Consider the following 144,179-nt stretch of genomic DNA (forward strand, 5'->3'; position numbering starts at 1 on the left):
TCTTCAAATCACTTGATAGTCCAAACCTAGGTGACTTTTTGGTCATTGATGCAATTTGGATTCTAAATGTTTCCCAAAGACCATGTGTTGAAGACTTGGTTCTTGGATTGTGGCTCAACTGGGAGGTAGTGGGAATTTACACAGTCGGAAGCCAGAGGAAGAAAGTTGGGTCATTCTGGGCATGCCCTTGAAGCAGTTATTGAGACCATAAGACCATAGCCCTTCCCTGCTTTGAGTCCCTGTTGCTATGAGATGAGCAAATTCCTCTGGAATGTACTATTATCATCACTGTCAGTCTTTCCACAACCCCCAAAGGAATGGATGAACAAATATCATATTGAAACTAAATATGCTAAAATAACCTAAAATAAATACTTCATCTTAATTAGTTCACTATTTTTTCAGTACCCCAAATCCCCCAAAACCAATCAAATATGACTTACATGCCTGAAGAAGGTTAAAAAGAAAGAAAAAAGTGGGTCTATCCTGCCGATTTATACCCTTTTAAATAACCATTCCAATGCCTTAAAAAAATGTTTGTTGGCAATTAGTAAATTCTAATTGTCTCATAAAGGAGGTTGCCAATGTAGTCTTCGGTCATCCCTGAGAATGTTTTCAAGCCAAAAATCAGGGCAGTCTCTCTATGAGAGACAAGGATGACATGATCAATGTACTGTTACTCAACTAATGGTTTCTGAAATGATACACAGTGTTGACTGAAAAGAAAATTAGGTAACACACAGTTACTACTTATGTAAAATAAAATGCATTATACCGAAATATAAATCTGATTGTTTATGTTTTTAAAAATTACATTTGTTTTTAATATTTGTGTATGCCTAAAGTGTCAGATTCTAAATATTAGCAATAAATAAATAAATAAATAAATAAATATGGTCAATTACACTACAGACTTGACACACACTGATGTCAAAATGAACCTAAATATCTCTCTGGATGCTTGGAAATGCTCTCTTAGAGTGATGAATTGGTATATGATCTCTTGCACAAATATCACATTATAAAATTTTAGTATGCTCTTGAAACACATTTTGCATGTCTTTCTCACAGCCAATTTGCTGTTAGAGAATGTTGTATAACCATCAAGTTTTCTCCTCCTATGATCATAAACTGTTTTTGTTTGTTTGTTTTGTTTTTAATAATCTAAATGAAAAATGATAAGACAAATGCTAAAATAAAGGATCTGGCCAGGTATGATGGCGCACACCTGTAATCCCAGCCACTCAGGAGGCTGAAGCAGAAGTATCATGAATTCAAAACCAGTTTCAGAAAAGGCAAGGCACTAAGAAGCTCAGTGAGACCCTGTTTCTAAATAATATAAAAAATAGATTGGGGATGTGGCTCAGTGGTAGAGTGCCCTAGTACCTGCCCCCAAAATGGGGAATCTGATTGACAAATGATTTGTTTTAAGCCATAAAAATCAGATGTTGGGGCTGGGGATGTGGCTCAAGTGGTAGCATGCTGGCCTGGCATGCGTGTGGCTCGGGTTCGATCCTCAGCACCACATACAAACAAAGATGTTGTGTCCGCCGAAAACTAAAAAATAAATATTAAAATTCTCTCTCTCTCTCTCTCTTTAAAAAAAAATCAGATGTTATCAATACGAAATAACTCCTCAGAGGAGAATTTATAATAGCTTAGTAAACTTGCATTCCTTAATCTTCTAATATTTGAGTTCTAATACAGCAACCTTACTTCCTTCCTTCAATCTAATGATGAACAAGTGTATCATAAATAGGAAGTAGCATTTGGAAATTTGGCATGTCTGGAACTGGAATTGTTAGCACATAAAGCTAGTCTTATTTATTTATCTATCTATTTATTTATTTTTAATTCTACAGAGGATTGAATATAGTCCCTTACACAGGCTAAGTAAGTGTTCTCCCACTAAGTAACTTCTCCAACCATTTCTTTCTTTCTTTTTAGTTTTAAGACCTGATCTTACTGAGTTGCTCAGTAAGGTTGGTTTTGAACTGGCAACCCTATTTCAGTATCCAAAATACTTGGAATAACAGGGCAGTACACTGTGTTCAGCATATTTTTCTTAAATTCTGGAATTTTCCTCTTTTAGACTCGGACACTCCTCCTACCCAGAAACATAAAGCTTAATCAATCAACTAAAATGTTATTGGACATGAATTTAGTTATTCCCTCATTAACTTAATTAAAAGTCATATGCTGAACATTTTCTATGTACATATTCATGAAATAAATATTGAATAATAATTTTAAAAATTAAAGAATGTCTTATATAGTCATTTTTTGGTTTTGTTTTACTTTTTGTGTAATATTATCATTTTGTTTTGCTATGGTTTCCTTTAGTTAATTCTAAGATGATATTGTGTTTACCTAGAGAACTTACAAACACACAAAACACTTTTAAGAGCAAAGATAAAGCACTCAACATTCAAAGAAATACATGGAGTTAAAGTAAAAATTTCCATTAAAAAATCAGTGGACTACAGATATGTCTCAGTTGTCTAGTTCTTACCTAGCATGCCCAAGGCTCTGGTTTCAATTCCAGTAAAAAGAAAAAAAAAACTAAATGGAAACATAAAAATATGAATCACAGTGAACACAGTTTATTCTGAAAACTAAATTTATAAAATAGGTGAAATTATTAGCTTTTCTATAATTTTCTAAAATATTTAAATTACTTTAAACTGGACCATTGAAAGTGAATAGCATTGTATAAACAGAAAGGAAAAGAGGGAGTCTGATTTCAGAGATCAGTAAATCAGCACATTTAAAAGTTACAAATAAAGATGTACAACTGAAAGTTTACAGTAATCATATCCCAACCCACCACAGAGCAGTAGGCAGTTCTATTGCTATGAAGAGTTAGAGACATTAGAAATGAAAATACAATCTAGGTGTGGTCAAAGAGAATTCTATATACTAATGGAAGGGCCCCCATCCAATTGATAACAAAATATAACGATAGTAACTAAGTACAATCATTTCATAGGTATAAATTAGAAATGCATGAAATTTCATATAGATGTACCTATTTTATAAAGTTGAAATTATTGTTATTCTGTCTTTAATATTCAGGCAGTTAGTTCAAAAGTAAGTCTATTTTTAGTTTAATTATAGATGTAAGTAGTCCAAGATCTGAAAACAGTGAAGAACTGAGTTTATTTTTCCATATGACTGTCTAGTTTTCTTAAAAATGAAAATTATGTGTATATTCTCATATTGATCAAATATAAAATTATTTTTAAAACATTAGCTTTATTTACTATCATAAAAGCATTAGTCATATATAGAGATAAGCTTCTGGAATGCTAATGGACTTTAAAATAAAACAATTTTCAATATTCCTTATTTTCATTATAGTTTAACATTGCTGAGTAAATTTTCTAGGTCAGGGAGAAATAACTTAGAAATATTAGTTTAATTGCTTTGATTAAGCAGTGGCAGAATATTGTGTTGGGTGCATTAGAAATCAAATAAATTAATTGAAAATTCATGGAAGTAAAAATTACTTTTGAAATGAATATATCACTAAGTAAGTATATACAAATTTGCAAACTCATGATAAAAGTGATCATGATCAAATGAAAAGGTTCAAAATATCTTCTGTAAGATGAATTGTATGCCACTGCTATAAGCTGAATGTAAGAATAATATTTATAAAAGTATTTAAATAAGTATGTACAACCAATAATAGTAATTAGTTCTAAATGTGTGTTCTGCTGATGAATATTTTTCATAAAAAACTAAATTTTATTTTCTCCTATCTCTTTCAGACTAAATTAACCTTTAATGAAACATGGTATTTGTCATGTTCCCCAGAGGAAAATGTATGTTTTTCAATATATTAATTGATTTTGAGTTTATGTAAAATAAAAGAGGACACCACCAATATGTTTAAGACTGTTTTTTTTCTGTTCAATACTAATTTCAACATTTTATTCCTTTTGCAAACACCAGTCTTTTCTGTAAAACCTAAGGTCTGGAAGGCCAAACCAAATCACTTTTAATAAAGACCACAGCTGAAAGGAATTCATCAAAAGAAAATTTACACTAGAAAATATATTTTCAAGGTTTTGTTGAATGTAATAGTTTTATGTAAAGACATTGTATCAATTTTATTATTTCCATAATGAGAAAATTATGATAATTTACACAATAAAATTTTAATTCTGATCTTAATTCATTTCATGTGAAATACACGAATGATAAAGTTGAAAGGAATCTGAAGAAGTAGCTTTTTGTATTGTACTCAAAAGTAGGCTACTAAAAACTTCTAATTGTCTTTGAATTTCTTTTTCATAGAGTTTAAGAATGTTAAAATATTTCTAAAGTATTCTATTATTATTTATGTACAGGCAAATAGTACCAAAGTTTTCTTCATGTCAAGGTCTCACCTGTAACAATGATCGGCTTGGCTCATACATAGACATGAGGGGTCTGTATTCTTGGCTAGAGGCCCACAAAACAATGGATATGAAGGGTTTATAATCAAGAAAGATGCAACTGCTATCCCTCCAATTTTAAGAGAGGAACATTGGAAATTTAATGGAAAGGAACTTTATGATAATCCTTTAACCCAGAAATAAATATATGTCCATGTGGAAAATAAGACTATGTTATCAATTTTGAAAACTTGTGATATCTTTGCGATCTGTGGTCTTAAATCTTTTGAAATCTAAACATACATGCCTGTAATTAAGTAAATCCATGATTCATTTTTTTTTCTGAATTTAGTGGTAAATTGAAATCTAAGGCTTGACCTTTTAGTTCAAGTCCCAAGTTTCAGCAAGAGTTTTTTTTTTTTTCAAAAAACCCTAATTTCACAAATATGTAAAATTTTTTCGTGATTGCACATAGGGGGACTAAACCACAATTTCAAACTTTGTGTTATAACATTAATGACAAAGAAATGTCCGTCTTGCCCTGTGTCTTTTCTGCTTTCTAGTTGGGAATCTGTGAATGTGAGGCTGGTGGTACTCCAGTCCTGCAGTGGTTGAGAATCACAGAATCAGGGTGATTGAGCTTCAATTCTGAATGTGCCTGGTTACTACTCTAGTATTGTATCCCCTGTATAACAAAAGACCCCCAAACCTAGGATGTTAAACCATCAATTTATTATTTTATCATGTGATATACACAGTTCTACTAGCTAATTTTTCTATGCTATGTGATTTTGACTGTGGACTATGTGATGTTCTATAGGTGGCAGGGATTGTATAGAGGATGCCTTCCCTCACATGGCTGGACCAAAAGGCTACACCAGCTCTCTTCATATATGCCCAACATTTCTCCACAAGTTCTTTCTAGCAGTTGCTTCTTCCTCTTACACAGGAATTTTCTGATGGCAACTCTTTCAAGATATGGGAGATGAAACCTCTCAGGCTCTTAAGACTGATACTGGAAACAATCTAACATCTATCCTAACATATTCTACTGGACAAAACAACTGTGGAGGGGTTCAGGACACAATTACAGAACCTACCTTGACTGGAAAAAAGGAAGAAGAAGCATTACTTCAAGGGAGGGCTATCCAAAAATTTGTTGAAATTTTTAAATTTATTCTGGCCACAGAAGAACCTCCATAGTACTTCTGCAGAAATCTGACATTTATGTTAGATTGAAATATTCTACTTTAAGCAGTTGCATTGTTTTAATGGATATTTTTTTAATTTTAATTTTTGTTTTTTAGTTGTTGAGAAGAAATTTATTTATTTTTTCTTTTATTTATATGTGGAGCTGAGAATCAAACCCAGTGCCTCACACATGCTAGGTAAGTGTGCTACCGCTGAGCCCCAGTCCCAACCCCTAATAAATTATTTTGTTGTATAGAATGTCTCTGAGTCATTATTCTTAAGTACCATACCCTAACTATATTTCAAATTGAGATATAGGCTACCTTAAATGAATGCTTTCCTATTTCTAATTGAGACCATAGAGATAATTTAATTTGTGAATCATTTTTTGCTCATAAGAAAAAAAAAATACTCTCAGAAATTTTTCTTCAAAATTAATATTATGTACAATTTTTCATACACTGGGCATTATGCTCTGTTTGCATATAACAGAGATAAAAGATTTCATTGAGTCACATTTACTCATAGTAAAAATGATAAGACCTCACTATTAATAATTTTCTTAATATTATCAATGATATAATATGATATAATATAATATAATTCAATGCTAAATGCTGAATTCAGTTGATTAATAGCTTTATATATTTGAAATATTCCTGAAATATTGAATGATATTGAGTTTTCAACTTTTCCAAAACGTTAAAACTGGCATTCATTGTCCAACAATTTTTTTTAAAAAATCAACATCTTAAACAGTCAGGAAAATGAAAATCAAAATTCATTGAGATTTCATCTCAATTTAGTTAGAATGGCAATCATCAAGAGCACAAATCATAACAATGCTGGTGTGGATATGGCAGAAAGAAACACTCTTTCTTTTGGTAGGATTACAGAGTAATATTATTATAGAGATCATTATGGAGGTTCCTCAAAATATTAGGGATTGAAACACCACATGACCCAGTTATACCACTCCTTGATTTTTAGTCAAAAGAATTAAAGTCAGCATAACTACAGTGACACATTCATAGCCATGTTCATAGCAAGACAATTCACAATAGCCAAGATATGGAATCAGCCCGGGTACCCATCAACACATGAATGGATAAAGAAAATCAATCTTCACACACACACACACATACACACACAGAGTGTAGTTTTATTCAAGAATTAAATTATATTGTTGGCAAGAAAATGGATGGAAATGGAGAACATCATGTTGAATGAAAGAAGGCAGACTCAGAAAATCAAGGGTCCCATGTTTTCTCTTATACATGGTGTGTAGAGAGAAGTGGAGAAGAGGATTTAATAATAATAGATGTGAGACTAGCAAAAGAGAGAAATAGAGGATATGAATTAGAGGGGATGTATGGGGAGAGGGAAAGGGGAGGTACTGGAGGTTGAAATATACGAAATTATTTTATGGGCATGTATGAATATATCACAGTGGACCCTAATATTGTTTACAATTGTGATGCACTAATAAAAACGTGTAGAAACTGTCATTTTTAAATTTTTCTACCCAGATTAATTTTTTCTGTTTTTTTTTTCCTGAGGCCATATTAAAATTATGCAAAATTTTATGCAAGTAAACTGTTAAGATTTATGATAGTATCTTATAAAGTAGTGAAGAACAAATGTTTTACATTGACAAGAAATCTAGAGAAAGGAAATTTAAAAAGTTGACAGAGTAGATGAGAGTGTCTCTGCTCCATTTCTATTGTAAGAATGAAGGTTTTATGGTGATATGGAAAATGTTTATTTGTTGTATTTTGAAGAAAAAGTAAAAACAAAAGACTACTCTGTAGTTGCACAGAAAAGTGAAAAACAGGAAGGGGTGTTGGGCTTTTTGCAGCACTGAGACAAGTAATCATTTCTTTGAGTGCTTGACCCTCCTGAAGAGAATATTGTGCATACAATTCCTTGCTACCATTTGAGCATCTACTTTTGTAATAAAGACATTTTCAAAGCAATCAGTATTTCAACATTTAAGAAAACTAAAACTAGCTTATTTTAATACAAGGTATTTCCTAGTATGTATAGAAAGTCTAAGCTATTCTTGATAATCTTGAAGTAGAGCTAATGCCAAAACTTTAGGCATTCTTTGGAGGTCTCACTAAAATTTGGAAAACTAATGCTGAAAAGGCAACAATAACTGTCTTTAGTCCTCAAACAGTGTTTGTATTTTCAGAATATTTCAGTCAGTGCCAAAGGTACACATGTGTACATATGGGGGATAGAAACAAAATGAAGGGTCTCTAAAATTGACATGTATTTAAAATTGAAATCCTTGTGAAACAATACTACATCCAGACTGACATATTAGTCCAGTACAAAACAAGTGCGATTTGGCTTAGAATAAGCTACTAGGAGTAGTGACGTTAAGACTTGATTTCTGTTCTAAAAGTTGTGTATCTCCAAGAGTCATTGTGTATATGTTTTGTGAGTGAGCAAATCAAGGTCAGGGCTATTATTGCACTTTATTTAGTATTTCTTGGGTATAAATCCCAACATGAGATAAGAGCAGATGCCAAAGATGTTTAAAACATCTTAAGAATTGTATATAACAAAAATCAAGACTTCAATGAATTTTCATTTTCAAAAATTTTTAGAAACATAACAACTTCAAGAACAAGAGTAGAGATGATGGAGATATGACCACTATAAATATAATATCTAGATTTAGCAATTATTCTTGTTTTATATTATGTTTCTTATTTTTTTTCCTATTGGAATATTTTAAAGTAAATCCCTTGTATTATATTTTATCTTTAAATATTTTATACTATCTAATTAGCACCCTTATTAAAACTTCTGTAATTCCCTTAATATGCATTTTTATAGCTTTTTTGATGGTTATCTGAATAAGGTCTGCTTATCACAATTAGTTTTGCATCTTAAATAATTTTCTCTCATTGATGTTAAAATTGATGTTTTTGAAATTTTGAATTCCCATGATTCTTGCATTCCTTTTAATGTACTTTTCTCATTTTAAATTGTGTTATAATTCAGGTAGTGTAACTTTGACACTTTTCAAGTATATACTTCAATACTTATTTCTGTTCAGAAAATCCTTACCCATTACCAACCTCTTTCCAATCCCCAATTTCTGACATTCCTTTAAGATCTGGCAACAAATGCTGTACTTTCACTTTTGCATACTCTGGATATTCCATGTATACAAAATTATTCAACATCAGGCCCATTGTGATGGCTTTTTCACATAGAATAATATTTGCAATGATCAGCTATATAGTAGCAAGTATCAGAATTCCCCTTTTTATGACTGTTATTGCTCTACGTAAATATGCCAAATTTGCTTTTATCCATCTAGTCCTTGAAAGATTTTTTAGGCTGTTTCTATTTTTGTTAATTAACATTTGAGGAACTATAAAACGTTTTGCAACCTGACTGCTTCACTGTACATAATCAACAGCAGTGTGTGATGGTTCCAATTTCTTCCCATACTCACCAGCAATTTCTCACCTTTTTTTTTTTTGAGAAAGAGAGAGAGAGAGAGAGAGAGAGAGAGAGAGAGAGAATTTTTTAATATTTATTTTTTAGTTTTCGGCGGACACAACATCTTTGTTTGTATGTGGTGCCTCACACATGCCAGGTGATCGCGCTACCGCTTGAGCCACATCCCCAGCCCTCACCTTTTTTTAATAGCCATCTTTTTGGATATACATACACATGTATTGTTATATATAGGCTTGAAAAATATTTACTTTCTTGATGGAGTTCTTTAAAACATACAATTTTTAATTACTTAAAGTTACATTTTTCTTTTTTTTTCCTTTGTGTAATTTTGCTGTGACCTAATCCAAGGTTACAAAGATTAATACTCACTATTTTTTCTAGTTTTGCAATGTCACATATACTTGTAGGTGTTTGATTAATTCTGAGGTAATTCTCTCACATATTGTATGGTAAGAAACAGGTTTATTTCTTTGGCAGTGAATAAGCATTTTTCTCAGTACAACTTGTGGAAAGCCTATTCCTTAACTCACTGAGGTATTTTGACACCCTTGTCAAAAGTCACTTGACCAGAAATGTATGGCTTTCTTTCTGGATCTTTAATTTTAGAACATCAGTCTCTCTTTCTGTCATGCCAGTGTACCTCACTGTGTAGTTACTATAGTTTAATAATAAATTTTAAAATTGTGAAGTGAAATTGTCTTGCTTGTCTTACTGTTTTTACAGATTGGATAGCTATTTTCATCTCAGTATTTCTTTAGGTGAACCCTGCAATTTTGTGCCTGTTATCATTTTCACTCATCTAAATGTATTTTCTAATCTATTATTCCTTCTTTGACTCCTGGATTATTTAGAAGCCTATTTAATTTTATGCATTTGTATGTTTTCCAAACATTTTTCAATTATTGATATTTTAAATTTTAGTCAGTTGAAGTGAAAGAAAATAATTTGAGTATTTTTTATTTTTTAACAATTTACTGAATTGTTTATGACCTTACACTTGAATGTGTATTCTCAAGTTTTGGGGTGAAATGTTCTATGGATAACTTTGAGATTTCGTTGTTTTGTAGTTGTTTTCATCATACATATATTTGTGGTCTTCTGCCTAGATATATCTGACATTAAACATGTAATGTTCAGTTTCACAGCTCATGGAAACTGGACATTAATACTTAACAACAACAATGCATTACTATATAAAGCCACATTTGAGCAAAACTATTCTAATTAGTGGTACCAAGCAGTGATTCTTGGACTCATGCTGCTCTTTGAATAGTTTACTCATAGTTTGAGTCTAATACTGAAATTGAGTGTTCAAATTTATATGTATCTTGATAAAAATTTAAAAGGATAATATGACTCTTGAAAATAATTTAAAAACTTCATGATTCTCTATAATTGTCATTTTTTCTTATTTTTCTATTAGTGTCTTCTTTATATTTTACATCAGTAACATTTGCGGTCATAGTTGAAAATAAAAGAAAAAAATATTTCCTTTGAATTTGTAAATAATTGTATAATTATCTGCTCATTTAGTTATTTTAAATGTTAGAAATGTGTTCTTTTCCTATCACTTCAAAAAACCCAGAAAAATATTGAGATCTCTGTCACCAAGGAGTATGTGAATGGGTAGATGTTTGGAGATTAGCTGGGATAAATACATACCTTTTCTTTTCCTTTTCTTTTTCTTTTTTTTGAGACAGGGTTTACTAACTTGCTGAGGCTAGCTTTGAATTTGTGATTTGTGATCCTCTTGCCTTAGTCCCTTGAGCTCCTGGGATTATAGGCATGGACCAGCATTTCTGGCTGAATGGATCAATCTTGAGCAACAGGTGGGGAAAGAAATCTACTGTAAATGTTTTATTGAGGATAGTAAAAGATTGTGTGTGTGTGTGTTTGTGTGTGTGTATGTGTGTTTATATTTGAGTGTTTGCATGGGAATATATATTTCCTATCTGTTAATTCATGTATTATATGAGCTATATTGGTCATGAATTTCCCAATGATATTTGGGATTTTGTGAGATATAGTTTAGTTTGTTCAATGGTCTTATTGAGAAAACCCACAAGCAAAATTGACATAGCATAAACTGCTTCTTGCTAGGTGGGTGAAATGTGCATTCATGTGAAACTAATCAATTACTTTCTTATGCTTATAATTTTTTATATGCATTGTCATTTATGAAATGCTACTTTTCTTTACAAAAATGATTTGTAGAGTGTGAAAAAGTGAACATTTTAATGCTATAATTACTTAACATTTCATAATGCTTATTCTTAAAATATCATCTAAGCTTTTAGGATTCTGGCATGCTAAAAGAAAAAAAATGACTTACTTCTCTATTTCTCCAAAAAAATTTAAAATTTGGATATGAATTATGTTTTTATATTTTCTTAATATGGGACAAATATAAATCTTACATTTTATATTCATTTTTATTTCCTATATGGCTTATTAGTAAACATAATGTATTAATATAGTTCTCATAAATATTTGAGTAACATATTATATATATTTTGCTAAATTCTTTTGTAAAACACACTTTTTTTTTTCAAAATGTGCACCATATGTGGGCTTATAAAAATAAAATAATTCTGCGAACTGCCTTATTATTTACTGTACTTACTGTGGTATTTATTACCTTACATGGTTCTCAAAAATAGAAAGATAGGAATTTTCCTATGCTAATTAAGAGTAAACCTCAAATGTGGCATCTCAAATAACATACACAAGGCAATAAAAAGTTTGGATCAAGAATATTGGAGTGTACTGATGATTTAGTCTCCATCACAATGATAAGAGCAGTTTACATCTTATTTCAAAATTGAAGAATGGGAAACAAAGTCACTTTTGTGATATTTTATCATTTAAACAATATAATTATTCATATTTCATATTCCTTCTGTTTTAAGGGACCTGAGTAGGTACAAAAAATAATTCAAACTTAGAAGACTAATAAGCAATAGAAATTTTTTCTTAAAGTTTTCAAGTTTAGAAATTCAAAAGTGTTATCAGATTTGGTATGTGTTACTGACTTTCTGTTGGGTTTATAAATGTCCTTTTTTCCTTTTGTTGTTACAGGATTAAGGGAGTGAAGACGTTCTCTGAGACATCTTTTATAAGGGAAATAATCTCATTCATGATGAATCTTTCATCATGTTCTACTCTCCTTCCATCTTCCCAAATCATCATATTGGTGATTGGTTTTGAACATATGAATATAGGGGAAACACAAATATTCTGACTCTAATACTTCTCAATTGGCTATCATCAATCAACATGACAACAAATACTCTCCTACCATAGAAACAAAATTCATTAGAATTACCAGAAAAATAAATTAAAACACAGAAAAGAAGAGAGTGGTTCTCAATTTCATGTGATTTTTTCTTGTAGAATGATCAAGAAATCTTTCCTCAGAAATGCATAGCATTCATCATTTTTCTTTTATATATTGTATTTCTCTAGTAATCCCTGAATCAGAGCAATTGGTATGACATGACAAAACTCAAGATTTACTTGTAGTATTTTAGTGTCTGATTATCAGAAATAAATTCATGAAATCCATGTATATCTTGTAAGAGAAAAGGTGACCTTTCTTCTATATATCAACAAAAATTATAGATTTTACATGAAGCATACAAAGTCATTGGTTGTACATTTGAGAATAAGAAAACCAAATAAAATATGATCAAGCATCAGTAAAAACACCAAAAGTGCTAAAAAATGAAGAGCATTCTTTCACCACTCCTATTCAACATAGTCCTAGCAAACCTAGCCAGAGCAATCAGTAAAAGAAAAAAATTAAAGGGATAAGAATAGCAAAAGAAGAGCTCAGACTATGCTTATTTGCCAGATGACATGATTCTATATTTAGAAGATATGGAAAAATCCATCAGAAAGATTCTAGAACTCAAAATGAATTAAGCAAAGTAGCAGATATAAACTTAACACCCGTAAATCAATTGTATTCCTATATTCCAATGAAAAATCAGTTGAAAGAGAAACCAGGAAAACTATCCCCTTTGCAGTAGCCTTAAAAAAATAAGATAATTGGTAATCAATCTAACAAAAGAGGCAAAAGACCTCTACAATGAAAACTCCAGATTACTAAGAAAGAAATTGTAGAAGACCTTAGAAGATGAAAACCAGCAAAGGACAAAACAAAACTAGAAGAATACTATACACAAAGGAGAATCTAATTCAACTTAAAAATTAGAAATAAATCAAAATGACATGAAATTAAAATCACCTTTCAATAATAACACTGAATGTTATAAACTAAACCCATATAATAAAAGTCAGAGGCAGACAGATTAGATTAAAAAATAAGACCCAACAATATGCTGTCTCCAAGAAACTCAACTCATAGGCAAAGACATCCCCAGACTAAAGGTAAAAGAGTGGGGGGGAAACATATAATTCATATGAAACTCAAAAATAAGCAGATAATAATGGAATGAAATTATAAATCAATGATAAGATTAAAATGAAAATTACTCTAACATCTGAAGACTAAATAATTCACTGTATAATGATGAATAGATAACATAAGATATCATGGATGAAATAAAAATACTTACAGGTAAACGAGAATAATGATAAAAATATATCAAAAGCTCTGAGACACTATAAAGGTAATTCTAAGAGAATGTTCATTGCCTTAAGCTCATACATTAATGGAATGAAAAGATATGAAATAAATAATCTAACATTACATTTCCAGACCCTGTTAAAAGTAGGAAAAATCCACACGCAAATTAGAAAAAGTCCGCAAATAATTAAAATCAAAGCTGAAATCAATAATATTGAGATAAAAATCAATTAAAGAAAATGATGAATCAAAAAGTTGATTCTTTGAAAAAGTATTTTTTTTAATTAATTAAAAAAAATAATTACAGTGGGATGTATTACAATTCTTATTACACATATACAGCTCAATTTTTCACATCTCTGGTTGTATATAAAGTATGTTGACACCAATTCTTGTCTTCATACATGTACTTTGGATAATGATGTCTATCACATTCCACCATCCTTGCTAATCCCCTGCCCCTCCATTTCCCTCCCACCCCTCTGCCCTATCTAGAATTCATTTATTCCTCCCATCCTCCCCCTCCCTAACCTACTATGAGTCAGCCTCCTTATACCAAAGAAAACATTCAGCATTTGTTTTTTGGGGATTGGCTAACTTCATTTAGCCTTATCTTCTCCAAAGCCATCCATTTACATGCAAATGCCAAGATTTTATTCTCTTTTATTGTTGAGTAAAATTCCATTGTTTATATATGCCACATTTTTTTTAACCATTCATCCACTGAAGGACATCTAGGTTGGCTCCATAGTTTAGCTATTGTGAATTGGGTTGCTATAAACATTGATTTGGCTATGTCTCTATAGTAGGCTGTTTTTAAGTTATTTGGGTATAGACAGAGGAGAGGAATAGCTCAAAGGAATCTCCATATTGTTTTCCATATTGTCTGCACTAATTTGCAGTCCCACCAGCAATGTATAAGTGTGCCCTTTCCCCCACATCCTTGCCAACGCTTATTGTTGTTTGTACTCATAATAGCTGCCATTCTGACTGGAGTGAGATGGTAACTTAGAGTAGTTTTGATTTGCATTTCTCTAATTGGTAGAAATGATGAGCATTTTTCCATATATTTGTTGACTGACTGTATATCCTCTTCTGAGAAGTGTCTGTTCAGGTCCTTGGCCCATTTATTGATTGGGTTATTTGTTTTTTTTTTGGTGCTTAGCTTTATGAGTTCTTTATATACCCTAGAAATTAGTGGTCCATCTGATGTGTGAGGGGTAAAAATTTGCTCCCAGATTGTAGGCTCTCTCTTCACCTCACAAATGGTTTCTTTTGCTGAAAAGAAACTTTTTAGTTTGATTCCATCCAATTTATTGATTCTTGATTTTAATTCTTGTGCTTTAGGAGTCTTATTAAAGAAGTTGGGGCCTAATCCCACATGATGAAGATTAGGGCCTACTTTTTCTTCTATTAGAGGCAGATTCTCTGGTTTATTTCCTATCTAGGTCCTTAATCCACTTTGAGTTGAGTTTTGTGCATGGTGAGAGATAGTGGTTTAATTTCATTTTGTTGCATAAGGATTTCCAGTTTTTCCAGCACCATTTGTTGAAGATGCTATCTTTTCTCCAATGCATGTTTTCTTTTTTGCCTTAACAAAGCTAACCAAGATAAACAGAGAAAAAATGCAATTTAAAAAATCCATGTGAAAATAGAGATAACACCATAGACACTACTGAAATACAGATAATCAGAAGCTTCTTTGAAAGTCTGTACTCTAATAAGCTAGCATATACTGAAGACATCTATAAATTCCTAGAGAATATGACCTACCTGAATTGAACCAGGAAGTTATAGAAAATTTAAATAACTCTATTTCAAGTAAAGAGATTAAAGAAGTCATCAAGAGTCTACCAACAAAGAAAAACTCAGGACCAGATGGATTCTCAGCCAAATTCTACCAAACCTTTAAAGAAGAACTAATATCAATCCTCCTCAATTTATACCACAAAATAGAAAGGGGAAACCCTTACAAACTCATACTATGAAGCCAATAATACCCTAGTACCAAAATCAGACAGACACATCATGTAAAGAAATCTTTAGACCAATATCCTTGAAGAACCGAGATACAAGAATTCTCAATAAAATAATAGCAAATTGCATACAAAGTCACATTAAAAACATAGTGCACTATGACCAAGTGGGTTTCATCTCAGGGATCCAAAGTTGATTCAACATAAGAAAATCAATAAATATAATTCAACAATATGTAATTCACCAAATGTAATTCATCAATAGACTGAAAGACAATAATCATATGATTATCTTAATAGATTGAGAAAAAGCATTTGACAAAACAGCATCCATTCATGATTAAAGCACTAGAAAAAAATAGAAAAAAAGGATCATACTCCAAGATTATAAAAGCTATACATGACAAGCCAATGACCAATATAATCTTCATTGTTTTTCAGTGAGAATTTTTTTCAGGTATAGCATCCTTGTTTAATATTTTTTTCCAACATATAATTTTATTTTAATATTTATTTATTAGATTATTAATTTGTGGTACTGTTTCATTTGGCAAATATTTACTGATATCATATGTTCAATATGAGTAGGAAAAAGAGAAGAACTTTCTATGTAAAACCATAAAGTCCCAAAACTTTCTTCAAAAAACTTGCTTGAGTTTGAATAAGGAGCAGCAATTAGTTAAATGACCAAACTTCAGAGAGAAAAAAATATTCTAGAAGGAACAAAGTTCTGAACCCTCTTTATATGAAATATGAAGGAGTAACAAAGAACTAATAAATGCCTCTATAAACACTAAGTAGCATACACAATTCTCAAAGAGTTTGTTCTTGGGAAGGCCTATTTTAAGGAGTTATGAAAACCTAAACTTATCACTCTTCTGATGTACACAAAAGTGAACAAAAGAGGTAATTTTGTCAGATAAAGTTTTCCCTGAAAATTAGGGAGAAAAAATGCACCTAAAGTTAAAACAAGAAAATTGTAAAAATAAAACAAAAAGATATGACTCCATTAATGCCTACAATATATGGAAAATAACCTGCTAATAAAATCTAAACCTAAAGGAATCAAAAATATAAAATAAACCCACAAACATGTAGAATAAAGTAAATTAATTGATGAATTAATACCATAAAATAGTAGAATTTCCTTTATTTAAGAAACCTGTGTCCTAATAAAGTAGTGGAGGAAATTCAAAATGACTGTGTATTTATGAACATATAATAAATAAATTGATGTGACATAAACAGTTAGTGTAAACCCAATTTGGTTACATGCTTTTTGGCTTTACTGTTCCTAATGAAATATATTTTCTGTGAGCTAGATAAATTGAAAATAATTCTCAGAATGTTTAATTTCTTTTAAAAATCTAAATGATGACTTCATAATGCATGCTGTCTAAAAAGTACTAAATCTAATTTACTTGTATTTAAGAAAATAGAATAGAAAATCATGCAAATTAAAGAAATAAAAGAATATCTTTTTCAAATATTATGAAGAACTTTGTTCCTTCTAGAATATTTTTCTCTCTGACGTTTGCTCATTTAACTAATTGCTGCTTATTATTCAAACTCAAGCAAGTTTTTCGAAGAAAGTTTTGGGACTTTATGGTTTTACATAGAAAGTTCTTCTCTTTTTCCTACTCATATTGAACATATGATATCAGTAAATATTTGCCAAATGAAACAGACTTAGGAAATCATTGTGGCCACCTGGTTTACAGATATAGCATGATTGTAACATTAATTTGAAAAAGTGTATAACGAAATGAGAAGCATGATAGAATTCTACTCATTCACAGGTTATGGAAAACTGAGAATGATTAATAGGTTTGGGTCATTGTACCTTTAAAAGTTGGTCAGTTTAATCTTGGTATTAGGATATTCCAATAGCAAATAAAGTAAGAAAAATGCATTTCCTAAAGATGTTAAAAATCAGCCAGATGCTTACAGTGGAATTCCCCCTTTACAATATTTCTTTTCTGAGCAGTACATTTGAAAGAGCCCTATTTATATTTTCATTTTTATATTCTCATTTTTGTATTTTCATTTTTATATTCTCAATTCTCAATATGCAATTTTATTTCTCATACATTTATTTATCTTTTTGGCATCCCCATGAACTAGTAGAGATTTGCCTTATAATACTCAATTTATAGAGAAGTCCAATTTCCTATCTAAGAAACTATACTGTACATAAGGACACTTCTACTAAGTCAACTTGGCCTCCAACTCCTCTCTTCTGTGTTTAGAAGAATTTGTAGAATTTATTAAAGCACATAATCAGAAGATTGTATAGCAATGTGTACAAATCGGGTTAAGTTTTATTCTTCATTTTGATTATTTTTAATATATCAAATTCTTATTTTAAATAATAAAATATTTTAATGTGTCATTTAAATATATCTACATGTATACAGTAAAAAGAAAGACAGTTATTTTATCTAATATTTATAGGGATCTCTCCTGTAGAAAGCAATTGTAAAGGTGTTTAAATAAAAAATACTATATATTTTTTTTCCAAAGAATATGATTTAGAAATTCTTGGCATCAGCAAAACAGCAGTGCACTTTAAGAAACTGACTGAAATCCAAACGTTTCAGAAAGTTAAATGAAAATTTTAAAAAAAATCAGAAAATTTTAAATGCAAATTTATAATTAAATTTTAGATAATTTGAGATTTTGAATCTATATGGACTAACTTCCCTGTGTGTCTCAAAATTCTTTTCCAGCAAATATTTTAAGAAGAGAAAAAGATGAGCTCAGATTACTTATCTGAATGGAAGATATATAAAAGGAAATACAAACTTTACTTTTATATTTGTGAATTTCCTGTGGATTATTTTTTCCTGTTTTTTTTTTTTGTTTGTTTGTTTGTTTTTTATGGTACCAGGGATTGAACCCAGAGGTGCTTATCCATTGAGACACATACCCAGCCCTCTTTTATATTTTATTTAAACACAGGGTCTTGCTGAGTTGCTAAGTGCCTCACTAAATTATTTTCCGAGACTGGCTTTGAACCTATGATATGCCTGCCTCAGCCTCCAGAGCCTCTGGAATTATAGACTTGTACTCTGCCAGGCATATTTTTCCTTTCACTTAAATAGTATACATTAGTAGCTCAGGAAATCTGTTACAAGTAAAAATTAAAGTGTTAACACATACATTCTATTTAACTCTTGAAACAATGGAGGATAATGTATATTTTATATGAATATCACTTGTTGAATGAGTTCTCTACATAAGTGAACCTGTGAAAATGTTTGAAATAGGTGTGTTCAAAAACAAGATAATACAATATCAGCTTTTCATCACTGTAACAAAGTAGCTAGGAAAATCAACTTATAATGTAGATAGATTCACTTTGGCTCATGAATTCAGAGATTTTGATCCATGGTCATGGATCCTGCTGCCTTTGGAACTGTGGTAAGGTAATACATAACAGCAGAGAAAACAGCTCATTTCATGGTGGTGAGGGAGAGGAAGACCAGAGACTAAATATTCCTTTTAAGGGATACCACTAAAGACCTCATTTTTTTTCACTGAACCCACATTCCCCAGGATTCCACTAATTCCCAACAGTAAGGAAACAAAGCCATTCTGTTTTGAACTTTTGAGACACTCAAGATCCAAAGCATAACATATAATTGGTATAGTTCATTGCACTCATAAATCAGAAGATCTAGGAAATAAGTGTGTGTGTGTATGTGTGTATATATAATTTTATATATTTTTATATATAAAATTTATATACATATATATAATTTTCTTTATCTATTCACCCTTTGATGGACATTCAGATTGATTGCAATTCTTGGCTATTTTTTTAAAAATTATTTTTCAAATACTGGTTTCATTTTTTTAGACATGTAAGCAATAACAGCATTGATGAACAATGTTTTTCTCTAATTTTACCTTTTTTTAGAAATTCTTTTTTTAGAAGTCCCTTTGCCAATAATGGCTGTACTAACATTTCCCATCAGCGGTGTGTAAGAGTTCCTTTTTTCTACATCCCTGCTTCTATTTTTTGTCTTTTTGTTAATAGCCATGCTACCGGGTGTGAAATGATGTCTCATTGTGGTTTTAACTTAAATTTCCCTAATCATTGGTGATGTTGAACAGTTTTTCATGTACCTATTGGACATATATGTCTCCCTTCTATTATTTGTTCTTTTAAGTTATATATGACAGTGGAGTCAATTTTGACAGATTTATACAAACATGGATTACATCTTATTCTAATGAGGATCCCAGCCCTGTGGATGTAGAGGATGTGGAGATTCACATGTACCTCTTCTTTTGAGAAATGTCAATGCAGGTTCTATGCTTATTTTTTGAGTGATTTATTTTTCTTTAGTTATTTTTGCTATTGAGCTGTTTGAGTGCCTTATGTATTTTGGATATTATCCCGGCAGTTTGTCAGATCTATAGTTCAAATAAGTTTTTTTTTTTCTGTGAGTTATTGCTTCACTGTTGTTTCCACTGCTGTGCAAAAAAAATTTTAGTTTGATGTAATCACACTTGTCTATTTCTGCTATTGTTGCCTTATCCTGACCAGTGTCATGAAGTATTTTCATACTTTTTCTTACAGTGGTTTCATAGTAACAAGTCTTACATTTGTAAGGCTGCACTTTCTTGAGTTTATTTTTATACACAACTAACAAAAAATAAGATCTGATTTCATTCTTCTGTAAGTGGCTATGGAATTTTTCAAACACATTTATTGTACAGTCTGCCTTTTCCCCTAAAAAGTGTTTTGGTGAGCTTGTCAAAAATCCATCAGTTGACTGTAAATTCATGATTTTTTTTTGGTTTTCTACTCTGTTCTATTGTTCCATGTTATCTATTTATATGCTAGTACCATGCTCTTTTGATTACAATAACTTTATAGTATATTTTGAAGTCAGGTACTAATATGATTATAGCTTTGTTCTTTTCCTTAAGTTTGCTATTCAGGACTACTTATAATTCCATACAAATTTTAGTTATTTTTTTTTCCTATTTCTGTGAAGAATGTCATTGTTTTGATATGGATTGTGTTGATTCTACATATGTCTTTGAGTAATGTAATCATTTTAGCAATAGTCTTCTAATTCATGAATGTGGGATATATTTACAATTATTTGTGTATTTTCAAATATTTTCATCAGTACTTTATAACTTTATTGTAAAGACTTTTACCTCTATGCATAAACTTATTCCTAGTAGATTTTTGGAGCTATTATAAATGAATTTGTTTTATTTATTCCTTTCTTTTCAACTCTACATGGGACATTTTCCAGGATACATTATGTCCTTAGTCACAAAATAAGTTTCAACATACTGAATGAAGAATAGTGAATTCATATCCACAATCTATTCAAAACTATTAATGGGTAAAAGAGTTCAGAAAATTTATAAATAAAAGGAAATTAAATTGAACATTCTGCACCTAAGCAGCCAATGTGTCAATAAAGAAACTATAAGGTAAATTATAAAAAAAAAGACAAATAAAAAGTATTAAAAGTCATAGCATATTGGAATCTATGAGATTCAGCAACAGCACTTCTAAGAGGAAACTTTTGTTCTCTTTTTCTAGAAAAGCCAATGACTAAACTGAAAATTGGCAGGAGGAAAGAAATAATAATAAAGTTCAGAGCTAAAAAATCATTAAATTGAAATTAAAATATAAAAAAGACACATGAAATCAAAAGGCTGTTTAAAGATAAAATCTGCTTCACCTTTGCATAGACTGATTAAAAACAAAAGGAGAGAAGATGCAAATAAATAAGAAAGAGAGAAAAAAAAGCATTGCAACTGATATCAAAGTGATACAAATTATAGTACCAAACACTTAGAAAAATCTTAATACAAATTCTCAAATTCTTCTGTTATGGTTTGCTTGTGATCTGTCCTCCAAAAGCTCACATGTGAGGCAATGCAAGAAGGTTCAGAGGAGAAATAATTGGGTCATGAGAGCCTTAACACAATGATTTAAACCCCATAGGGATTAACTGGGTGTTAATTGAAGTGGTAGGGTGTGGCTGAAGAAGGTTGGAATTAGGGTGAGGCTTTGGTATATATATTTGTATCTGAACAATGAAGTCTCTTTCTGCTTTCTGGTTTGAAGTGAGTTGCTTCCCTCTGCCACCCTCTCCCACTATGATGTTCAGACTTACCTTGAGCCCTCACCTTCAGCCTCACCTGGAGCCCTCACCTTCAGCCTCACCTGGAGCTGGCCTTCTATGGACTAAGATCTCTGAAATTGTGAGCCCTCAAATAAACTTTTCCTGCTCTAGAGTTGTGTTAGTGGGCCTTTTAGTCATAGAAGCATAAAAGCTGACTAAAACATCTTCCAAAAAATTAGGGAGGAAAGATTCTTCCAAACTCAGTTCTATGAGGCCAAGATTATCCTTATACTAAACCCAAACAAGTACATATGATAAAACAAAATTATAAGCTAATATTCCCTATGATCTATGATGCAAAAATGCTTAACAAATCACTAGCAAACCAAATACAAGAGGAGTTAAAATGATGATCATGATCAAGTGGGCTTCACCCCAAGGATGCAAGGATGTTTCAATATGCACAAATGAACATAATACATTGTATTAACAGACTGAAGGACAAAAAAAAAATCTGATCATTTTAATAGATTCAGGAAAAGCATTTGAAAAAAAAATCTATATTCCTTCATAATAAAAACTGCAAGTTCAAAATCAGCCTCAGCAACTGGGTGAGGCCCTAAACAACTCAGTTATACCCTGTCTCTAAATAAAATGTAAAAAGGGGTTGGGGATGTGGATCAGTGGTTAAGCATCCCTAGGTTCAATCCCTGGTACGAAAAAATAAACAAAAACTCTCCACAATTTTATTTAGAGAGCCTCAAAACATTTAAAGCCATGTATGAAAATCCCCAAATTAACATCATGCTGGTGGAGAAATGCTGAAAGCTTGTAACTCTAAAATCAGGTACAAGATCAGAGTGCACACTTTTCCCATTTCTATTCAACATAAGATTGAAAACCTTAAGCGGAACAATTAGTAAAGAGAAAAATTTAAAAGTCATTCAAATTGGAAAGGAGGCATTTAAATTGTTTTTGCAGAGAACATGGACTTACACAGAGAAAATTGTAAGGTCTCCACACACACGAACAAAAACATGAGAAAGAATAAATGATTTCGGTAAAGTTATAGGATACAGAATCAACATATAACACCAGTAGCATTGCTACATAGTAACAGCAAACTTCTTAATTCCATTTTCTCCTGAAAAAACTCTCCTAACTCAATATATCATGTAAAAATAGAATTTCAGTATGTGAATGCTACGTAAAAACTCATATGGATTGACTTTTTCATGTTTTAAAAGATAAACTATGTTTGTGTATTAATTTTACTAATATTGAACCAAACAGTATAAATACATGGTATAAGAATTTTTTTCTTACGTATATTTATAATATTTAAAAATAGTAAGGATAAAGGGAGTTGGCATTTTCTATTTTACCATAAAAGCTGGGGATTTGTCTAAGAATTTTACATATAATTAATTTCATTTTTTGATCAAGCAGATGACATATACATTGATATTATATAATAAAAACATTATCTAATGAAGAAGTAACCTTCCCACAAGATGAAACAAAGTAGAGATTAAATAAAAAGTACAATACATATTTAACAAATTTCATATCTTACTCCTACCCAACTACTCAATTAAAATATAAACATTTTAGTACATTCAAATATCTGCTAATTTAGGTTTTCTGAGAATTTTATTAATTAACAAATTACTGATAAAAATACCTATGAAAACAAAATTTTAAAATTGTAGATAAATTCTACTATTTCAAAAGTATAATGGCTTAATTTTCCCACTAATTTAAATTGATCTCTATATAAATGTGATCAAAGAGAAAGTTTTATTCATTCTAATTTGACTTTTATCTCTAAAACAATGAATTCTAGAATGGTTCTGTTTATTCAATTTTTTTAAAACATCGTTGGTTATGTTTGTCTCAGATTTTATTACAATATTATTTTCTAGAATGGAATCTTTGATATTCTTGCCATGTCAAATATCATATACCATCTATCAGCCATGATATGTGAAATTAGAGAGATGATTTTGAAGTTGAATCAAGTTGACAGTTATTTTTTTCTGTTTAAATGTGCATTTTATTTTCAGAGGGAATCTATGTCTTGTAACATTCCCTTTAGAAGGCAATTTATCATGTTTGATCTACATTGTTGGTTATTTTAAAATTTCACCCATGTTGTTTTGACACTTAATGGAACAGTCTTACAGAATTGAAAACAGTTTTACTGTTTCTCAGATTTTAATTTAATCTCATGTTGTCATGTTTCATCTTTCATAGAGGAGTTTTCAACAGTAGGTTTAAATATAGCAACAATGAAAATGAAAACACTTAAGAATTAGTTTATCTTTAATTATTATGGTGAAAGAGTATACATATTTTGTGTATATTTTTATTTTTTTAATCTTATTTTTCTGAGTTTTAAAGTTATGTTCATCCATTATCTAATTGAATATATTTCTAAAATTTTACACCCATGGCATATTCATTTTGATTAAAAAAAGTTTGTTGTTGAAAAAGAGGTTTGATTTAATAGAAAGTACATTTTGGGGGCTGGGGTTGTGGCTCAGTGATAGAGTGCTTGCCTAGCACATGTGAAGCACTATGTTCGAGCCTCAGCACCATATGAAAAAAAAAATATAAATCAAATAAAGATATTGTGTCCATCTACAACTAAAAACATTTTTAAAAGGAAAAGAAAGTACATTTTCATCAACAGGTACTTAATTATCTATTTATGCATGAATAGAAAGTTACAGAATGAGTATAACAGTACATTTTTGGTAAGTGAAATATTAGTATTTGAAATATGGTACAAAATAGAAAAATAGCAATTTTATCTATAAAAATGTATTATTTCTGCCTTTGTAATTTATATTTCTGGGATTTTAATTGATGAATCTGATGTATACTCTTATTGAATTAAGAAGTCACTATTTCAAATTTATCTTCCATGTTATTTGTGCCTTTAAAAAATTAATGTAAAATTCCATCAAGTGTAATATATGGCTTTTAAATAGTATATTTTAATAATTTGGACAAAATATGTATTCTTTTTCACCCTGATACTATATAACTACATGATATTCATCACCACAGCAAGTCAATTCTTCCCCAAGCCCCAATGTACCCAATATGACATAGTCTGCATTATTATTCCAATAGTGGGACTATAAATACAAAATAAAGAGAAGTAGAACTGCTGTTATAAGATATAATCAACAAAACTAAAACATTAATCCTGCAAAATACTTTTTCTTTTCATGTCCATTATATATGACTTAATGAGGGTTGCAACATCCAGAAGTGCAAATAATACTCTGCAAACCTTGTCTTAGTTCTAATATGTATTGATTAATCAGAGGCAGATCTTCAGGTTTTTCTTCTTTAAGAATATTTTTGGATGTTTGTGTAGATATATCATTCAAATTTCAAAATCCATTTCTTTGCTGTGGTCTATATTATTTTTAAATCTAATATTTTAAAATGTTAAATTTTCATGTGGATCTTATAAATGACTCTCTTATTAAACATTCTTATTGGTTTTAATCTTTGGACCTTTTTTTATTTTTCTTGAAAGATGATCAAATTTTGAGCAAATAAATTTTATGCTTAAAAAATTAATAAAACAATTAATAAAATGTACAATGTTTCAAAATTGGTGGGATTTCCTAGCTACATTGAGTTACTTCACTTGCTCTCTGAAAATCCATTTATTATTCATGAATGTTGATGGGGCTCATAAAATGTATAAAAGTGATGAGGCTGTTAATTCAGTTGTAGTAATCCAGAGAAACATTATAGTACATTACCATTTGACCTTTAACATTTATTATACATTAGTAGACTATACATGTATTTTCAAGATTCTCAGTCAAATGTTGTATCTTCAGATCCCAATACAAATGGTTGTATTTTACATAGCACAATAGAAAATATTTTATCAAATAAAAGCATTATCTTCAGAGTAATAATAAATCCCCTTCGATTTTAGCAAACTTTGAGCTAGTGTTCTTCATAAGCACAAAATAGTTATGAAAATTCTGACATTACTCATTTGTAGTTTAAACAAGCTTCACTTTCATATTTAACCTATAATAATTTATTTTAGAATTAATTGGGAATTACTATTAATACAATTTTTCCTTTTGGCAACTGAATATTTTTTATTTGCCTTTAATGTCTTTCTAGAAAACTACATTACTTGTTTGGCAAGCAAATACACAAGCATTCCAACTTTTCTTTTCCCTATAGTATTTCCTTTATTTTGCACTGTAACTATAAGCCACTGAGCATGAGAGAGCAAGAGCAAAAAGCACTATCAAGATAAATACAGTAGGACAGTGTTAGAGGACCAGGGGACTAAGTGTACTATCACTCACTGTATAAAAAATGAAGAAGGACATTTTTAATAGCAGGAGAAGAGAGTTGTTTGTAAGGGTTCTTCTTTTCAACAGGTGGCATCACCCGCTGTTATTTTAATTTAAGTTTAATCATTATTTTTTACTGATTTAAGGATTACAATGGAGTACTGTTCTGGATCTTCCATTTTTTTTATCCAATTCTTCCCTCAGACTTTCAAAATTTACTAGGCATCAGTTGTATTATGTTCTGAGGAGATCTATCTTATTTGCCTTTGAGAAACCTGCTATATAGAAGTGTGGTGAGATTCTCAGCACAATGTAGTGTGTTCTGCATGACAACTATAGAGACACTCAAAACAGCCCTTCTGAAGAACTTGGACTATCTACCAGGCTATTCTATTTTCTTTAGTTGTAATTGAACAAAATACCTTTATTTTGGTTATTTATTTTTATGTGGTGCTGAGGATCAAACCTAGTGCCTCACACCTGCAAGGCAAGTGCTCTATGGCTGAGCCACAACCCCAGCCCTACTGGGCTATTCTTGGAAAGATAAATATGAGTTAGATATTAAGGACTAAGAACTCATCAAGGGAGGGAAAGGAAGAAAGTGAATATCATCTCTGTTTCTGTGCTTTCTAAAGATGTGAAGGAACTCCATTTTTTTTTTTAAATTTCAGAAAGGTCTAATTAAACAAAAGACATGATTAAAAAGTATAAATCAGCCTCATTAGCAAAATATTCCTGGAGGGAACATTTAATATTGTTTTTGGAAAAAAATATTTCTTACAATTGTACTGGCTTTTATGATACTTAACAGGTAAATATCTATTCTGATGTTTTTCTTCATTTTACTCTTTTATAAAATCCATGAATGTAAGTCATATTAAAGGAACAAATAATAAAATATAAACACAAATGAACATTAAAGTTTATTACTTGAAAATGTTTTCTTTGAAATCTTAGAGGAATTTGAAATTATCTTTCAGTCTTCTATTTTGAATTATCTTCCCTTTCCTCCTCCCACTCCATAGTACTGACATCCAAAAAGTTACAGAAAAGTGTGTGTGTGTGTGTGTGTGTGTGTGTATTCTTGTGAGTACTTCAGTGAATACTCTAAAACAAATAAAATTTTAACCATATTATGCAAACCTCTCCATCAGAAAACAAGTACCACAAGAAAATCTCATTTAAATTACTACACTGGCTGTCTCAACAGTGTCTTTTCTCCTCTATTTCACCATCCCATCCAGGAAAACATATTAAGTTTAGTTGTTGTTTCAGAAATCTACTTAATTTCAGAACATTTAGCTTTAAATCTTTTATTGTCCTTTATTTCCTTGACTATGGTAAAAGTACAGGATTTCCATTCAGTAGAATGCCCCTGCATTTGTTTTTGCCACAGTTTTCATGTCTAAATTGCATTTCATATGCAATGCCCTCTTGGGACACTGTGAAATTATTCTTATCAGTGTATTATATCACATGTGTGCTATAATAATCACCACTGATTTAGTCTGAGTTCATTAAGGGTTTTTGTCAGTTTTTTTCATAAATTAATAATTTCTCTATTTTTAAGCCAGATATATTTGGGAAGATATTCTGATAGTATTCCTACTGAACGCTAATATTTGCTATACTTTTGAGAAATATCAATGGAAAACTAGAACTTCCAAATCTTTGCCCCTATGAAATTTGTGCTATGGATGAGAAAAAAAGAAGACTGCAATATAAATAATCAAATGGTATGAAAAATCATTTTAAGTTAATGAAAAAGATCAAGTTAAGTAGAACTGAAGTTTTGTCGATTATTTACCTATATATAATACATATACTACAAAATTAACTAATTTAATTCAATTTTGAAAGATCTTATTACATATGGCCTCTCTTCTATTCTAGAAACTTTATCTTCAATTTTGAAACAGATTTGCTGTACATAAGATTATGCTGTCCAATGCCTATGGCGTGCAATCTTATGATGAAAAGTAAGCTATTAATCTTACTGATATGCCATTCAAAGCAACATCATTTTTTCTCGCTTGCTTGTCTTTCAGTATATTTACTATGATGAGTATCCATGTGAATCTCTTTGATTTATCCTTCTTGGAGTCAGTTGAGATTCTTGGATGTGTGGATGAGTGTTTTCATGTTGTTTTGGATGTTTTAAATTATTAATCCTTCTATTTTCTCTCTCTCTGTTTCTCTTTCACTTCTGGCATGTTGATGTGCCAAATGCTTCCTCACATTTTTCTGAGCTGTTATTCATTAACATTTATTATTTTGTTCTTTGTTATTCAGATTGTAAATCTCTATTGCTCTATCTTCATGTTTTCTGATTCTTTCTTCTGTCAGCACAAATCTATACTTAAAACTTTCCAGTGAATTTTTAATTTGGTTATATTTTCAATTGCAGAATTTTCTATTTGATTATATATATATATATATATATATATATATATATATATATATATATATAAAAGTATATATATAAAAGTATATATATATATATATATATATATATACTATATATATATATATATATATAGAAAGCATATATATATATATATATATATATATAGTATATATATATATATGCTTTCTATTGATGAGCTTTGGTCTTCATACTTTTATTATTTTTTTAAAATTTGTTTTTGAGTTCTTTGAACTGATTTATAACAGTGACTAAGATTTCCTCTGAAATCCAATACATGGGCCTTTTCTAAGGCAGTTTCTATTTCATGATATTGATCCTATTTATGGATTATTTCTCATTTTTCCAAATGTCTTAAGATTTTATTGCTGAAAAGGACATTTTAGTTAATATATAATAACAACTCTGTATACTGAACCACCAATCTTAGAGCTATTTTGCTTTTATTTTTGGTTTGCTTATGTTTGACAACTTGACTGAAAAACTATGGAATTCTCTAATTGTACAGTCTTTGGTGTATGTGCAATGCCCTGGGGATGATAATGGTTTTGCTCTGGTCCCTCTTCTCTTTCCTTGATATTTCTGTTAGGATATCTTATTTTGTCATAACACCCACATTCCTTTACCTATACTAACAGTTGTTGGTTACAATTTTGGGGGGTTGGTAGCAATGCTTTTAGTTCATAACTTATTTTGATATAATTAAATCCAGGTAACTTTGCAGAGGTTGTATTTGAGGTCAAACTTTCAATTTCTAACTTAGAAAGGGTTCTTCGTTATGATTTGGATGTGAGGTATCACCCAAAAGCTCATGTGTGAGACAATGCAAGAAGCTTTGAAGGAGAAATTATTGGGTTATAAAAGCCTTAACTCAATCAGTGAATTAATCTCCTGATGGTATTAACTGAGTGGTAATTGAAGGCTGGTGTGGTGTGGCTGGAGGAGGGAGGGCATTGGGTGTGTTGGCTTTGGGTTATATTTGTATTTGGCAAATAGAAATCCCTCTCTCTCTCTCTCTCTCTCTCTCTCTCTCTCTCTCTCTCTCCTGTCTGACCATCACGTGAGCAGATTCTTTCTGCCACATTCTTCTGCCTCACCTGGAGCACCAAGGAATGGAGCTTGCTATATATAGATTAAGACCTCTGAAACCATGAGCCCCCAAATAAACTTTTTCTCCTCTACAATTGTGCCAGTTGTGTTTTAAGTCTCAGAGGCAAAAAAAAAAAAAAAAAAAAAAAAAAAGTTGACTAATACATTCTAGTTGTCTCTCCCCCATGCATTATTTTTTTTCCCTGTGAAACTTTTAGATGGGCTGTGGTTTCTATCATTGCTGTCTTGGAGCTACACATATCACCAATAAAATCATTATTTTCAACAATTCTTGGTGGTTTGACCTTCTTAAACACTGTTTTAAATAATTCAGTTCCTGAGAAGAAGGGTAGAGAAGTCCCTGTTATTATCACCTACACCTTTTCCTGGGTACAATCTCTACCAGTCTCTAGACATAGGTTTAGGAACAATATATTCTTCGCTAGGAGTAAAATTCTTATTTCACATTTAGGGTACTAGATAGAGGTGATGATAATTGACTTTTGTATCTTGCAGCTGTCAATATAGAACCTCTGCTTCACAAGCAAGTTGGAAAATAAGTGACCAAGGGTACAATATTTTCAGTGTGCCATCAGTGAGGCAGAGCTTCTGTCCTGGTTGAAAGAATGGATGTCCACATTTTTACGCCACTCTTTCCTGAAATAGATCTTGGTGCTTAAAGGGGAGACACCTCTGTGTTCCTCTACTTCTTGTATGTCTATCACAGTAATGTTGGGTATGGGGAGGAAGTGATCTTTGATCCAAATGGCATAGACTGTTTTTACTAGAAATCAGTTGTTTGTTTTTTTTTGTTTTGTTTTTTAAAGCAATGACTGTCTCTTCATTTATTGTACTCTGTTACCTATCACTGTACAATTTTCAAAGACTTGAAATGATTGTATTTTAAAATAATTTTCATAAGTTATTGTTGTTTGGCTATATAGAGGATCTATGGAGCTGCTCATACTGCCATTATGAAAGTGTTACATAACACTTTATTAAAGGTGATCCTTGTGTGTCATTCATTTAGTGAGTAATATGTGCAGAGAACTGAAAAACTTGATAGAATTAACCAGACAAATATCTCAAGGAATAACAGTTCAATCTGGGGGAAAGTAGCAAATGCAAAAGCCTTAAATTAATGCCATTTCGGGTGCATTTACAGAATACCAAAGACTTTTGCATAAATAGAAAGGAGTAACCAGAAGATAGATATGTAACTTTCTTTGATAATAATAAAGTAAATATAATTATTTTAATAACTTCCACCACCAGCTCTGAACCAGTAGTTTTCAAACAACTCTCTCTGCATAGAGAGCCTGTACTAAATTACCTGTACTCCTTCAAGTTCAATATGTCTAAAATTATCTTACCTTTGTAAATATAACTATGTTATGAGGGAAAAGTAACAATAAGGAACAAGAGTCAGTTTCCTTTTTACTGTACGACCTATGCTAGTTTATTCCTATTACAATTTCTTTCTCAATTCGTCAAGTCAGATTATATTTTCCACTTTTTTTACTTGTTCTTGGAATTTGAATGCACAGCTTCACACATGCTAGACATGCGCTATATAACTTAGTGACATCCTCATTTCTACACTCCTTGCTTTGTAATTACTACTATCTATTATTTACTTTCTAAGTAAAATTACAAAGCAACACTTTATCTCTGATCATGAAAATGAATCAATTCATCTTGAAATTATCTGGTGAATATAAGCACTGATATTGATTTTCTGGGTAATTGAAATCATGTAATATTAGTAAAATTTAGAGGAAAAAAAGATATCTCTGTAAGTTACTGGATCTCAGAAATCTCTATCGTTTTGCAGAAACGGAAATACTGAGTTTATGAAAAATTTACTTTGCTATCTGTAGATTTCTCTCTTCTTAAGTCATATATGGGCACCAAGAACATGCAAGACTGTAGAAGTAGCTTATTATGGTTCTGCAGATGGACAGATACACTTCTATGGTCTCCAGGAAGATGCAACACCATTAATGGAGACAAAAAAAAATGATGATAATATTATGTAATCTGACCTTTCAGTTTTACAAATGAAATGAAACTGAACTATTGATATCATTAATAATTTAAACCCATATTGCTCTAAACCCTCTGAAATGAAGTATCACTGAGGCTTAAAATCTGTTCTATCACAAGTATTTAATAACATGTTTGAAAGTTAAAGTATTCTCTCTAAAAGTTATTCTATAAGTTTTTGCCTTGTCTGCCTTATTGAGTTAAACTTCTAAAACTTAGATGTGGTTTGAAGCATATTTATTTTTCAAACTAAATAAATAAGACATCAAATGTGTGAGTGCATTCCTGGCTTGAGTTCAAATCAATATGTACTTTTGGTGGAGAGCACATTTCTTCCCACTGTACTTACACATAGTATAGTTCTTTTAAAATTAGACTCTCGTTTTTGCAACTCTTTCTTTCTAGTTGATAATTAGCTACTCAATTTGATAATTTTTTTTTCTGAACTCCATCCCAACACCCCCTTTCATAAGCTTAATATTTGAATGAACAACGCTGATCACAACTGTTCCGTAACACTTAAAGATTCATGGTTTATTCATTCCTTCAAAACAGTTATGGTTCTCTTGCATGACACCTCACGGTCAAATTACTTATGGACCTGGCAATCACTTAAATAGGTATTTAGACACAGTCTAGAGAGGGAATTATGGCTGACAATGAACCCAATTTGAATGAGCCTGGCAACATACAATATTGGGACAAATAAAGTGAGGTGCAAATTCTTACAGCAAAAGGAATACAGACATATGGATATCTTCCCTTTGAGTATTCCATTAATCCCAAAATGGCTATAATAGCAAGTGTTTCACAAAACTACAGGAATGTTAGGAAGATAGTTGTATGGAGACAGACAGTTAAATATTATACTTTATTTTCTAATAATAAAGGGTCCACCTTTGACAATAGGCTTCATAGAGTAAATTTAGAATGGTATTTCAAAAGTGTTTGATGTTAGGCAGTTTAGTCAGAAAAATTATTTTTAAAAAAAACATATATGGGTTATTCAATCCTAAAAGTCATAATTTTGGAGATGGAAAGCCCTATATTTGCTTTAATGTTCCATTTATTTTAACTTTATAACATCATAAATAAATTGGTCTTAGTCTGTCTGAATAGCTAAGTGAATCCCCTTGTAGTTAAAAATATGATAAGGTATAAAAAACTATCTAGATGCTATTTCTCATCAGCTTGAAATAGTTATATGAAATATTTTTTAAGAATAAAGTCTTAATATTTTATGAGAACAAAATAAATAACTTTAAACTGGTGAACTGTGTATGAAAAAGTGAATAAAAATGTAAGAGTAGATTAAGGATATGTTTCTATCAGTGCATCTACTGATGTGTTTTATTTATTGATTACTCTATATTTCTGTCTTCTAATTAAAATTATACCTAGAGTTGTAGTGACTATTAGGTAGGTGACTTACTCTTTAAATAGGTTGGTTTTAATATAATAAAACACTCAAAAATTATTTTAATAGGTAATTACTTTCAGTAAAATGATTTTTCTAAGAAATACAGAACTGAATCCAGTGATGGAAATATTGCCAGTAATGAATTTTCACACCATTAACCAGAGCTTCTTGATCTTGAGTATTATCTTTTTAGTATTTGATACATTCAGCAGAAGGACTGCTGCTCTACTTGAGTTGAGGTAGTGAAAAATCCTCTGCTAGTTAAAAGTTTGGGTTCTGAATATACTATTGTACATAATTAGCCTAATTTTTAAGTTTAAATTGTTGTAGTACTGTTTATCCTGTTTATCCATGTTTTATTTATTCATTTGTAGAACTTCAAATTACAATTAATAACTCACTAGTTTCCAAAATACGTTTTCCTTACACAATGGCAGACAATTATCTTTCTAAAAGAGCATAGTCAACCTTCCATATCCATGAGTTCTGTATCCAAACAAAGGATTGAAAATTGAGGATTGAAAATATTTTTATAATATCACATTTGTACCAAACATCTGCAGACATTTTTCTAGTCATTATTCTATAAAACATGTAATATAATGATAATTTACACATTTACATTGTAATAGGTAAGTATATTAGAGATGATTCAAAGTATACAGGAGGATTTTCATCGATCATATGTAAGTACTATGCCATTTTATATTTACCCACAATTTTGGTTTCCACATTGAGTTCTACAACCAATTCTGAAAGGAAAACAAGGGTCCACTGCATGTGAAATATAAGGCAGTGGTATTACTAGTTCATTTCTTGCAGCTATACCATAAAATTATGTAATAATAAAAATATTAAGAATTAATTCCAACAAATCATGTTTTGCTATATTTTTGTTTGTTTTTTAAGATGGACACAATACCTTTATTCTATTTTATTTTTCTTAGGTGGTTATAGGGATCTAACTCAGTGCCTCATGCATGCTAGGCAAGCACTCTACCACTGAGCTACAACCCTGGCCCTTGCTATATTTTAAAATACTTAATTTCATGGATTTTGGCAATGCACCAAGAAATAGTTTTGAAGGAAATGATTAAATCAGTTTTTAAATAAAGTGGATATTCAATAGTTTACATGATTGTTTATGTTTAGATTATGATGGTAAAGTTCACTCTGTAAAATATATAAGTATATAAACAAAGGTGAATTTTTTATCTGTACTCTGTGTGCAAGTTCATCTTTTTATTATCCATATTCAGTTTTATAGCTGTCATACATGATTCATTATTTTATAGGTACCACCCTGACATGGGAAGCTGTGCTTGCACTCTGTATATGCTGATATAAGACAAGGTATGTATTAACAATGGAAAAAAAGAAAAAAAAACTCTGATTACCCGAAATTTCATATATTTTTAGTCTATCAGAGAGCTGAGGTCACAAAGCACACAGACTAACTTCTAAAGAAGAGTAGTCAGTCTGAGAGAAAAGAAATTCAAAATCAGCTTCAGGATTAGATACACAAGTAAGGAGGGAAAACGGTACTGGTGCATAAAATAAATGAGCTAACATTTTAACAATTCTTTACAGTCAAAATGAGTGTATGTTCTACTTGGAAATTTCTGGGACCCCCTCATCTGAGAAGGAAGGGAAGGTGGCAGTGACATACAACCTAACTTCCATGTATCTTCACTAGCAACTTACAAAAAGGTAAGAGCAAGAGGGAGGACCATAAGCTGTGCAGGTCCATAGACAAGGAAATGGACATTTTTAACCAAATACTACCTGTGTGATCCCTTCATAATTTTAAGAAAACCCTTTACTGTGGTGGAATGGGATAACAAAAATTTCACATTCAGTATCTCTGAAAGATCCATTACCTTTTAAAAATACATGTAAGAACCAAGAAACAAAACCAATAATCCTTAGGAAAAGGAGAGTAACCTCTACGGTAAAACACTAGAAGACAAAAATAGACATCTGTGGCTAAAGGAAAGAGCAACTGGAAATTTTCCATGCAACATGATGTGGCAGGCAGATCACAATGGGAGATTTGAGAATATAGAGAGAGCCTCACACTTGAGACACATAATCCAGCCTGAGGTTTTAAGGAAAACAAAGAATTGCTCTCTCTTATAACAAGTGAAAATACCCAGTATCATGCTCCAGCAATCTTCCTTTGGAAGTAAAGTAAAAGAAAATTGAAAGAGATAATAGCCAAGAACTTTCCAAAATTAATGGGTGAAGGAGAGAGATAGACTAGATTCAAAATGCATATATAACAAAAAACACAAGAAGTTGATACACATGTGCATATTTAGGCAACATTATAGTTAACTTAAGGACAACCAAAGATAAAAATAAAATCCTGAATATCACTATAGAAATAAGAAGCATAAATAAAGAGAAGTCAAAATAAAATCATACCTATGCCATTTCCATATATATAAGCTAAGTGAAATGAAGTAATAATTTGGAAGCTATGAAGACAGGGAAAGCCAAGACAAATTTTCAAACCATAATCATACATTTTGCTAAGATATATACCATAAGTAATGGAATATTGGAGGGACTGAATACAGGGCCTACCATAGCAAGCACACTATCACTGAGTTATGGCCTCCATCTCATTTTATGGTATTTATCTTTGTTTTGAGACAATATATCCTTAAATTGCACAGACTGGCTTCAAACTTGTAATCCCCCTGCTTCTGCATTCTGAGTAGTTTGGATAACTGGCATATGACACTATGCCTAGATAATAAAGAAATTGTTTAAGTAACAAAAGTTGTGATAATTTATTTATAGCAGAACTATGTTGCAAATAAATATGTAAGGAAATTCTTCAAGTTGATAAAGTATGATAACAGATGGAATGATAAATTTGGGAAAAAATATGAAAAGAAAGGCACTAGAAGTAGTATAAATGCAGGTATGTATAAAAATATTTTTCTAAAATTTAAACCTGAAATATAAATGACTGAGACAGAAATAACAAACATAAATAAGCGGTTTATTTCTGTAAAATAAAAATGAAATATATGACAACATTAGCAATAAGTGTAAGAAAAAATAATTTGGAAATATATTGCTGTAGGAATCTTATACCAGACATAAACAGTATTATTTGGTCATAAGATATAAGTTAAAGCTGTATTATATAAACCCTTGGGAAACCATGATGTAACTTAAAAAGAGCTGCAGCATGAACTGATTGCAGATACAAAAAGAGGTTTTGAAAAATTTTGAAGTAATCTAAAACAAGACATTGAAAAAGTAAAAACAAAAATACAAAAGAGAAAATAAAAACAACTATTTATATTTATATATGAATATATTGAAAATCACATCAATGCAAATTAGTTGCTTATCATAAATAAAAGTCAGGGATTTGAATACAGGATAAAAAAATCAAGTCACCTGTTTTTTTCATATAAGATTTAAAATATAAAATATATACCTTCAGTATAAAAGAAGTTAAAATCAGACGGATAGAAGCAAAGCACATTATAAAAATCCTGTTATGGTTTAGTTATTAGATGTTCCCCAAAAGCTCATGCATTCAACAAAGCAAGGAAGTTCAGAGGTGAAAGGACCCCATGGGTTATGAGAGCTCTAAATTAATCTGCATTAATCCCCCCATAAGGATTAACTATTAGTTGCTAAAGGAGGTGAGTCCCGGGGGTGTGCCTTTGGGATTTACATTTTGTCCATGGTGAGGTGAGTTTCTCTCTCTCTTTCCTGGTACTCTCAGTTGTTTTCCCCTGCCACACTCTTTTTCCACAATATCCTGCCTTATCTGGGACCCTGGACACAGGAGTCAACCCTTTATAGACTGAGACCTCTGAAACCATCAGTCCCAAAGTAAAATTTTCATCTTCTAATTGTTCTTCTCAGGTCTTTTGATCACTTCAGTGTTAGAGTCTGTAAACAAGTCTGGATGGCGCCTGGCATTTTGCCAGAGGGAGTGATTTGTGAAGTAACAGCCAGCGAGCCATTAAGTGTGGAGATTCCTTATTGGTTGACTGCTGTATCTAGTTTATGTTAATTAAGATAAGCTGTGTGGAATGTATATATACCCCTCCTGTCCTACAATAAACGGCTCCCACTCCTGCTGTATTGATCTACACCAATTGCCCGTCACCCCCGGTTATTTTGCTGCAGCCGGACTCAGGCATTGCAGCAAAAAAATAAAAAATAAAAAGCTGACTGAAACAAATCCTAACCAAAAGAAACCTGATTTTCTCTGCTAATTTTAATGTATACTTCAGGAAAGTAAATAAGATGGACTTTTATATAACGAAAAATGGGGGGTTAATCCACCATAAGGAGAATTTTAAATATTACATGCAATTAACAAGAAATTTTTGAGATATATTGCCGCAGTCTGGCTGGGCACAAAATAACCAAGCCGCCACAAGGCACTTGTAGGTTCAAACAGGAACTACTTTATTGCCCGAACTCTCACCCGCACTCCACTTGCACTTCCTGGGAACTCCCCCAGCTCTCCACCAGGCTCCACACCAACTCTCCTTGAACCCTGCAAGAACTCAAGGGGAACTCAACAGGAAACTCCAAGAGAACTCAAAAGTAGCAGGTGCCCAGGCAGCAGGAGCCGCCCTATTGCCAGACAGCAGGGGTCTAATATACAACTGAATACACAGCCTGTTTCAATCCAGCATCATCCAGTCACAGCAATTATAACTTAATTATCATCATCTTAGTGGCTCCCTGGAGTCACCTCTCAACCACTCCTTCTGGCAATGCCAGGTGCCATCCCGACTCAGCTGTGGCTCTCAACAATACATAAAACAATATTGACTGAAATGAAAAAAACAAACTCATATTTGGATACATCTAAATTTCACCCTAGTAAGTTATAGATTAATAGTAGGAAACACCCCAGTGCTTACTATTGTGAATGAAAAGGTAAAATTTATACATATATTAATGAAAGTTATAATTTTAAGGAAATGTTATGGGAATAATAAGGGAATGACATGGACTACATTTTAAGAATCAATTTGTTGTGTTTGAATTGGATTGGATTTCAATTTGACTGTGAAATTGATTCATTTCTTGAAAAAAACAAATTTCAAATTTCAAAACTTACTAAAAGAGAAATCGAATATCTTCATACCTCTTCTATCTCTTAAAATATTTAATTAAGAATCAACAAAACTTATTCTACAAAGAAAACTTGAGGCCCTGAAGGCATTACAGTTGAATTTTTACAAAATAGGAAAAAATAAACGTATTATATACACCGTATTCCAAGAAAATAGACAATGAGTAAACACTATCAATTTATTTTTTTGACACCAGAATTACCTTGATACCAATCCCAGGCAAATTTATAACAGTAAAATCAAACTGCAAAATAATATTATTCATGAACATAGATAACAAAATCATCAGATTCAATTCAGTAATTATCAAAAGGTAAGTGATCATGATCAATTCTGGTTTGGTTCAATAATATGTAGTTCGAATAACATTTGAACACCCCCCCCCCCAAAAAAAAAAAGAAAGAACTAAAATTTTATATATACCAAACAAGAATTTGACAAAATATTATATGAATTCATAATAAAATTCTTATCATGTTAGGTCGAGAACCAAATGTCCTTCAAACTCCTAAAGGACATCTTAAAACCCTACAGCAAACATTATACTCAATAGAGGAAAAACAACAGGCTGACCTATCTTTTGCCCTAATCAGAAGTAGGGAAACTCTGTTTTTACTGGCCACTTATATTCAGCATTTTAGTGGGGTGTCCCCCCAAAAGCTCATGTGTGAGAAGGTTTAGAGATGAAATGATTGAGTTATGAAAGTCTTAACCCTATCTGTGAAGTGATCCACTGATAGGGATTAAATGTGTGGTAACTGTAGGCTGGTGGGGTGTGGCTGGATGAGGTGGGTCTTTGGGAGCTTGCCTTTGGGGCATATGTTTTATCCTCCTTGAGCTGAGTGGTTACCTCTCTCTTCTGCCAAGATGTTCAGTTCCACCTCGAGCCCCAAGGAATGGAGCTGTCTATTGACTGAGACCTCTGAAACCATGAGCCTGCTAATAAAATTTTCCTCCTCTAATTCTTCTTATCAAGTTTTTTGATCACAGCAACAAAAAGCCTGACTTAAGCAGGTGCCTCACATCCACACAGCAATAGAAACCAATGGCCGGATACAATAAAAGCAATCAGATCTCTGATATATTTCTGGCAGCAATCCAAATTGGCACAGCCATCTTGTCAAAAGTTTTGTTAGTTCATTGTAAAGTTAATTATATAGTTAGTTTATGGCCCTGTAATTCCATTTTTATTTATATCCATAAAGGAAATTAAAAATATATGTTCTCACAAAAATCAATACATGAATACATACAGCTAATTTCTTCATGATTAACAAATTCTCATAATATTACAAGTATTCATCAATGGGTATATTGATTAGCATACTATGTGGTATATCTATAGAAATGTTACTTATCATGAGCCAAAAATATTTCTTGTCCTCCAAAATGAATAGCTTTTGAGAGCTTTGTATAAACAAGAAAATGGAATAAGAATGTCATGCTATCTGGCTCTAGTCACAAGAAATCCTTGAAATCTCAAAACTAAAAAGAATACATCGATGTTCATAGCAGCACAATTCACAATAGCTAGACTATGGAACCAACCTAGATGCCCTTCAATAGATGAATGGATAAAAAAATGTGGCATTTATACACAATGGAGTACTACTTGGCACTAAAAAATGACAAAATCATGGCATTTGCAGGTAAATGGATGGCACTAGAGCAGATTATGCTAAGTGAAGCTAGCCAATCCCTAAAAAATAAATGCCAAATGTCATCTTTGATATAAGGAGAGCAACTAAGAACAGAGCAGGGAGGAAGAGCATGAGAAGAAGATTAACATTAAACAGGGACTAGAGGTGGGAGGGAAAGGGAGAGAGAAGGGAAATTGCATGGAAATGGAAGGAGACCCTCATCATTATACAAAATTACATATAAGAGGAGGTGAAGGGAAAGGGGGGAAAAACAAGGGAGAGAAATGAAGTACAGTAGATGGGGTAGAGAGAGAAGATGGGAGGGGAGGGGAGGGGGGATAGTAGAGGATAGGAAAAACAGAAGAATACAACAAGTTGTGTGGGAGGAATAGAAGTTCACTGGAGTAGATGAAGGTGAATGAAGAGAGGGGATGGAGGATGGGAATAGAAAAGACAGTAGAATAAATCAGATGTTACTTTCCTATATTTATGTATAAACACATGATCAGTAAAACTCTACATCATGTACAATCATGAGAACAGGATCCTAATTAGAATAAGGAATATTATGTATACTATGTCAAAATACACTCTAATATATACCTTAAAAGAACAAATTAAAAAAGAATTTTCATATTTGAAAAAATGTTAAACAGATGATATATAGTTTCTATTCATGAAAAATATCTTTCAAAATACAAGGAATAGAAGTCAATTTCTTTAATCTAATGAAGGATATATGTAAAAATCTTATACTAACATCATATTTAATGACATAAGATTGAATAATCTGATCCTGAGACTGTAGACAAGGCAAGCATATCCTCTATCAATATTCAAATTTAACACCATACAGGAATTATTAGTGACTGCATTAAGGAAAGAAAATAAAAGTAATGTTATTTTTGCTTGCGGATATGATTATTAAAAAAGAGAGAAATAAAATAGAAAAAAATAAAAATAAAAAACACTTTTGAAAATGAGGTTGTACTAAGTTCACTGGTTTTATTATCAATATGCAAACAGTTTCCTATGTGCCAGCACTGAATAATGATTTAAAATAACAATAAAAAAGCACCATAGTTGAAAATTTGGGTTCCAAAATCTAATAAGATATAAGCAGAATCCTCAAATAGAAAACTTCAAAACTTTGGTAGGTAAAAATATGTTAAGAAATATCAGAAAAAAATTTTAAAAGAGAGAGAGACTCTACACTCATAGATTTGAAAAAATCAATATTATTTAGACATCAATTCTTCCCAAATTAAGTAGAAGATTCATTGCAGTCTGAGCCAATATCTTAACTAATTTGTGTAGACAATTTAAGTAGAAAATTTTCTAAGTTCAAAAAACTGTTCAATATAAAATAAAAAGAACAAAGTCAAACAAATTGTATTACTTTACTTAAAGGCTTAAAATATACAATATTCTGTGTGTAATATTGTTGAAAAACAAACACATAAGTTAGGGAAACAGAACAAATAGCCCAAAGTGTACACATATATAAATAATATCTATGGCAAATAATTTGTTTTTGTTGGCATACATGTAGTTTTACAAAAGTATAAATGTGGCTTCCTTCAGGTAAAGGAGAATCTTTCAACATATGGTGCTGGGATAATTGAATGACTTTGTGCCCCACCCCTCCAAGAAAAAAAAATAAAGAAATGCATAAATATGAAAGAATATAAACACGGACCTCATAGCTCTATAAATACCAAAAATACTAAAATATAGAGGTGACACGGAGTTTGGTGATACAATTTAGATATGTCAAAAACAGAAGCATGAGAGAAAATAATGATGAATTAGACAATGATCCTACTTAAATTTTCACTGTGATAAAACAATTTGTCTCTAGGTCAATGAACACTTAAAACTCAAAAATGGTTAAAAATTTTCATCTTTTTAAAATGACCAATGTTCTGAAAAGACACATTGCCAATGTAATATAAAGTTGACCAATAAATAAATGAAAAGGTTTGTGATTAAGAAAACTAAAAATAAAAGAAAAAATTTCTATATTTACTAAAATGGCTGAAATTAAAAAAAAATTCAACATGATAATGAGTAAACAAACTCAATCTCTAGTAACTTTGTGACATTTTAATTGCTATTGTAATAATTACTATTTCTGGCATCTTTGACTAAAGATGAGCTACTGCAATGTTATGCAGGAGCTAAGCTTTAATTGAACATGAGAGCTAATTATAAAATATTCAGGAATTGTGTGAGATATTTAATTGGTAGCTTGAGAGAATTCACAATTTAGAAATAGTCAAACATTACAAATCATCCCTTCCTCTTCCCAAAGTCATTTTACTAGCCTCTGGTAACACTTTTGCTAAGGTGACCATGTAAGCACCAGCGTGGGATTCAAGTCTGGTTCTATTTGGAAATAAAATTAAAAGAGATCACAAAAGTCAGTATTTTTTCTAAGAGCAAAGCAAGGTAGTGAGCAAAAAGGAAAGATTGTAAAGGTGATCTTTGCACCAATACAATTGAAGACTTTGTAGATAAGAGGACTCTGAGATTGTCTCTAAAACTGTGGATATCCATAAATATTATTAATTTCATCTGAATTATTACCTTCAAATATTGTAATATTTTTGTTTTGTTGGCATACATGTAGTTTTACAAAAGTATAAATGTGGCTTCCTTCAGGTAAAGGAGAATCTTTATCACTTGTCACTTCTGTTGAACATAGTACTGGCAATCGTTTTTGCATTCCTGATAGTGGAAAATACTCTGGCTTCTATTTCATTGTCCTAAGTGCAGGAAGCCTCCAGGAACTATGCCTGAACTAAAACCATTTTCAAGCCAAGTTCAAGGCTGGGAAGTCTGGTATCAGGAACTCCCAGCAGTAATCCTTCTGGTTTGAGAATGCCAGGTGCTTATAGCTTCCTACCTAGCTCCATCAGAAGTGCAGCTCAGCTCTGGAGATGGTTGTGACCTGTTAAGAGCCAAACAGCCTGCCTACCCCCACCTACATCCTGCTTTTTGTGAAGATGCAAGCTCTGAGACAAGACTCCTCCCACACTGAAACCTTATACCTACCAATTCCCTTTGATCTATACTGCTATAAATAAAGCAGGAGTGGGATTCAACTTTGTTAGAAGCCATACTCCTCTGGTTGGCCTAATCCTTCACTGCCCCCACTCTTTTAACTATATTTCTGGTATTTACTGTTATTTCACGGTACTATTTTCATAGCTTATATTTCCCAGTCAGCCCATCCCTCCAATGGGAACCCATTTCCTTGCCCATGCAGGACAGAGCAAGACTTAAGAAACTATGATACCATCCTCAATGGTAAAAATATAATTTAAAAAAATCCAAGATGAGGAATAAGACAAAGGGTGCCCACCCTTATCACTTCTGTTGAACATAGTACTGGCAATCATTTTTTTCTTTTGAGAGAGAGAGAGAGAGAGAGAGAGAGAGAGAGAGAGAGAGAGGGAGAGAATTTTTTAAATATTTTTTTTAGTTGTCAGTGGACACAACATCTTTATTTTTTATTTTTATGTGGTGCTGAGGATTGAACCCAGTGCCCCACACATGTAGGCGAGTGCACTACCGCTTGAGCCACATCCCCAGTCCATACTGGCAATCTTAATAAGAGCAATTGGTTAAGAAAAAGAAAGAAAATTCATATCAGAATGTTAGAAGTTAAATCATCCCTGTTTTCAGATGACATGGTCTTTTTATAGAAAATCCTAAAGAAGTCACCAAGAACCTGATAGAATAACCAAATTTAGTGAAGTTACAGGATACAAAACCAATACATAAAAATTAGTATAATTTCCAGGATCAACTTTGTTAAACACTAGAAAATATTTGACTAATAATTGAAAAAAAAATCAATCCTATAAACAATAGCCACAAAAAAATAAAACAAAACAAATCGAATAGGTAGGAATAAATTGAACCAAGGTGATGAAAGAACTCTATTCTGAAAACTCAAAAGCACTGATGAAGGAAATTAAAGAACACAACTACTAGAGAGGATGAGAAAAGGAATATTGCTTGAGTTTAGGAGTTCAGTGAGGGTGACATAGGGAGATTCTGTCAAATAAGTAAATACATAAATAAATGAACAAACAAGAGAATCAAATATTCCTTTGCAAGCAAGAAATAAGTAAAGAGACAATCTGTGAAATGAGGCAATTTATTTGCAAACTTATATGTGACAACATATTAACACATATAACATTTAACAATCAACAATGAGAATGAAATTATAATTTGAAAAAAAATAGGCAAATGGCTTGAATAGACAAAAATATGAAAGAATATATACAGATATTAATGGCATATAAGAAACCACTCAAATTCAATAATAATCAGGGAAATGCAAACCACATGAAATATCAGAAAAGCTATTATGAAAATAGCAAATGTTGGCTACGATGGAGTGAAAAGGGAATCCTTAACCACTATTGAAGGGGATGTAAATTAATACAAATACTATAGAAAAATAATGACTTTTCTCAAAAAATTAAAAAGACTTCTATATGATCCAGCAATTCCACTATTGCCTATATATCCAAAGAAACTGAAATTTCTATATTGAAGAGACATATCTATACTCCCATGTTCAGTGAATCATTATTCTCAGTAGCCAACATAAGGAATCAAGCTAAATGTTCACCAGCAGATGAACAGATAAAGAAATATGGTATTCACACACAGGGAATGATATTCAGGCTTAGAGAAGAAAGAAATCCTCTCATTTACAATAACGTGAATGAATCTGGAGGACATCATGTTAAAAGAAATAACTCAGGCTCAGAAAAAACAAATACCACATGTTTTATTTTGTATGTGGAGTACTAAATTTGAACTATTAAGAACAAAATTACATGTTGGTTATCAGAGTCCAGAGTGTGGGAAAATTTTGGTTAAGGACAAAAAATTTCAGTTAAATAGGAGGAAAAAGTTCAAGAAATCGAGTGTACATCATCCTAACTACAAATAATAACAATAGGTTGTACATTTGAAAATTTCCAGAGAAAAGAGTTTTCAATGATCTCACCACAAAATATGAGGCAACGTATGTAAAATTGATTGATATAAACTTGCACAACATGTACATATATTGAAAATCTCATAACCAAATTACAATTTTTATGTTTCAATTAGGAAAAAATGAAATAATTCCAAGATATTCAGAAAGTATTTTAAAATGAAATAAAGAGTCTCACTGCATTTAATGTTCATTTCTGAAAGCTCTTAGGCTTCTCTTCCCCTTCTTCCTACTTTAGACCACAAATAGGAAAGGTGTTAGGGAACTCTTGTTCTTTCCTGTTGCACCTATGAGAAGGTCAGGCAACAGGAGTGGAAACCTCACTTGGGAAAAATCCTTCACCACACTCCCACACAGTAATCACTGTAGAAACCCAAGTTAGTCTCTCCTTTCTGGATTTTTCAGTTTTGGATTTGCTTGGGAGTTAGCCCTATTTTCCTAGAATATCACAAGTGCAAGTAGTAAACATTTTAATACTTTGATCATATGCATGTGCTATATTCATTCTGTACACCCAAAACAAAATTGTGTGTGCATGTGTGTGTGTGTGTGTGTGTGTGTGTGTGTGTGTGTGTGAGAGAGAGAGAGAGAGAGAGAGAGAGAGAGAGAGAGATTTTCCACATTTAGGATAATGATAAAATATAACGCGCAATGACACATTTTAGGTAATCAAAACTTCTGTATAGAAGTTAGCATTCAGTTTTCTTTAGAACAAATAATAAATATTTTTATGCTATTAGACATTTCCTAAATACATTTTTCTTTAAATTGAATTGGATATACTATTGTTTATGGATGTTTAAGAACAGATGACTCTTTCCAATTCACCAAATCTTTTCCGACATTACTAGCTTGCACATCCCATCCTGAGGTCATGCTTTTTTCTACCCCCAACTGTTTCCCATATATACAAAAAATTATCTGTGGATCTGAAAATCAAAATCTTTCTCACCCACACACATTTCTTTGAAAACTAGTAGGAAAGCAATTGGAAAAAGAGACAGGGGTTCTTCAGTACTTGTCTGTCATCCTTCTGTTTGATATCTTTTCCTCATACTCAGCTTTATTTTAGTCTAGGTTTGCAACCACATGCTAATTTACACAGATCAATTCGCCCAGATGGAGCATAGACTTTCTTAGAGGGTGACAGCACTTTCCTTTAGACACCTTTTCTTTTTTGAAGCTCTCATCATTCAAACATCCCCAGGACCAACTTTCTAAACAGCAAGCAATAAATATTTTCACGTTATAAAAGTGTTTACTGAACTATCTTTTTTTTGGGGGGGTGATGCTGGGGATTGAGCCCAGGGCCTTGTGCATGTGAGGCAATCAAGCACTCTACCAACTGAGCCATATCCCCAGTCCTGAACTGTGTCTTATCATGTGGCTTTTATTTAATAGCCATGTGTTATACTAATTCTAGCAATAGCAACAGCAGATAAAACACACATACTCTCTCACAAATCACCTTTTGGAGAACATGCTTATGAAGAAGTCTATAGAGTGCAGGACATTTATTTATTAGGTAAGCAAGGTCTGTGTGTATCCCGCAGTTATTTTAAGCACTAGGTTTTGGTTAATACAATCAAAATTGATAAGATATTTTCTTTTACATGATTTTTATGTTTATGAGCACATTTAGTACAATGTACATCCCTTGCCTCCACTGTTTATAGTAGAGGTAAGGCAAAAATAAGTTTGAATGTTACCTTTAAAATTTAATTCTCAAGAAAGAGGTTTTTGTTTAAGGGAAAATGTATTTTGATATATTTTCTTGGATCAAACTTTGTGATGAACATACAAAATATATGCTTATACGGGCAGGGATATTTTTGCATTGCACTAGTTAACATTTAGTTTTGGATGTGTCAGGAAGTATTATCCATGATATTTTCTTGTGTTCCTATATTCGCAAATCAATATAGTTATGATCATAGGCTCACACAATGCTTCAAGTCAACCCACATATCAAAATTGGAATTCAGAGAAGTCTCTAAAATTATAGTTTTAGTATTGTGCTACTTTTAAACAATTAAGTGAAATTACATTGCTTTGTCAGGTAGAGCAAGACTTAATTAACTCCTTATCACAGAGAAACGTGTTGGTCATTAATTAACACTCTAACTCAGAATACAACATATAAACCAAAAAACAAAACTGTAAAATCTTATTAGTGCTGACTGTAGTGTTTACAATATTATTTAAACTGATATGATACAATGAGTACAGAATTAACTTTTTATGAATTAAATAAAACTGAAGGGGTAATTTTAAGTTAAATAATTAAAAAGTCATTTTTTTAATATGCAGAGTATTAAAAAAACACCTATATCAAACACTGCTTTGGCCATATTTTTAAATGATTGGGTAATAATGTCTAATTTTTTTGAAACACATGTTTTCCAAATATTTCATTGACATTGTTATATATCTGGACAACACCCTTGTTTGAGAAAAAATCTACACATTTGAAACTTAAGTACACATTTACACATGAAACTGCATTATTTAGATATTTAATAAAGAGGTTGACTGGAATTGGTTATAGTAAACTTATTTCTAAAGAAAGACTTGAGTCCCCAAATACTCATTATGCAGAATAGCACATATATGTCTTCCAAATTTAAATATCAGGACGGTGGTATTATTCTTTCTTCTTCTGCTTTGCCTTATAATTATAAGACCTAATGATACAGAAAATTTCAGAGATATTTGAGATAGGGAAATCTATTATAAAGATTGGGTAGGTCCTAATGAATCTATCCAGTATAGGAAAATTAAAAAGTACCTGATTAGTATTTGCTAAGACTGGGCTCATTTGTGCACACATTTAATTTATGGTTTTAATTTATCTTTAATGTAAAATCTAACTTCTAAGGATTTAATATATTACTTGTACTTAATAAATCTGTCATGAATGTGAGTTAGTCTTATATGATTTTTAGAAGCAATCTTAGACTCTAAGAAAAGTTCAACTAAATCACATTTTTTTAAAATGTTTGTTATATGCATTAGGTATGTCTCTAATAATGCTGCAGTAGTTAGTTGGGACATTTGCTTTCAATGGAAAGGAGCAGAAGATTAAAAAAACTATATTGCTTGAAATTTTCTATATTAGTATATTTTAGTAAACCAAGACTTATGACTCTTGAGATGACTACTCTTCTGAATATTCAATTTCAAGTGATTAGTGTTTACAGAAAAGTACTCAAGGAGCAAAATCTAGGAGAATTAACATGAATGATGTTATTGTGAGACTCAAGGACAGAAGTTAAAATCTCTCTTAATCATGTTCTAAAAATTCACCAACACCTGCTTATTCTGGTCCAAATACACTCTTTTAACCACTTTTAGAGATATTAATAGTTCAAAAATTCTCTTTTAATTCACACTTCAAATATGTGTCAGTTCTGGTTTCCTTTTTAAGTATTTAAGAAAACATTCCACAAAGTCAAAATTTGAAAAGAAAAAAAGTAAAGAAGAAAAAAAAAATAAGCCCTGCACAGTGATCAATATGCTTCACTGGCATCTTTTGCTTCTATATGATAAATAAGATTAAATATTTAATTTTTTACTCAACTTTTATTAATGGTCAAGTATGTCTGGAATATACAATAATCAACTTAGACTATTTGAGTCTATAATGGAACTGAGTATAATTCACCAAACTAGAAATAAATCCTACATTAGACTTTCCTACAGAAAAGTTATAACAACATATAATGAGTAATACCAAATAATTCAATAATTTAATCTAATTGAAATTTCCTATTTTATGATAACATTTCCATTTTAAAAGAACAAAGACATTTTAAATGCTATCAATCTCTTCACTTGGACAATTATCATTGTTCCATTTCAGTAAAGATACATTATACCAAAGGAATACTGCAATTAATTACTTATTACTTAGCAATTGGATTTATAAGATTATTGGTTCAAGTATTACTTAGTAAAGTTTTCAATTCATATACTCAGATAAAGGAAGTTAAAGTAATATTTAATCTAAGCATTTTAATTTGAGGTGATAGGTGATATTAGTTATAGTTCCAAATTTTCAAGTAATCAAATGTATGTTTGAATAGGATATTTTGATAGCATATCAATACTCTGTCCATTTGCAATATATTTTATGATATTAAAAAATCTAATATTTACTAATCAAAACCAAATTAATTGATTCAGATTTAATTTTTTCCTCTCACATTATATCAAATGGAAAAAGTTATTACAGAAAAACCCCACAAAATCCCTTAAACGAAGGGTTAGTAACAACAACAGAAAATTTAAAATATTAGTTTTGCTTTTACCCTATAAGTTATATATCAGTTTGTACATGGATGACAAATTATAGTCTGAGAGAGGATAGGACTAAAAATATTAGGTACTATAGTAATTCTTATAATGAGGAGGAAGGAAAAAGTGCAAGCCAGTCAAATTAACCATTGTAAATTCAACCTCATCATCTAGAATTAAGTGAAAATGACAAGAACACATTCATGGTTTATACTTTATTAATTCATGCTTATATGAAATAAAAGTATTTCAAAAAAGAAAATAAATATTCTATACATTACAATTAAAAGGGATATAAGAAACTTTGAAGTTTGGAATATAAATTCCAATTATAACAGTCCAAAGTAAAAGAATACATTTTGCTTTCTAAGATAACAGGGTGTGAGTTGTGTTTTCCCACTGCAGCACAATTATGAAAAATAAATGCCAAAACTAACTCTCTTTATAAACATCATATCAGTCAGAATCAGAAGAATTCATTAGAACCAAGAGGTAGCCCCAATGTGTCCCCCAAATTCCCATACATAATTTTCTTTCCCATTAGCCAAGTATATGTATGTGAGAGGGTAATGTGTTAAAAAGAAGGAGGAACTGATGATTTATTTGTCAGATAGATCTTTGCTTAAGCAAAAGTTTTGTGGTCTTCCCTGTGCATCTGAGTAATGGAGAAGAGAATTGGAAAGACTGCAGAGAAAAGAGGAAAGTGGTAAGAGAGTTCCACTGGGTTACTAGGACACAGGAGTACGTTTTCTCATAGAACTAGGGTACCTTCCAGAAATTAGTAGAACTTGAGCTGCCTTGCTAGTATTTCTTCTGAGAAGGTTATCAGATGATGAAACCAACAGCAAGGACTGTGGCATATATTAGCTAGCAGGAAGCAAAGAGAATCATTGATGAAGACTAGGTAGAACTAGTTCCCCAGTGTCAAGAATCCTAGGACATATCAAAAACTGGAAACCTTTGGTTGGGCATGGTGGCACATGCCTGTAATCCCAGAGGCTCCAGAGGGTGAGCCCACCTTAGCAAAAGCAAGGTGGTAAGCAATTCAATGAGATCCCATCTCTAAATAAAATTCAAAATTGGGCTGAGGATGTGCCTCAGAGGTCAAGTGCCCCTGAGTTCAATCTGAAGTACCAACAAACAAACGAACTAGACACCTTTGAAAGAGCCAGCCCTTGAACTTGTGCCACACCTAGAATACTGAAGCCAACTAATGTCAATCAGAGGGAGATTCAAAAACAAGAAAGGAAAAAAAAAAAAAAAAAAAAGAAAGCAACTGCCAGGGGGTGAGAAGACATTGCTATTTCAACTTCCTCCTTTTTTTAATATTTTAGAAGAAACTCGTTTTAAAGAGAGAATATGAAAACAGTGACTCAAGGCTAACTGTAAACTTCTCTTTTATTCCTACCATTTAGAATTTCTGATAAAACATGAGCTGTGGTATGGACATGAAGATGGGGGAAATTGAATCAATTTAACCTTAACTGGATTGACCTTTAAAGACCTCATGGTCTCCACAGAGTTGTGGAATCTGTTCAAGACATCATTAAGAAATAAAACATGGAGATTTGACAGAGCATGATTAAACCTAGTGAGTGGAATAAAATGAAATATTTCATTCATAGCCCTCTGATTTGAGACTTCTTAGCACACAAAATTCAATATTTATAATATTTTTACATCTGTATTCATTTTAATAGAGCTGTATTACTTTTAATATAGTGTGAAGGTTTTTTAAATATATAACCTGATTTTATATATGTAGAAAATATACATGGAAATGAAAATTATTTCAGTGATTGTGCTCCTTTGTGATACCATAGATATTTCAGAGGTGACAGTGTCATGCATATTATCTTTTCTCTATATTATAAGTAGAAAGGAGATATTAACTAAGGTGTGAATTTGTCTTTATTTTGAACAGAAATGAACACAAACAAACCAACTATAACAACAAAAGTGACAACAAAAGAAACTTTCTTTTTCATTTAGTTAATAGCTATTTACTAGCAAAGAAAAATGTTTCATATTTTAAAAGTTACTCTAATGAAGTAATATTATTATTATCAAAGATTTTTCACTAATATTGTCACTCTCATTCCAAATGTCTAATTATACATATCTAATCCTTATAATTTGCTTTCTTAAACAGGTCACTTACAATATTAGTAATACCACTTTGCTAGAAAACATTTACTTTGATGTTAGTAGTTTTTCAGAAAACCCATTGATTTCAAATTTCATTGCTTGAAGGCAAGATATCTTTCTCTAATTATTGGAAGTATATTATTCAAAAAAAGGCACATTTACCCTTGAAGTTTTATATAAACACATAAACACAAATATACATGCACACACATATATGTGTAAAATATAGTTTGTTCACTTAAATTTTAGGCATACGAGATGAATATTACCCTTAAAATAACTTTCATTCTAATGAAATTCTTCACAAATAACAAATGATTTTGTTTGTTGATTTCTAAAATGTTAAAAAAAATATTTCAAGAACTACTTGCAAGGGAGAGGCTAACTGAACATGAGAAAAATACTGTTCATTTCTGGATATTGCAGATTAATAATGCAAATTCAAATTTAAAAACTCTTACTAATTCTTTGTTTTATCACATTAATTCAAGCAATTTGATAGTCTACTGCTCTTAGTCTGAGGGAAGTCTATATGAGGGGGGTGACCAAAACCACTAAAGCCTTCTCCCTTTGACTAGCTTGTAAAAGTGAGTTTCTAAAGATTTTACAAAGAATTTCTGAAGGACATGTGTCAGGGAAGATGAAGAACAACCTAGAGAGAGAAAGGGATATTATGGAGAACTATTTTCCCAGAAAAGCCAAAGCTTGATGGCAAAACTTCTAGTTTTTTTGTGGAATGTGACAGCACAATGTGTGTCTGAGTATGAATACAGGTACATTCATTTGATTGGATGTCCCAAGTTTCTTAACATTTGAAGAAAAGCATTCAATGTTTCAAAATGAATATAGGATTTATTAATGCTAGAAAATATTAATTAATACAATACTCATCATAACATAAGGAGCACATCAATAATGGGTTTAAATTTTAACAGAAGCTGAATATATTTGCTTAGGTCAATACCAACTATAAATGTATTTTGACAAGTAGTATTGAATTATAGTAGTCCAGTCCTATATCTAGAAATGAACACAAGCAAACCAACTATACTCAAAAAGTATGCCACCTAACAAAAATTTTATACTATTTTTCAACACCTCTGTTGAGAGCCACCTCCAGGTCAAGATGGTGCCTGGCATTTTGCCAGGAGGAGAGGTTCCTGCTGCCTCCAGTGCCCACTATTTTTGAGCTCTCATGGAGTTCCTAGAGAGTTCTTGTGGGTTGGTTGAGATCCTGTTGGGCTCTCCTGGAGTTCCTAGAGAGTTTGCGTGGGTAGAGTTCTTGGGTTGAGCTACTGGTTGATTGCTTGCTAGGTTCAGAAGTTCCAGTGGAGCTCTCGGGGGAGTTCCTGGAGAGTTCGCGTGGGCAGGGTGCGGTGTGGGTTCTAAAAATAAAGTTCAGTTCCTGCTTGAATCTTCAAGTGGCTTGTGATTTGTACCCAGCCAGACTGCAGCACACCTCATTCTATGTGTATCCTGTATTATAATTTCAACTATTGGGAGAATTACCAATGCCTACAAAAGAATATAAATTAGTCTTGGCAGATTTGAAGCTGAACCTTTACTTTTAGGCTATTCATTCACAGGCAGATTTTACATCATCTCATTTGCTTAGTTAGCCGGTATCCAGTAATACAAGAAATTAAAGGCTGTAATTCACTAGTGAGGAGGCTTCTAAATACACACACAATAAGAACTTGTTTTATTTTAATTATGAAGACATGCAATGATAAATGTGATAGCTAAAGCTATAAATGTCAATGATATTAACATATAATTCATAGGGTAAGCTGTATTTTGTAGCATAAGAGGGAAACCTAATAAGTAAACTAAATTCTAATCAAAATTGTATTTTATATGCTTACCTTGTTTCTGTTAGTAATAAATTCAATTACTTCCTATGACTTTAAAATCTATCTCACAAAATCTAACAGCACGTCTTCATAATCTGATTCATTCCATTTATATGCTTTGAACCACATATATCCCACATATATGAATCAAAATTTTTCTTGAATATGTGAATCAAAAGACTATTTTTATCAGAGAAGATGCAGAAAAGGAAAGAATGCATGTAATTGTTCTCTTTTCTGTAAAATATCAACCCTGTTATTATGATAGACACAAATTAACATATTGACAGCACCTTCCAAAACTGGGAATAGAGTCAGAACTTCTCAAGCCCCAACACAAAATGACTGTTTTTTAGAAAAACAACAACAATCAGAAAACCAACCAACAAACAAAAATAACAACAAAAAAAAACTAACAAAGACAGATGTTCTGAGAACATTAGAATGCAGTGATTACTAATTACAGCCAGGAACACTTAAGGGAGCTTGAGGAGAGTGGGAACACTGAGGTTTCTTTAAGCAGCTCACTAAAGTAAAAGAAAGAAGAATGGAAATCCCAAAACATGACTGCAGGTTTATTTGAAGAATGAACATACTCTGTAGGGGATCCTCAGAAGTAATTAGGATCTTACAGGTGTGCTATTTTAATTCATTTGGAGATAATTATTGCAGTAAATATTTAAGATATACACACTTTGGTTCTTGAAGAAGAAAGTTCCTAAGAAGATTCATTTTATATAAAGCTATTTGTGTCATAAAGTTGGTAAATCCTCACTGCCCTCTATTATGATTTTCATACTTGAGAGTTTTATGGATTTCAGCAAGAGATGGTAAAGGCAAAGTTCCGTATTTTATATTTTTTAAAAAATTATCTACTGAAATTCTGGCTCAATTTTTACCTGGCGATCCCAGCTGGGCCACTTTTCATCTGAAATTCTAGCCTAGAGCTCTAAGCTGTTAGGTCCTTACTGATTCTCCCTGTGTCCCAGCATGACCTATTTGGTTACCCTGAATCAATAGTTCTTCATTAGCAGAGAAAATAAAGCTTCAGGCCAAAATAAGAAAGAAAAAATATAAAGTAAAGTAAAAGAATAGGCACATATTTCTCTCATTGGATTCCTTTACTTCTCTCATAAAAGGCCACATAGTTTTTTCAAACAATCATGGCAGATGAGAAAAATCGATAAAGTCTTTTTCATTGAAGTTAAGTGTTATTCAATATCTTTCCAATGATTGTAGGTTTATTACTACAATATATTATTGTGAATTTTTATTATGTTTTCCTCTTTTTCAGAAACTTTTATGTCCATCATATTAATATTCCCTATACTCCATTACCATCTTATGGAGAACGAAATGCATTAGTTGAACTTGGGGCCAATTCGTATTTTTCTTACCTCTTTTCATCCCATTTTATTGTCTTCCCTTTGACATTTTTTTGCATTTCAGTAATATCTACTGTGTTTAAGTTTTGAATTGGGGCAACCAAACAAAGTAGATTTCTTGAATAATTTTTTTAGCAAAATATTTCATTTAACATATGAAATATCTGCACTGGAATTAGTATGAATTTACATTTGTATAAAATTATGAAATTAATCACAAAAGAAGCCACATTAAGTAAAAATATGAGCTATAATGTTGTAATGTTTCACTGCACACATGGGTGTATACAGGTATATGCTTTATTTTTTACTTATTATGTGTCTGTATCTAAAAGTGTACATTTATATTGTATGACATATACAGACATAATTTTTATAAGTTATGGTAGGTAATAATTTTAATAAGTGTCAATGTTAAAAAAAATAAGACATGTTTGGGGTGGGGATGTGGCTCAAGCAGTAGCGTGCTCACCTGGCTTGTGCAGGGCACTGGGTTTGATCCTCAGCACGACATGAAAGTAAAATAAAGATGGTGTGTCTACCAAAAACTAAAAAATAAATATTAAAAAATTCTCTCTCTCTCTCTCTGAAAAAAAAAGACATGTTTATAATTCAATTTGCATTTTAATGTTGTACTTAATAATTAAATCATAAGTTTTGTTCTCTGAAATATACTGCTACATATGCTATACAGATTTCACTAAGTAATGACTTTCATTAAATATATACAAAGTTATATTAATTTGACTTAGAGTAATAAAAATTCTGTGATTCCACTTTTCTCACAATAAAATAGCATAATATCTTTATAAAAAGCTCATATAACATAGGTATTTAAATTAATAGATAATTTACTAATGCTACAAATTTTATTCCCAAAGATAAATTCAATGCATTAACATGTTGTTATACATATTGTTGATTTTTAGTATGAAATTAGAAAAATTAATATACAAGCAAATCCTCACAACCTGTCCTTTATTCTCATATTTTTTCCTGATATTAAAAATGTCTATGTTACATTATCATGGTTATATGCCTATAATTGTTTTTTTGTTGTTTGTTTGTTTTGGATAATAATATCAATTTCATTTTGGTTTTGAAATACAATTATTTGTGTTCGGATGTATGAGCAAATTAGCATATTACCATCATTCTTTTTTCTATCATTAGTACCAAGGTCATGACACCTTATTTTACTCACTTTATTTAATAACTGTGCTATTTTTCATTGTACTATTTTGCTGTGCTGACATTTTGATCTTGATACTTTTGAAGAAGTGCATACTATATTTTTTATATAATCATGTACAAAATGCTGGTATAGAATTCTATACCTTTTACTTTAATATTTTAATGATGGTCTTCAGATGTGTTCTGATAGTTTTTGTTCTACTTATTTCCTATTGCCCTATTTTTCCATGTTGTAAAGACTATTAGTTTCTGAAAAATTCTGAATTTGTAGGGAATTTCTTGTTGATTTGTTTTTATTTGTTATTCTAATTTGTTATATATGACAGCAGAATGTATTACAATTCATATTACATATACAGAGCAAAATTTCTCATATCTCTGGTTGTATATAAAGTATATTTACACAATTTGTGTCTTCATACGTATACTTAGGGTAATGATATGCATCTCATTCCATCATCTTTTTTACCCCTATGCCCCCTTCCTCCCTTTCCCTCCCCTTTGCCCTATCTAGAGTTTATCTAATCCTCCCACTCTCCCCTTCCCAATCCCACTTTGAATCAGTCTTCTTATATCAGAGAAAATATTCAGCAGATATTTCTTTTTAGTTGTTTTAAATAAGTATTAATTGATACAAAACAAATATTTTTCTTTGCATATTAAGAACTTCTATATCTCTATAAAATTTGTCTGTAATAGCATGTCTTCCAATACTTTATATAAATTCATTAGTTCTGTACTTTCATATTGCACTGTATGCCATTCATGAGTAATTTCACTTATATTCTTTGTTTATGAGCTGGATTTTGGTTATTTTTTTTTTCAGAGGACATTTCTATAGTTCAAATTTGCATTTACTTTTACCTAAAATTAATTCCTTACTTGGTTCCAACATTTATGCTTTCACCTCTCTAGTCTTCCATTTTAGTCAAATCTTTCCTTATCATATTTTCATATACTACTTCAACGAGCTCACAAAAATATTTAAATTATTGCATTTATGTCCTTTAATAACCCGTAAATATTATCAAGGATAACATTTCATCTCTAATGTGCTTCTTATTTGAAATACATCAGTGAAACTATAGTGATCATTTTAGTGTTAACTTTCTCATGGTTTGTATTTTTTATGTGAATGTGGAAGTAGATGAGAAGATGGATTCAAGAGAATAAAAGGAAAATGGGTATTCTAGATAAACTAAAGACAATAATTATTCTTGGCTCATTTTTAATGTGGAAAGAGGAAAATTATGCTTAAGGACAAAGAATAATGCTTTTTTTTTTTTTTTTTTTTTTTTTTTTACAATAGAAGGTATCCAGCATGTAATAGGGTACAAATATCACTCTGAAAGAAAGGGAGGGAAATTAAAAAAAAAAATCAAAACCAACTAAAATTAAGTATTTATTATATTTGTTTCTATGAAACAAAATAGAAAGATGAAAAGAATTATAGGTGCTGTTAAGTAAAAAAGGTCTTTGGTAAAACACTGACATGTATTTCTACATAATTTGGAAAATATTTATGTATAAAGAATCAAGTTTAGTTTTTTTTAATGTGGTACATGTGAAATAATAATAGTAATACTTTCAAGTATTTGCCTAAGGTATACAAATAAAATGATGTGAATTTTTAAACATATTTTTATAGCTAAATATTCCTGCTTGTTTAAAATCCGCAATAACATAATTCTTCATGACTTTCTGAAGAAAATATTGTAGCTAATTTTACACAAAAATGAAAGATATTCATTTGCATTTTGAATGTAATTATGATTATTAAATAATAACAGCATCTGGTTTCATGAACAGTTTCTAGAAGATTTCTGTGTGTATATGTGTGCATGTATCTGTCTACTTTTGTGCATGTGCGTACACTTGTGTGAATCTGCCTGTCACTTCCCTGTTTAGTGATTCCTAGTGTCAAAATTTATTTCTAATAATAAGTCAAAAATTTAAAAACAATTTTTAGATTTTATATATATTTCATTACAAATTTAATTTTAAGGGGAATGCTGAAACATAATAAGACTTATCTTCCTTCCTTTAAGAAGATTAGAAGTTAAACTGCAGTCTCTAAAAACACTTCAGGCACCTTTCTTGATACTTTCTCTTATCTAAAAGGTGCCTGCTAGCATAAGAAATTTAATAATAAAAAACTGTAACAAGTAAACCCAAACCTTTTCTCTTAAGGAAGAAAACATTCAAATCACCTGAAAATTAAGACTATTTGGGCTTTTAAACATCTAATATTGTGCCAGATGTGGTGGTTTATGCCTATAATCCCAGCAACTTGGAAGTTTGAGACAGAAATCACCAGAGATCACAAGCCTCAGCAAAACTGAAGGGCTAAGCAACTCAGTGAGACCCTGTCTCTAAACAAAATACAAAAAAGGGCTGGGGATGTGGCTCAGTGGTTAAGCACCCCTGAGATCAATACCCGGTACCACCCCCCAAAAAAGGGGGGAAAAAACTAGTATTGTTTCAATGGCTAAGGTACAAAATCTGGAGACAAGCAGAATAGTATTCCACTTAAAATCGTTTCTTGCCTTTTACAGTAAAATATCAAGAATACTAGACTAACATAAAATATATCATTTGTGTTCCTTAAGTAAGTAAATTTTATCACAAATAATAAGCACTAAAAATACAAAAATTATAATGTATATTTTATATACATATACACATATATACATATATATATATATATATATATATATATATATATATGAAATACTGCTATCAACAAAAGCTAACCTCCATTACTTTAGTGACGTCAGTGGAAATATGAGTTTCCCTTATTCTTTGAGAATGACATTACTCTAACACTGCCATATTCCTTTAACTCTACTAAAACCCTATTAAGGGTAAAAGAAGCATAAGTGAAAGTCATGTAAATAAAACTGAAACTATAATAAAAATCTTTCTTTTAAAATAGACTTATTTCTTTTAAAATAGACTTTGGTGTCAAACAATAGTTTATATTGCAGAAAACAACATGTAAGTTGTCATTTTCTTTTTCACATTCAGGACTGTTATAATCAAATAATAATAACAAAAAAACATAAGAATGGTGCCTAGTCCCTTTCGTCCATATATTTGTATTACCATCTAATTTTCCATTGAACACAATGGATATTCATTTGAGTTGTATCTTCATTTAAGAGAAAAAAATATTATTATATTCTCAGAAAGATAAAGCTCTGCTTTTGTCTTTAAATCATCATATGAGAGACGCTCTCAAATTTTATGAATAGATCTTCTTTGAACTGCTAAGAAAAGCAGAGAAGTTTAAGAAGTTAAGTTATATGTGTTTTCTCTGATATTTGCAGGTCATCCATAGTGATGTCATTTGATAGAATTATATATAAGTAAAGGTAACAGAGTGTAGCGTTGTTTATGTGTGGCTTGAAAATTAACAAATCAAAGGTGAATGTTTCTCCAGCTTGATTCAGAAGTGAGTTTTATTTGATCTAAGTGGATTCTGACAGACAGAATCCCCTGCCTCAGAGCTAACTGACAGAGCTTCAGCAGAATGGAAATATGTGCAAGAATGAACCTGAAACTTCCACAGTGTCAAGTATGGGTGAAGTAACCTTAAACATGCCTTCAGAGTCAAGAGTGAAACCAAATCACGCACATCATGATCTACTTCGCAAGGCAAAAATGCCTTGTGAAACAAACATCAAAGGATGCAAACATTATGAAATGTTTTTTTTGAAAGATAGTAAATAAAAAATAAGGAAACAACCTCAAAAATAGGAACATTCTATTAATCACAGAAATATTACTCCTGTGTGGATATGTAAATCTACATATAGCATGAATCAATAAAATGGAATTTTCTTTTTCATTAAGAAAATTTCACATATTTTTAATTTATCAAATTCTATTATCATTTTTAGCAGTATTGTCCATTTGTCAAAATTTTTTCTAGTTCTGAAAATAATCTATTTTCATAGTGATTGCTTTCTTACCAGATTCATTAGGGTTGTTGTTCTTGTATTTTGTTTTTACAACTTACATTTTGTTTTTCCTTTTCTTAGTCTCTTCACTTAATATTGTGTAGTAGCCTAGGACTAAGTGACAAAGATAGACAGGGTCATCTAGGTACTGACAGAAGTCATTCTGAACGCTGGCTTAGAAAACCATCATGGTCTCAGATCTCAGCTAGAGCTATAACAAACTTTAACAACCATAACAAACTTCAGTAAACCACTAAAGTAAGTCAATGTGCAGTTGAATAGGGGAAGAAGCAATTGAGAAATCAAAAGTATATGAGCTAGTACTACAAAATTAGCTGTTTACTCTTATTTGCAATGCCACAAAGGATCTAGTGTATAATTTGACATACTCTGGTAACAGAGTGGTTTGTAGCTGACAGTCTCCTTGTAGTACAAAAAAATCAGTTCACTGACATGTATCAAATTCTGCTTCTGAAGGAGAATTGTGACAAAATTTAAGACAAATTATAACATTATCCTTATGTTATCTATTCACCTATCACAGGCATTAATTGTGTCATGAAGTTGACAATGAATGGTAGCTTTGGGGATTTGTTAAAAGGCAAAAAAAATATGGAAATGTTAAATTACAGTCATATAGAACACCAATGCCTAATACATAATATGGTTGGGTGGGTCAGGTTAAATGTAACATTTTGCCCCTCACTGGCTGTTACATCATGAAACCTTCTGATTAGATGTGTATTTAAAGGAGAGAAAAAAAAAAACATGTGTTTCTGGAATTGTATTTTTCAGAGTGAAAAATTTCTATTCTGCCAAGATTGTCTTCTAGCTCGATGATACAGGTACAGCACATACATGTGGAAATCTATTATGATGTTTATAGTAATCACCTAGAGTTGTATTGAGAGCTCAAGAAATAAAAATCTCTGTTTGAGCACCCTTGGATGTAGATACATGAAGATAGGAAGGTTCTGCACCTGTTCAGGGGCTTTACAATAGCCATTCACCACATGCACCTGTTGAGCACTTGGCAAGCCTAGTGCAATGGCAAAGGATTTTTTTAATTTGTTCTTTTTGGACATAAATGACAGCAGAGTGTATTTTTACATATTATACATACATGGAAATTAGGATTCTATTCTTTTGGTGGTACATGATGTGGAGTTTCACTAGTTGTGTATTCATATCTGAACATAGGAAAGTAATGACTGATTCTTTCAACTGTTTTTCCTATTCCTATCCTTCCTCCCTTCCCTTCAGTCTCCTTTGTCTAATTCACTGAGCTACTATTTTAATGGAATTTAAATTAAATTGAAGTTAAAATAGAAAAAAGTATGTGGCTAATGGGTATTTTTCTATACAGTGAATATCTTTAACATAAGTTAAAACATCTATAAATGAGTGACTGACATAGTTAAAAGACAACAGTTTAACAATAATTTTGGTCTCATAGATATCTTTGGTCTCACGGGTGTCTCATAGATAACTTCACTTCTAAACAGAAGTCCAAAGGAAAATATTTTGTGACTTATTAATTCACCCCAAAGCCCAAGTCCTACCTCATCATTTTTTATGGTATATAACTATTGCTATTATTAATAAATGATGTTTCAAAAGCTCCAAGAGTTCAATCCTCAATAATACATCCTAAGATGGAAATGGAAAGAATGAAGTCTTCCCATATATTAAGCAATAAAACCATCTCTACTTGTTTTATGGTTACAATCAGTTAATAATCTATTATTGGTTGCATACATTAGACTAGGCATATGCTCAGTAATAAATAGCTAGAAGGTTTTGCATGTGCTTACTAATACCCTTATTTGGTGATTACACAATATATAAAGAGAATCATCATATTATATCACATAAGTATGTTCGAATATCTTGCCACAATAAAATATGAAAATAATAAAGATTAAAAAATAACACCTGTTATGGTTTAGAGATGGTTTTCCCACAGTGAGATAATGCAATCTCAGAGGTGAAATGACTGAGGCATGAAAGTCTGAACATAATTAGTGCATTAATCCCCTGATAGGGATTAATTGGGTGATACCTGTAAACAGGTAAGTTATTGCTGGAGGAAGTGGGTTCCTGGGGCCTGCCCTGGGGATTTATATTTTGTCCATGATGAGGAGAATTCTCTCTTTGCTTCTTGGCTCCATCCATATCCTGTTCTGATTTCCTCCACCACACTCTTCCACCATGGAGTTGGCCATCTGTGAACTAAGACTTCTGAAACCATGAGCCCCCAAATAAACTTTTCCCCCTCTAACATTGTTCTTACAAGATCCTTTGCCCAAAGCAGAGAGAAAGCTGGCTAGAACAACCTCCAAACTCATTTAATTCATTTATATTGCTTAATTTATTTTCTTGATATTTTAGTTTGCAATCTCTGATATAATTAATTGAAAACTTGAAAAGAATACAAAAGTATTCTTTTCGCTTAGTATTAGAGTCTCTGTAGAGAAACTAGTTTTAATTACTTCTATTTTTGCAATGAAATAGAACTATTGGTTGATAGAACTTTACTCTTATTGTTTAAATGTGCATATTTTGATAATAATTATTTTGTTTTTCAATTCAGTATATTAGCCAGTTCAATACATTAATTAACTTCAACTCCAAAAATTAATTGAATTTAAGACATCACAAAGAGTCCTGTTGTCTTCAACTAGTATTTAGCCTTAAGAAAACCTGAATAGAAAAACATGAGTGGAGCAATGAGTTTGGGAGGCTGGAAAGTTTATACAGGTTGACAAAGCTGTAATATTTTTCAGCACTGGTATGTTTCAACATATTTTAAAGTAATATAATTCTAGAATAGTTTGTAAGGATAAGCCAAGAATGCATTAGAAGAAATCTGAAACTGTGACCCTGAAGCATCATGAGAAGGTAGTTATATATCCACTTGTTCAATAAAGGTGAAAGAAAACCAACCTCTGGCCCCCATCCAGACTAAGACTTCAAGTGCTGGAAATTTTCTAAACCTTGACTATGCTCCCTAAAATTTGGAAACATTCAGAGAAGTGATTTAAACTGCATTGTGTTTCTGCATGTTTAGAAGGATATACAATGTTTGAAATTTGTCGGTGTCTTTAGTATTGAGGCAAAAGTTTATTCAGGAAAGGGGTCTGTATTTACAGCATTGCATGCCCTTGTGAAGGTTAAGGAAGATGAATCCAAAACTCATGAATAAGGGATAGCCTCTGACATGAGTTAAGGGACACAGAAAGGAAAGCACAGTGTGAATGAGATGTAAATGGTTTGATACATCTGGTGCTGGGAAGAGGTCATTACTATATGACTAAATTTATATGTGTTACCAATCTCTATGAAAATACATATTATAATATCTATATTTTAGGGGGAAAGAAGACAATATTGTGCGCTGAGAATGAGAAGTGATAAGAAGTATTGAAGTTTGAGGGGAAAACAGATGGTGCAAAAATGGATATCGAGAATGTGGGAAAACACACATAGTGAAGGGCAATAAGACTGCTGGACAGTTTTGAGGAACTATTAGAGATGATTTATGAGGCAACTGCTCAATATACACATGTGATTTTCCCCAACCAGCATCAATTGTTGATATGCTGGTTCAGACTATGCTAACTTTAATGTCATTAATTACCAATAATTGTTATATTGAGGGTTGATATATACTTTAATATCCATTACACACTTTAAATACATAAACTCATTTATAAAAATGAGGCCCTATAATCATTCAGGTACTATAATTAATCCAAAAATCACACGAGATTTTGTGATATTAAAATAACAAAACTATTTAAATAGAGGAAGAACTAAGAAATGATTACTAACTGTGGCACATACAACGACTAGCTGCTGTTTCTTATTTTCTCCTAAAAATAATGAACACTGCTTATAAAATCAGAATGAATAGGGAGAACAGAAGAATTTATATTCAAGGCAAAAATAATTACAGTATTATTAGTGTTTCTGGCTTTTCAACTCTTGACTCCTTGCTACATTTAGAATGAGGCTGGAATATTATTTTTTTGCACTACCTTACTATGAAATTTAATTTTACTCATTCTTATAGCTGCAAATAGACACTCAAAAAGTTTCTAGGTGACATTTATGTCTATAAATATGCAATGCATTTTATGCTAGTGTTTTACTCTAACTTTAAATAATTAAAAAGTGTAAAGACATATCCTTACTTCTCTATTACTAAACCAACAGTGCAAACTAATCAATTTTGAATCAATTTTTTAAAATATTAATAATGGTTATTCCTGTATTTATTTTTCAAATTTCTATTTTCATAAGTGAGTAATAGGTTGTTTCAGCCCTAAATGATTTTATAGAAATCCCTTACATTTGCAAGTTATGCATAACACTAAAACATAAAGAAAGAAATCCCTGCAATTAGACTATGTGTACCTGGAAGAATTTTATATTTAAAATTCAAAATAGCCTTTTATATCACTAGCTACAGAGTTTAATATTGTTCAAAAAAGTAATTACTTTCTAGAAATCCTTCTCCAAGCTATTATGTAAAACATTTGTCTGATCATCATGGCAGAAAAAAAGTCTTCAAAGAAAATATGTATGTCTCATACAATGGACATTTTATCTTCTGTCAAAGAAACCCCTTTCTTTTATTTCCTTCAGAACTTTTGAAGAGAGAATCTTTAAAAGAAACCTCTATATAATTGCAAATAATCACTTTCTCCATAGGTTATCTTGTATAGAATAGAAATAATTTTGTCAGTCTTTTGTGATCTCCATCCTTTTACAAATGAGGTTTTATATTGTGCTTTACTGAATATTCTCCATTTATAACAGTTTTTAGAGGTGCTTTTTAACAAAGTACAACATGGCTCATAATTTGTACATGCACAGGGTTTTCTTTCTTTAATTTGCTCTGAGGTTTTTCTACCAGCATTCTTTGACTCACTTCAGTGCATCTACACTTTCCACATGCCCAGACATTATTATTTTGTCTTTGATATATAAGGTTAAACCTGCTTTCTATTTCTATTTCTTGTTCTATTTTAAAATTTTAAAATTGCTCTAGACTTTTGGTTATCTTAACTCCACTAAAACCATATTGACAAATCATCAACAAAAATATACTCTATCAATGCTCCAAAACTACTCAAACCCATCATTTCCTATCCACTTCTTTAAGGTCAGGTTCTAAATATTTTTGGCATTGTTTATTGAATTTATACAAATAACATTTCAGTTTTTTATGCTATTTTATTGTGCTCAATATCTACCATAATTTGTCTAGACAAAGATGAATTTATAATCAGAATACTATGCTTTTTTATTTATTCATAGCATTGATATATAAATTAAATAATTTTGTTTTTATGTACAGATCAATAAATAAGTATCTAGTATGCATTTCCTAATAGAATAAAATATTTACCAAGCAATATAAACTTCTTGAATAAATGTTAATAACTAATTAATTTCTGTATCAATACAAATATCTTTAAAATTATATTTATTTGTTTAGGCTGCCAAAACAAAGTATCATGGTCTGAGTGGTATGAAATACAGTAACTTATTTTCTCATGGTAGTTGAGTTTGGAAGTCTAAGATCAAGGTTGTTGAAGGGTTGCTGTCTGTTTAAGGTCTTCTTAAGGACTGTTGTTATCTGTTTTTTTTTTTTTTGTTGTGCCTTCACATGATCTTTAAAGTTTATGCTGAGAAAGGAAAGGAAAGTGAGAAAGAGATTCTTCTCTGCCATCTTTTCTCACCCTATAACCTCATTGAAACTTCACTACTTCTTAACTACAAATATAGTCACACTGGAGATTAGGGATTAACATATGAATTGCAGAGGAGGGAGAACACATACATTCAGTTCATAACACATGAATTTAAAATTTTCCATCAGGCTGATAAAAATTAATAATAATATTTAATAATTAAAAAAAACATATTTCCCAGAGTAATTAGACATTAATATTACATATAAAATTTATTCTAATTAATTTACACTATTTGATTTATAAAAATTTGTTTCAGACTCAAAATTATAAGAATATATGTATGATTTTACAATGTCTGTTTTTATATAGTCACCAGATTAAAAATAAACATTTGAATATTACTCAACCTTAAAAAAGAATGAAATTATGGCATTTGCCAGTAAATGGATAGAGCTGGAGCATATTATTCTAAGCGAAATAGGCCAGTCTCAAAAACCCAATGGCTGAATGTTTTCTCTGATAAATGGAAGCTAATTTTTAATATGTACATGCCTAAGAAAAAATAGAGTTACTGTGCATTAGGCAGAGGGGAGTGAAGGAGAGGAGGGACTACGGAGTAGGAAAGATAGTGTAATGAATTGGACATTATTGCCCTATATACATATATGATTACACAACTAATGTGATTCTACATCATGTACAACCAGAAGAATGAGAAGTTATACTCCATTTATATATGGTGTGTCAAAATGCATTCTACTGTCATGCACAACTAATTAGAACAAATTAAAAAAAAAATAAAAGAAAAATAACCCCTTGATTCTCAGGAGGAAATTGTGGTCATATATTTCAGAAGTACTTTTAAATCTATATGCTAAAGATAGATGAAGATGAAATAACCCATATTTTTATATCAAATTCAAATGTAAATATAACTGCATGAGACGATATTTTAAACTGAAAACCAAAACGTTTAAAGATTTTCTCAAAGTACAGTAGCTCCCCTTTAACCCTGGAAGATATGTCCCAAGATTCTCAGTAGATGCCTCAATCCATGGATAGAAATGGGCACTATATTGTTTTTTTCTATATACCTATGAATGATAATATTTAATTCATAAATTAAGGGCATTATGATATCAATATTTTTTCCAGAATTGAAACTAAGGGTGCTTTACTGCTGAGCTGCATTCCCAGTCCTTTTTATTTTTTTTCTTTTGAGACAGGGTCTCTCTCAGTTGCCTAGGGCCTTGCTAAATTGCTGAGGTTTTTGCTTTGAGCATGTTATGCTCTTGCCTCAGCCTCCCAAGTTGCTGGAATTACAGACGTGTGCCACCACGCCTGACTAGATTAATGATTCTAATGATATAATATAATAATGATGGAATATTATAATAAAAATGCAACTGTGATTTCTATGTCTCAAACTATCTTATATACAAACCCTTTATCAAGTGAAGATGTGAAATGATACATCATTCCAATGAAAAAAGTATGTCCACTGTCCTGTATATTAAGGCCTATGTGATGAGATAAAGTGAAGTGAATGATGTTTGTGTTGTGGTATATCATTAGGCTATTAATAAGACTTACTTGAACACAAGCACTGTGATATAGATAATTTGATATCAGAGAAAGCTAGTAAGTGAATAGTGGGTCAATAGAATCAGCAACATGTAGATAAAGGAATGAAACACCTCTTAGTCAAGACAAAGCAGAATGGCAAAATTTCATCATACTACTTAGAAAAAATGTGCAATTAGAAACTTATGAATTATTTGTTTCTGGGAATTTCCCTTTTAAGATTTTTAGACTGCTGTTGATTATGGTCAACTGCGAGTTGGTAACACAGAACCACAGACAAAGGGAAACTATGTAATCAGAATATAATGGATTTTAAACATTTCCTTCAAAAATAAGTAGTATTAACTAATAATACTTTAGAAATGATTTCATAATAGAGAAGAATTTCAAATTTTTTAAAATGTAAATTAACTATAAATTATAAGGTCTTAATTTTGGTAATGCAAGTACAAACAAGGCTAATTTGAAAGCCTACAGACAATAACAAAAGAGTATCTCTTAAAATGAAGTCTTTGAACATGTCAAGCTGTTTTTTTTATTCCATTGTTCATTCATTCTCATTTTTATACCCTTTGGATAACTGTATTATTATTCTTTCCTTTTAAAAAAATATACAATTGACCTGACACTAGGTGGTTTATAAAGAAAAAAGATTAACTTAGCTCAGTTTGGAATTCTGAAGGTCCATGATGGAATAGTCCCATCTGTTTGGCCTCTGGTATTGGCCCCCTTGCTTGTGTCTCAGTATGGAAGATGACATCACAATGTAAGAGCCTAACTGAGACCAATTGCATAACAAGACAGAAAGCCAGAGGGATCAGGGATCCACCATTATTATTTTTATAACAACCTGTTTTTATGAAACTTAATAGGGTCCCGGGACAACTGCATGGGACTTCCAAGAATGGTACCCCCCAGTGGCCTAATCATTTGCACTAGATACACTTCTTAAAGATTCAACCACATCTCAGCCTCACTACATTGGGAATCCAAGCTTCCAGCATGTGAATATTTGGCGGGGGGGAGTACTAGCTATGTCCAAACCATAGCCTCTATCTTCCTCATAAGGGTATAAGCATCATAAGTAATGCTTCTTATTCACAGTGTTCTAGCATTGTACCTACTCCACTACCCAACCAGAATACAGTAATTATTGAATATATATTTTCTTAGATAATTAAGGAGGTATAAAACTTTTATTTGATTAAAATTACTGTGTATTATGAATCCTAGGACTGTTCTAGGTAGTATGATGAAGTCTTGTGCCATTCTGCTTTAACCTGACTAAGATGTGTGTCATTCCTTTATCTAGGGTATCATTACTGTAGATTCTTCCTCTAGCTGCTTACTAACCCTCTCTGTTATCAAACAGACTGTTATCATAGTGCTTGTGTTCACGTAAGCCTTATTTGTAGCCTAATGATATAGCATAACACCAACATTATCCACTTCACTTTATCTCATCACATAGGCCTTATTTGATTAAAATTGTATGCTGTGTTTAAAAGGAACAGCCATGGAAGGTAGTATTATTTACATAAAGGTACATTAAGAAGAAAAATATGTTCACTGCTCTTATATTAAATACCTAAACTATATAGTTAGTGTACAAGTGATATCAAGAAAATATAAAAATTGGAGATAAAATGATTCTTTTATAGGAAGAATAACTACTACTATTTTCTGCAAGAAATACACACACACACACACATAAAGAAAGAGAGGTAAATATATAGATAAAAATGCTACAAAAAAAGAAGCAAGACAGAGGTAAGAAAAGAGAAGCAACACAGGTTGCAAGTTTGAAGTAATGAGATCTCTAAAGTTGCTGTGAGTCATTGGATTTTTTAATCACAATTATTTTAATTGCATTTTATTATGTTTTTTTGAGATGCTTTGTCTCTTTCCTCCACTTTATAACACTGTCATAAAACATGCAATATATGAAATCTTACTTTTTGTTGGACTATAGCTCTCATATGAACATTAAACTTTAGGTCATAACAAAACATCACACAATCATTCAGATCATAGAACATGAAGCCAAAAATTTTCAGGGAATTGGTGATTTTCATGAGGAATAAATGGTCTTCAGGTGTAAGGATTAGATAGCAACACAGTTTACATTTGCCAGATCAAATACAAGCAAGGAAAGCATTATGAAGATGATAATCAACAGATAGATTTCTCCTTCTAAGGCTCCAACCTTCTCTACCTTTCTTCCGTTCATTATCTTACTGTTCATGTAATATACATTAATTTCAGTAAACCACCAACTTTATAGAAGAATTCTGTGTTAAAACATAATTTAAAAGAAATAAAGAAAAAAATCTACCTTGATATAACACTCCTTATATAATTGAAATAAACCAAACAAGTGAAATAGTAGGCTATCAGAGGATAAATAGGTTGTTCTTCAGAATTAAAATTGGAGGGTATAATTTCCAAGTGCAAAAATGCATCAAATTGATAAATAATAAAATTTGATAAAGGGGGGTTTGTGTAACACAAACATCTCAGGCTTCATTAATCTAACATCCCCAAATAAGCAAACAAAGATACAACAAAAAATGTAATTTAAAAGGAAGAGTTATATAGTTATATCTTTTTTTAAAGTGTTTTCATTATTTTTTTATTCTTTTTTTAATTATTAGTTGTTCAAAACATTACAAAGTTCTTGACGTATCATATTTCATACATTTGATTCAAGCAGATTATGAACTCCCATTTTTACCCCGTATACATATTGCAGATTCACATCGGTTCCACATCCACTTTTTTACATACTGCCATAGTAGTGTCTGTTGTATTCTGCTGCCTTTCCTATCCTCTACTATCCCCCCTCCCCTCCCCTCTCCTCCCATCTTCTCTCTCTCTACCCCATCTACTGTAATTCATTTCGCTCTCTTGTTTTTTTTTTCCCTTTCCCCTCATTTCCTCTTATATGTAATTTTGTATAACAATGAGGTTCTCTCTCCTTCCTTTACCATGCAATTTCCCTTCTCTCTCTCTTTCCCTCCCCCCTCTCGACCCTGTTTAATGGTGGTCTTCTTCTCATGTTCTTCCTCCCTATTCTGTTCTTAGTTGCTCTCCATATATCAAAGACGACATTTGGCATTTGTTTTTTAGGGATTGGCTAGCTTCACTTAGCATAATCTGCTCTAATGCCATCCATTTCCCTACAAATTCCATGATTTTGTCATTTTTTAGTGCAGAGTAATACTCCATTGTGTATAAATGCCACATTTTTTTTATCCATTCATCCATTGAAGGGCATCTAGGTTGGTTCCACAGTCTAGCTATTGTGAATTGTGCTGCTATGAACATCGATGTAACAGTATCCCTATAGTATGCTCTTTTAAGGTCTTCAGGGAATAGTCCGAGAAGAGCAATAGCTGGGTCAAATGGTGGTTCCATCCCCAGCTTTCCCAGGAATCTCCATACTGCTTTCCAAATTGGCCTCACCAATTTGCAGTCCCACCAGCAATGTGAAAGTGTACCCTTTTCCCCAAATCCTCACAGCACTTGTTGTTGTTTGACTTCATAATGGCTGCCAATCTTACTGGAGTGAGATGGTATCTTAGGGTGGTTTTGATTTGCATTTCTCTGACTGCTAGAGATGGTGAGCATTTTTTCATATACTTGTTGATTAACTGTATGTCCTCCTCTGAGAAGTGTCTGTTCAGGTCCTTGGCCCATTTGTTGATTGGGTTATTTGTTATCTTATTGTCTAATTTTTTGAGTTCTTTGTATACTCTGGATATTAGGGCTCTATCTGAAGTGTGAGGAGGAAAAATTTGTTCCCATGATGTAGGCTCCCTATTTACCTCTCTTATTGTTTCTCTTGCTGAGAGAAAACTTTTTAGTTTAAGTAAGTACCTTTTGTTGATTCTTGTTATTAACTCTTGTGCTATGGGTGTCCTATTAAGGAATTTGGAGCCCGACCCCACAATATGTAGATCGGAGGCAACTTTTTCTTCTATCAGATGCAGAGTCTCTGATTTGATATCAAGAAAACTTGATCCATTTTGTGTTAACTTTTGTGCATGGCAAGAGAAGGGGATTCAGGTTCATTTTGTTGCATACGAATTTCGAGTTTTCCCAGCACCATTTGTTGAAGATGCTATCCTTCCTCCATTGCATGCTTTTAGCCACTTTATCAAATATAAGATAGTTGTAACTTTGTGGATTAGTCTCTGTGTCCTCTATTCTGTACCATTGGTCCACCCACCTGTTTTGGTACCAGTACCATGCAGTTTTTGTTACTATTGCTCTGTAGTAAAGTTTGAAATCTGGTATCGCTATGCCGCCTGATTCACACTTCTTGCTTAGAGTTGCTTTTGCTATTCTGGGTCTTTTATTTTTCCATATGAATTTCATGATTGCTTTATCTATTTCTACAAGAAATGCCGTTGGGATTTTGATTGGCATTGCATTAAACCTATAGAGAACTTTTGGTAATATCGCCATTTTGATGATGTTAGTTCTGCCTATCCATGAACAGGGTATATTTTTCCATATTCTAAGATCTTCTTCTATTTCTCTCTTTAGGGTTCTGTAGTTTTCATGTATAAATCTTTCACCTCTTTTGTTAGGTTGACTCCCAAGTATTTTATTTTTTATGACGATATTGTGAATGGGGTGTTTTTCCTCATTTCCATTTCAGACGTTTTGTCGCTGATATACAGAAATGCCTTTGATTTATGCGTGTTGATTTTATATCCTGCCACTTTGCTGAATTCATTTATTAACTCTAGCAGTTTCTTTGTAGACCCTTTTGGGTCTGTTAGATATATTATCATATCATCCGCAAATAGTGATAATTTAAGTTCTTCTTTTCCTATTTTTATGCCATTAATTTATTTCATCTGTCTAATTGCTCTGGCCAGTGTTTTGAGAACTATATTGAATAGAACTGGTGATAGAGGGCATCCCTGTCTTGTTCCAGATTTTAGAGGGAATGCCTTCAATTTTTCTCCATTCAGAATGATGCTAGCCTGAGGCTTAGCATAGATAGCTTTTACAATGTTGAGGTAAGTTCCTGTTATCCCTAGTTTTTCTAATGTTTTGAACATAAAGGGATGCTGTACTTTGTCGAATGCTTTTTCTGCGTCTATCGAGATGATCACATGGTTCTTATCGTTAAGTCTATTGATGTGGTGAATAACATTTATTGATTTCTGTATATTGAACCATCCTTGCATCCCAGGGATAAAAGAAGGAAGGAAAAATCCTACATCACATGTAAAATGAACAATATGTTACTGAATGATCAATGGGTTACAGAAGACATAAAGGAGGAAATCAAAAAATTCTTAGAGATAAATGAAAATACAGACACAACATATTGGAATCTATGGGACACAATGAAAGCAGTTTTAAGAGGGAAATTCATTGCCTGGAGGTCGTTCCTCAAAAACAGAAAAAAAAAAAAAAAAAACAAATAAATGAGCTCACACTTCATCTCAAAGCCCTAGAAAAGGAAGAGCAAAACAACAGCAAATGTAGCAGAAGGCAAGAAATAATTAAAATCAGAGCAGAAATCAAAGAAATTGAAACAAAAGAAACTATTGAAAAAATTAACAAAACTAAAAGTTGGTTCTTCGAAAAAATAAATAAGATCGACAGACTCTTAGCCATGCTCATGAAGAGAAGAAGAGAGAGAACTCAAATTACTAACATATGGGATGAAAAAGGCAATATCACAACAGATGCTACAGAAATACAGAAGATAATTAGAAATTATTTTGAAAACCTATATTCCAATAAAATAGAAGATAGTGAAGACATTGATAAATTTCTTAAGTCATATGATTTGCCCAGACTGAGTCAGGAGGATACACACAATTTGAACAGACCAATATTAATGGATGAAATAGAAGAAGCAATCAAAAGACTACCAACCAAGAAAAGCCCAGGACTGGATGGGTATACAGCGGAGTTTTATAAAACCTTTAAAGAAGAATTAATACCAATACTTTTCAAGTTATTTCAGGAAATAGAAAAAGAGGGAGCTCTGCCAAATTCATTCTATGAGGCCAACATCACCCTGATTCCGAAACCAGACAAAGACACCTCAAAGAAAGAAAACTACAGATCAATATCTCTAATGAACCTAGATGCAAAAATCCTCAATAAAATTCTGGCGAATTGGATAGAAAAACACATCAAAAAAATTGTGCACCATGATCAAGTAGGATTCATCCCTGGGATGCAAGGATGGTTCAATATAGTTATATGTTAAGAGTTTAGTTATATCTTAAATTCATTGTTTCATTAACAGCTAATATTCTTTTTCTTTTAATGAAAGTCAAAGAATTTTTTAAAAAATAATTTCATATTAGTCTACAAAGAATACTAACATAAAATCTCTGAAGTGTAGTCTAAAATGTATATCATCATTATAAAAAACCCCAAGAATCTAACATGAAAATATTTCAATAAACAGCAACAACAAACACTTGGACATTTGTCATATTAATTTTATAAAAAACAATGCATTTTATAAACAGTTTTTTGGTCAAAGAAAAAAATTATATCCATGAATCTAGAGTATCTGAAATATTATGGTAATAAAATAAGACATAAAATCTGTGAACTTAAGGAATATTTCTAAAGGAACATTTACAAGAAAAGTTAATGGAAAAAGTAAAGCAACAATTCAGGATATTTGGTAGAGGAAATAATGATCCCATTCAAAAATAAAGTAGATTTCACATGGTAAAATTTTAAAAGTTCATTGACAGAAAATGGGGAATAAAAACACAGTAAAGTGAAAAGCATTTGGAGATAATGATGCCAACAATGTAGACATTGTAGACTTTGAATTTCCTGATAAAGTCTACAAAGAGAGGAAAGACTCCAGGGAAAAAAAAAAAGAAAGAAAAGAAAACATTTTATGGTATGTAAATGACAACCTTAAATATAGATTTTTTTTTCTTTTCCAGGTATGTCACAGTAAGACCAGGAGGGATTACCCAAAACGATAGTCCTGACTGATCTGCGAAGTAGACTTTTCAGAAACATAAGGAAAAATGACTGGGGAACCACCCCATTACATTAAATATACTACTGCTGCTTAAAACTTTTGGAATAGTGACAAAGAGTAAGAGAACGAAAAGGAGGGAAATTCTAAGAATGTTTGGAGTTAAAATTTTCTATCATTTAAGTAGAGGACACATGGAAGAAAATTAGTTTAAGTCATGGAAAATATAGTACTCTAATTTTCTTGCAGATAGTTTATGGATTTTGACTTTCATGACAAATTGATAAAGACTTCCATGTGGTACAAGAACTATGTCATGGATAGATTAAAAACTAAAACTTAACAATAATATTGATACAGATGTTTTAACCTTGTGAAATGAGAATGTTTGGAGTGTAGGTGGTCTTTCAGTAGTTAATACTCATTTAGGAAGTATTATCAAACTCCAATGAGCTCAAATTAAAAAGAGTCATATGGAATATTTGTAATTGTGACCAAAAGGAACAACCTGGAGAAGGAAAGAAAAGTTAGTGAGTGAAAACTTTTAAAGTAATTTTTTCACATGTTGAATTATATTGATTTCCTGGAAAATGTAGAAAGATAGAATAAATAAGTTTTTCAAAAGCTTTCCTTTGACCTCATTCTTTTTAGCAGAAACTAAATACTCTTAGCTCAGAAACACACACACACACACACACAAATAATCAGAGAACTATATTCTCCTATAAATTCACAAAGCACAAGCACAAAAGTCAAGTTGAGTCTAACTCCATCCCTTCTTTGGCCAGTAAAATATTTGATAAATTTGATTCAAAAAAGAGATGATTGTACGATGTGAATGGTTTATGTGAGACAGTTTTACCACAATGTACCTATATCCTCTGTTGTTTTAGATCTTGTGTGGTTTAGCTTCCTTTTAAAATACCCAACAACTCAAAAACATTTTTGCACACTCAACTTCATATGCTAACTGGATTCACTTCTAAAGAATATATAAATCTCTCAAATATTTCAGGGTTTGAAATTATACCTTATTTCCATAGTAAAAATGGTAACATGGTGATCTCCAATTAACATTCATTTTATTTCCCACATCATATATTGATTCATTATAGTTCTACATAATGATGGAATTGATTGGTATGCATTTGTACATGCATAAAATATAACAATATGATTGGGCCAATATCACTCCCCAACATGTCCCTCCTCCTTCTTTTGCCCCCACCCCTGATCACTTTCCTCTAATGATCTCCCTTTGATTTGCCTGAGATCCACCCCCCACTTTTTTTCCTTTGTTATTTCTAGCTTCTGAATATGAGTGAAATCATACAACTCTTGACTTTCTGAGTTTGACTTGTTTTGTTTAACATAATTGCCATTCATTTGCATGCTGTTGAAATAATTTTATTATTTTTCATGGATGAATTATATATATATATATATATATATATATATATATATATATATATGCACCATATTTGTTTTATCCATTATCCATTATCCACCAATGGAAGCCTTGGCTGATTCTATAATTTGATTATCATTAATAGTACAATGATAAGTAAGGGGGTGCATGAATCTCTATAGTATGCTGACTTTGATTCCTTTGGCTTCATACCCAGGAGTAGAATAGCTGGATTCTGTGGTAGTTTTTAGTTTTTTAATGTTCTTTTCCATAGTGGCTGTACTAATTTATGTGTCTACCAACAATGAAAAAGTGTTCCTTTTACCAACATTGTTACCAGCATTTGTTAATTTTAAATTTTTTGACAATAGTCATTTTTCCACAGTAAGATGATCAGATTATGAAAATTGTAACTTCATCCATGGAATGATGCAATGGATGGATTAATAACTTAAATGGGCTACTGTGAAGTAAATGTAGGCATTTGGACCATGGCTAGAGGAAATAAGTCAGTTGGGATATGCCTATCATTGTTTAGAATTTGAGGTGTCCCTCAGAAACTCATTAGTATGACAATGTAAAAATGTTCAAAAGCAATATTATTAGATTATCAGACCTGCAACCCAATCAGCATATTAATCCACCAATTGTCTATTAATTGTGTTGTAACTGTGGGCAGGTAGGGTGTGGTTGGATTGTACCTTTGATCTCTCACTAGATTCCTGGGTGCCTTGAGTTAAATACTTTTTCTCCATCACACCCTTCTGACAAGATGTTCTGCCACATCTTTATGCAAGAGCAATGAAGTTTTCTGAATTTGGACAAAATCTCTGAAACCATGAGCTGAAAATAAATCTATCCCCCTTTAATTAGATGTTCTCCGATATTTTGGTTTCCTAAGAAAGAATTTGGTATCAATAAGTAGGGTCATTGATGTGACCATACCTGACCATGTGGTTCATAAGTCTTAAGAACTGCTTTGTAGGAGTGGTATGAAAAGTTTGGAGACTCAGGCTAGAAAAGCCATAACATTTTGTAAGCAGAGCTTAATGTGTGATTCTGGTAGAGGCCAAGATCTGAATGCTTATAGGGATTCAGAAATAAAGACAGTGCTCACGAGGCTCCAGAAGACATGAGAACTCTTGAAAATTGGACTATTGATCATTTATGTTACATTTTGGCAAATAACTTTTCTAAATTTTCTCTATATTCTGAGATTCCACAAAAGGGTGGCTTTGATGGTAATGAACTAAGTTTTCTGGTAAAGACAATTTCAAGGTTACACCAATATTCAGGTACTGGCATGGGTATTGCTGACAACTTTTAACCAGGTTTAATGTAAAAATCAAGAGTAAAAATCAGAGAAGAAAAATTTGAAAACTTTTCAGTTTGATCAGAGAAGAAACACATGTACAACTGAGGCCAAGAAAGGCAAGAATGTTGAAGAAATTACTGCCACTAAAGAGGGGCTAAGTACTTTGCACAGAGACAATAGGAAAAAATGCTCAGGAATTAGCAAGATTATACACATTGCTGTGTCAAGGGTGTAAAAATGATACTTCTTTGATAAGATACCTCAGTAGTGCCAAAATATGGCAGTCACATTGCTTTCACAAGTGTGCCTAGAAAATGGCTTCCCCAGGATTACTTTCACTATGTTGGACTACACAGGCACTCAGTGGCCACTGCAGCTATGGCCCAATGTAGTCTGGCTCTTGCTTGAGCCGATTGCAGACACTGTTGCTAGTGCTATAGGAAAGCTGGATGATAGGGTGAGAGGGTCATGTAGACTTATACTAAGATTGAAAAGGAAGGAATAGGAGACTAGATAAAGTGTAGCAAGGTTGAAATTCCAGTATGCACCCACTGAGAGTGTGCTGCATGAAGATGTGAGAGTAAGGCTGAAGCTGCAGTGTAGACCCCAGAATGCCAGGAATGTGGAATATCTGCGAAGGAAAGCTTCAGAAAATAAACAGAGCCATCTTGTCAGTGTAAACAAGGTCATAGGGACAGGGCTGCTCAAGACCTTTGGATTTCACATCTAACTACCATGTTCACCAGATGCAGGACATGTAGTTACAGGATCTAATGGTTGTCTGTCTGGATTTCAGTATTATTTTGATCCAATCACTTCTTTCTATGCCCTTATTCCTCCATTTTGGAATGTAAATATTTACTCTTTGCCACAGTATAGTGGATGTATCTAAATTGCTTTTGATATTTTATAGGAACTCAGAACCAAAATTGCTTTGAGTCTCAGAGACTTTGGATTTAGAGGTTTGAGCAATGCTTACACTGTTAAGCTTATGGTGACTATGGGAGATGGACTAACTTAATTTTACACTGTGAGATGGATAAAACTTTTGGGGTCTAGTTGCAGAATATATAGTATGGACATGAAGTGTCCCCTGAAAATTCAGGCATTAGATATTTGGTGAATGTTCAAAGATGAAAAGTTTAGGTTATGTGATTGTAACCTCATCAGTCAATTAATCTATTTGATGCATTAATCATTTGAATTGATTATTGAGAGATAACTGTAGGCAGGTGGAGAATTGTTGAAGGAAGTAAATCACTGGGCACATGCCCTTGGACTATATCTTCTTGCTTTCTACTTTCTGACTGTGTCACCTTCAGGTCAGAGGCTTAGTTGTCTGAGCATGGATGGAAATCTTAGAAACTGCCCAAAATAAACTTTACATCCTCTAAATTGTTCTTGTCAAGTACTTTGATTTGCAGCAATGAAAAACTGACTAACAAGAGACTTAAAAGGCTTAGGGAGCAGAAGAGCACTTGCATAGCATGAGGAAAACCCTGGTTTTATCCCTGGCACCACCACCACCACACACAAACAAAAAAAAAAAAAAAAAAGAGAGAGAAATGCAAGTAATATTCTTGCTTCCCAGTTGAGTGAGTCTGCCATGCCTGTGATTATGGCCCAAAATACTACACTTCATAAAAATTGTAGTGGTTGGATTTGCTCTATTTCGCAAGGGGATATTTCTAAGAAAGCGCTTTTAAGAGTTTAAGACAGTGTGGGCACTTTCATTTTTCATTTGCTGATGCAAAACTCAAGCATTGAATGATACAGTGATCCATGAAGGAAAATGGTATTTGTGTAATAGAACCTGAGATGCTTGGGGGCATCTCATGTAATCCTTTCCCATGGGAAAAAGTAAAAATCCAAATGAAAAAACAAAAACAGTGAATATGAAGGTAAAGTGGGTCATAATTCAGATTCAAGGTGAGACCCAGCACACATACGTATCACTTTCCTTAAACAAAGATTGTCTGATTATGGAAGACTCACCACAGGTATGGAAAAATGCTCTCTGCTATTGCATCTGAGCTGAGTGAGGGAGACTTTTATGGGGAGACATTTAACTTTTGTGGAATGGATAAGCATTATAGGAGAAAATGACAACTTTGGGAATAATCAGAGTCAGCTGCTTGAGAATTATGGATTGAGAGTAATAAATCATCTGAAGGATAGGTATATGAAAATTAATATTTAAGATATTCAAACCTGGGCATGATGGTGCACTCCTGTAATCCCAGCGGTTCCAGAGGCTGAGGCAGGAGGATTTCGAGTTCAAGCCAGTCTCAGCAATTTAGTGAGACACTAAGCAAGTCAGTGAGATTATGTTAAAAAAAAAAAAAAAGCCTGGCGATATGTCTAAGTGGTTACTTAGCCCTGAGTTCAATCCCTAGTACCCCCCCAAAAAAAAAAAGGATTAAAATTTGAAACATAGCCTCAAGAGCAAGAATTTCGAAGAGAAGTTCACCTGAAAGTTAAATAAGTTTTTGAGGACAACTAAAAGATTCTAATGGATCCATAAGTTATTTTATAAACTCATTTGAAAATATTTCAAATCTCCTCATTTTCTTACATTGCTTCTGACATGGTTTCAATATTAATTGTCCAAAAGCTCATGTGTGAAACAAAGCAATAAAGGTTTAAAGGTGAATGGACCAGATTAATCTTAACCAAATTAATGAATGAATCCCCTCATAGGAATTAACTGTAAGGAGGTAGGATGTGGCTGAGAAGGATGGTCCCTGGGGGCATAACTTTGGCATATATATTTTGTATGCGAGAGGAGTTTCTCTGCTTCTCAGTGCCATGTCCTGAGCCACCACTCTTTCCTCCTGTGTACTCTTTGGCCATTATATTCTGCCTCACCTGAAGCCTTGAGGAATGAACAGGCTGTCTAAAATCTTTAGCTCCAAATAAAATTTTCTTCCTCTAAAATTGTTCTTGTCATCTCTTTTTGTCACAGTAGTAAGAAAGTTGACTAAAACAGCTTCCAATTTTTATTAAATGTAACAAAGTGGGAAAAGGTACTACAAAATAACTTTTTATATTATCTCTTTTTCTGTGTCTACTTATATTTAGAAACACACATGCAAAATCAAGAAGCGTGGGAAATTTATTTCTATATGACACCAGAGCTGAGAATAATGTAACAAAACACAATAATTTTTCCAAAGCAAAATAAATTGAGTTTTATGAACACAAATAAAAATATTAATCTAAAATTGAAAGATAAAATTTGCAATGGATTGAGAATTGTGGTAACGTGTTTGCTACAGACTGATATTGAGTGGGGTAAATTGTTATTGTATGTCAAACATTTACTCGTGAAACAGAAAATATCAATATTATAAAGCAAAAAAGATTAAAGGATACTAGTAATTTGAAATTAAGAAATGCAAATGTCTAATAGAAATGAATATACCCAATATCATTATTCATTAAAAAATAAAAATTGTAAAACTGATTAGAAAAGATGAATGCTTTCACAAAGAAATTTTTATAGAAGTGCATTGAATATCATACAACCTCTGGATAGAGTAAAATTTTTACAATATCTTGAGGACATTTTTATAAAGCAAATGACTGTATCACAGTTTAAATTTTGTTCCTTCTTCCCTTACTTTATTTTATTTTGATAGATTATATGGTGAAGGTGTTTTGGGTTCTAAGTATGTTATAGGATTAACACAGTGATTATGCTCATGTTACATTTTAGAAGGACTAATTTTTTTATTATTGTCCGCTAAATTTTAAGTGTTTCATTTATGTGATTTAAAATATTCAATAAATTTTCCAAGGAAATAATCATTCAGATAGAATGGTAGTTAAAATAACGCCTATATCTTTATAATACTACTTAAAACTCAAGTGTGTTCATCGATTTGAAATAATGTCCATCATTAAATTATTGACTGGGTAAAACAGAGTGCATTCGTGTAGTATGATTTCATGACAAAATTAATTTTTGTGCATATATTTTAATATATTGGACTACAAAATGTAATTGATACTAAAGTTTTAATATGCACATATTAAGACACTGTGCATGTGAAAGTGACTAAACACCATTTTTCCAAGTGTCACAGAGGAGAGCCAACTCTGACATAACAAGTACAAGGGAAAATACAGTAAAAGATCAAGCTATAATTACATTAAGTAATCTAGTCACAGAAAGACAAATGCCACATAAGTTCACTCATATGTGTAGCCTAAAAAAAGTTGATGTTACAAAAAGAGAGAGTAGAATGGTGCTTATTATAAGTTGGAAGGAGTTATGCAGTGCAGATGGATGAAGGAGGTGATCAACTGATACAAAGTTACAGTTGCACAAAGGCAAGAAATTCTGGTGTACTCAATGCACAGAGTGGTGACTATATATAGCAAAAATATACTATGTATTTCAAAGAACTAAAATAATGTGTTTTGAAAGCATTCCCTATAAAGAAATTGTGGACATTTGAGAAGATGAAGATGTTTAACATGAAAATCTAAACATTACACAATGTACACATGTATTAGAATATTATATGTTACCCCATTAATATGCACAAATTATACTTTTTTGTATAAGTTAAATTTTTTAAAAGAAATGTAAAACATGAAGAGTATAAATACACTTTTTACTCTTTCACAACTAGCTCAGAAGCAGTGCCATTGAGCTGCATAAGAAGACATTATTTTCATTTCAGTCCACTCACTTTCCTTCCCAAAGAAAAACATGAGAGGAGCCAGGCTTTTTTAGAACTTAATTTTAAATAACAGTTAATCAATATGTATTGGCTCTGAATTTTCTATGAACTTAAGGATACCAAAAATCCATGTATTTTAAAATTCCTCATATAGGTTTTTAATCTTATATATATTTAGTGGGCAGGTACATGCAATTTTTGAAGAACATTTCTTACTCCTAAATTCTGGGCATATCAAAAAGTTAATGGATATCTCAGGATAATTGAAATAATTATTTATGGACAATAATACTTAGTGGAAGTATTTTTACTCATTCTTAACGTATATTACTTTAATATATACATATATATTCTGTATTAATAAAATGACAGCACTTTTAAAAATACTTGAAATGAAAATGTTTGCATGAGACACAAATTGAAAAAGTAACTTACAAGCTTTATAATAAATAGGATATTTCAAATATGAAATAGAGGCATTATGCATATGCCCTAGACAATTCATACATAAATATAAATTCCATATGTAAAATAAATACATAAAAACTCAGTCTTTTAAGAATCAAAAATAGGCAAATTTTATTAATGAGCTATTATATAACTATGAAAGATTTTGCCAAAAATGCAAAACTTTCTTTTATTTCAGATGAAGGAATCTCTTATACAGAGACAACTTTGAATTACCACAACACTCATCAAGGATAAGCTTCTATAAATTAATAATTAATTTTATTATTATTAAGAACATAGTATATTTTTATTAAGAATATAGTATAATAGGTTCCCGTGTTTTTATTTATATAATTTGATGCCTTCTATAGATAGATAGATTCAACATGATATATAACAGAAGATTACCTAATAGGAGAAATGTTAAGTGGAACCATTTACAATAGTAGGAATTAACTAAAATCCATAATGGACTAGAATCTGAAGAATTCTCATGTATTGAATATTTTTATTTTATGGGCATTGCCATGTGTACATTGTAAATATTGTCTCATTAATCATATAAAATGTTCATAGGTAGTAACAATGATTTGTTGTTATAGAAATATATGTTTTAATATGTTTCTGAGAGTTAAATTTCAAGTCAAAAGTAAAATGTTTGTAAGAGCCTAAATTTATGCTGTTAAGTATGTAATGATAATTCCATTCTTACTTAAGAGAAAATTAAGACTATCCAAGAAATTATTTTATATAATTACTTCTAATCATATTTATGGCATATCAAATAAAACAATAAAAACATATTATGTAGGTATAATTCTATTTGTATTTTTATTCAGTAGCATATCAAAATATTTTTGTTATTCTAATGTTCAGAGAATTATCTTAAAAATTATCATATAATTCACAAGAAATTGAGACTTTTCATATATTTAAAAGTATTTTTAAACCTAAATAAAACAATGTGTAGAATAAATAAATGATCAAATGCTAACAAATATGTGAATCAAGGGAAAGCAATTAGCAAATTATTTCAGCAGAGAATATTTATTCCACTAATAGGGTTAACATTTGTTTAAAGATGATGACCTAGTTTCATTAACATCATCACTGCATGTAAACAGTGTGATTATTTTCACAAATATTGTAGGATTACACACATTTTAAACTTCACAGCAGGACTTGGTAATCGTGGCAGAAGGCCTTTATAAAATGCACAGCATTTCTTTTCCAATAGAACCACAAACAGACAAGTGAGAATAATATGAATAATCATGGCTTCCAAAAACCAGCAGTAATGTTAATTCAGTATAGTTTAAGATTTATATCACAGAGGCAATTTCTGGAAAAAAATTAAGCAAAATTTGCCTGGAAGCTATTGCACAGTACAAAAAGCCAAATAAATTTTTTGGTATTGGAACAAGAAATGTGTTCAGTGCCAGATTTTTAAACCTAGGCATACATTTCTGAAACTTTATTGATATGATAAAATACTTATTGAAGTATAAAAATGTACATCCCTTTTGACTTTAGTAAAAATTATTATCCAAAATTACAGTGGTCAGAATTTTGAAAAATAAATAGTAATTTAGAGGACAAATTATTCATTCCTTCTTTTTGCCTTGCAAATGTTTTCTTTTAAATTCACACAATATTATAGAAACATACATTTTGGAGAAAATAAAAATTCATTTGAAATATACATAAATAAAAATAAAAACTTTTAAGTGAGAATTTTTAAAGGTACAATGCATAACAAGATTAATTTGGAACATAAGCTATCATATACAATCAGAAGAATGGTGAAGGATAGTGCCCCTAAATAGAAGAATTTATATTTCCTCTTGATTTCTTTGTCATTATATTTAATTATTTTTATCATTTTGTTGAAGAAAAATAAAAAACCCTAAGGAAATATACTATGTGGGGAAATACAATATTTTACCATCAAGAACTATACAGGATCTTCAAATTTTCCCTACTTGCACTCTAACAAATTGGCCTACCACTATCTTAGTGCTTATGGAATATAGGACAATCTTGGGTTAGAAAAAAATCACATTATTATTCACAGAAACAGAAGAAACCAGAAAATCAGTGTTTTCTGGTGCTAGGTACTAGAGTTTCATTCTCATAATGTGGAATAAAAATGATGAAAGGATATCTGTACTCTCTATAAGGGACATTATATTAGAGGGTCCCTGAACCTTGGGAACCAAAGTTTTTTATACTGGACCATCAAGATGTCTGTACTACTTTCTGGAGGGAGGCATCTCCTCTTCCTCCCCCCAATTTTTCTACACAAATACCTACATTAGTTAGTTAACCATTAAGGTAGTCAGTACCACATCACAAAAAGTGCTAAAACACAGGAACCCAAATTCTATAAACTTAAATAAATTATTGTTAAAATTATTCATTAAACAATGAAATACATAAAATACTAATTTAGTATTTTTGAAAAACCATTATAGTTTGATCACAATATTTGTATTTCTTCTGCATTTATGTCATTCAAAAAATATTACATTTATAGCTTTAATGAGCAATTATATTTTGATTTCTATTTATTTTCACTGATGTAATTTAACAATAAACATGTGGGAAAACTAACAGAATAATATGTCAGGTAGAGATAAGGCTTGTTGTAGAACACATGAAATGTCAGCCAGTTCCAGAATTTACTAAAAATGTGTGCTTTCACAAGCCAGTGTAAAACTGTATATTATTTCATTCATCAACAAAACATGAAAAATGGATTATATGATCTCAAGAATCTTTTAATATAAAAGAGTTAATAAAAATACTAATTGTGCTAAACATTTGAAAGCATTGTCTATTTTTTTCCCAATGTGATATTTTATTTTCAACTCATTGAATATTTACTGCATATAGGTAGACTAGTATGGATTCACAGAGGAGCAAGATATGAAAAATTTCCCCAAGGTAGATTAACATTTGGAAAGACAGAACTGTCATATAGTCATGCAGATTTTACATTAAATAAACCATACTGTAATGTGAATGTTATTCTATAGATTTGCTCATTACACATCTGAACAACTATATAAAGCAGTCTATGTTAACTTCATAACATTGCTCTATAGAAAATTAACATAAATCTTGCAACTTAAAGAAGTGAATATTTGTTATTCCGCTATTTTCCTAAATTGGGTTTTTAAGCCTTATTTAGCTGGGTCTTCTCTTTAAGAATCAAGTTATTACTTGAACTACACATAGTCTCATCATAGCAAGAATGGGAAAAGATCAAGGATCTATTGGAAGAATACATCTCCCTGTGGATGAAGAACTGAGATCCCTAATTTGTTTGTTTGTTTATTTATTTATTTACTTACTGTCCATTGACTGTGTTCCACTCCTGCCTGCCTTCAGTTTACTGCCATTGGACTTTGTCTACAAGTTCTTTCACCACAGGCAGAGATGACTTCTTCAATCCATCCAAGGAGAAAATCTTTATCTCCAGTCAGTTAACACAGTTTTATAATATATAACTAAACCACAAAAGACTGGGACATATCTATGTATTTAAATGCATATTGTAACCTTATCAATGGATGACATCCTATTATCTTGGCCATTTCCAATGGTTAGGAGAATGTCACAGGTCCCCACCACAATGAATGAAGAGGATAGATAATCATAGAATGTAGGAAGATGGAATTCTTGTTGAGACAATGTAGGGTCTATTCATCATACAACACTGAGAAAAATATAAATAAATAAAAATGCACATATGTAATCAATATCAAGAGTCTATAACATAGTACCCTTTGATATAATAAATGGAAATACTGTTGATGTTAGTTAAAAGGGGGTTTTAACATCATATATACACTTTTAATCATAAATATTCATAAAATAAAAGGAGGCAAGCTATAGAAATTACATAAAAGAAGCACATAAAAATGAGGTTGAAAATGTTTCTGTGAGGTTGTGAGAATAAAATGAGCTAGCATATGCCACTAAATTATTAAAATGACTTTAGAATAAGATGTATAAGTAGCAAGTTTCTAGATATAACAAGCATCATTATACTTTCTTTAAGAATACCAACTAATAGCTTATACAGCTATTTCCAATCAGTTTTGAGTATAAAAAATACTCTGATGAATTGAGTTTGAAAAATGAACAAAAAAACTTCATGGGAAAAGGATAGTCTTCTCAAACTTATAGGAACATTTTTCAAGTGTTTACATTGAAAACATTAAACCTCAATACACACTTCAAGCCATATAGAAAAATTTATTTAACACGGGTGGTATACTAATCACAAAATATAACACTATAAAACTTATAGAAGAAAATACAAAATATGTGACATTGAATTTGATAATATATTTCTAGATATAATGAAAAAGTCTACTCCATTAAAAAATTAACTTCAACCAAAAATTAAGTAAAATTGGATTTTGTTAAGATAAAAACCCCAAATTTGTTTTCTGAAAACACTAATGACTAAAGAAAAACAAATCACACAATGCAAAAAAATTTTGGAATCATATATGTAATATATATGTAATATATGTAATTAGGACATATCCACAATATATAAAGGCTTCTTAAAATTAATCAAGATTAAAAAATTAAATATGGACAAAACATCTAGAAAGACATATAACTAAATACAATAAAAGATTGGCAATTAGGTATGTTAAATGATCTTCAACATCATTTATCATTTTATGAATGCAAATTAAAATACAAGTCTATTTCATTTCTCATATTTTTGAATGACTAAAATTAACAGAAATTCTCATTAATGGTTGTGGAAAATAAAAAAGGTGCATGCTCTTTAAGATATAGTTGAGATAGTTTGTTAACGTTTTATAAGTTTAAATATAGACTTACGTGACCCAACAAACTCTTGCATAAGACAATTAAGTTGGAGATTTAACAGAAAATTCTGTACACGAATGATAGCAGCTTTTGTAATCATCACTAACTGAAAACAACCCAGCTGATAATCAACTATGACATGAATAAATAGTACATGTATATGATGGAATATTATTCAGAGGTGTAGAATAATCCACAGAATTATGTAGATAAATTGAAATGAAAAATTTTAAGGGAAAGAAGACACATATAAATAGCTACAAATTTAATGCATTTTTATTCACATGATATTCTATCAAGGCAAAATAATAGGGATAAAAAAGATGACTAGTTGTAAGAATTTGAATGAGGAGTAGATTTTTATTAAGGTGAGGCATAGGGGAATTTTAAGAGTAATGAATAATTCTATATATTTCTTAAAGCATTTGCAGCTACCCAACATAAAAATTAATTCAAGTTTTGAAAATTAAGCACACAAGATAAAGAACATCGTATAATGAAGTGTATACTGGTCAAAGATTAATCTGTCACATGAATTTAAGACATAACCTTATTGAAGAGCACAGTGAAAAGCTGTTATATTTAACATTGGTCCAGTGTTGATTTGACTAAAAATTCTAAAGCCAAAACCACACTTTACTCTAAATGGTAATTTTTTTCTCATATGCATGAATATTTTAACCATTCTGAAAATATTCCATGTAAATATCAAGGCTGAGAAAAGGAAATAAACAGAAAATGATAAGAGACAACTTTCTCACTGTCAGAAAAAAAAAATAGACAAGACTGAACTGATAACAGATTAGTCTGAGACATCATTATGTACCCAGGTTAGGTTTGATACACAGAAATGACTACAGATGCGTCTGTGTTGATATATGATTTAAAAATATACTTACATGTATTCCCTCTCTCGTTTTGGTGTGAAGGCTTAGAAGCAGTGAGTGACACACCAGAACTTTGTTTCTATACACCATTCCACAATAAATAGAACCAAACGTTTTGGCAAAGATGTTAATTGTATGGTGGGGGCAGAGAAAATTAAAGCTGAATCTAGATCATCCTGAAGTGTTAGGTAAAGCTCAAAAACAGAGATAGCATTCCCAAAGAATGTAAGAGTTAATGAGGAAAAAAATCCCAGTGGTCCCAATGAATAATTTTTGCAATAAAATAAATGATCTAGCATAAGATTATAACATAGCATTAGTTTTGATTACTACTTTAATACATCAACACAATTTTAGTGGCTTCAAATAACACAAACTACTATATCTGTAATAGTTGAATAATTATTGAAGTAATAACAATCAATTCTGTAAATCAGAAGTCGAATAAGGAGCTCACTGTTTTTAAATGAAGTTATGGGCAAGGTTGCTTTGTTTGTGGAGACTCTGTGGGAAAGTACATTTCTTTGTTCTTTTCCAGCTTCAGAAGGCCCTTCACATCCCTTGATTCCTGCCCTTTAGTCTCCATTTTCAAAGTAAGCAAGTTACACTCCTCTGACTTGTCTGCTCAAGTCTCATCTTCCTATGAACACATACACTTTTAAAGCATTGCATGAGAAGAACAGAGTAACCAAGGTATTCCTGGACAATTGCTTCATCCTGAGGTCTTTAATATGTCTGCAAAGTCCACTCTGATATAACCTTCACCTGTTCTAGGAATTAGGATGTGGATTTGACTAGTTGCCATCATTCTGCCTATCATAAACACAAAGCAAACATAAATACGTGTGATTTAATACTAACATACATAAATGTGTATATAAATAACACTGGAGGGAATATTTCTTAGAAAAGATTTTCAAGTAATAAATGTAGGTACTCCCTTTAGGAGGTAGATACCTTCATTAGGTTGAGTTTAGTGACTCTTTTCTGAAGAATAAAGTATACATAGGGCAATATAGTAAATTTAGAATGTAGAAACCTGTCAGACATGACATTTTTTTTAAAGTGAACATCACCAATGGAGTCATATTTGTACCACCACCCTCCCTGTAATTTGTTAAGAAGGCAAGTTACCTCTGTGGAATTCTTCCTACTACTTAAAACTCCAGTCTAAGCATGAAAAAAATCATTCGAAAAGTTCAGCATCACACAGGATATTTAACTTTACTTGACAAAACATTTATGTTCATGGTCAATAAGGAAGAACTGAGAAAAACTTTCACAGACCAGAGAATAATGAAATTGCAAAGTGGCATCTAGGATTGGGTAGTGGTTTCAATTGATCCTGCCTACTAAGATAATAATAATAGCTGATATTAATCAGATATAACCATTACTGAAGCATTTTATGTGTTCTGGTTCATTTAAATTTCTGAAAAAATCCAATATATCCCATTTATAAATGCAGAAGTTAGACCAAATTTATGACACTAATAATCAACAGGGTTGAAATTTAAACCAGGACTATTTAGTAAGTAGGTTCCCTTGTAATTTGGCTATACTACCCCATTCAGAAACAGAGAACCCAGCTGCTACGGGATTGAACCTTAATCTTCTTTTCTTTATCTTTGGTAAAGACTTTCCAGTTACAGCCTCTTTTTTCAATTACCTTTTTTTCCCCCTATCTGTTATACTTTAGATCAGGTGTTCCCTGGAAACTCACGTGTGAGATATTGCAAGAAAGTTTAGAGGTGAAATGTTTGGATTATGAGAGCCTTAATATTATCAGTGCATTAATCCCCTGATACACATTAACTGGGTGGTGAGTGTAGGCTGGTAGGGTGTGACTGGAGGAAGTGGATCATTTCAGGGCATGCCTTTGGACTTTATATCTTGTCTGAGGTAAGAGAGCTCTAGCTCTCTCTGCTTCAGGAAGCAATGTCCTGAACTATTTTCCTCTGCCTTCTTCCATGATGTTCTACCACTTCTGACACAAAGCAATGAAGTTGGCCATCTATGGACTGAGGAGACTGTGAGTGCCAAAATAAACTTTTTCTCCTCTAATTGTTCTTGATCAGGTCTTTTGCTCACAACAGTAAAATAGCTGACTAGAAGTACTGGGGTTTGAACCTAGGGTCTTGGGCATGCTAAGCTAGTGCTCTACCACAGAGTTCCCTTCCCAGCCCCTATAATTATATTTAAAAATTTTTATTAAAACAAAATTCACATACATACCATCTCCTTTTACAAAAATGAGGTTTTTAACATATTCTTAGAGTCACAAAAGTCATAAAAATTATTATCTAATTTTAAATTGTCATAATCAGTCTCAGAAATTATCCCAGTACATTTATGATCTTTTACCTCAGGCCCCAGCCTCTGTCAATCACCAACCCATTTTTGGCATTGTGGATTATCCTGTAGTGGACATACTATACTAATATAGTCATAAAATATGTAGTCTTTTGTGAATTCCTTTTTTCATTTAGCAAAATGTTTTTAATACCCACTCATGTTGTGATAATAGTATTTCATTCTTTTTATTTTATTCTTTTTTGTTGAATATATATATATATATATATATATATATATATATATATATAATTCAATATTATTTATTCATCTATAAGTTGATAAACATGTGAATTATTTCACTTTTTGACTTTTATGAATAAAACTTCAATGAACCTTCATGCACAGGTTTTGTATGAAAATATATCTTCCTTTTTCCTGATATATAGTTGGAAATTGAATCACATGCCATATGGTAATTCTGTCTTCACCAATTCACAAATCACTCAATTATTGTTTCAAAATGGTTAAATAATTTTGCAATTCAAGCTGCATTGTGAAGCTTCCAATATATCCACATCCTCACCAACACTTCTTACTGTGTTTTTATTGTAGTCACCTAATTGGCACAAAATCATACATTATTGGAATATTACTTTATATTTCTCTAATATACTCAATGATATTAATCAAATAACAATAAGCTTATTTACTATTTGTATATCTTTGTTAAACAAAGCACTTCTTAAAGTTCTTTGCTTATTTTTATAAAGGATAACTTTTATTATTTAATTATATATTCTTAAGTCTATTATCAAATACATAATTTGCACATACTTTCTCCCATTCTATTGGATCCATTTCATTCCTTTTATTGACAATATTCTTTAAAACTGTTTTTCTGAAGAAATAAAATATACATATTTTTTAGAAAAAGTTTGCTCTTTTTGCTTTTAATATCATGCTAAGAAACCATTGTCTAACATGAAGTCATAAGATTTTACTTTTAAAATGGAATATTATTGCTTAAAACATCTGTGATTAGAAAAAAACTTTTAAACAGAATAAATTTCAATGGACATTTTGACACTTTTAAATTTTGCTTTTTCCAACTTTCATCATAGAAACTTAATGTATTCACTTTAATTTTAACAGATTGTTTGAATGTAAAGGTCAAATTCACATAAATATCTTTTTTTTTTTTTTGGTACTGAGGATTGAAACTAAGAGTTCTGTACTTTTGAGTTACATCCTCATTCCTTTCTATTTGTGTTAAAAGACAGGGTCTCATTAAGTTGCAGAGGCTGGCTTTAAACCTTCAATGCTCCTTCCTCAGTCTCCTAAGTAACTGAGATCACAAGCATGCACAATCATGATTGGTACTTTTCTAATTTTACGATACATTTTCTGATTACAAAAATTCATATTCCATATATATTTGCCATAAAAGCTTGAGTATTACTGTTTAAATCGATGAATTTGTCCATTAGAAATAAAAAAGGAGCAAATATTTCTTTGGGTCATCCTGTTTAAAAAAATACCAAAAGAAGATATTACATGTCTTTTCACTGCTTATAATTATGCAGAATTTACTGAGATTTACCTAGGTATATCTCATGAAATATACTTAATGTAAATCTGAATTGGAAAAAAAGACAAAAATAAATGGTTGTAATTCATAATAGGTATTTTAATAAGAATATGAAAGAACATTTTAAAAGCCTATTTTTAATTTAATGAAAGTAAACTGATTTTAGGTTGAGGTTATAATTCAGTGGCAAAGCAATTTAATAACATACAATACAAGACTCCAGGTTCAATCCCCAGTACCATAAAAAATACATATATCCATGGCCAATTACTTAATGATGAAATATAATGATTTATTATTTCTTATTCAATATGATTTTATTATTATTTATTTTGATCATTATTGGAAAAAAAGACTTTGTGAATAATAATGTATATTTGGCATATAAATAAAGGTCACATATATATCACGATATAAATGTAGGTCAGTGGAAAAGAGTTCAAAGTTCTTGCGAAGTCACCTTGACTCTAGGTTGTAGATTTATACTACCTAAAACTCAGCTTTTAACATTCATTAAATTTTATTAAACTTATTTTTACACATTTTATTACAAACTGTCTTTTCCCTTGCCCTCTGCCACAAGGGAAGAAGTCCACACACCTCACACTCAAAGAGATGCTTGGTCTCTCTCTTCTAGGAAGCCAGGTTATTTGGTTTCTCTCAAAGAAAATCATTATTTTATCATTTTCTTCTTGGATTGAGTGGATACTCTTTCCAACTTTAAACATCCTAGGCAGAAGTAGAATGTGGGATTCTTTAGAAGATTATAGTTGAACGTCACTGCTATATAAAATATAAGAAAAGCCTTGAAATTTGTGCAAATTAAAAATGTACTGCCAGGATCTCTATTCATAAAGTATAGCTAAACATTTATGAACAATTTCAGATGATACCAGAGTATGGAAGCAAAGATTGTTTTTCAAGGAACCCATTAATCTGATGTGTGTCCCTGATGGAATATGCATCAAACTGCGTCAAAGTAAACTCTCAAATTTAGGATGATGTCTCTATTACATATAACATGATCTATGAAGTCCTTATTGTCTGATCCTTTGTTCTTCAATTACTCATGCTTTCCCCCATTCTGTTTTAAATATATTTCTTACTTATTCTTAAATCGTGACTCAATGTAATTGCACTAATTGTTACTCTGTCTCAGATCCTCACTACCCAAGTTCTCAATCTCATTACTCAGAAATGTCTCTGTTAATTACCTACAAAGTAAAATAATCAAAACAAACAGTGGGTAAAAACATTTCATTCTCAGTAGGCTTCTATTGCCTTAAATTTTATTCATGTTTCCTACACCTAAAACAATATTACTTTCTCTTAATTTGCCCTAGTATATGACATTACCAGTAGCATAATAGTTACCTAATCCATATTTGTCAAATGTATACACATGAATATATAAATGAAAAATAAAATGATTATATATACTAGCACAAGCTTACTATGAATTGAGGTGTGTAATATATCACTGAACATTCTGGAGAAGCCTTGGTGTAATTATCTCAATAGAGTCAGAGAGTTGTGTGATATTATCAGATAATGTTTTGTTTTATTTTATTTTACAGAAAATAAAAAAAAAATAACGGAACATACAAACTACCTTTCAAGAGCCTCCCTATTCTAAGAGAATTTACTTAAAAATTTTTTAAATCACAATTTTTCTCTATTTCTTTGAGATGTAAATCCTCTCCAAATATTTTGCCAGTTTTACAACCCAGGAAAATCTTTCTCAAATACATGTGAGTCATTCTTTGAAGTGTAACTCATAAGAAAGTTAGCACAACTACCTCCCAGTCTCCAGAGAAAGTAGAAGCCTAACTTAGATCAGAGGCAATTATCAAGCACAGAAGGCCTAATTTGGCTAACCTCCACCCTAACATTTTTAGTAGCTCACCCCAGTTCATATACAATTAATTTGCCTTTTGTTTCAGGAGGTTGACTTCAGTATCTCTTCTCTCTCTTTGTCTGTGTAACTTGTCTGGTGCAATTTTTCTTTATCAATATCCAAAGAACTCTTGGAAAAACTGTCTGGGATTTAACCAACTGCCACCATTTGTATGACTTTGAGAAAGCTTTTAATCTCTATGTTCTAAACTCATTTGCCTTTAAAAATACTGTGTGTATGTATATATATATACATACATACATACATATACACACACAGAGAGTAAATGAGAAGAACAAGGGTGGGGTGGAATTGAGAAGTTTATTTGGGTCATGTGAGACATGCTGAGATGCAAGGTGGCATCTAATATATAAAATGCATATGCTATAAGATTGGTTAATATCATAGCATAATGCAGTTACAACAAAAATAGGAGCTAAATCTTAAGTATTATCTATGAAACTTTTCATCAAAGTCTCATGTAAGGTAAAATAAAGATTTACTCAAATAGTCCTGTAAGACTTTATTATTCACAACTTCAATAATGAAGGAAGTATGAGACTTATTGAATCTTAATTATCAATTCATCTCCAACATGATAGTCATATTGCGATACTTAAGGATATCAGACCAAAGACTCAGACAATCTCAACTCATTTATATCTCTTTAATATTTCCCTGGTTCCTCAGACAGTGGAGCTTTGGAAATATTGATATCAAATTCAGGAAGGATTATACCTATTATATCTAAGTTAATGGAAAAAAAGGAAAATACATTTTAACTCTCTCCAGTCTCCTTTGCTCCTTATGGTATTGTTTTTTGTGTGTGTCTCACTGAGTGTGTTTGTGTGTGTTTATAATAGAAGACAATCTGGATAATCTTCTGTTTTTTTTCCCAAATCTGAAGCTCATGTATTTCTCAAAATAAAGAAACTTAAACAAATTTAAAAAAAAATTTAAAAAGGTAAGATAACCTTTGTAGCTTTATTGGAAATAGTAAATGCATTAGAGTCATCAAGTTATGGTACCAGAGGAAATCATAATTTATGTTTTTTTATACTGTTTTAATTTGCTTAGAGTGTATGTCTCAGAGTTTCATATCCTAGAAACTTTGTTCCCCATGTAGCAATGGTGAGAGGCAGAGAAACCTTTTAGAAGTGGGGCCTAGTGGAAGACTGTGAGGTCACTGGGATACTGGATAGTTATTAGTGTTGTTTGTTACAGTATCTTTGTTACTTCCAATACAAACAGGTTATTATAAAAAAAGAAATCTGGAATCTCTCTGCCTTTCTGTTTCACCATATAATCTCTCTCTCTCTCTCTCTCTCTCTCTCTCTCTCTCTCTCTCTCTCTCTCTCTCTCTCTCTCTCATACATGCTTCTACTATGAAGCCATCTACCATGTTGAATTGGAGCTAGAGTGCCCTTATGAAAGGCTGAATATATGGGGATGCCAATGATGAACTTCCAGTATTCATAACTATGAGCTAAATAAACCTCTTGTATCTCTTTCATTGTAAAGGACCCAGTCTCAAATATTTTATTCTTGCAAAAGAAAAGGGACTGAGAACATTTTTTTGAAATGAAGTTGCCCTACAAATTCTAAATGTACAGACATTAAAGAGAGTACGGTTTCTCTTTATGTTTATTCATAAGAGTTGCATATTTTTCAAAGCACCATTTGTCGAAGAGGCTATCTTTTCTCCAATGCATGTTTTTGGCATCTTTGTCTAATAAAAGATAATTGTAATTTTGTGGGTTAATCTCTGTGTCCTCCATTTTGTACCATTGGTCTACCACTCTGTTCTGGTGCCAATACCATGCTGTTTTTGTTACTATTGCTCTGTAGTATAGTTTAAGGTCTGGTATAGTGATGCCATCTGCTTCACTCCTCTTGCTAAGGATTGCTTTAGCTATTCTGGGTCTCTTATTTTTCCAAATGAATTTCCTGATTGCTTTTTCTATTTCTATGAGGAATGTCATTGGGAATTTGATTGGAATTGCATTAAATCTATTTTTTGCTTTTGGAAGTATATGCAACAAAATGAAATTAAACCCCTATCCCTCACCACACATAAAACTCAATTCAAAATGGATCAAGCACTTAGGAATAAAACCAGAGACCCTGTGTCTAATAGAAGAAAAAAGTAGGCCCTAATTTCCATCATGTGGGATTAGGCCCAACTTCCTTAATAAGACTCCTGTGGTGCAAGTATTATAATCAAGAATCAATAAATGGGACAAATTCAAACTAAAAAAGTTTCTTCTCAGCAAAAGAAACAATCTATGAGGTGAATGGAGGGCCTACATCTTGGGAGCAAATCTTTCACACATCAGATAGAGCACTAATCTCTAGATTATATATAGAACTCAAAAGCTAAGCACCAAATAAATAAATAAATAAATAACCCAATAAATGGGCCAAGGACCTGAAGAGACCCTTCTCAGAACATGATGTACAATCAATCTACAAATACATGAAAAATGTTCCTCATCACTAGCAACTAGAGAAATGCAAATCAAAACCACTCTAAGATTTCATCTCACTCCAGTCACAATGGCAGCTGTAATGCATACAAACAACAATACATGTTGGCGAGGATGTTGGTGGGGGAGAGGTACACTCATACATTGCTGATGGGACTGAAAATTGGTGCAGCCAATATGGAAAGCAGTATGGAGATTTCTTGGAAAATTGGGAATGGAACCCCATTTGACCCAGATATCCCTCTCTTCGGTCTATACCCAAAGGATTTAAAAACAGCATATTACAGGGACACAGCCACATCAATGTTTATAGCAGCACAATTCACAATAGCTTAACTGTGGAACCAACCTTGATGCCCTTCAGTAGATGAATGAATAAAGAAAATGTGGTATATGTACACAATGGAATATTACTCAACAATAAAAGAGAATAAAATTATGGGATTGGCAGGTAAATGGATAGAGTTAGAGAAGATAATGCTAAGTGAAGTTAGCCAATCCCCAAAAAACCTAATGCCAAAAGTTTTCTTTGATATAAAGATGCTGATTCAAAGTGGGATAGGGATAGGGAGCATAGAGGAATTAGCAAACTCTAGATAGGGCAGAGGGGTTGGAGGGGAAAGGAGGGGGCGTGGGGTTATAAATGATGGTGGAATGTGATGATCATTATTATCCAAAGTACAGGTACGTACGAAGACGTGATTGGTGTGAATATACTTTGTATACAACCAGATATATGGAAAATTGTGCTCTATATGTGTAATAAGAATTGTAATGCACTGTCATTTATAAAAGAGCTGCAGAATTAGAAGTCTCTTTATGATCATGACATTGATATATTAAAAAAGCCATTATTTCTTTCCTCTTCTTCTCATGTTCTCCTTTTTGATAAAAATAATATGTGTCTGTGGCTCGGTGATAGAGCATTTACCTTGCACATGTGAGAAACTGGGTTTGATTATCAACACCACATTTAAAAAAATAAATAAATAAAAATATTGTGTTCATCTGGGATTTTCTGAAGAGTCTATATTTATTTTTCATATACTTATTCTTCCATGTATTAATTTTCCTTAAGTATTTTTATTCATTTCTCATAGGATTTATAATTAATTTGTAATCCTGAAGCAGACATTGATCATCAACAAAACAGTTTTTTAAATTATAAAGTTTCCAGAGATCCTTTTCTAAAACCAAATTTGAAAATTATTCCTGTTTGTTAGACATTTACACAGATGGGTTTGGGGAAGAAATTTGTAAATACATTAAAAGATCTTTTCTGAAAATAACTATAAGCATATCCTACTGAATAACTGTAGTCATTTATGAAATCAAAACAACTTATACTTAAAAATTTTCTCTGTAATAGAATACAACAAGAAATTGTTCTTTTAAATTATATCATTGTATAACCAAAACTAATGGATTTTCTTAATTTATTTTATGACATAACAGAAAAGTTGCCACTTCTGTACAATATAAAATAACACAGAGTCCTCTATCAGCTACTCAGATCTATAGTTTCCTAATCTTTGTAAAATTTTATTTTTAATGGGTACATATGGTATTTGCAAGCAGCAGTAACATTTCATATCTTATTTTTTCACTTGAATCCTCAAGGTTGTGCAGTAGCTTTCTGGGCATTTGGTAGTCAAGTGTTACTGTTGGCCTCTGTTTCATTGGGGGATTTTTATTCTAATCAAAATAAATAGGCTGTTTCATACCAAAAGTGTTCTTATTGACAGATCCTAAAAATGTTAAATGAGCAACCTATCCTAGAAATGTTGTATTCTAATTTAAAATCATTACTGCACAGGAGCCTTGACATAAAGTTATTTGTTATAATTTCTTATTTGGTTAGTGTAAGCTACTCCAGGTGTTTGACTCTGATTTTGGTTTAATTTAAAATTATTAGCACAATGGTTACATTCATAGTTACAAATTTCCACTGGGGGAAAAACCTATAGGATAGATGAGAACAATTTCCATTTTATTATTGAACTTGACAGAAGCTAAATTAGAACTTAAGTATTTTAGTATTTAACAGCTATGAGCTTTTAAATATTTTTTTATAATTTATCACATTCATTATATATTATTTTTCCTATAGACATAGGTACTATATTACTTAGTTTCTCATGTAATGCAAACTCAAGCAACTCACCTCCAAGTAAAACCAAATAAAGTCTTTTTAATATTAGTTTGCAGTTTGAATGTTTAAGACTTCACATCAGTTTCCTCAGTTTCATTTATAAAATGGTAGAGATTAGCCACAGCTGGAAGTGTGTACATTATCTAAAATATGTGCTACATTTTCGTCTCTCAGACATAAAAGCCATATTTCTGTTGTTGGAAAAGTTCCTTCATTTGGCAGTATTTTGAAGTGACTAGAATAAGGATCCAGAAACAAACCATGTGAGTTTAAATTATAGCATCTTCTCTGACTGGTTTTCAGCATATTACAAAACATTTGGGGCCTTGGCTCCCCACTCTGTGAAGTGTGGACAATGATAAAACCTATTTAACTGGGACATACAAGGTGAGGATTAAATACATAAATGTAAGTACACTTAGAATACTATGTGGTATACATAAAACACTATGTTAATATGTCATGAGTAGTAGTACTGTTTTCTCATCTCCATAATGAGATAATATCATTCAGATGATATTGTTAAGAGACATTTTTTTTAGTCTTTTTCACTCCCCTTCACACTGAAATAAAAGAACTAAAATCAAAAGAAAGTTTAAAAACAGCTCAGAAAGAAGGGTGGATGAAGCGATTTAAAAGGATATATAACCCCGGAACAAATGAAAAAAAAATTGTAATCAAGACAATGTTTTGTAAAATATAAAAATATTCATATTTTTTTATATATTACTACACAAGGAACAATTGTTTTATTAATATGTGTGAAATTCAGCAAATACTTTTGGTTATCTAAATACTCCTGATCTTAGGTAATTCTAATCTTGGTTTTGTCAAAATTTTCCAAAACTCTAAAATTCAAATACGGTTTGAATATAGAGACTGAAAATATGAAAAACATAACAACAACAACAAAAATAACTATGAATTGTAAAACAGAGTGTCCCAGTAAATTATTTGAAATCATCTTCTTGAATTGTTAGATAATAAATAAAGCTACTTCATTCAATTCAAAGCACTGCTCCATTATTTATTAATGATAATACTATTCACTAATAGTATTCACTAATAAAAATGAGAAATTAAATTTGTTTATATTAGGCATTCAATAACTCTTCTAAATCAATTTTATATCACTTTTAAATTAATATAAATTTAATAAAGTATTTATAAAATGGACTTATAATGTATTTATAAAATTTTGCAAAAAATGCAAAAAATGTCCATATGCATACTTTCCTTTCTTCCTGTTTCGTTCATTACTAATGTCTAGTATTGTTATCATGATTTTGCTAAACTTGAGAAAACAATACTGATGAATTACAAACTTTACATTCACAGTTTACATTATAGTTCATTCTTCATGTTGTACAGTTCATTTGGTCTTGGTGCTTTCCAAATTGAAAAATCACTAATCAGTGATTCAATTACTTTCATAGATACATATTATTACTCAGGAAACCTGTTGATGTGGTGGGAAGGTGTAGTTGAAGATATTGCTTTCTGTGGTCCCATGATTAGTGAGCCAGAGTTGTATATTTCCCGCCCTCTATGTCAAAGGCTAGTGGGGATTAGATTTGAGTATTTTAGTCCTTCCATATGATTTATCTTTTGTAAAACTCCAGTCAAATAGGCTCTGGTAAAATAGATTTCCTGGAGAGCAGGCCTTGCTAATGAGAAGAGAAAGCCCTGGCTATCCTTTACAGTGGTTACTTCTCTTCTCCTCTTGTCTGAAGCATAAAAAAGAAGAGAAAAAAAAAAAGAAAGAAATTTGTTTTCTTTTTTCTAATGATGATAAATTAGTAAGACTCCTGGAAGTAAACTACAGAACATGTGGGGGGACCCTGAAGATATAGTCTTCTCAGTTTTATCACTGAAACCAGTCCATGTGGAGCCTTCATAATTCATCAATTACCATTTAATATGTTCTGTTGATAATGAACTCAGCTTTAGGCATCTGCATCTGAGCACCTGCTTTCAGTAAGTTGTGATTTTCTATACACCCCTAGCTGTCTGTTCAGTTGAGGGACAGCAGCTTGCCCTGCAACTTCAAGTGAATCTAAGAAGTGTTAGTAAGTTTGTTTATTTTTTCTCTTACTTGATAATGGGAGAGATGACTTCAAACTCTTTACATGTTAGACCTCTGAATGGAAATTTCTTCCTTATTCATGATGTTTACCTTAAATGAATATCCCTTATTATAATAAATAATTTAACTGATAAAATTTTATAATTGTTAAAACTTGTTAGAACCTTAGCTTTGTTCTATTCTTTTAAAAAAATAGTTGTAGATGGACATAATAACTTTATTTTAATTATTTATTTTTTTAATTGGTGCTAAGGATCAAACTCAGTGCTTCACAGATGCTAGGCAAGTACTCTACCACTTATCTACAACCTCAGCCCCTTACTCTACCATTTTTTTTAATAGATAAGAAAATGCAATGAAGTGAGTTGTTATGCTTTATCCAGTGCCTTATATCTGGTGCTCAGGAAACCTTATTCATGGTCATGGTGACTGACCATGATGAAAGACAAGAATTTACCTTTTCTAGGTGGATTTTGTAGCTACAGGGGTATTTAGTGTTAATGATATTTCCCAAGTATGGAAAACCATAACAACTCACTTCATTGCTTGGCATTTTAAATGTGAAAAATATTAATTCAAGAATAATTCTATTTTTAAAAAATTAAATATTATCAGTAATAATCTGATAAAGTTTAAACAATGCAAAAGTCCATTGTTAATAACAACTTGGCACAGCAAAGCTGTGGACCTCAGTCTACAAAATATCTAGTGACATTAACCAAAGATCTCAGGCTTTCTAAATCTTGAGTTCCTTGTGATAAGATAGGAGAAAGGGAGAAGACTGGATTTATCATTTTTGATGCCTCTGTCCTAAAAACACAACATCTCAAAACTTACCTGTTTTAGGGTCCACTGTTTTTCTGTAACACACAATTAGATCAATTGGTATTGTCCATGACATATGAACAGTATTTTCATATATAATTGTAAAATTCAAGTCTGAAGGCGGGTCAACTGCAAAAGAGAGAGTTAATATTAGTTACATTTTCCAATTTCACAAAATGGTCAATATAATTAATAAAGAATTGTGTTGAGCAAAGCTTAAAAAAAAGAAGAAAATGCAAACAAGGTGTAATCCTATATTTGTTGCAAAATCACACTTAAAACTTTGCTATCCTGGGTTCTGACTGAGGAGTCTTTTTTCTTAAAACATAAACCAATAAAAAGAACAAAGATGGAATCATAAGAAATGCCTGAAAACCTTGAAGCTGTTCTTACAACTTTGCTATCTAAGTGAGAGAATAATTGGAGGAAAGATAGAGTGATTCTGAATCTACAGAACTATTCAGGGAGAAGATAGGATTAATTGGTTGTGATCAGTGAATTCAGTAAAATGGAGTGCAGGAGTCTCCCAGGGAGCAACTTACTGGCTTTGCCTTCATACAGGATAGAGAAAAAAGATGTTAGATTTTCGGAACTCAGCATACTTATATGTCACTTAATGGACTGACTGGTATTTGACTGAGGAATCTGGAAAATTAAGGAGGTCGGATAAATCTGATGAATAGGAAAGAAGTATTGCTCTGTGCTAAAGGTAACAATAGCTTATTAAAGTTAAGAAAAGAAAGAAAATGTGCACTTTGCATTTGAATAACCTGGTTTCTGACATTCTTGAGAGGAAAGGTTGTTTCATCTGGCTTTACATTTTTATTATGCATTTTATCTTAGTGAGTATAGCACATCTAATTAATGTACCATGATAAATGGAGTTTCTATATCATTAGAACCCACTTATAAAGAATCAAAAGGGACCTTCCATGTGCAAACACAGAAAAGTTAATCCCTAGCTATCAAAGGTTCATCTCCTGCAAAGTCATTTCACTTTGCTCATACATTTAATAGGAATCATTTATATAATATTCAGGCAGTGAGAGAGAAACTGCAAAAAAAAAAAAAAAAAGTTTTAATTGAGTTATTCAACCATCAATTCCGGCTTGTCAGATTGTAAGAAGAGAAATTGAGATAGAAATCCTGAGAGAGGATTTCTTACTTAAAAAAAAAAAAGCCTGGAAAAAACCCAAGTGGATCTTTACACTGCTCTCTGATGGGGAGGAATCTTGCCAATAACTGTAATTTTTAAAAGAGTGAAGCAGGCAATGATGTTCTATTATGCTTATATTTCTAAGAACTGATTACATTTTTCATATGCCTATCTTAACATTGGTCTTTTAAAACATGTATTTGATATGGAGAAAAATGAGTGAAGACAAACTGAGATGAATATTTGAAGTTTCCACCTTATATTCTTTATTAGTGAGTATGTTAAACAAATCTGTAAGAATTAAGAGACAAAAAACTTTAGAATTATTTATTTTTGTCCAAGAAAAGTAAATTAAAAAGGTTGATTGCCTTCTCTATGGACAGGAGAAATAAAAGTCTTCAGTTGCGATGCCTGTGCAAGTTTACAAGCTGGGATTTTATTACTTCAGGACACTTCACATAAAACACATCAGCCATATTGACTGGTATGTCAGTCTATAATGTACATTTCTCTTACCTTTCTCTATCACTGCTTTTTATCCAGTCAACATCTCTTTTAAAACATTTTCAAACTTTATTTAGAAATAAAAAGAGAAAACCAAGAAAATCCCTTCATGTTCTTGCAGGGAAAAGATGCTGCAGTTGAAAATTCTCTACTATGCAAGCTAGAATAAAGAGCATGTGTGCAATGTTGTATGAAATTTCCATACATTTCTTAAATTGACAGTTAATATGATTGACAAATTATCTAAAATGAAATTTCTCTATCTAGAATACAGAAATTTAGAAAATTAAACCTCTACATTGGAGGGATTTATATTCTGTATTACAAGTAGGATATAGTTGATGAATTCGAAAACACAAACCTAATATTAAGTAGATATTATTTTGGACAGTTTTCTATTCTAAGTTATTATTTTACGACACTTTTCTCCTTTCAACTGCACAATGATACATAAAGAAGGATCATAGAATTTGGGGTCACTATATATCTCTAACATAGCTTCTAACGTAAAAGTTAGATGACCTTGCAGATTAAAAAGTGAGTGTAAAACTAAATGAGACCTATGCTCCTGCCTCACCAATTTCTACAAAATAATATATCCCTTCCATATATACATATGTTCTATTCTTCCAGTCTTTTAACGTATCCTACAAACACATGTGTGTGACACCTCACTAAATTCAAATTTATGTAACTTACTGCACCTCTCTCTGATTATGTCTGGGGCAGTATATTCCTTACAAGATTGCAGCAGCAGTATATCCTATTTTCCTTCCCATCTCAATCTTGTGGTTCTTCACCAGTTCTACACAAACTAGACAGTACCCTAAAACAGTTTCTGGTTGTCCAATTTGCTGAAAAAAGGTTTATCTACTTCACTAGTTGATTCATTAAGCATTATTGTTTCCAGCAATGACTGTTCTATCACTGTCTCAGACTTCAGGATTATATAAGAGACAGGCTATTTCTTGATATATTTGACAGTACAAACTAATCCATCCCATCTTCTTACTTTAAGAGGTATTAGAGGGGTTGGGGATATGGCTCAAGCGGTAGCGCGCTCTCCTGGCATGCGTGTGGCCGGGGTTCGGTCCTCAGCACCACATACAAACAAAGATGTTGTGTCCGCCGAAAACTAAAAAAATAAATATTAAAAAAAATTTCTCTCTCTCTCTCTCTCTCTCTCTCCTCTCTCTTTTAAAAAAAAAAGAGATATTAGAAGCTGATAATCAATCAGCAGGAAGTAGTGTTTTACAATATAATAGGTTCTGAATGTATTTGCTTAAAATGAGCTTTTTGAGAAGAAAGGCAGATCTTATTAGTCTAGTGCCAAGCATAGCAAACCCTGCATTTGATAAATATTTGTTAAACAAATGAGTCAATGAGAGAATAAGTAGTTGAAACTGGCTCTGCATTATTTTAAGTGAGATGAGAGAAGAAATTATAAAGAAAAAATCTTGATCAGATAAAATAAAAATGGCATTGCATTGAAATTTACAATATTAGAGATAAACACCAGTCCTACACCCTTGGAAAGTTTTGAATAACATGTTACAATTAAGTATATGCAAAAGATATGCACACAAATATAAATTCCACAGACAAGATAACTTGAATTATTGAATCCCCTGGCAACCTCTTGCTTTAAGATTCATTTGAACCAAGTAGGAACCTAACAAATATTTGTTTAATAAATACAAATAAGTTATTGATGTAGTGTAATAAGTTTAACTTTTCTTTCTGAACTTTCTGAGGTTAATCAATAGCTCTTAGGAAATGTGTAAAATTCCTGTATCTACTTGAAGTGAAGTGTAATGCCTCGGTTGCTTAGAAAAGTGCACTTTAGAAGCTGGGCATGGTGGTAGAAGCTAGTAATCACACTGACTCTGGATTGTGCCCCCAGGTTTCGTCCTAGTCACAGGCACCACACACACACACACACACATACACACACACACACACAGGAATGACATTCAGCCTTCTTAAACAGGAAAATCCTATCATTGGCAAAAATGTGGATAATGTGAAGAACAGTATGATAAATTAAATAAGCCTAACACAGACAAATATCACATGATGTCATTTATATGTACAATTAATAATTAAATTGAATTCATAGAAATTGAGGGCAGAAAGATGTTTACCATAGACCGGGGATTGGGAATTTAGGAGGAAAAAAATGAGTGGTTGTTCATTAAAAGGTAGAAGTATGGATAAACAGGAAAATAGCTTTTGAGCTCTATAGTACAACAAAATGACTATAGTCAATTCTAATGTATTTTATATTTCAAAGTGACTATTGAAAGTTTCAAATATATCATGATAAAAAATGACAGGTAGGAGAGTTAATGGATTCGTTAATTGATTAAAGCAATACACATTTTTGTGTACATGTGTATATTACATTTTGTCCCATAAATGTATAAAATCATGATTTAAATCAAAGTATTATTAAACTAAGACTCCTTTTAAAATAAATAAACTTATCTCATCAAAATGATAAAAAAATATGCTCAACATCATTGGTCATGTAGGAAATGGAAATAAAATGATAATATTAACTTCCACTAGGATGACTAAAATAAAAAAAAAATGTTGTCAAAGTTCTAGAGAAATTAGGACCCTCCTACATTTCTGATATGTCCTGTTGAAAAACAAGCTGGCAGTTGTTAAAATGCCAATATCTAAGTACATACTCAAGGGAAGTGAAAATATATCTACATTAAAACATGTATGTGAATTGTCATATTAATATGAACCTTATAGCCCAAACAAAAACTTCTCAAAAAGGTTATGAATTGAATGGAGAAATAAAATGTATATCCAATTAATGAGCATACAATTATTATTTAACAATCAAAAGGAATGAAGCACAAACTGACCATCCTTGATCCAAGCATTCAAGATGGAAATGCCTTCAAATACAAAATGATGGGAGAAAATGGTGGATTAGATTAAAGAAGCACCTCACAGCAGCCCCTCAGCACTGGACTTACAAAGCAGGAAGACCATTTCTCAGAGAGGTAAGTAACTAAAAGAACTCATTGAAACAATACCAAAAGGTTAAAACAATAATCTATAGAGACACTGTTAAAAACTTGAACATTACAAATAACAAGTTAGAGGTGCCAGCTTGAGCTTTAGCTTGGCTGTGAGCTTGGGTACCAGTTTGGATACCACCAGAAAGAACAAATGGGAGGGGCAGTGCAGACAAACAAGGAAATGGTATGGCCAGTGGATAAAGAAATTTTAAAAATTGACTTGGGAAAACCTATGAATTAGACAGGAAGGTTGATTTTAATGGACAGAATCAGTAGCGGAAGCAGCTTAGTGAAAGAAAATTCAAAATTAGTTACCATAGACCAGGAAATGCTCTGGGCTTGAAAAATGTTTCTGTACAAGGAAAGTAGCCTACATTTTTTGCATGCCCAATAGGGAACGCCACCAGTGCAGTAGCTGTGCCAAGTGCCTATGCCCCACAAGGAAAGTCACCACCAACAAATATTGGTGGGAAAATCAGCAGCTACCACCACAATCACCCCCACTTCTCTAGTGTGCATATGGTAGAAGACCATCACTGCCTCAGGGCAGAACTATTAGCAGAGATGGGAGACTGTGAACTCCTGCAGTTGACTTAAAAAAAAATTCCCAGAAGGTACAAGAACGAGGCCAACTGGAATAGGCACGTTTATTCCTTAGATCTCCTTTAGTTCATTTAACATTTTAATAATCATTTTTTAATAATCTTTCTCAGCAATTTCACCCACTTCTGTATCTGTGGATGTTGGGGGATTGTAAATTTGTTGGATATTTCTTTACCTGCCCACTTACATTTTTAGAGGTCCTGGATTTGCACATCAGTTGAGGTGTATTCTCCTTCCTCTATTATATTTGTCCTTTTTTTGTGTACTTTTTTTGGGGGGTGGTGGGGGAAGGGTGTTACCAAGAATTTAATTCAGGGGTACTCAAACACTGAGCCACATCCCCAGCCCTATTTTGTATTTTATTTAAAGACAAGTTCTCATTGAGTTGCTTAGTGCCTTGCATTTGTGAGGCTGACTTAACTCGTAATCAGGCTTCCAAGCTACTAGGATTACAGGCATGCGTCACCATGCCAAACTGTAGTTCTTTATTATTCTAGAAATTCTGTTTTTGTTATATAAGATATCAGAGGAGGAGAACTGAATTTCCCCTGATTGTTCCTCCACTGGGTCTGGTTTTGGCTTGGGGTTTTTATCTCACTGATTCTATAAATTGAAATGGTTTGGCTCAAGTAGGATTAGATCATGTGCTCCTGTGGGGTTACATTAAGTGTTGTTTGGCTGAGTCATAAAAATTTCTTTTAAAAATATTTCAAACTTTCTCCCACCTTCTCACTGTATTTCATATTTACTTAAGAAATTGTAATTCCACTATATAATAGAATTTTATCATTTATGGCATTCACATTAAGCTTATTTTTAATACAGTAGATTACATAATAGACACCTGATCTCACATACCTGATCTAGTTCACAATTTGTGTTGCTGATACTAATATTAATTACTGACCACCATGTTCTATATAGTGATGTCAATTAATGTTACAAACATGAAAGTAGATACCAGACATTTGTCTATACATCAATTAGTGTAATAACTGGCTCCCCTTCCCTATAAGAGAGGTTGGAAAGTGATTAGGATACTACAACATTACAGAGTAGAGATCCTATTGCTGAGAAATTCTCATGAATTAAGAGAGCAAATTCATTAGATGAAAGACTCTTCAATAATAGCCATATTAAAAATAAAACAATCAGAATTCTTGGAAATGAAAGACACAGTAAATAAAATTAAAAATTCACTTCAAAGTATCACCAGCTGATTAGATTGCATAGAAAAATAGAACTTAGGCCTTGAAGACAGGATACATGAATTTGAGAACATGAAATGCAATAAAGGGAAAAAAATAACAGAACATGGTCAAATATATGCAAAATCTGGGACAAGATTAAAGACCACACCTGCTAATCATTGGGATTAAAGAGAACATGGAAATACAAGCTAAGATACTAAGATAATTTTCAATGAGATAGTCACAAAATAATTTCTCGCTATAAAAAATGAGATAAACATGCACATACATGATACATGTAGGACCCCAAATTGACCTGATAAGAACAAAATTTCCCTAAGACACACCACAGTCAAAAAGCCTAACATATAAAATAAGGAAAGAATATTAAAAGTTGCAATAGAGAAATATCAAGTCACATTTACAAACAAATCTCACTTGTAATTTCTCAAAAGCAGACACTGCTATAAAGAAGAATCTGGAATGAGATATTCCAAGCTATAAAAAATGTAATTGCAAACTAAGATTTCTATACCCAGCAAAATTCTCTTATTCAATAGGGAACTAATATATTTTTTTCCATGACAAAGATAAACTAATGGTACACAATTACCAAGCCAGAACTACAAAGAATCCTCAAAGAAAACTTGTTCACTGAGAAACCAAAAGACAAATACCCAAACTCCCAAATAAATGAAAATAGAGCACTAATAAGCTAAATGAGAATCAAGATAGAATTAAATACAGCAAAAAATTAAAATGACAACATACCACAAACATACCTATAAAAATATTGAATATAAATGGTTGAACTCCCCAATTAAAAGACATAGATTAGCTGAATGGATCTAAAACCAAGATTCAACTGTATGCTGTTTACAAAAGATTCATCTCATAGACAAATGTACTCACAGGTAAAAGAATGGAAAAATATGCTCCATGAAAATGAAGACTGAAAAGGTGAAATAATTGTTCGCATATCTGAGAAATTTATTTCAAGGAAAAACATCCAGAATTCCTGTAAATAAAAGACACAATGAATAAAACTAAAAATTCACTTCAAAGAGACAGAAAAGGCTGTTATATACTGTTAAAGGGTATAATTCAAAAAGAAGATAGTAATAGTAATTATATATGCCACAAACATCAATGTACCTGGTTACATTAAAAAAAATATTTCTTGACATAAAATTCCAGATAGTTCCCAATACAATAACACTAGGTGATTTCAACACACTCTTATCAATAGACAGCTCATCAAAACATAAAAATCAACAAAGATATGTCCAATCAAAATACTATTATAAATCAAATGGATCTAATAGACATCCACAGAATATTTCACCACCAAACAGCCAAATTCAACTTTGTTTCTAGCAGCTCCTGAAAATTTTTCCAAAATAGACCCCATTCTTGATTTCAATGTAAGTCTTAACAGATATTAAAAGATTGATATTATCTCATGCATTGTATCAGACCATGATAGAAAGAAACTGCAAATTAAATGCAGGATAAATAAAAGAAACCATATAAAAATGGAGATTAAACAATGAAGAATGTATCAAACAAGAAATGAGAACAGAAATCAAGGAATTTGTAGAAACAAATGAAAACCAAAATATATCCTAACAAAATCTGTGGGACAGTATGATATCAGTAGTAAGAGAAAATTTTATTGCATCAACAGCCTACATTAAAAAATAGATAGATACCCCAAAATGTCCTCATATTCCACTTTAAAACCTTAGAAAGGAAGAACAAAAATAACTTCAAAGTCAGTAGGAGGCAAGAAATAATGATGCACAGGATCAATGCAACAAACAGCTGGTTCTTTGCAAAGATAAATAAAATTGATAAACACTTAACCAATCAAAAGAAAGAAAAGACTTATGAAATCCAAAAGATCAACTGAAACTACTTTGAAAATTTATCCTCCAATAAACTAGAAAATCTAGAACATACTGACATTTTTCTAGACACATGTTACTTGTCCATATTCAACCAGGATGATATAGAAAACATAAGCAGACCAAAATCAAGTAATAAAATTGGAACAGCAGTTAAAAGCCTACCAACAAAGAAAATCCCAGGAACAAATGAATTCTCAGCAGAGTTCTATGAGAACTATATAAAAAGAACTAATGTCCGTCTTAGATTATTCCATGAAATTGAAAGGGAAGGAACACTAACAAGCACATTGTATGTGGCCAGAATGACCCTGATACTAAAACCAGACAAAGACCCATCTATGAAAGAAAATCATAGACAAAAATCATAGATGCAAAAGCCTTAATAAAAAAATGTTAGCCAACCACATTCAGAAACATATTAAGAAGATAATACATCATGTTCAACTGAGCTTTCTCCCAGGGATGCAAGATTTGTTCAATATACACAAAATTTAAAATGTAATTAATTAAATAGGGTTAAGAACAAGAATCATAAGTTCATCTCAATAGATGGAGAAAAGGACTTTGGTAAAATGTAGCACCCATTCATTTTAAAAACACTCTAAAAAATCATAGAAGGAACTCAATATTTACAAAGACTACATATGATAAACCCAAAGTCAACATCATACTGAATAAGGAAAAGCTGGAAGCTTTTCTTCTAAAATTGGTCCCAATCAAGGAAGTCCATTCTTACCACAGCTATTCAATATATTTCAAAACTGTAGCCAGATCAATGAGACAGGAAAAGAAAATTAAAGGGATACAAATTGAAAAAGAAGAATTAAAAATGTCTTTATTTGCTGATGACGTGATCCTATATCTTGAAGATATAGGATCCGTCCATCAGAAGTTTTCTAGAGTTTATAAATGAATTTAGAAACATAGCAGTATATAAGATGAACACTCATAAATCAATAGCTGTTTTATACTCCAACAGCAATTCAGTTGAGAAAGAAATCAGGAAATTCACCCACTTCACAAAAAGTAAAAAATCAATAAATAAAATATCTGGGAATCAATCTAACAATATGTGAAAGATGTCTACAATGAAAACTATATGTATTAAAGAAAGAAATGAAAATGCTATCAGAAGATGGAAAGACCTCCCATATTCTTAGATAGGCAAAATTAATATTTCAAAAGGGCCATAATGCCAAAAGCAACATATGGTTTCAGTGCAATGCTACCAAAATACCAAGGATAATTTTCACAAAACTAGAAAAGCATAGTCTTAAAATTTATTTGGAAAATAAGAGAACCAGAATAGCTGAATAGTTCTGAACAAGATAGTCATTCAGGAGGCATCACTTTATCCAAACTCAAACTATACTACAGCATCATATTAATTGTCAAAATAGACAGGAAGACAAATGGAATAGAATATGAAGAATAGAGAAAAACTCACGTAATTATAGCCATTTAATATCTGACAAAGTTGCCAAAAATACATGTTGTAGAAAACACAGTCTTTTTAATAAATGGTAATGGTAAATCTGAATATCCATATGTAGAATTCATTTAGATCCCCATCTTTTACCCTGCACAAATGTCAAGGCAAAACAAAATTGATCAAAGACTTAGGAATTAAACCAGAAACTTGCCATTGCTAGAAGAAAACATGGGGTTAACACTCCATCACATAGGTGTAGGCACCGACTTCCTCAACAAAACCCCTAATGTTCAAGAAACAAAACCAAGAATTAGTAAGTGGTATACCATTAAATTAAAAAGGTTCTGTGCAGCAAAGGAAACAACTAAGACAGTGAAGAGAGAGCCTATGGGATGAGAGAAAATCTTTGCCAGCTAATCCTTTGATAAGTGACTATTTTCTAGAATATATAAAGAACTCAAAAATCTCAATGTCAAAAAGAAATAAGTACCCTGGTCAATAAATGGACAGAAGAACTAAACTGAATCTTCAAAAGAGAAAACACAAATAACCAAGAAATACAAGAAAAAACGTTCAATATCTCCAGCAATTAGGGAAATGCAAAAGAAAGCTACTCTAAGATTTCATCTCACTCCAATTAGAGGCACAATTATCAAGAAAATAATACTGGAGAGGATATGGGGGGAAAGGGTACCCTAATACACATTTTGGTGAGAGTACAAATTAGTATAACCACTCTAGAAACCAGTATGGAGATTCCTCAAAAAACTAGAAACAGAACTACCATATGACCCAGTCTTCACACTCCTCAGTATTTATCCCAAAGTTCTAAACTCAGCATACTATAGCAGTACAGCTACTTCAATAGTTATTACTGCACAATTCACAATAGACAAATTTTGAAATCAATTCAGATACTCATCAACAGATGAATGGATCAATAAAATGTAGTACTTACACACAATGGAGTTTTACTCAGCCATAAAAAATAAGGAAATGATGGCATTTTCCAGGATATAAATAGAAAAGGGGTGGGGGAGACACGCTAAGTGAAATTAACCAGACTCAGGAAATCAAAGGTCAAATATTTTCTCTTATATGTGGAAGCTAGAGCAAAGTAAAGGAAAGAAGGTGGTCTGGGAAGAGACTGGATATATCATAAAGACATAGGAAAGATAAGAGGAATAAAAGAAGAACAAGATTGAAGGAGGAAGGAAGGAAAAGGGAAAGAAAAATGGAATGATTTTAACAAAATCATGGTACAATTCATATATACAGGTACCAAAGATAATTCTACCTTTATGTATATATAGAAGAAAGGAAGTTTAGTAAAATAGATGGGGGAGACTAGGAGGAGAGGGGAAAGGAAGAAAAGAGAGAAACAGGGTTTGAAATAAAATTTCTTGCATGTATGATATTGTCAAATGAGCCCAAACAATGTGTATATTATAATGGTTTAATAAAAAAATTCAAAATCATTTTAACACTGACATTACATTACAAGTGGAAAGTTCCACATTTGGCCTTACATGGAAATTTGGAGTCAAATGCAGGTGCATTAAAAATATTGTATAAAATTGCATGTAACTATGTTTATAAGGTATATATGAAACATGAAAGAATTTCTTACTCAGACTTGAGTCCCATTTCCAAGATACTTCATAATACACATGAAAATATTGCAAAATCTGAAATCCAAAATACTTCTTATCCCAAGTACTTCTAATAAGAGACACTCAACCTGGATTATGATGAAAGGCTTTCAATGTTAAAACCTCCTCCCCACCTCAAACACATGAGGGTATTCTTTTGATGTAATTATCTCATTAAAAATATAATAAGAAATGCTTAAAATACAATTTCGTACAATTGTATCCTTAGATAACTATGTGTTTAGAATGGATTGGCACTTGGTCATCATTATTTGGAACCATTGAATGCTATGTTATCTGTTTATTTATATATTTATAATGTTTTATTAGTGCATTATACTTATACATAATAGTGGAGTTCATTTTGACACAGTTTATAAATTGATGTGATGTAACTTGCTCTATTTCAATTCCTAGTACTTACTACTTTCATTCCCTTTGTCCTTCCCCTGGTTCCTTTTCTCTATCCATCTCCCTTCTGTTTATTCATATCTATTTTTAACTGATATAGTATAGTAACACATTACATAAAATTTATTGTGATATATACATACATGCACACAGAATAATTTGATTAATTTTATTCTGTAATTCCTGTTTCCCATTCTTCCTCCCTCAAACTCAATCTCCTTTCTCTACTTCACTGTTCTTCCTTTGGTTTTGATGAGATCCTTCCTTTTTAATTTTATTTCTGTCTGTCACATATGACAGAAAACATTCTACCCTTAACTTTCTGACTCTTATTTTACTTTGCATTATGTTATCCATCCATACATTTACCAGAAAGTGATAATTTCATTCTTATTTGGGATTGAGCAAAACTCCATTGTGTCCATATACCAAATTTTCTTTATCTGTTTTTCTGTTGATGGTCATGTAGGCTAGTTTGATAACTTGGCTATGGTAAATTATGATTCTGTAAACATTGGTATGCATGTTTCTCAAGAGAATGTTGAGTTTAGTTCTTTTGGAAAAATACCAAGGAGTAGGATAACTGATCATATGGTGGTTTCTTTCCTAATATTTTATTCTCTATATTACTTTCAAAAGTGGTTCTAATAATTTGCAATCCTACCAGCAATGTATGAGTATACCTTTTCCCTATCCTTTCCAGTATTTACCCTAACACCCCTTATTATTTAATTTATTTATTTTTGCTTTGATTAGCAAGGGTCTCTTTCTTTTCCAAATGAATTTTATATTTTTAATTATTTTTATTTTTATTTGTTCTTTTTAGATATACATGAGAGTAGAGTGTCTTTTTACATATTAAACATACATAGAGTATAACTTATTCTAATTAGGGTCCCATTCTTGTGGTTGTACATGATGTGGAGTTTCACTGGTGGTATATTCATATATGCAGATAGGGAAGTTGTGTTTGATTCATCCCACTGCATTTCTTTTTTTTTATTGGTTGTTCAAAACCTTAACACGCTCTTGACATATCATATTTCATACATTAGATTCAAGTGGGTTATGAACTCCCATTTATACCCCAAATACAGATTGCAGAATCACATCGGTTACACATCCACATTTTTACATAATGCCATATTAGTAACTGTTGTATTCTGATACCTTACCTATCCTCTACTATCCCCCCTCCCCTACCCTCCCATCTTCTCTCTCTACCCCATCTACTGTAATTCATTTCTCTCCTTGTTTATTTTCCCATTCCCCTCACAACCTCTTATATGTAATTTTGTATAACAATGAGGGTCTCCTTCCATTTCCATGCAATTTCCCTTTTCTCTCCCTTTCCCTCCCACCTCATGTCTCTGTTTAATGTTAATCATTTCCTCCTGCTCTTCTTCCCTGCTCTGTTCTTAGTTGCCCTCATTATATCAAATAAGACATTTGGTATTTGTTTTTTAGGGATTGGCTAGCTTCACTTAGCATAATCTGTTCTTGTGCCATCCATTTCCCTGCAAATTCCATGATTTTGTCATTTTTTAGTGCTGCGTAATACTCCATGGCGTATAAATGCCACATTGTTTTTATCCATTCATCTATTGAAGGGCATCTGGGTTGGTTCCACAGTCTAGCTATTTTGTGAATTGTGCTGCTATGAACATCGATGTGGCAGTATCCCTGTAGTACGCTCTTTTAAGTTCTTCACGGAATAGTCCGAGAAGGGCAATAGCGGGGTCAAATGGTGGTTCCATTCCCAGCTTTCCCAGGAATCTCCATACTGCTTTCCAAATTGGCCGCACCAATTTGCAGTCCCACCAGCAATGTGAAAGTGTACCCTTTTCCCCAAATCCTCACAGCACTTGTTGTTGTTTGACTTCATAATGGCTGCCAATCTTACTGGAGTGAGATGGTATCTTAGGGTGGTTTTGATTTGCATTTCTCTGACTGCTAGAGATGGTGGGCATTTTTTCATGTACTTGTTGATTGATTGTATGTCCTCCTCTGAGAAGTGTCTGTTCAGGTCCTTGGCCCATTTGTTGATTGGGTTATTTGTTATCTTATTGTCTAATTTTTTGAGTTCTTTGTATACTCTGGATATTAGGGCTCTATCTGAAGTGTGAGGGGTAAAAATTTGTTCCCATGATGTAGGCTCCCTATTTACCTCTCTTATTGTTTCTCTTGCTGAGAGAAAACTTTTTAGTTTAAGTAAGTCCCATTTGTTGATTCTTGTTATTAACTCTTGTGCTATGGGTGTCCTATTAAGGAATTTGGAGCCCAACCCCACAATATGTAGATTGGAGCCAACTTTTTCTTCTATCAGACGCAGAGTCTCTGATTTGATATCCAGCTCCTTGATCCATTTTGTGTTAACTTTTGTGCATGGCGAGAGGAGGGCATTCAGTTTCATTTTGTTGCATATGGATTTCCAGTTTTCCTAACACCATTTGTTGAAGATGCTATCCTTCCTCTATTGCATGCTTTTAGCCCCTTTATCAAATATAAGATAGTTGTAACTTTGTGGATTAGTCTCTGTGTCCTCTATTCTGTACCATTGGTACACCCGCCTATTTTGGTACCAGTACCATGCTGTTTTTGTTACTATTGCTCTGTAGTAAAGTTTGAAATCTGATATCGCTATACCGCCTGATTCACACTACCTGCTTAGAATTGCTTTTGCTATTGTGGGTCTTTTATTTTTCCATATGAATTTCATGATTGCTTTATCTATTTCTACAGGAAATGCCGTTGGGATTTTGATTGGCATTGCATTAAACCTATAGAGAACTTTTGGTAATATCGCCATTTTGATGATGTTAGTTCTGCCTATCCATGAACAGGGTATATTTTTCCATCTTCTAAGATCTTCTTCTATTTCTCTCTTTAGGGTTCTGTAGTTTTCATTGTATAAATCTTTCAAATCTTTTGTTAGGTTGATTCCCAAGTATTTTATTTTTTTTGAGGATATTGTGAATGGAGTGTTTTTCCTCATTTCCGTTTCAGAAGTTTTGTCGCTGCTATACAGAAATGCCTTTGATTTATGCGTGTTGATTTTATATCCTGCCACTTTGCTGAATTCATTTATTAGTTCTAGTAGATTTTTTTTGTAGACCCTTTTGGGTCTGCTAGGTATAGAATCATGTCTATCGCAAATAGTGATAATTTAAGTTCTTCTTTTCCTATTTTTATGCCTTTAATTTCTTTCGTCTGTCTAATTGCTCTGGCCAGTGTTTCAAGAATTATATTGAATAGAAGTGGTGATAGAGGGCATCCTTGTCTTGTTCCAGATTTTAGAGGGAATGCCTTCAGTTTTTCTCCATTCAGAATGATGCTAGCCTGGGGCTTAGCATAGACAGCTTTTTACAATGTTGAGGTAAGTTCCTGTTATCCCTAGTTTTTCTAATGTTTTCAACATAAAGGGATTCTGTACTTTGTCGAATGCTTTTTCTGCGTCTATCGAGATGATCATATGGTTCTTATCTTTAAGTCTATTGATGTGGTGAATAACATTTATTGATTTCCGTATATTGAACCATCCTTGCATCCCAGGTATGAATCCTACTTGATCATGGTGCACAATTTTTTTGATGTGTTTTTGTATCCGATTCGCCAGAATTTTATTGAGGATTTTTGCATCTAGGTTCATTAGAGATATTGGTCTGTAGTTTTCTTTCTTTGAGGTGTCTTTGTCTGGTTTCGGAATCAGGGTGATGTTGGCCTCATAGAATGAATTTGGAAGTGCTCCCTCTTTTTCTATTTCCTGAAATAACTTGAAAAGTATTGGTATTAATTCTTCTTTAAAGGTTTTGTAAAACTCCGCTGTATACCCATCCGGTCCTGGGCTTTTCTTGGTTGGTAGTCTTTTGATTGCTTCTTCTATTTCATCCATTGATATTGGTCTGTTCAAATTGTGTGTATCCTCCTGACTCAGTCTGGGCAAATCATATGATTTAAGAAATTTATCGATGTCTTCACTATCTTCTATTTTATTGGAATATAGGTTTTTAAAATAATTCCTAATTATCTTCTATATTTCTGTAGTATCTATTGTGATGTTGCCTTTTTCATCCCGTATGTTAGTAATTTGAGTTCTCTCTCTTCTTCTCTTCCTTAGCATGGCTAAGGGTCTGTCAATCTTATTTATTTTTTCGAAGAACCAACTTTTAGTTTTGTCAATTTTTTCAATAGTTTTTTTTTGTTTCCATTTTGTTGATTTCCGCTCTGATTTTAATTATTTCTTGCCTTCTGCTACATTTTCTGTTTTTTTGCTCTTCCCTTTCTAGGGCTTTGAGATGAAGTGTGAGCTCATTTATTTGTTGGTTTTTTCTTTTTTTGAGGAATGACCTCCAGGTGATGAATTTCCCTCTTAAAACTGCTTTCATTGTGTCCCATAGATTCTGATATGTTGTGTGTGTATTTTCATTTATCTCTAAGAATTTTTTGATTTCCTCCTTTATGTCTTTTGTAACCCATTGATCATTCAGTAACATATTGTTCATTTTCCATGTGATGTAGGATTTTTCTTTCCTTCTTTTATCATTGATTTCCAGTTTCATTCCATTATGATCAGATAAAATGCAAGGTATTATCTCCACCCCTTTATATTTACTGAGGGTTGCCCTATGGCATAATATATGGTCTATTTTTGAGAACGATCCATGTGCTGTTGAGAAAAAAGTATATCCACTTGATGATGGTTGATATATTCTATATATGTCAGTTAAGTCTAGGTTATTGATTGTGATATTGAGTTCTATAGTTTCTTTATTCAACTTTTGTTTGGAGGATCTGTCCAATGGTGAGAGAGGTGTGTTGAAGTCACCCATAATTATTGTGTTGTGGTCTATTTGATTCTTGAACTTGAGGAGAATTTGTTTTATGAACGTCACAGCACCATTATTTGGTGTATAAATATTGATAATTGTTATGTCTTGTTGGTGAATTGTTCCTTTTAACAGTATATAATGTCTTTGCTTATCAATTTTGATTAACTTAGTCTTGAAGTCGATTTTATTCGATATGAGGATGGCCACCCCTGCTTGCTTACGAGGACCGTGTGCGTGGTATATTTTTTCCCAACCTTTCACCATCAGCCTGTGTATGTCTTTTACAATCAGATGTGTCTCCTCGAGGCAGCATATTTTTGGATTTGTTTTTTTAATCCATGTTACCAGCCTATGTTGCTTTATTGGAGAGTTTAGGCCATTAACATTTAGATTTACTATTGATAGATGGTTTGTACTTCCAGCCATGTTTGATTATTTATCTTTTTTTTTAATTTAGTTTGTTTCTCCATGATTAGCTTTTCCCCAGCCCTCTGTCTTTACTGAGGCACTTCCTACTGATGGTTTTGGTTATTGTTTTTCATTTCTTCCTCGTGTAGTGTTTTGCTCAAGATGCTTTGCAATGCTGGTTTTCTGGCTGCAAATTCTTTTAACTTTTGTTTATCATGAAAGATTTTTATTTCGTTGTCGTACCTGAAGCTTAATATTGCTGGATACAAAATTCTTGGTTGGCATCCATTGTCTTTCAGTGTTTGAAATACGTTGTTCCAGTATCTTCTCGCTTTCAGCGTCTGTGATGAAAAATCCGTTATTAACCTTATTGGTTTACCCCTGAATGTAATCTGCCTCCTTTCTCTTGTAGCTTTTAATATTTTCTCTTTGTTCTGTATATTGGAAATCTTCATAACAATGTGTGTTGGTGTTGGTCTACTGTGATTTTGTATGCTCGGTGTCCTGTATGCATCTACAATTTGTATATCCGTTTCCTTTTTTATTTCCGGAAAGTTTTCTGTAATTATTTCATTCAGCAGGGTACTCATTCCCTTGGTTTGAATCTCTATACCTTCCTCTATCCCGATGACTCTTAAGTTTGTTTTTTTTATGTTATCCCATATCTCTTGGATGTTTTTCTCGTGATTTTTTACCAGCCTTTCTGAGTTGGCTAGACTCCTTTCAAGATGATATATTTTGTCTTCATTATCTGACGTTCTGGCTTCTACTTGCTCCAATCTGTTAGTGATACTCTCATTTGAGTTTTTAATTCGGTTTATAGTTTCCTTCATTTCTAGAATTATTGTTTGATTTTTTTATAATCTCTATCTCCTAATAAAGATGCTTAACTTCTTCTTTTATCTGTTTATGTAATTTATTTTCAATGAGTTCTTTCACTGTTTGAATTTGCTGTCTCATATCCTCTTTAAGGTTCCATTCCATCTGTCTAAGGTATTCCTTGAGTTCTTTATTTGACCATTTTTCTGATGACTGTAGGTCCTCCTGAATATTTAGGCTGTCCTGCATTGTTTGTACTCCTTTTCTTCCTTGCTTTTTCATGCTGCTCATGTTACTTCTTGTTCTGTTTGACTGCTGAGTTATTGTTTACTCCTATAAATTTATTTGATGCTTGGGAGGAAAGGTATTAGAAGGGAAGGGAAGAAGTCACTAAAGAGAATGAGAGTAAGCAGTTAGAATTCAAGGAAGGGAATTTTCAAGGGGGAATAAGGAAAATGAAAAGACAAAAGAAAAAAAATAGAAAAGAAAAAAAATTTAAAAAAAATAATAAAAAATTAAAATTAAAATTAAAATTAAAAAAAGTTAAAAAAATTAAAAAACAACAAAAAAATGAAAATGAAAAAAACACCCAAATTTAAAAAAATAATAATAAATGCAGTCTTAGAGTTTGATTAACTTCTCTTCCAGTAGGTGGAGCTGTGCCCACCGGGCCAAGCTTCTCCTCTCAATATGTGGGAACCAATCATTGTGCAGCAGCTCCTCCTCCCAGACTGGGCGGGTCTCCAATCCTGAGTGCCTAGGGCCTTCTCTTGTATCTAGTCACTTCCCCACTTTTCCTCAAGCCAGGCTCCGCTCACTGGTGACACTCACCACAATACTGGCTACACGCCAGGTCTGCTGCTCCCGGGAGCCCTGTTTTCATGAACGCCTGGGCACACTCTCCCTGTTTGCCATTCTCTCATACCCTAAGTTTGTAGAGCTTGGGGCTGAGAACCCTCAGCGAATTTTGCTTGCCCTCTGGTAGCCACGCCCCCGGTAGCTGGTGCAAGAGACCTCAGTTGTCAGCACTGGTGGGAGTGATAGCCAGGAGTTCAGCGCCGCGGGTCCTGTGCCACTCCTGATTCCCATGATCTGGCTATCGCTCTTAAGGGAGAGCTGGGAGGGGCCCTTATGGTTTCCCCGCTCTGTGGAGAGGGAAGGCTAGGGGATTACACACCTGTTGCCTCTGGTTTCAATGAAGTTATCTCCTCCACAGCATTCTGGTGACGCCAGTTCTCTGCCATGGTGGTATCCCATGCAAATGGTGACAGTTCATTTCCTTTGCCAGGTGACCAATGCAACGGGTGGGTCCTGACTGTCTCTCCCAAGCCCCGTTTCAATCCTGTGGCCACTGCCTATGAAGGCTTGGTTGGCATTAACCTCCATAGGATCAGAAGAGCTGACCAGTTGTTTCAGTGGGATTGTTTAGTGCTGAGTCACAGCGGTTTGTCTGCGAGACACAGGAGAATGGGAGCTTGAATTCAGCTGATCCGGGCTCAGTGTGTGTTCTGAGAGGCCCAGACTGTTCGCCCCAGATCCACGTCAGCTCAGCATTGCCTAGTGATCCTGAGCAAACAGCATTTAGACGGTTTACGACTCCCTATGCCTGCGCTGCTGAAGAGGTCAGAGACTTGATCTCTCTGCACCCGCCGCCATGTTGGATCTCCCCTACTGCATTTCTTGTTCCTTGTTTGTTCTTGATGATTACTATTCTAATCGGAGTGAGATGAAGTATCAGAGAAATTTTTATTTGCCTTTCCCTGATTACTGTGGAGATTGAGCTTTTATTCTTATATTCATTTATTTGTATTTCTTTGTTTGACAAATGTCTGTTTAGTTCATTTGCCCATTTATTGATTTTTTGGCAGTATTTTGAATTATGTATGAATTTTACATATTAATTCCCTGTCAGAAGAGTAGTTGGCATAGGTTTTACCCTATTCTGTAGGCTCCTCCTTTACACTTTTCACTGTTTTCTTTGCTGTACAGAGCTTTTCAATGCTGTGCAGAGCCATCCCACTTATTGAATTTCTTGAGTTTTAGGAGATATATTAAGTAATCAAAATACTAATGACATTGTTCTTGGAACTAAAAGAAAGAGTTCTGAAGTTTATATATAAGGATAAAAGACCTAGGATAGCCAAAGCCATACTGAGAAATAAGAACAATACTCAAGGTATCACAATGTTTGAACTCAAATTATGCTAAAGAGCTATACTATCTAAAACAGCATGGTATTGGCTTTAAAATAAAATATAAAGACTAGTGGAATAAACAGGAAAACACTTAGGAATCCACATAAATACAGTAATCTCATCTATGACAGAGACATCAAAAACATATGTTTGAGGAGATAGCCTTTCAAACAAATGTTCCTTGAAAACAGGATATCCATGTATAGAAGAGCAAAACTATACACAGTTCACCCAGAAAAACAATCAATTCAAAGTAGATCAAAGGTTTAGGAATTATACCAGAAACACTGCAAGTGTTTGAAGAAAGCATAGGGTCAACACTTCAATATATTATTAATTCATATAGGAAAACTGAATAAAACTTTAGCTTAAGAATTTAATTGAAGCTTTTGAAACTCAAGTCAGAAAATTCAAAATAACTTAGTAAAATTCACAAAAAAATAAATTATAATTCATTAAGAACTTTTGGAAAATTCTACCCATTTATAAAAGGACTTCAGTCAATTCTCTGTTCTTCATTTTTTTGTTTATTTTTTAGATTAAACAGACAAAAGTGAGATCCAAGGTCACACATTTTTATAAATTAAAGAAACAAATTGTAGACCCCATAGTTGGAACAGTATTCTGTAGACAGAAGGATTTTAGTGTTGAAATTGCCATCCATAATTTTTACTTTCAAACCTGGAAATCTGTGTTATACTATATTTTCATTCTATCAAACATTATATAAATTTGTAGAATTTACCATTCTCTCCTAATTTTGTTAATAATAATAATAATAAACTAGTATCTTTTAATACCAAAATGTAAGATATCAAGAACCTCTAGGGAGGTTTGAGAAATTTTTATCATCACAGATATATTATTGGCATATTTCAAATAGTTTAATTACTATAAAAAGATAAAATGGTATATTTAAACACCTAATAAAAAAGACAAACTTGAAAATGAAAAAAATGTTCAGGTTTTATTTGTGTGTGTGTGTGGTTTCATTTGGTTTTGGGATTTTGTTTTTGTTTTTTGGTGGTGGGGAGTGGAGAATTACCAAACTACACGATAAATACTTCAAATAAAAAAAGAATATAGCAGCCATAAGTGAAAATTTTTGTTAGAAAATTTTTACTTCATAAGATATAAAAACAAAAAATGAATATAACACTTAGAAAATCTTTAGACTATATTTATAATTATTTAGTAATCTAGTGAAACCTAAAATACCTAGTTTGTTCTTTCAGTTTAAACCTATTAGAGATGACCTGATGTCACCTCAACTTGGTATCTACTAATGATACTGCTATCATTACAAGAAGTGGCTTACCATTTTAGTGAGAAAAACTGCATCTAGAATTTATGAATTACAAAGAAATCATACTTATTTATCTGCAGAACAAACCTGCAGCACAAATAGTAATGGTTAAAAAAGTAGTAGTTTTGAACCCATGGGATACAATTTGGATGAATAAATTAATTTTCTTTTCTTTATTCCTAGAATTGCTAAAACAAAATCTGTATAATTTTACTTTTTAGTATTTGGAAATTTAGATATAATATAAGTGAAAGCAATGATTATACTCTAGGAAATGCTTATCCTTTAAAATATGTCTCATGCTAAGAATATAAGAAAAATGATTGAGGTACAAACAAGAAGTAGAAATTTGATCTTTAGACCTACTCATATATACTTCTCCTTAAAATAAAATGGTGATGAGCTGAATATTTCAATAACAGCTGATTTACTTCCTAACATTTATATTCTGTCTTAAAAAAAGAGTAATGAGTCAAAAAAGTGTACTTCTCTATTGCCATATAAAAACAAGTGACAGATAGGTTACATATTCTATAATAACATATTCTTTAAAAGCTAAGTTATTTAATGCATTTGTGAAATATTTGAAGGATGTATATTTACTTCTATCTTTAGTTATTTTTTGGAGTGTTATATGAATCAAGCAAATTACTAAATCTGTGAAGATAATGCTGAACTTGTTATAGAACTGTGCCTTAAATATAAGTATATACATTTTACAGAACTTCTGATATCTTTTTTTTAATTATTTATGACCATGTATATTTCATGATGAAACACTGTAGTCATGCTTTTTCGATAAAACAAATTTGACATTGATAGTGGCCTAAGGGGGAACACAGAATTAAAACAAGACAACAAATTTAATCAACAAGGGAGCATCTTTTCATTTCATAAAAATCACAGAAGCAATTTTTGATGTAAATAGCTTGTTAATTACATAGTGTAGAAACTTGGCTAATAAAATCTGCCAGAATAAAATATGAAACCAATGCTCTGTTAGAATACAGAAAGGAATACTAGATTTCAAAAGTTTCTAAGTCATGCTAAAGTGGGTTTTAAAATGCAGTGTGCCTTATTTTTCTGCTTACTCTCCACCATCTAATGGTTTTCTGGTTTCTCTATTGCTTCTAAACAAACATGCCCAAAGCTTGGTGCTTTAAACTGCTTTGGAATGGTGGAGTTAGGACCTCACAACATATGCTTCTCCATAGAAACATGAGAACATTGCCAGAAATTGTCAAAATCAAATTTTTTTGAGATCTGGAAATTAGCCAAAGGCTAACTGACAGAATGGCTTTTCAAAAACAACAACAAAAAAATTAGCTGAATCACAATATTCAGTCATTCTGCCATATTCCCATCTCCCTACCCTCATCTTACTGTAGCCTTGAATCTGGAAGTCACAGTGATGAATTAGGTCTATTCTTAAATTTTACAGAAATGAAATCATATTGCATTTTAGTCAGCTTCTATTCTAAATATTTTGTTTGGTTCTTAAGTCAGTTTGTTCACTATAGCTGGAGGTTATTCTCATTATTCTTTACCATGTGAATTTTTAATATAATGGATTTCATGTATGATTTCATTTATTTATTTACCATTTCTACAAGGGTACATTTGAATTTATTTTTTTCAGTTTCCTACTACTAGGAATTGGCTTGCAATAAATACTCTTGCATATTCTTTGTGTGTTTATCTGGGTTTGAAACCATTCACGCACAGAACATACATGTTCATCTTTCATATATTATGCTGAATATTTCCACTGATAATTATTCAGAGTCTGCATGGTATAAAATATATGCCAAACTTTTGGTATTTAAAGATATAGAAATATGGCCTGTAAGGGTAATCAAATATGTAGAGAGAGTAATATGATACAATGTGAATTCAAAATATTGAAACATATAAATAACAGCAAATAATATTCAAGTCATAATAATCAGTTATTTCTGAAAAATTTGCCATTGTTAATAATACATACTCTTGAAAGCACTGTTTTTTCCCAACTATGTTCATTATTATTATTATTGTTATCATTATTATAAAAAACACTGGTTTTTATTTGATGTTTACTATCATTTTCCATGTTTGTCTTCATACCTGTACTTTGGATAATAATGATCATCACATTTCACCATCATTAATTAAAAATGATAAAAGTTATTTAGTGTTATTACATTTTGTGGAAGAAAGTAGAGTATGTGAAATTCTGTGTTTTATTATATTCTCTTTCTTCTCATTTTACTTGTACATTAGACACTTGCACTCTATCTCATATACTTTTTAATTAACAAGGACTCTGTATTTTCTGTGCTTTATTCTTCCAGTTTCAATAGTTTTATCTGGTCTGTCCTCAGATTCCTCTTTATTTTCTGTTTGGGCTGCTCTGTGATCCATTTTATTAAATTTTGGTTATGCATTTTCAGCACCTTCCTGTCTTCATTTTCCCTAAAGTTTTTGCTACTCTGTCAGAATATTTTTTGTCAATTCTCCATATTATAAAATGAAAAATTATCTAATTTTTATTAGGCTTAAAACACTATTATTGAAGTTATTTCCCAATTCCAGAATCACAACTTCCAATTAATTTTAAGATTATTGTTTTTTCTTTTCTACTTTATCTTAGACACATTATTATAAATATTTTCAAAACATACAAGAAAAGCAACTTAATAGATATGAAAGATGACTAGAAGTCTTTTCCAAATTTCAGCTATGTTATATGTTTAACAGCATTTGGTTTTGCAAATATTTTAAATGCTAGACATTCTTTTTATTATTATTTATAAATGACAGCTGAATGCATTACAATTCTTATTACATATATAGAGCATAATTTTTCATATCTCTGGTTGTATACATATTATATTCACACCAATCCATGTCTTCATACCTGTACTTTGGATAATAATGATCATCACATTTCACCATCATTAATTACCCTATGTCCCCTCCCTTCCCCTCCAATCCCTCTGCCCTTTCTCGAGTTCTTTATTCCTCCCATGCTCCCTCTCCCTATCCCACTATGAATCAGCCTCCTTATATCAAAAAAAAAAAAAAAAAAAAAACAAACAAACAAACAAAAAAAAACATTTGGCATTTAGTTTTTCTTGCAGGTGTGTAATGACATCTCCTTATGATTTACTTTTCATTTTCCTAATGGCAAGTGATTTTGAAAAGCTCACATACTTATTGGAAGTTTGTGTCTTCATTACATATTTCTGCTCAAGTTTTTATTTATTTTATGGTATTGCATTCTTTTTCCTTTTTTGTCTTTTTCCCATGAGTCATGAATATTCTTTCTACAATCTGAAAACCAAGATTGTAAGATATATGATCCAGAAATAACTTCCTCAGCTTGTTTCTTGTTTGTTTACTCACTTAGTGGAGAATTTTGACAACAAACATTTTAAATTCTATTTAGGCTATTTGTCAATTGTTTTATTTATGTATGATTCTTTCTCCCTCCTAAGATGTGTTTACCCACTTTGAGACAAAGAATTTGTCCTATGTTTGTTAACAAAGGTTTTACAGATTTAGATTTTATTTTGAGGTAAATAAATATCTCAAATTATTTTTATATGGTGCATGGTAGAGGTTTATTTTCATATTTTTAACAATATTAATATCCTGTAATTTCTGTTTCACTTGTTGCAAATACTTTACCTTCTAAATTAGCTGATTTTTTATCTTTGCAAAAAATTAAATGACCATAGTAGCACTTATTTGTTTCTGTAATCTCTTCTCTGTTGCACTGATCAATTTGTCAATTCTTATCATAGAATTACATTGTCTTAGTTACTACAGCATTATTTTTAGTCTTGATATCAAGTATTGTACTCTTTCAACTTTGTTCTTTTATAATATTACTTTGATTATTTTAGTTTATTTGTGTTTGCATATAAATATTATATTAAGCTTGTCAGTTATAATTTTTCCAATGTGATTATAAATAAACAAATACAAAATATTGTAGAGATTTAACATTTTAGTGATATTGTTTTCCAGTTCATTAATATGCTGTATCTGATCTTAATTGATTTAGGTCTTTTTTTGTACACTTTTTTATTTTTTGTACCACGTTTTGCTTTACAGCTTTCCAACAAGGAAGTTGTTGAATTCTAGATTGTGCCATAACTGAGTATACTGTCTCATTCTTTAATATGTTAGCCAATCCTTGTCAATAATCCTGTAATTTCAAATTCCTAAGAAGCCAGTAAACCATTAACAACCATGTAAATAAATGTCTTAGCACTGCCCTTCCAGGGAAGGAGGAACTCCTTGACCTCTACCCACCAAAAGAATTTACTGACCCCTTCAGTTCCAACTCTTAGAAAGACTTTTAAAATATATTTTTCATAAACTAATCTAAGTTAAACTTAAAATTTTCAAAAATATATTTTAAAGAAATATATAAATATTATACATATGATATATAAATATATGAAAAATTATATATATGTGTGTGTGTGTGTGTGTGGTGTGTGTGTGTGTATCCCACATCCCCAGCCCTATTTTGTATTTTATTTAGAGACAGGATCTCACTGAGTTGCTTAGTAACCTTCTTTTTGCTGGGGCTGGCTTTGAACTTGTGATCCTCCTGCATCAGCCTCCTGAGCCTCTGGGATTACAGGAATGCACCCACCACACCCAGCTAGAGAAATATATTTTTAAGAATATAATTATTTATGATTTGTCATATTCCTGGTTTACAAACATTGAAAAATAATGTAAAACACTGTCAGACATTGATGCTTGAAGTGCAAATTGATACTTTTCTTTAAAGGGAAAATTGACACTCCTATTATTTTAATATACATGTGAATATAACTACATATGTAAATGTGATAAGTACATAAAGATATTCATTGCAGGTTTGCTGGTAATCACAAATAATGCAGAAAAAAGCTAAACTATTAGAAAGAAATCATTAAAATTAATTATGTACATTAGAGTTGTATGTCTAAAGCCTGCCCATTTTGCAAATAAGATTTCATGAGAGAAGAGCCAATTTCACTCATTCACAAGTTGTCTATGACTGTTTTCATTCTCAACATCTTTGAACAGATATGAATGATAACATTTGATCCAGAAGGCCCAAGATAGATATTTTATTGTTGTTCCTTGTGACATATATACTAATCAGATATTGTGTGATTCTTTACATATCATTAATATAGATTTCTATAATAAAATACTATGTAGTATTTAAATGGAATAAAAGAGCTCTGAAAATCCTGAGGTGGAACAAACTTCATAACATATTACAAGAAGAGGTGAAAATAGTTTGCATATATAAAAAATATACATGCAGGGCTGTGGATGTGGCTCAAGAGTTAGTGCGCTCACCTGGCATGCACGGGGTACTGGGTTCGATCCTCAGCACCACATAAAAATTAAAAAATAAAGATGTTGTGTCCACCAAAAACTGAAAAATAAATATTAAAAAATTTTCTCTCTCTCTCTTTAAAAAAAATAAAAATATTTATATGCACACACACGTATAACAGACTCACATATTTATATATAAATAAATGTATACATTGCTCACTTTAATTTTATGCAATGCATCTCCAACATATACACATATGCATATGTGTGTGTATACATATATGTATACAAATTTAAATACAGTATAAAACTGTCAAAAAGTACTTTTTTCACTAAAAAATGTAAATCAGAAAATAATTTAAGTATAACTCTTGGTATCAGAATGTATCTTTTTCCATTTTGTTTGTTTTTTTATCTAATTCTAGTAAGGCTAAAGATAGAAATTTTAAATCTGTTCATCAGTTCTAAAAATAAGTAATATTACCATAATCCATATATATGAAGAATTATTTTAATCTGAACATCACAATGCATGCTGTTGTTAAAGGAGAATTTTTGCAAAGTATTCTCAAGTTGATAATGAGATTGTTATGAAAGGATAGCTTCTGCTTGTGGAGGAGGGGGGTAATAGTTTCATGTGTACTATGTTGCTACTTTGTGCATTATTTATGTTATGTTTCATAAGCAAATCTAAAGGCACATTACTTACAATTCAAGAATAAATTTTAGGTTGCTTATACAAGTCTCCACATTTTACCTAAAAGATGGACCTTCTGTGTATTTGTGAATAAATGAAAGTCGCTGCTTAAAATAAATTAATACTGTTTTTATTCATGTGTTTAATTAAGTACCTACAGTTATCTACCCAATTCATTTTCTGAGGCCAGTTTTAAACAAAGGAGAAAAATGATTAAATATGTGAATGCACATGTGTCACTGTGTATGATATGTCTCCATGTAAGTTCATTCAATATATTTCATATTTTTAGAAACTAGATTATTAATGGGTTAAATTATAAAAGTATAAGTACATTTTCTAGTGACAAAAGAAAACCATATACTTTAAACCCTCATCTGTTCCATTCGTTATCATAAATAAAATTTACAGTATTTATACCACATGACATTGGTGACTCATGATCTTTGTGTTTTAAATTTTTATGCAACCTATACATTGTATAATGATTGTTATAATTTTCTCCCACATTGTAAATAAATTGTAGATTTTTTTTAGCCAGGCAGGGTGGCCCATGCATGTAATCCCAGCTGCTCACAAGGCTGAGGCAGGAGAATAAGTTCAAAGCCACCCTCAGCAAAAGCAAGCCACTAAGCTACTCAGTGAGATCCTGTCTCTAAATAAAATATAAAATAGGCTGCACCAATTTGCAGTCCCACCAGCTGTGGATGAGTGTACCTTTTTCCCCACAGCCTCACCAACACATATTGTTATTTGTATGCATAATAGCTGCCATTTTGACTGGAGTGAGATGAAATATTAGAGTCGTTTTGATTTGCATTTCTCTAGATATTTCTTGGAAAATTGGGAATGGAACTAGCATTAGACCCAGCTATCCCTCTCCTCAGTCTATACCCAAAGGTCTTAAAAACAGCATGCTACAGGGACACAGCCACATCAATGTTTATAGCAGCACAATTCACAGTGGATAAACTGTGGAAAAAACCTACATGCCCTTTGGTGGATGAATAGATAAAAAAAAAAATGTAGCATATATACACAATTAAATTTTACTCAGCAATGAAAGAGAATAAAATCATGGCATTTGCAGGTAAATGGATAGAGTTGGAAAAGATAATGCTAAGTGAAGTTAGCCAATCCCCCCCAAAACAAATCCCAAATGTTTTCTTTGATATAAGTCGGCTGAATCATAGTGGGACAGGGAGCAGGAGCATGAGAGGAAAAGACAAACTCTAGATAGGGAAGAGTGGCTGGAAGGGAAAGGAGGGGGCATGGGGTTATTAATGATGGTGGAATGTGAGGATGATTATTATTCAAAGTACAGGTATGAAGACACGAATTGGTGTGAATATAGTTTATATAAAACCAGATATATGAAAAATTGTGCTCTATATGTGTAATAATATTTGTACTGTATCACACTGTCATATATAAATTAAAAAATAAAAATAAAATATAAGATAGGGCTAAGGATGTGGCTCTGTGATAGAGTTCCCCTGATTTCAATCCTCGGTCCCCCCCCCAAAAAAAAAGAAAAAAGAAATAAATTTTTAGAACTGTATTTAACAATTACTTTACTATCTTTATATCAAAATCTTAAAGAATAATATGTAGGTTTATCAATAAGTTTTTTTAACATAACAAAAGCTAAAAATGAATAATATATAGATTTTACCATTAATATATAATTTTATATAATTTTGTATCAATAAATAAAATATGATATATTGAATATTTTTCGTTGGAAAATCACAATGCATTAAGTAAGAATAATTTAAGTTATATCCAAAATTCAAAGTAATTATATCTTAAATTTATTTCCATTTTATTTGGGTTATTTTTTTTTAAATAAAACAACTACCCCAGAAAGTTGTCAGAAGTTTGAATGTCATACAACTTTATTATTATTTGCTTGCCTGTCATCTTCTTTTTTCTTCCTTCCTTCCTTTCTTTCTTTCTTTCTTTCTTTCTTTCTTTCTTTCTTTCTGTCTTTCTTTCTTTCATTCTTTCTTTCTTTCTTTTTAATCCAATACTGAATAAGATACAATGATGTGATCTTATATCATGAAGATATTCATTCATCTCTGAATGGGAAAGGAGAGAGGAATTCATTATATAATTATTATTGTACAATATATTCTCCATATGTCCTGTTAATAAAATTATAAGGATAATTTGAATTGATTAAATGTGTAGATTGTAATCACTTTTCACATTGTTTTTAGCTTCTTTTTGGGGTCTCCTTACTGATTTCTCATATACTTTCAATTTGATGTTTTTTTATATTTATTATCTTTCAAATACTAAGAAGTATGCTTAAATAAGAATTACATTTCAGAGTTTTTGACAACCTTTGTAGGTACTCTCTAAGGATATTTATGGCATATAATATGTATCAGAATATACAAAATAAAATTAGTTTTGAGGAAACTGAACAAAAATAAAAGTTTAATAGATGAGATAAAAGTATTTATCTTTTTTTTTTCAACAAAAACATTTGTGTAATTAATTTACTCAATTGTTTATTTAATTTTATTTACCCAGTACCCATGCTTTATTTTGGATCACTTCTTTTTCATAATTAAATTAATCAGTTCAAACTGCTTTGTCATATAGCTAATTTCACAGGAATCATTTTACAAGATTTAAATTATTAGATATTATACAATAGGAAATAAAAGTAATTTATAGGTATGATTCACCAATAGTGGTTAATAGAAAAAATAATAAATCTATCATCCATAATTAACTCACAATTCCTGAATGTTTCTAGAATGATCTTCCATTATTAACTCCACACATTTTTGAATATACATCATAAACTCTCAAATGGTGACCACAAATAATATTTTAACTTTTAGTGTGGTAGTACTTGGAAAATTATTTATCAAATGTAAAGAGTTACAAAATTTTTGATTTGTAATTAAGTTACTATTTCCTGATTGGTATTAGTGTGAATCTGATTGTAATTGATTCTGACACAACCTGGATAAAAATGAGATAAAAAAAAAATCACAATGTGTCACTCTGATAAACCTTTATTTTTCTATAATAAAACTGAACACCCCTAATTCTATCAAATAATTCTTTTTATTTAAGAATATTTATTTGTTATGTTAAACTGGCTACTTATTGTTCAAAGCGGCAACCCTTGAAGAAAGTACAGTTTAGATCTCTGTATACCATTAATGCAATGTTATGAATCATCAATTTTGTCAGAAAATGTTAATTTGTGTGTGTGTGTGGTACTTAGAATTGAATCTATGAACTATAACTCCTGCCCTTTTAAAAAATTTTTACTTTGAAAGAGGTTCTCACTAAGGTGATGAGCCTGGCCTCTATATTGCAATCCTCCTGCCTCAACCTCTCCAGTCACTGAGATTATAGACAGGGGCCCAGCTAAATTTTTTTATTGATATGCAATATACACACATATTAGAGCTTCCTTGTGGTATTTTAATTCATATATATATATATATATATATATATATATATATATATATATATATAGAGAGAGAGAGAGAGAGAGAGAGAGAGAGAAGCATTCAAGTCATTGTACATAGCATAGTCATTGCTTTATACTTGTATTGTTTTTATACTTTATATATTGTATACTTTATACTTGTATTGTTTTTTATGGTGAGTACATTTAAAATCCTCTTTTCTGGTTTGAAATACATAAATCATCATTGTTCATTATATTTACCCTGTTGTGTCATAGAACACCAGAATATATTTCTCCTATCTAAAGGTAAATTTGTATCCTTTGACCAAAGTCTTTCTGTCCCCCTTCCCTGCCCATGTCTCTGGTAAAAATGTTGCTCTAAATTTTAATGACATACACTTTTTAAAATTCTATTTTTTGAATGAGGTCATGTGATGTTTGTTTTTATATGCCTGACTTAGTTCACTTAACCACCATGTGCTGCAAATGATAGGATATTATGCTTTTCTTGGAGCTGAATAGAATTATATTGTCCTTATATACCATATTTCCTTTATCCATGTTTCTTGTTGATAGACATTTATATCTTGGCTTGCCACAACCTGCATAGCCATTAATTCAGGAAACCGAATGGGGCAATGAGGGAATGAAGAAAAGACAAACAGATGCACAAATAGAGAAATGCTGGGGCTCAGAGGTCCATTACACCTTGGTAGGGAGATAGTGACCAGAATCAGCCCAGCATGCTTATTATATAGCTTTTTAAAATCATTTTCATCTTTCTTTTTTTATATTTTAGTTTCTAATATATGACAACATAATGGTTTACAATTCATATTACACATACAGAGCACAATTTTTCATATCCTTTATTGTACACAAAGAGAGCCACACCAATTCATGTCTTCATATGTGTACTTAGGGTAATTGTATCCATCTCATTCCACCATCTTTTGTATCCCTCCATTCCACTCCCTCCCCTTGCCCTATCTAGAGTTCATCTAATCCTCCCATGCCATCCATTCCAACCACATTATGAAACAGCATCCTTAAATCATAGAAAACATCTGGCATTTGTGATTTAGGAATTAGCTAATTTCACTTAGCGTAATATTCTCCAACTCCATCCATTTACCTGAAAATGTCATGATTTTATTCTCTTTTATTGCTGAGTAATATTCCATTGTACATATACTACATTTTTAAAATCCATTCATCTATTGAAGGGTGTATGGGTTGGTTCCACAGTTTAGTTAGAGAGAATTGTGCTGAATAAACACTGATGTGGCTGTGTCCCTGTAGTATTCTGTTTTGAAGTTTTTGGGTATAGATCAAGGAGTGGGATAGCTGGATCAAATGGTGATTCCATTCCAAGTTTTCTAAGGAATCTCCACACTGCTTTCTATATTGGCTTCAGCAATTTGCAGACCCACCAGCAATATATGAGTGTGTCTTTTCCCCCACATCTCATCAACACTTATTGTTGTTTGTATTAATAATAGCTGTTATTCTGACTGGAGTGAGATGAAATCTTAGAGTAGTTTCAATTTGCATTTCTCTAATTGCTAGTGATGATGAACATTTTTTTTCACGTATTAGTTGATTAATTGTATATTATTTTCTGAGAATTGTCTTTTCAGTTCCTTGACCCATTAATAGATTGGGTTATTTATTTTTTTTGGTGTTAAGTTTTTTGAGTTCATTATATATCCTACAGATTAGTGCTCTCTCTGACATGTGTGTGGTAAAAATTTGTTCCCAATTTGTAGGCTCCCTTTTCACCTCACTGATTGTTTCTTTTTCTGAGAAGAAGCTTTTGAGTTTGAATCTATCCCATTTATTGATACTTGATATTAATTCTTGCACTATAGGTGCCTTATTAAAAAATTTGGGGCCTAATTTGACATAATGGAAATTTGGACCTACTTTTTCTTCTCATAGAGTCAGTGTCTCTGGTTTAATTCCTAGGTTCTTGATCCACTTTGAGCTGAGTTTTGTGCATGGTGAAATATAAGGGTTTAATTTCATTTTGCTGTATATGGATTTCCAGTTTTCCCATCATCATTTGTTGAAGAAGCTATCTTTTCTCCAATGTATGCTTTTGGTACCTTTGTAAAATATAAGATAACTGTAATTATGTGAGTTAATCTCTGTGTCCTCTATTCTGTACCATTGGTCTACAAGTCTACTTTGGTGCCAATACCATGCTGTTTGTGTTACTATTGCTCTGTAGTATAGTTTAAGGACTGGTATAGTGATGCCACCTGATTCACTCTTCTTGCTAAGGATTGCTTTAGCTAACAGAGGTCTCTTATTTTTCCAGATGAATTTAATGACTGATTTTTCTATTTCTATGAGTAATTCCATTGGGATTTTGATTGGAATTGCACATTAAATCTGTATATTTCTTTTGGTAGTATGGTCATTTTGACAATATTAATTCTGCCTATCTAAGAACAAGGGAGATCTTTCCATATTCTAAGGTCTTCTTTAATTTCTTTCTTTAGTGTTCTGTAGTTTTCATTGTAGAAGTCTTTCACCTCTTTCATTAGGTTGAATCCCAAGTATTGTATTTTTTTTGAGGCTATGTAAATGCGATGTTTTTCCTCATTTCTCTTTCAGAGCAATTGTCACTGATATATAGAAATGCCTTTGATTTATGGATGTTGATTTTATATCCTGATACTTTGCTGTATTTATTTACTAGTTCTAAATACTTTCTGGTGAAATTTTTGGGTCTTTAGGTATAGAATTATATCAACAGAAAGTAGTGCTAATTTGAGTTTTTCTTTATCTATTAGTTTCCCTTTAATTTTTTCATCTAATTGCTCTTTCAAGTGTTTCAAGAACTATGTTAAATAGAAGTGGTAAAAGAGGGCATCCTTGTCTTTTTTTCAGTTTTTAGAGGGAATGCCTTCAATTTTTCTCTATTTAAAATGATGTTGGCCTTGGGCTAGCATAGATAGCTTTTAGGATGTTGAAATAGGTTCCTGTTATCCCTAGAGTTTTTTAGTCTTTTGAACATAAAGGGGTGCTGTATTTTGTTGAATGTTTTTCTGCATCTATTGAGATGATCATATGGTTATTATCTTTAAGTCTCTTGATTTTATGAATTCACAGTTTTGATTTCCATATGTGTAACCAACTTTGCATCCCTGGGATGATCCCCACTTGAACATGGTGCACTATGTTTTTAATAAGTTTTTTACATGATTTGCCAGAATTTTATTGAGAATTTTTGCAGTTATGTTATTAGAAATATTGGTATGAAATTTTCTTTCTTTGATGTGTCTCTGCCTGGTTTTGTAATCAGGGTTATATTGGCCTCATAAAATGAGTTTGGAAGTGCTTCCTCTTTTTCTATTTCCTGAATTAAATTGAAGAGTATTGGTATTAGTTCTTCTTTAAAGGTCTTGTAGAACTCAGCTGTGTATCCATCCAGTACTGGACTTTTTCTTGATTGGTAGCCTTTATTATATAGGTTTCAACATGAAAAGGATTTATTGTGAGAAAGTTTCTCCAAAGCAAACAGAAACAAGTTTGGATACTAACAGCCCAATTGTAATTCTCAGCTTGTTCTCATAATTATTTATCCCTGTGTAGCTGGTATTTGAAATTTAGGTCAAGAACTGATAATTTTGTGGATGGCATAGAACCTCCTTTTGAACAGGGCAACATCATAGCAACTGGGCAATCAGTCAGCACCCTCACTCTGAAAGTTCCCAGAAGATGCATCACATGTGTCACCAGACAGCTCAAGTACCATAATTCAGTCACCCCTCCCAACACTGGCATTTGTGAATAGTGCTTCAATAAACACAGGTGTTCAGGTATCTTTTTAACATTGTTCAAAACCCAGAATGAGAGAAAAAAAATGCAGATTATATACCTGACAAGGAATTAATATTCAAAATATCTAAGGAACTCAAACATTTAATAGAATATACAATAATTATGATAACTTAGTTAAAACTTAGGCTAAAATTATTAACATTTCCCAAAATAAAATGCAAATTACTAACAAATATTTGAAAAACTGCTCAATGCCACTCACTAATCATAAGGGAAATCATATACATCTATATCCTCAATCCATTTATAATGCCTATTATCAAAATCAAACAAAAAAATAGCAAAACAAAAACAAAAAACATAACAAAAAAAGTAAGTACTGGAGAGGATGTGGAGAAAGGAGAACTCTTACAAATTGGTGATGCTGTAAATTAGTACAAGTATTGTGGAAGATAATTTGGAGGATCTTCAAAAACTAAATGTATATTATCATTTTATCTAACATTCCCACTACTAGAAAAAGGTTTAATATAAGGAAAAAATCCTCTATATTTTAAGGTATAGGGATTAAATATAATGACTATAAAACCTTTTGAAAGGCTAGATCAGAATTAAGAAGGTAGACCCTGAATATTTGCTTTCAATATCTGATTTATGAGCTTTAATCTAAATGTCAGGGGGCCTCCCCTGTTACTACTCCCACTGCAGCCACTGCCAGAACTGCCCTACACCTGCAGTCCACAAGACTGCACAGAGGAATGTATTATCTAACTGCTGCAAACACTTTCATTTTGGGGATTTGTGAATCAGCTGCCATGAACAAGGAGAAATTCTCTATTTAATTTCTGTTACCAAATCTTGTACTAGTATCTCTAATTGGTATGACTTCACTCAGGGACAAGGGATTTTGGAAAAAAAATAGTTTTAGCTTTTTAAACTCCCCAGGTAGAAAAGGATGAGTGAGCTAATCAAAGTGTCTTCTTCGACAGAACATCAGACAATGAAGATAAAGTATTTCAACTTGAAAAGAACATAGACAGCTCAGCAAGACTGTTAAGAAACCATGAGCAGAACATCCAAGAAATATGGGATAACATCAAGAGACCAAATTTAAGAGTCATTGGGATACAGGAAGGAACAGAGTTTCAAACCAAAGGAATGAGCAATCTATTCAATGAAATAATTCGAGAAAACTTCCCAGACTTGAAGAATGAGACAGAACCCCAAATCCTAGAAGCCTACAGGACGCCGAATGTGCAAAATCATAAGAGACCCACACCTAGACACATTATAATGAAGATGCCCAACATACAGAACAAGGAGAGAATTTTAAAAGCTACAAGAGAAAGGAAGCAGATCACATTTAGGGGTAAGCCAATCAGGATAACAGCTGATCTTTCAACACAGACTCTGAAAGCTAGAAGATCCTGGAATAACATATTTCAAACACTGAAAGAAAATGGGTTCCAACCAAGAATTGTGTTTCCAGCGAAATTAAGCTTCAGGATGGAAGATGAAATTAAAACCTTCCACGATAAACAAAAGTTAAAAGAATTTGCAGCTAGAAAACCATCTCTTCAAAACATCCTTGGCAAAACATTACAGGAAGAGGAAATGGAAAATAACAATGAAAACCAACAGTGGGAGGTAGGACACTAAAGGGGGGAAAATAATCAAAGTGGAAAACAAACCATGTTTAGTAACATAAATAAACAAATATGTCTGGAAGAACAACCCATATCTCAATAATAACCCTAAATGTTAATGGCTTAAACTCACCAATCAAGAGACACAGGCTAGTAGAATGGATCACAAAACAAGACCCAACAATATGCTGCCTACAGGAGACGCATTTGATAGGAAAAGACATACATAGGCTGAAGGTGAAAGGTTGGGAAAAATCATATCACTCATATGGACTTCGGAAACAAGCAGGAGTATCCATACTCATATCAAATAAAATAGATTTTAAGCCAAAGTTAATCAAAAGGGATAAAGAGGGACACTACATACTGCTCAAGGGAACCATACACCAACAAGACATAACAATCATAAATATATATGCCCCAAACAATGGTGCAGCTATGTTCATCAAACAAACTCTTCTCAAGTTCAAGAGTCTAATAGACCACCATACAATAATCATGGGAGACTTCAACACACCTCTCTCACCACTGGACAGATCTTCCAAACAAAAGTTGAATAAGGAAACCATAGAACTCAATAACACAATTAATAACCTAGACTTAATTGACATATATAGAATATACCACCCAACATCAAACAGTTACACTTTTTTCTCAGCAGCACATGGATCCTTCTCAAAAATAGATCATATATTATGTCACAGGGAAACTCTTAGACAATACAAAGGAGTAGAGATAATACCATGCATCCTATCTGATCATAATGGAATGGAACTGAAAATCAACGATAAAAGAAGGAAGGAAAAAGAATATATCACTTGGAGAATGAACAATAGGTTACTGAATGATCAATGGGTTATAGAAGACATCAAGGAGGACATTAAAAAATTCTTAGAGATTAATGAAAACACAGACACAACATATCGGAATCTATGGGACACATTGAAAGCAGTTCTAAGAGGAAAATTCATTGCTTGGAGTTCATTCCTTAAAAAAAGAAAAAACCAACAAATAAATGATCTCATACTTCATCTCAAAATCCTAGAAAAAGAAGAGCAAAACAACAGCAAAAGAAGTAGAAGGCAAGAAATAATTAAAATCAGAGCTGAAATCAATGAAATCGAAACAAAAGAAACAATTGAAAAAATTGACAAAACTAAAAGTTGGTTCTTTGAAAAAATAAACAAAATCGACAGACCCTTAGCCATGCTAGCGAAGAGAAGAAGAGAGAGAACTCAAATCACTAACATACGGGATGAAAGAGGCAATATCACAACAGACACTTCAGAAATACAGAAGATAATCAAAAATTATTTTGAATCCTTATACTCCAATAAATTAGAAGATAGTGAAGGCATAGATAAATTTCTTAAGTCATATGATCTGCCCAGATTGAGTCAGGAGGATATAGACAACCTAAACAGACCAATATCAATTGAGGAAATAGAAGAAACCATCAAAGGACTACCAACTAAGAAAAGCCCAGGACCGGATGGGTATACAGCAGAGTTTTACAAAACCTTTAAAGAGGAACTAATACCAATACTTTTCAAGCTACTTCGGGAAATAGAAAAAGAGGGAGAACTTCCAAATTCATTCTACGAGGCCAACATCACCCTGATACCTAAACCAGACAAAGACACTTCAAAGAAAGAAAACTACAGACCAATATCTCTAATGAACCTAGATGCAAAAATCCTCAATAAAATTCTGGCCACTCGGATACAAAGGCACATCAAAAAAATTGTGCACCATGATCAAGTAGGATTCATCCCTGGGATGCAAGGCTGGTTCAATATAAGGAAATCAATAAATGTTATTCACCACATCAATAGACTTGAAAATAAGAACCATATGATCATCTCGATAGATGCGGAAAAAGCATTCGACAAAGTACAGCATCCCTTTATGTTCAAAACTCTAGAAAAACTAGGGATAACAGGAACATACCTCAATATTGTAAAAGCAATCTATGCTAAGCCTCAGGCTAGCATCATTCTGAATGGAGAAAAATTGAAGGCATTCCCTCTAAAATCTGGAACAAGACAGGGATGCCCTCTCTCACCACTTCTGTTCAACATAGTTCTCGAAACACTGGCCAGAGCAATTAGACAGACGAAAGAAATTAAAGGCATCAAAATAGGAAAAGAAGAACTTAAATTATCACTATTTGCAGATGACATGATTCTATACCTAGCAGACCCAAAAGGGTCTACAAAGAAACTATTAGAGCTAATAAATGAATTCAGCAAAGTGGCAGGATATAAAATCAACACGCATAAATCAAAGGCATTCCTGTATATCAGCGACAAATCCTCTGAAATGGAAATGAGGACAACCACTCCATTCACAATATCTTCAAAAAAAATAAAATACTTGGGAATCAACCTAACAAAAGAGGTGAAAGACTTATACAATGAAAACTACAGAACCCTAAAGAGAGAAATAGAAGAAGATCTTAGAAGATGGAAAAATATACCCTGTTCATGGATAGGCAGAACTAACATCATCAAAATGGCGATATTACCAAAAGTTCTCTATAGGTTTAATGCAATGCCAATCAAAATCCCAACGGCATTTCTTGTAGAAATAGAGAAAGCAATCATGAAATTCATATGGAAAAATAAAAGACCCAGAATAGCAAAAACAATGCTAAGCAGGAAGTGTGAATCAGGCGGTATAGCGATACCAGACTTCAAACTATATTACAGAGCAATAGTAACAAAAACAGCATGGTACTGGTACCAAAACAGGCGGGTGGACCAATGGTACAGAATAGAGGACACAGAAACCAATCCACAAAACTACAACTATCTTATATTTGATAAAGGGTCTAAAAGCATGCAATGGAGGAAGGATAGCATCTTCAACAAATGGTGCTGGGAAAACTGGAAATCCATATGCAACAAAATGAAACTGAATCCCTTTCTCTCGCCATGCACAAAAGTTAATTCAAAATGGATCAAGGAGCTTGATATCAAATCAGAGACGCGCCGTCTGATAGAAGAAAAAGTTGGCTACGATCTACAGTCGGTGGGGTCGGGCTCCAAATTCCTCAATAGGACACCCATAGCACAAAAGTTAATAACTAGAATCAACAAATGGGACTTACTCAAACTAAAAAGTTTTTTCTCAGCAAAAGATACAATAAGAGAGGTAAATAGAGAGCCTACATCCTGGGAACAAATCTTTACTCCTCACACTTCAGATAGAGCCCTAATATCCAGAGTATACAAAGAGCTCAAAAAATTAGACAATAAGAGAACAAACAACCCAATCAACAAATGGGCCAAGGACCTGAACAGACACTTCTCAGAGGAGGACATACAGTCAATCAACAAGTACATGAAAAAATGCTCACCATCTCTAGCAGTCAGAGAAATGCAAATCAAAACCACCCTAAGATACCATCTCACTCCAGTTAGATTGGCAGCCATTATGAAGTCAAACAACAACAAGTGCTGGCGAGGATGTGGGGAAAAGGGTACACTTGTACATTGCTGGTGGGACTGCAAATTGGTGCAGCCAATTTGGAAAGCAGTATGGAGATTTCTTGGAAAGCTGGGAATGGAGCCACCATTTGACCCAGCTATTCCCCTTCTCGGTCTATTCCCTAAAGACCTAAAAAGAGCATGCTACAGGGACACTGCTACATCGATGTTCATAGCAGCACAATTCACAATAGCTAGACTGTGGAACCAACCTAGATGCCCTTCAATGGATGAATGGATAAAAAAAATGTGGCATTTATACACAATGGAGTATTACTCTGCATTAAAAAATGACAAAATCATAGAATTTACAGGGAAATGGATGGCATTAGAGCAGATTATGCTAAGTGAAGCTAGCCAATCCCTAAAAAACAAATGTCAAATGTCTTCTTTGATATAAGGAGAGTAGCTAAGAACAGAGTAGGGTCGAAGAGCATGAGAAGAAGATTAACATTAAACAGGGATGAGAGGTGGGAGGGAAAGGGAGAGAGAAGGGAAAATGCATGGAAATGGAAGGAGACCCTCAGAGGTATACAAAAGTACATACAAGAGGAAGTGAGGGGAAGGGGAAAAATAATACAAGGGGGACAAACGAATGTCAGTAAAGGGGGCAGAGAGAGAAGAGGGGAGGGGAGGGGTGGGGGGATAGTAGAGGATAGGAAAGACAGCAGAATACAACAGACACTAGTATGGCAATATGTAAATCAATGGATGTGTAACTGATGTGATTCTACAATCTGTATATGGGGTAAAAATGGGAGCTCATAACCCACTTGAATCAAATTGTGAAATATGATATGTCAAGAACTATGTAATGTTTTGAACAGCCAACAATAAAAAAAAAAAAAAAAAAAAAAAAAAAAAAGTGTCTTCTTCAGTAGGTAACAGGATTTAACCCAATGTTTTCTCTTTTATTACAAATATCCCAGACTGAAAGATAGGTTCACCCAATGTCACTATAAATCCTAATTTATAAAATCTTCAGTATTTAAATAAATTAAAGAGCAATAAATAATAAATGTCTTCTTTTAGAGTGTGTTATCTGAGGTTTCTCAAAATGGGAACTAAATTCTTAAAGTATATGAAAATATAGGAAAGATTTAATCTTTCTGCCTCTATTTGAATATTATATTGGGCATATATTTAGTAAAATACAAAGTAAAGTGTTAGTTCTATAGTCATTCTTTCCTATATAATTCTAAATAATAGTGCTTTCAGAGTTTACTAGAGATGGTATACATTTCCTTTTATTTAGCTTTATTAGAATTTTGGTTGAAAAATGCATTATGTTTTATCATCTAAGTTTTTATTTTTCAAAGAAAAAATAGTTATATTTTCAACTTTTTCTTTCGTCTAATTAACATACTAAACTCTCCATAGTCAATAAGTATGGTATTTGTTGCTTTTAATCTAATGACATTTTTAACTTTGCAAAATAGAATTAAATATGTAAATATATGGTTTAATTTCATAATGTATGTCTGCTTAGCTTCAGTGGAAGAAACTTGTAAAAGTGAATGGTAGCTGCAGCAACTAATATTTGTTTACTGTGAAAAGAGTTGCTTGACTATTGCTATGTTTTCTTGTCTCTATAAATTTCATACAGGCAACAGATTCAATACAAAACAAGTGTACTTTGCCCTTAGATGAAAAGACAAAATGTAATCATCCCAATGCGTTTAAAGTATTAAAAACTAACCACATTTTCTGTACAGTGTCACTCCCACTTTTTTTAACTATAATAGACTCACAAATAATTGATTTGGAAAGAAAATATTGTTATCAAAAGAAATATGCAACCAACAGGTCAAAACTTCCTATGTTGTACTAAAATACTTAGCAGCAGTTCTATACAATCGAACTTCTTGAGTATACACTTATTTCTAAAGAATGCACATAATATAAATTCCAATATGAATGACATGAAATAGCTGAATTATACTTGTGAAAGATAAGATAATTTCTGTTCAGATTCTACTTGGAGTCATACCTTGACAATTGTCCAAATTGGAAGCAAAATGTTATGTTTCTGACTTGCTAATATTTTAACATCAATATCACCTTTTTGACCACAATCAGTTAGTTATAAATTCAAAGACAGTGTAGACAGTGTACCCTCTTCTGTCAATTCATGTGGTTGCAATAGATAAAATATATATTTCCTATATAATTTTATACACTACATCTCAGAATTTACTACACAGAAGTATAAAAAAATCTATTTTTTATTATATGTTTTAGCCCTGTCTATAAAAAATAAGTCATACAATCAAACTGTCCAAATAAACACAAAATATAAGAGTTGAGAATTAAGATTTAAACATAAATTTGAGTGAAAGCATCTTTTATATTTAGTCTCTAAAAATGCATGTGATTTGAGCACCACCAAAAATATGCATAGAATTAGATAGACCCAGCTCATGATGACTTCAGTCCAGTTGAGAAGAAGGATTCTTGGAACACTCTGGCAGAATGGCATGCTGCTGAATTATGATTTATATTATACAAAGTTTAATATGTGCACATGCTATTTTTCATTTCTACTTAATAACACTGAGAGGTGGTGTAAAGAAAATAGTATCAGAGATGTTTATAATGGTGAAAAATAAATATCAGACTAGTCCATAAATTCTGAACAGTTTGTGGCACCATTAGTCACCTCAATAATCAATTGACCAGAAAATAGGTATGATATGAACATACCATTTTTGAAACAAATATAAACTACATTACACAAATCAATAATGAGTAAAATTAAATTTTGCTCATGACTTTTTAAAAATATAGATATATTTGATTTGATTCTTTTATGAAATCTGTTACAACATTCTTTTTTTCATTTTTTGTGTTTCTTCATGACTTTTATCATTTTATTAACATCTTTACTCATTAATTATGAAACCAATTTTGTTTTGTTTTGTTTTTGGTACTAGGTATTGAACTCAGGGGCACTCGACCACTGAGCCACATCCCCAGCCCTTAGTTTGTATTTTATTGAAAGACCGGGTCTCACTGAGTTTTTTAGCACCTCACTTTGTGGAGGCTGGGATTACAAGCATGTGCCACCTCACCCATTGAAACAGTTTTGTATCTGTTCTGTGAAGTCTTTTTATAGTAGGCTTTCATGTTCTCAAGGGAAATAATTCTATTCCTGCTTTTTAATTTTTTTTTATTTTTGGTACCTGTGATTAAATCCAAGAGTACTTAACCACTGAACCACATTACCAGCCCTTTTTTAACATATTTTGTTTTGAAACAGAGCTTCAATGAGTTACTGATTGCCTCACTAAGTTGCTGAGGCTTGGTTTGAACTCATGATCCTCCTGCCTCAGTCTCTCCTGCCACCATGTCTGTCCCTGCATATTTTTTTTACAAAATATTTTATCTCAATATTTTTGTTGTTCATTTTCCATATGAA

This window comes from Marmota flaviventris, chromosome 4, assembly GCF_047511675.1.
Source record: "Marmota flaviventris isolate mMarFla1 chromosome 4, mMarFla1.hap1, whole genome shotgun sequence".
Lineage (NCBI taxonomy): Eukaryota > Metazoa > Chordata > Mammalia > Rodentia > Sciuridae > Marmota > Marmota flaviventris.